The following is a 144,179-nucleotide window of genomic DNA, read 5'->3' as shown; positions in this document are numbered from 1 at the left end:
AATATAACCTATTTCTATGAGTTCCTTTCATATTTTAAGTCTATTTCAAGCATGCAACATGTCATTGATAATTCATTTTCTGCGCTCTCACATGGACTTCTTCCCTGCTGGTCTTGGTGCAGTCAGTGATGAACATGATGAAACGTTTCACCAGGACATTGCGACCATGGAAAAGCAGTATCAGTGCAACTGGAATCCATCAATATTGAATGTTGACACGAGAGGCATCAGATGCTAAGTACAAGTTAAAATCAGATGCAAAACATTTCAGGTCAGTTGAACTAACGCAATGTATCTGCATCATCATGTGATCAAACATGCTAAATTCAATCAAAGTTAATTTAATGTTTCTACAGCTTCCTATGTGATAAGAAAATTGGAAATTATCTTAGTGTTCAGCTTGATAATCGTCTATTATAATCCCTTTTTTCAGGAATCAACCCTTTCGAAAAGAATTGTTGTCCAGCGATTGATAATCATCTGTATTTGCATATCTACTCAACATACAAAAATAACAGCCAAACACCAAGGACTTTTAAGAGAATAAATTGCATAACATCACTAGGGTTTACACCACACCCAATCTCAAGACTGTCCCAATCAAAGGCATTGCAGTACCCTGCGGGTCACTAAGTAGCTCAGTGACAATGCACAATAATTTACCTAAATTATAATAAGTTCTGGGGACATCCAGGCAGAGGTAAACAGGTGAAGGGAAATGTCACCTCACAAAAGGAAGATTTAATTGGAAGCTATGATTAGTCTTCCAAGGTTTGTTCTTCACATTGAGGAAGATAACATAACATAACAATTTACAGCACGGAAACAGGCCATTAGGCCCTTCTAGTCTGCACCGAACCAAACACCCCTCTCTAGTCCCACCTCCCTGCACAATGTCCATAACCCTCCATCTTCTTCTCATCCATATACCTGTCCAACCTTTCCTTAAATAATACAATTGACTCCGCCGCAACTATTTCTCCCGGAAGCTCATTCCACACGTCTACCACTCTCTGAGTAAAGAAGTTCCCCCTTATGTTACCTCTAAACCTCTGCCCCTTAATTCTTAACTCATGTCCTCTTGTTTTAATCTTTCCTCCTCTTAACGGAAATAGTCTATCCACATCCACTCTGTCTATCCCTTTCATAATCTTAAATACTTCTATCAAATCCCCTCTCAACCTTCTACGCTCCAAGATGGTGTCACAATGTGTGAAAGTACTGATTAAGTATGGACAACACTGTCTTTTCCCCCCGGTGCGCGCAGCAACAAAGACCCTAGATAAGTCAGGTTATTTGTCCCTTGATGGGACTGGGATTTATTCGGGGTGAAGCCAATCTTTTCTTATTCTTTCTCTTTTCTTACCTTTTATTTTTTTCTTGTTTCTTTGTGGGGTGGGGGGGGGGGTTCCTCTTATTTGCTTCTTCTTTCTCTCCATTATCTCTTTCTCCCTTTGCTTCAACATGGACATTGAATTTTCATTTTTGTAGTATTATTGTAATTTTTCTTTCTTTATAATAATTGAATCACATGTTGACTCTTCTTCTTTCCCACTTTCATTAATATCGATGTGCGGATCGATTCTTGTATTATTTTGTTAATATTTATGGATACTGATGTGTTTCTTGATTATTCTTCACTTTGATTGCATCCTGATTGACAATTCTCAAAATTAAAATATTCAAAAATAAACCCCACTTCATTTCTGTAACAGATAAATTGATGGAACATAAAATTAATTTTTGTTTTAAGAGATACACCTTAGCCCACGCTATCCAAGTACGCACATATGACCATTCCTACTAACACTACATGTATTTGGAATGTGGGAGGAAACTGGAGCAAATCTATGTGGATCTGAGGAGAATATACAATCTCCTTACAGGCAACAGCCATGCTGTATTGGGCTGTACGAACTGCCACACTAACCGTGCTCTTCCAAAATTTTTCTTGATAATTACTTCCTAAAGTCCTCAGCAATGCAAGAAAAATGGAAAGGAGCAGAATTCCCAAACCTTCCTGCAATTTGGAGTGCAGAATTATATTTAATGAATGATCAGTATGTCCAAATGTAAATTGGGGCTGAAGTCCAACATAAATCTCTCAGAAATCCCATAGTTTTGCCTTAACTTGTACTCATAATACTGGACAACATTTCCCCCCCCCCAAAAAAAAATTGAGAATTATGATAGAAAATTTCAAGCTGAACACAAAGATAATTTCTGATTTTTCTGTATCACATTGGAAGATGGAGAAACATTAAGTGAACTTTTACTGAATTTAGCATGTTTAATCGCACATTGATACATTGCGTCAGTTTAACTGACCTAAAAGGTTTTGCTGCTGGGTTTTCATTTGTGCTCAGCATCTGATGCCTCTCCTGTAAGGGACCAACAATGTTTGGCCAGCATTGAGAGATTCCAATTGCCCTGACATGGTGTTTCTGTGTTCGCAATGTCCTGGTGAAACCATGCTTGTCACTGACTGCACCAAGGTCAGCAGAGAAGTCCAAGTGGTTGACTTAAAATAGGACAGTAAATCATAAAAATAGGTTATATCTAAAAAAACAGAATGTGATAGGAAAATTATAAGGTGGCTTTCATGATCAGATTCCCAAAAATCCATAAATACACCCAAAAGTGTTCAGGAAGTGAAATCTTTGTTGTCTAGTGTAATGGGGACATTCAATTTACCTGTTTCATTTTTTTTTTAATTTTTTTATTTTTCACACCATAAATCACATTAGCCATGATATACACTATTTCTTTTTCACACATATACAGTGACTTTTTCTCCCCCCCCCCCTTTCCTCCCAAACCACCCCCCCACCCCCCCCTCATCCATTTTAGGTACCTGTTTCATTTTCAATGCCCAAGGAGAATCCTATAAATCCCGTCCCCGCTCCTTATTTCCCTGTAGCCCTGCATCTTAATTTCTCTCGCACATGGATAGCAATTCTCTTTTAACTGATTTGACTATTAACCTAGACTAATTTTAAGTAGCCATGTCTTTAGGATGTCAAAAGAAACGCAGGTGATTGAAGAAAGAAACTCCACACAGGTAGCACCCGAGGCCAGGACCGAACCTGCTTCCCTGAAGTAGTACTAATAGTATTAACTATTGCACCACTGAGCTGCCTTGAGGCACGAATTCCCATCAGCAGGACTGGACAACTCTGCCAGAACTAAAATCACCAAGGAAGGTGAGATTTTTCTGTCTTAGTGAAAAGCATTTTTTGGCAGACGGAATGGAAGTATATTACCATAATCCCCACAGATGTAACAGATGACAGCTCGAAGGTCATTATTTTTTGTCAGGCTATTAACCACATCTGAAACCGACGTTGATCCCAGCTTGAAAAATGATGTGAACCAGTGTACAATGCCAGTCCTCATGATGAACCTGGCCAGTTGAAGAGGGATCATTTTTATTAAAACCATCAGCGGCAATCTTTTTGAGATCATCTGCAGAAAAATAGAAAAATACACATTAGAAAGATCAAATCCCTCTTCCACACACAAAACAAAGGAGAGAATAGTTTCCATCCGCTATTCAGAATGTTTTTATTCGTTCACCTGACATGAATCTGCTGGCAACGTTAGCATTCATTGTCCATCTTCAATTGACCCTGTAATGGTGAGTTAGTTAATATACAACTCCAGAGCAGAATGGTTAGTGTAGCAGCTAGTACAATGCTGTTACAGTGCCAGCGACCGGCAATGCGGTTCGAATTCTCCACTATCTGTAAGGAGTTTGTATGTTCTCTCCATGTCTCCCTGGGGCCCCTGTTTCCTCCCTCCAGGTCAATTGGGTGTGATTGGGCAGCAAGGATTCGTGGACTGAAAGGGCCTGTTACCATGCTGTAAGTCTAAATTTATTTTAAAAATTTAAAAGAATCACATTGGTGCTTTGTTGCTATATATTATCCCAACCAGGCAAAGACAGCAGATTTCTTTTACTGTAAATGCACAATACCAGAGAAACGCAGCAGGTTTCTCCAGAATTGTTTTTTAACTTCAATCACTGTCAATTTTGTGTTCTTTCACCGATGGCTGTAAACCAGATGAGATTTTAAAAGTCACCTCAGTGGTTTTCTGCTTATTCTGATCAGCCATTTATTTAAATTGCAGATTTATTTAACCATTAAATTCTCTGGCTGCTCTTGGGGGATTTAAACTTGTATCTCTGGATTGATGGTACAGAACTATGCCACTTAGTTCAGTTCCTTAACCATTATGTTACTCAAGACCATTGTGCGTGGTTAAAAAACAAACTACCTATTGACAGATACTTGAGTTTAATTACATTATTCAAATCCACCCTGTGTTCTTGCTTCCCATTTTGTCAAGGTATAAACTGAAAGGGGGAAAGGGGGAAATGCATAAATAAGGAAGTAATTGTCGTATATGCACTTTCACTCTTAGGACTCGGAGACGTGGTACTTTTCTCATTCTTTAATTCCATCAGACTAACATGTCTACTGACAGAGGGGTGACATCATGACGTAGGCGACATGATGGACAGCAGGGTGGGCTTATACACAACAGAAATCAAGGAGCGATTTTTGAGGATTTGTAGAGGTGACCACGAGGCAACCTGGGTACATACTGGCCTGTGGTTGTCAGATGGTTAAAACAGCTCACTATAGGCACTTTGGCCCTCGATGTTGTGCCGACCCATTATATTCCTTCCAAAAAATAAATAAAGTACTAAAACTTTCCTGCCTTGTAGCCCTCTATTTTTCTTCCATCCATGTGGCTAAGAGTCTCCTGATTGCACCTAATGTTTCAGCCTCCACCACCATCCCTGGCAAAGGCATTCCAGACACCCACAACTCACTGTTTTAAAAAAAACATCCCTAATGTTTCCCTTAAACTTTCTTTGCTTCACTTAGCACATACCTCTGGTGTTCGCTGCCCCTGCCTAAGAAAGGGCATTGGCTGCCAGCACTATCTACATCTCTCAGAAGCTTATGGTCCTCTATTAAGACTCCAAGAATAGCTGAGTTAGAGCATCAATAAAGTTTTCACCAGCTTGTGGTGCATCACTAATATAGAAGCGAACTCAGTACAAAAAAATAGACAAATAAAAACATGTGTTATTTCTTGAATGAAAATTATTTCAGTATCCAGAGGCAGGAACTGGAAAGCCACCAAAGAAGCTGAGGAATTTAAACTGAAATAATGAGATAAGCCTGGAATTAAGAAACTAGTATTGATGAAATATCCATCGTTGTACAATCTATCTGGTTCACTAGTTTCTGCAAGGAAGAAGATTTGTTTTCCTTATCTCGTTTGCCATTTATATGACAAATATCATCGCCTCTCGACTCTGCAATTGATGTTTGATTGATGATGGTCTCGCCAGCAATCTCCACATTCCGTGAACCATCCAAAGGAAAATAATCACCACCCTCTCCCTAAAATTTTCTACTGCACTGATTTTTACATTAAAAAAAATATTCTTTTAGACATACCGCATAATAACAGGCCAAAACCCCTGTGGAAGTCCCACACAGACATGGGGAAAACATACAAATTCCTCGCAGACAACGCAGGATTTGAACCCAGGCGCTATAACAACATTGCTCTAACGCCGCCGTGCTCCCAGGCTTCCTGCCTTTTCCCCAAAACCGCATCCTTCCTGAGTCCAACTTCACCAATGGGTTTTTGGTTACTGGTCCATTATCATTCCTTGATGCACTGTTTGACGGTGGCCATGCTATGCTGCCCCATCGGTTTCCCTTATTGAATTATTTCACATGACTGCCCCTTGAAAATTCATGCCTGCACATTAGTAATTGATTCTGGAAACAAAGAGAAGCTGAAGGGACAGAGTGGGTGAAGCGATACCCGTGGAGAGAAATGGGCATTCATTTTGGGTTGGAACCTTTATCGACCAAGGTGGGGCAGGATGATTGCAAGCATCTAAAGTGGAAGGTGGGGGTGGGGGGGGGGTGTGAGGGAAGGACCATGATAGGATCAGGACAATCAGGGAGAGATGATGTGGGGAAACAGATAGAATGGGAGACCACTGGTGGGGAGGCGGGGGCAGTAGGAGGTGAGTGAAAAGCAAGTCCTGGAAATGGGAACAGGTAAAGGGCAGATGGAAACAGTGGGACCAGATCAGGGCGGAGGTTACCCGATACTGGAAAATAAAATGTTGCTCTTCCAGTCCTCAGGAGACATTTTTTGGGGGAGGAAGGGTTATGGACATTTTATAGGTAAGATGCTATTACTGTAGGATAGGAAGCCATTCATACTGAGAATGGTTTGATCTACACAGAAAGTAATAACAACTCACTAAACTCTAAATAAGATGCTACACATATTTTTAAAACAGAGCAGAGAAAACTTTTCGAACTTGAATTGAGTACAGGGTCAGTTCCAAGTGGGGGGAGGGGGCATTGACTCCGCCAATGAGATATTGCATCCCCCACCTGTAACCTAGCGTCATTAACGCGCAATATAAGCAGCACGTTTGTCTGCTATGTTGGAGGAAGAGGGACAGCGACACACAGAGGAGGCTCACGGTACCAGCAACACCCCCCCCTAACCTGCCCCCACTGAGTGAGTTCTTGAAAGTCAGATTGTGCCATCCCCCTGACCCTACAGTTTCCCTAATGCCTCCCACTAAGACTTGTTCTGGTGTTGACCCTGATTCTAGTAGATGAGCTCCTTCCCTAAGAACCGGGGCTGGATTAAGACCAAATGATGCCCTAAGTACAACCCAACAAAAATGGTTCCCACTCGACCTTTGCATTGTCTAACTGACAAGACATTAAAAATCTGAAATAAAAGATTAAAATTTCAGTTTTCTTATCAGCCAGATCCCACAACTACATTAAATATAACCTGCATATATGTGTGTTTTTTTTTAAATTCAGTCGTTCATCACAGTAACAGGTCATTTCGGCCCATGAGTCTGTGTACCAAATTGATAGCCCATCAACCTACGCCCCCGCCACATTTTGAACAGTGGGAGGAAACTGGAGTCCCCGGAGAATCCCCACATAGACACAGGGAGGCCGTACATACTTCTTACAGACAGCGTGGGTTTCAAACCCCGGTCCAATCCTGTTTGCTAGCGCTGTAAAGGCATTGGGCTAACCGCTTCACCAACCGTGCTGCCCCATTTATTGTAGTGGGGGCAGCCCTAGTACCATGGTAAATCCGGCACTGGGGGAAAAAAACACTGTGGTGCTCCCATCCCTTGGTGCCCTAAGGACGTGCTTATTTTGCTTAGTAGTTAACCCAGGCCTGCTAAGAACCAACATTTCAACCGATAGGAAGAGACAACATTTCACGTTCGGACAGCCGTGTCAACTGAGTTGAATTGCCTTTATAGGTAATACCATACATGCCAATAAATACATCACTTTATTTTCAACAAAGCAGCTCTTCCGTTACCACATACATACAATTAAAAAAATAGCTTAGTTACAGCCTCAAAAAGAAAGTCAAAATACATTCTAAATTGATTTGGTCATCGAACTGGAGAAATGGAAACACACAATGACATTTTAAGGACATTTCAGAATTCCTACATTAATTTGTAGACTTTCTATGGCAATTCTTTCATTAACTTTAACATGAATCGCAAGAAGAATTTTCTGCTAGCAATATCCATGGATGACCTTTTACAAAACCAGGTAACAACTCCCTGCCCCACTATTTAAGGAGATAAAGTAATCCTATGAAAATAAATGTTTCCATCCCTCCACTCATGGTACACCTACATGTCCCAGTGCAAACTTTAAAAAGACATTTCCACCAATCCAAAATATTTATAAACTATTATCCCAATCTCTTGGTTAACGTAGCAGTTAGCGCAATGCTGTTACAGCACCGGTGACGGGGGTTCGAGTCCGGTGCTGTCTGCGTGGAGTTTGTACGTTCTCCCTGTGTCTGTGTGGGTTTCCTCTGAGTGCTCCTGTTTCCTCCCACCTTTCAATACGAACCAGGTCAATTGGGGGGCACGGGCTCGAGGGCCGCAAAGGCCAGTTACCGTGTTGTATATCTAAATCTAACACAACTCTTTCAGTAATTTATTATTTTCACCTTTCTAAAGTATGCAAATTATGGTGTTATGATATTCTAAACAAATACTTAAAAATAAATGACGTTTCTGTTGGAAAAAAATCACCTTTATCAGTTTCAGGTACTTATCAATAGCTTCTGCTTCGTCAGGGAACTGTGACTTCAAAAAGTGTTGATAATTTTTCTCCCTGCTGCATAATTGATACTTGCGTAAGGTCGGATGCTCCCCCAGGATTACATGGTCAAAAGCGTCATCCATCTTCACCCATTCCAGTTGTCCTTCTGTAATCTGGTCGGCTAAAGTCCGCAGAAAGGACCTCTCGTGGAGTTCTCCCACATAATGAATTCCTGAAACAAGCAAAGTGGGAAGGATTCCAGTACTTATGGTCATGCAGAAGGAATACCTCAATCCTGTGCCAGGTACAGCATCCCAATTAGTTTGGAAAGAAAGATTTGCAATTATTAATTTGTGATTATGCACCCCAATATCACCACCCCCCCAACCCTTTACTGGCACACACCTTGTAATCGATTCTTCAGTGCCATTAGCTCATGACTGGATCTTGGGCTCATCCCAGGGGTAAAGAGACCCAGCTGCTCCTCGTGTTGGGCTTTATACCACAGCCAACCAGTGGGGCCAGCTCAGAGGTGCCCAAAATTGGGCAGGTGATTATAATGGAGATAGTGGCGAGGTTTGTACTCTTTCAAAGGGGCCAGTTGAAGGGTGCTTCCAAAGTGTGGGTGGTCTTGACCCTGATTAGCAGGTGTGGTGGCTTCCGACCAGCTTACCACCAGAAGGGTTGCATGCCCCTCCATCCCACAGTTGGTTATGGAAACAAAAAAGTGATTATAAACACTAAATACTCCTGCTTGGTTTGGATTCAAATTGGCCATGGGCAGAGCCTGGAGTAAAGGGCACAACAGCACCTGAATCGCTCTGGGTCCTGCTAATCTGCCATCTTTCACCATTTAATTAATAATCTACTTTTATATTTCTTTTACATTTTCCCCTATTCAGCCTCCATTTGCCAAGATTTCACCCAATTACTCAGCCTATCTATATCCATTTGCAGAGGCCTAATATCCTCATCGCAGCAATGCCCTCCCGTCTATTTTTTGTAGCACCAGCAAACCTAGATAACTCCCAATCTGTCCCTTCTCTAGGCCCTTAATATAAATTGCAAATGAATAAAGCCCAAAAACAGACACTTGGAACAGACGACAAGTTGTATACTTCCATCCTGAAAGAAAACTATTTATTCTGAATCTCTATCTTCCACAATAACTAATTTCAATCCATGACAACACACTTCTCTTCATGTCATGAACTTCTGGCCTTCCTTGTCAAATGCTTCCTGAAAAATCCAAATATACATTTACAGGTTCCCTCCATCAATTCTGTTTGTCATATCCTCAAAGAATTCACGGTAGACTTGCATCAATAATATCGCTGGGCTTAATAGGAACTCATTGGTGGTCAAGTCTTTTGAGACTACTTTAGAACATGAAAGATTCCTAAAAGCAGGCTTAGCTTTTCTTGTATTATTTTAAAACCTATGAAGCTCAGAACATCATGCAAACTTCCCTCCCCAGACTCTATCTACATCTTCTGCTGCCCAAGAGAACCTACCAGCTTGCTGGCGGACCCATCAGACGCCAGCCGCACTCTCTTCTCCTCTTCCCAGTTTCTTCCCACAGCAAACAGACTGTGTATATCACAACCAATGCTCCCTCTAATTTGCAGTAGTCATTGCGTGCAAAAATCTTATATTGTGCAATTTTTTTCCCCCTGTGCACACTGAATGCTTGTGCAAATGTAAACTTGAAATTGTTTCAAGATCTCATGGCTAATAAAATTGTACTGGCATGTTTTAATATAATACAAGTATGATTGCATTCTTAGTTCTAAATTCCAAGCTAAGAGATTATTTTTGTGTGCACATTAATTTCTTTTACACACGTGCACAGCTTAGAGGGAAGAGTGATCATAATATTATTCTCATCCTGCCCTTGCTTTGCACAAGTAATTTTGTTTTACAACTCTAATCATAGTAATTGTGCTCTTGGTCTTCAACTTTACACAATTGTCGTTGCGTTAGACTGCTCTTGGCAGAAGCAGGTACAATGTGACAAATAAACGAAACAGAAGCCAAACTGAATTCCCAGATCCTCAGCCAAGAGAAAGGAAACATTGAGACGCTTCATTGCCTAAATAGTTGAAGAAATCCCAGAGAGGAGGAATAAATTTTAGATTTTAAACATGTACTCAACCATGAGCTCTTACCAATATCAAACTCAAAGCCTTTTTTAATGAAGGTGTGACTGCATCCTCCAGCCTGGCTGTGCTGTTCCAACACCAGAACACGCTTGCCAGATTTTGCCAATATTGCTGCAGCAGTGAGCCCGCCAATTCCACTGCCAATCACAATGGCATCCAGTTGTCCAGGCACTTTATCGGCAGAAAAACCTAAACAAAATTGCAAACGCATCTTAGAAATATATGAATACAATTTTAAAGCATATTTGAAATACCCATTAATCTTCTCCGGCAATATACCATCAGTATTTTCACCAGATGTTCTACAAGCATGCCTGCTGGGGTCTAACAGAAAGAGTTAAAGCTGCAAAAGAAACTCATTCATCCTTATTTCTTCCTCCTTTTAATTTTAATTTTTAAAAATTTAGAAATACAGCACGGTAAAAGGCCATTTTGACCCACAAGTCCGTGCCGCCCAATTTACACCTAATTAACCGACACCCTCGGTATGTTTTCAAATTTGCCTACAAGATTTAAGTAAAATCCATTCAGTTCTCATACACCAAAAAAATTTATCCCATAATATCCCAGATGTAATATCCATTGAAAAAAATTTGGAAAAGATTGTCTTTTTTTTCCCCCAAATAGAAGCTACTAATTTCAGAATTTTTTAAAATACCATGTTTGATTTGTGACTCAAATATAAATAATCAATGCCCCATAAAGAAACTGTGGAAATTTGTTAAGAACATGGCAACAACATATTTCTGGGTGCTATTAAAGTCGACGTTAATTAACCTGTTTTAGGAATGACACAAATCTCTATGCAAGCAACACCCTAAAGAATTGTGTGCACTTTAGCCCTGCTGCAGTCTCCCAGGATTACAAAGGCAAAGATAAATTATTACTGCTGTAGGAACATAAGGTTTGAGCTATCACCTTTACGGAGAACTTTTCTCCTCTCTTCTTGATCGGTCACCAGGGGCTCCGGGGCTCTCCTTGTATCAACCGCAAAAGGGTTTGGACTCCTGGACGAACAGCGAAAAGTTCTGACTATAAAGTACAAAACCAGCACTAACAGTAAACCCACGGTCAGCCACATCTTTCAGAATCACCTTCCCGGCGGCCTGGAGCATGGTCAAAGTTTACTTCCTTCTTGGCTCAAAGGAGACACGAGAATTAAAGGGGAATTGTCAGGCGTAAATTATTTCTCTCTCCAAACACCAGCTAAAGGTCAGAAGTACAAGTGGGGTGGGGGAACAAGGGGGGTGGGGGGAACAGGAGGAGTTGATGCACAACTGGCAAAATAAAGTTTATATTTAATAAAAGACACAGGTGTTTTTTTTGGTCAGATAAAATGCAAAACTTAAATAACGCTAAATTCAACCAACTGGGGTGGAAACTTGGAATGTAGGAAGAAAGATAAAACAGAGGCATTAAAATATATTATTTTTAAAATTTGCTGGGTTTGTTGGGAGAAATAGGCCAGCACATTTACTAAGTTGATTTCTCAGCTTTAAACAGAACGCTCAGGAATAAATATATTTTATGACTGTAGGAATAAATATATTTTATGACTGCTTAAAAACTCAATTGCCTGGAAATTTGATTGTGAACACTGCAATTCAATTTCAGTGAAAGGAAATGGAAAATCAAGTCAAGTCTTTTGTCATCTGATTGTACAAGTACAAGCCAACAAAATAGTTTCTCCAGACACACAACCAGACATAGCACTCATACAGACAAATAATACATATGCAGGACAAGCATTTCATCTCTACAAATTAATAAATAAATATTGTTTTGAACATATGAGAGTCTCGGGTGGTCAGTGTGAGCAGTTCCTTTGGTCGTTCGGCATTCTCACTGCCCATGGGAAGAAACTGTTCCTCAGCCTATAGGCGCTGGCTCTGATCCTCCTGATCTCTTCCTTGACGGGAGCAGCTGAAAGATGCTGTGCGCAAGGTGGAAGGGGTCGTCGATGATTTTCCGCGCCCTCTTCAGATCACGTCGATGGGGGGGGGGGGGGGGGGCAGAGGTAGACTCCAGTGATCCTCTCTGCCACTCTCATGGTCCCCTGTGGAGTGACCTCCGATCTATTTCTCTGAAGCAACTGTACCACACTGTGATGCAGTTGGCCAGGACACTTTCAATAGAGCTCCTATAGAAGTTTAGTGTAATGGTTGACGTTAGCCTTGCCCACTTCGGTCTTCTCAGGAAGTTCAGATGCTGTTGCGCCTTCCTGACAAGTGAGGAGATGTTGAGTGTCCATGATAGGCCGCTAGTTAAGTGAACTCTAAGGAACTTGGTACTCTTGCTTCTCTCTACTACATAGTTGGAGGGTGGTCATTCCTGGTCATCCTGAAGTCAATGTCATCAACATCGTCTTTCCACGTTGAGACTCAAGTTATTACTCTCACACCATTTCATGAGATTTTCCACCTCTTCTCTGACATGCAACTCATCGTTAAGGCTGATGAGGCCGACTACAGTTGTGTCATCTGCAAACTTGATGACATTCTTCGAGCTGGATCTGGCGATCATAGTGTATGACAGACAGGCCACATGCCCTAGGTGCAACTAGAAGGTGGGCACAGTGCCGGCAAGGCCTGGAAATTATTCACTCCCCACCCCACCCTAAACCTGACTCCCCCAACACCTATTTTCTGATTTATTTAAAACAGAATACTTTTCAGACCAGTGAGAGAATAATTGGCATTAGTACTTTTACTATAACTGCCGAGGGGAGGGTATGAATTTGGGTGTTGGGAGGTCCGGTGTGTGGAAGGTCGAGGGGAATGTTTGGTGTCAGGCTTTGGGAGCTCCGGTCACCAGAGATCCCAATGCTGAACCCTCCCCACGGTCTACCACACAACAGATCTCCCGACGCCCGACTCCAAATCCTCCCCTGTCAGAGCCAAGGTTGAGAAAGGTGTGCCAATGAGGGATGAGTTTGAGCTTGGGCTTTGGCACCTTCCTCCTTCTCTCCCACTGGGTGCTCAGTGCCGAGAGTCACCTTCCACCAAAGGTAAGAGAGGGCGCCTATGATGATGGTGACAGCCTTTAACTTTGGCCGCTCCACTTGGGGGAACGTCACTTGCTGCGTTCATTCAGAAAATCCTGGCCTTTGAAGTAGGGAGGTGTTTTTTAATTGAAACGTTTTTTTTTAAAGGTGTAGATTATTTTCTAATATCTCAATATATCCAACACAATGAAGATGAAGTGGATGGCATGGTGGCAGTGAGGGGTGGTTGTGGGATGAAAGGTTGAAGTAAGTTTTAACCGGGGGGGGGGGGGGGGGAGGATTGCAATATCAGTGATTGCCATTTTCTCTAGATATGCCACTGCTGGTAGAGCAAATGTGGGTCAGTAGCGTGAGCTGAGCACACAGCCCCGGGGTGCAGAAAATGTAAGAATTAAGACGTTCCATTCAGTTCATTGTTTTATTTCCAGATCCCCTGTGGTTCTGACAGACTGAAACATCCGACGGATCACAACACATGGTGGACGCCCAAATGTGGGATATTCATTGACACGCAAGCAGGCCATCGCATAACCTTATGCAGGCCAAACCTGCATGGGGCTCATTATCTAAAGGGGAAGTCCTTGAACAGATCCCAGACTTTAATACTGCACAAAGGATTGAGCCACAGATCATGACTTTGAATGCAACATGCAGAAATACTGGTGAAACTCAATAGATTCCAGTTGAAGGACTCAGGGCCAAAACGTTAAATCTCTTTTACTTCCTTTCGATATACTGCGATCTGCCGAGTTTCTCCTGCACTTTATATAATACATACATAGCACTCAACGCCAGCCTCTGCAGATTTTCTTGTTTCACCCTCATGAATTTGAATGGGCTGTTTTACAAAATTCCCTGCCCTAATTTCCCACAATTCGCCCGAGAGTGATTGAAGTACCGCTGAAAACAATTGTTTGCATTGAGATAGATGGATCAGCCAGTGTTTGCTTGCCCAAGATTTTTTATTTGAATTCAACAGAATGGTCTGGTTGCTGGATGAATAGTAAATAGGTAGAAGAAATAATGGAAATGTATGTTATTACAAACCCCACAATAAATTTCAAGCTGAGAAAGATGCCAACGTGGTTATAATTCAGAAAGGCAAACACTGCAGAACTCAAGCTTATCACTAATTCTAAGTGCAACAAAAAAGTCCAGAAATGTTTTATTTTAAATCCTAACAGAAAAAAAACATACCCTGCTGTGGGATAGAAAGAGCAATTTAGGAATAATTAACATGCAATTTGTAATCAGAAGCAAAAGGGAAAGCTTCTTCTCATCCCCACCATGCAATTTTTTTCCCAAAAATATACTTCATTCACAATAAATTACTTACAAAACAAGAAAACCATTCAAGCCTTTTTACATTCATGATGCCAGTCATATCTATGTGCATTTTACATTGTTCTCTCAATACCCATTACCACCGCTGTGGCTCCTTGTCATTTCTCCCCCTCAGTTGGTTGAGGGGCTTCCTCTCAGTGTCACCCTCTCAGTTCTCGGTAACGGGAGGACTCTCGACTTTGGGTCCTTCTCTACAGCTCCCTACATTGGCTGCACCAAGCCTCAGTGCATCCCTCAGCACACAATCTGAATGCTCCATCCAGCAGCAACATTACAGTATGCTGAAAGACCAAGAGGTTTCCGGGCCGACCAAAGGGGTCCTTCACTGAGTTCATGGCCTACCAGCAATTCTGCACGTTGGGCTCAGAGCGTATCCCGGGAACAGGGCGTAGACCAGAAACCTCTGTCACGCTGCCGCTTGGAATGAACCGTGACAAAGCCCCCTGCATCCTTCTCCACGCATTCAGCAAAAGAGGTGGGCGGCAGTCTTCACTCCACTGCAGCCATCCCGAGGACAATGTGCGAGGAGGGCGATAATCCGCTCTCCCCACCATCCCAATGAGCAGGGCTGCTCACTGTTGTTAGTGCTGGGAGGAAAGCCATCTCTGAACTACATGGTTAAATTCTGCACATCACCTTGTTCATTAGTCAATCTGCCAAATTGTTGGGATTTATTTTCAATCAAAGATGTTTCCTCCCTATTGGTTTTGTACTTTTTTTTTAAACCACTTTCTGTCTCAGTGATAACAGGATCTAATAAACAAAATGTTCATCATTTATTCTTCATCAGAACTCCTCTGCAATTTCTTTCTCTTCTTGTTGGCTCAAGGATGCAACGCGGTATCTTGGTATCGATACCACCATCATTGCCTTTGGTGGCAAAAGTCAATGACACCAGGTTCCACATGAAAAACACCTTCAGCGATTGGGGATAAATAAGATAGAAATAGGAGAATAAGGAAAATGTTGGATGTTGTAGAAATGTTGTCTTATAAAGAGTTGAAAATAAGAAAACAGAAATGGAAAAGGAGGAAAGGTAATGATGGAAAAACGGAAAGAGAAGATAAACAAAATATAAAAGGGCTACGCTGAACTATATGTCTTTAAATATTAATGGAATACATAACCAAATTAAAAAGGAAGAAACTACTAAATTTAAATGAATAAATGTATTCCATTAGAAAAAATAACATATAGGTTAAGAAATAATATTGAAATATTCGAACAAGTATAGGAGCCTTACATTAAATACAATAGCGAAAACCTACCGGGGACAAACATTACCTAAGTTGATGGAAGGAGAAGGAAAGAAAAGAATGGACTCAGTAGAATTTCTGGTGTATTTTTGTTGAATGACAACATTGTCTGACTGGCTTAATGCAACCTAGATTGTATACCTAAAATGGATGAGGGGGGGGGGTGGGGGGGTGGCTTGGGAGGAGGGGGGGGGGAGAAAAAGTCACTGTATATGTGTGAAAAAGAAATAGTGTATATCATGGCTAATGTGATTTATGGTGTGAAAAATAAAAAAATTTAAAAAAAACAAAAACACCTTCAGCTCCATCACGTTTCTGCTGTATGGAATCTTCCTGAAGACAATAAATGCTATTGTTAAGTTTACTCACTTACAACCCTAAGACTCTTTTTTACTGCATGTGAGGCAGAATTACTACTTGTTGGTAATGCCAAAAAAAACTGTACACGGTGTGTAAACATATAAACAATTAAAGAACTCTAAACAGATAACAAATGTAAACATGCTGACTGAGAGAGAAAAAACCAAAGTGCAAAAGTAAGAGTCCTTAAATGAGTTTATTAAGGAGTCTGATGGTGGACAGGTAACAGTTGTTCATGAACCTGGTGGTGTGGGCCTTGTGGCACCTGATGGCATCAGAGAGGACAGAGCGTGTGCTGGGTGATGATTTCTGTTGCCCTCTGACGGCAGCGTTCCCTGTAGATGCTCTCGATGGTGGGGAGGGTTTTCCCCGTGATGTTCTGGGCTGTGTCCCCTTCTTTTTTTGTAGGGCTTTACACTCAGGGGTATTGGTGTCCCCATACCACACCGTGATGCAGTCGCTCAATGCACTTTCCACCACACATCTTTAGGAATTTGCCAGGGTTTCTGATGTCATACCAAACCTCCGCATACTCCTGAGGAAGTAGAGGCATTGATGTGCTTTCTTCATGGTGCCATTAGTGTTTTGGTTCAAGAACAATCCTCCAAGATAGTGACTCCCAAGAATTTAAATTTACTCACTTTCTCCATGTCTCACCCCCCATTGATCACTAGATTGTACTTCCGGTTTTCCCTTCATGAAGTCAACAATCAACTCCTCGGCTTTGGTGATATTGAGTGCAAGGTTGTTGTTGGTGTACCATTCAGCCAAGTTTTCAATCTCTCTCTCCTGTGGGCTGACCCATCACCCCTTTTTAAACAACCCACTACTGTGGTATCGCCAGCAAATTTGTAGATGGTGTTATTGACATACCAAGCCACACAGTCACAGGTGTAAAGTGAATGAACAGGGGGCTAAGAACGTAGCCCTGTGGTGTTCCAGTACTGATGGAGATTGTGGAGGAGATGTTCTTAACAATCCTCATTATGCTATTGCCTGAAGAACCTGAACATCAACATGTGTTCAATCTATAATCAGTGTCATGCATCTGTATATGTGAACTGCTTTTATAGCCTGCCTGCATCTATCCTAACTGAGCATGCCTATGCCTGACAACATTTGCATACAACCTGCACTGAGTGCAGGCCCAGTCATGCTTGGACTGACCAAAACAATTTGCTTTGTGGGCAATGCACTTAAAATATGACAGGGAAATCACAAAAATTGGTTAGATCTAAAGTGCAGTACATGATAGGAACTCCATTAAAAAAAAACACCCAAAAGTGTTCAGGAAACAAAATCTTCTTTGTCCAGTGATATCGAAAGCAGGAGCTCGAGAAGGCCATTTGGAACTCCAAGGCATGATTGGACAACATATCGTATACAGCACTGAAAGATTTCCTTCTACCTAACACATCGAGTTAGTCCCATTCACCTGCTTTTGACCTGTGCCCACTGCTTTGTGCCTCCGTGTCATGTCCCTGCACAAACTCACAATTCCATTCACATCTCTTGGTTGAATTTATGTTAGCATCCAATCTCTTAACACATTCCACCACCTCCTATGGTCTGTATGCACTTACAGTCACAGTTTTCCTGTAGTCACTTAAGAACTGTCATGATTTCTTTATATCATCTCTCCACAGAGAATGGCTTGGATCGTCTGATGCCCCTGAACATAGATTGCAATGTATCTCAGAAAATATTGCACTGTCATTTCTTAAAGGTTTAATTGATAAACCTTTTCCATCACTTACTCCAGCAGCTCGTGTCGGACTCTGGCTTTACCTTACTCTTAATTTAGTCTATGTGTAGTCTGAGTCCAGCGTGTTCTTTGAATGAAGTGATAGGAGAAGGTATTCGGTTCAACAGTCAATTTATTACACAGCACAAGAATAAAACTTAACAGAGCTCTGGGTCAGTCGTTAGTTCATAGGTCACCTGCACAGTGAGGTATTCCCCAAGACTGACCCCTATTGTCCAGTTGGCTCAGTTTATATAGATCAACCTTATCATACAGAACAAAAGTTGGCTTCCTTTGCTAGATTTCATTATCATACAGAATAAAAGTTGTCTTCCTTTGCTAGATCTTTTTGCATAAGGGTTATCACAAGTCATCTCCTGTTTTGTAGATATCTGGGGTGTAGCACTCCCATCTTAATCCTCCAAGCCAGACTATCCTGTTGATTGGATCAGAAATTAATTCATCCCCAGATATTTCTAATCACCATTCTGTCCCTGTCTGGCCAATTTCTGCTGTTCTCTTTAACACCTCCTCCTGCCTTAATCTTCCTCCTAGACTGGTTTTCCATTCCCTTTGTTTCTTGCAGGCCATTCTTTGTTCTGGTCTGGCCTGTGTCTCCTGTGCTACCCACCACCTCCTTCAGTTTGAGCATTCCTCCTAAATCGTTTTATGCATTTCCTCTCCCTGTATTTGGGAGCAGACCATTTTGCTCGGCCAACTTTGCTCCATGCTGTGATTGCCACTTAATCACATTCCTCTTTTCCCCTGAACCATGCAGTAAATATACACTTATTAATTAATCATTTATTTCATAATGTTTTAACCCCTAGATTCCAATACTCGTTAAAGGTGCACCTTTGAAGCCACTGTGGCATTTTGTCGACCATACGAAGCTGTGAAAGTAGTGCTCCTCCACGCCCCAGGAACGCAGATTGGACCCTGACCCCCACCCCCCCCTCCACCCAGTGTGATCTGTGTGGAGATTGGACACTTCACTATGATTGCTCCTGTTTTCTCCACCTCCCAAAGCATATGCTGGCTAGACGTTTCGGTCAATTATCAGTGGTGTTCCCATATGGAAGGATATTTGGCCAGGAAAGGGGATTGCTGATAGAAATGCAAGAGGCAATGGCTTCAGGTAAATAAGTGGGGTAAATTGAATCGTGTAGCATCAAGGGTCCTTCCCATTTAGACTGGTGCTAAATTTGATTTAATACATCAAATACTTCTTTGGCTTGGCTTCGCGGACAAAGATTAATGGAGGGGGTAAATGTCCACGTCAGCTGCAGGCTCGTTTGTGGCTGACAAGTCCGATGCGGGACAGGCAGGTATGGTTGCAGCGGTTGCAGGGGAAAATTGGTGGGTTGGGGTTGGGTGTTGGGTCTTTCCTCCTTTGCCTTTTGTCAGTGAGGTGGGCTCTGCGGTCTTCTTCAAAGAGGTTGCTGCCCGCCGAACTGTGAGGCGCCAAGATGCGCGGTTTGAGGCGAGATCAGCCCACTGGCGGTGGTCAATGGGGCAGGCACCAAGAGATTTCTTTAGGCAGTCCTTGTACCTTTTCTTTGGTGCACCTCTGTCATGGTGGCCAGTGGAGAGCTCGCCATAGAACACGATCTTGGGAAGGTGATAGTCCTCCATTCTGGAGACGTGACCTACCTAGTGCATTTGGATCTTCAGCAGCGTGGACTCGATGCTGTCGGCCTCTGCCATCTCGAGTACTTCAACGTTAGGGATGAAAGCGCTCCAATGAATGTTGAGGATGGAGCGGAGACAACGCTGGTGGAAGCGTTCTAGGAGCCGTAGGTGATGCCGGTAGAGGACCCATGATTCGGAGCCGAACAGGCGTGTGGGTATGATAACGGCTCTGTATACGCTTATCTTTGTGAGGTTTTTCAGTTGGTTGTTTTTCCAGACTCTTTTGTGTAGTCTTCCAAAGGCGCTATTTGCCTTGGCGAGTCTGTTGTCTATCTCGTTGTTACATTAACACATTATTTAACCAAGTTGTATTTATGCGTATGCTGGAACAGTGACATATACCAAGGATGGTGGTGGTAGTGGGGGAGGGGTGATGTGCTAGGATGCACGTTGCCTGTTAACAATAGCCAAGCTGAAATTCCATTAGCCCTGACCAAGGCCAGCGAGAGGCTCTGGAATGCAGCTGCCTGATAACAACAGCCTGGCTGATATATTTCCAACAGTCCCATTTCTCTCTGGAAACATGTGATTTATAAGAATTAGAGGAACCAAAACTGTTAAAAAAACACCCGAGGGGAAGGGTTCATGTCTTTGTGATTGATCCACAATACTGGTGCACTATGCAAATGGTCATTACACAGCTTACTATTGATAGGATAATGCTTGGTGCCGAGGAAGAGATTGGTTAATGTTAGATCGCATTGAAGAATTTAAAACCCATGCAGCTGTATGTTTGGGAAACTCCTTGATCCCTTATGGAGTGATGGACCTCCCGCCAAGCTTGTGTGTAAATAAAGGAGGACCATTCAGAGTCCTCCATTCCTTAGAGTACGTTTGTCTAAGAATATAGAATCATCCTGAACCTGGATGAAGGTGTGGGGGGGGGGGGTGCGGGGGGGGCATGAAAAGTGACCATCTATAATTGCTTTGAGAGCTGGCATAAGACTTGATGGACTGAATGGTCTCGTGCCTGTTTACAGCATGAAAGCACATCCTTCGGCCCACTGACTCAACAACCATCAAGGAGCAGCATCGCCTTTATAGCACCAGGACCGGGGTTTGAATCCCACGCTGTCTGTAAAGTGTTTGTACATTCTCCCTGAGTCTGAGTGGATGTTCCCCAGGGGCTCTGGTTTCCTCCCACTGTTTGAAACATACCTGGAAGGGTTGTAGTTTAATTGGGTGCAAACTGGACAGCACAGACTTGTGGGCAGAAATGGCTGCTACCGTGCAGTATTTCTAAAAAAAATTCCAATTCATTTTTACCCCTGCATTCCCATCAACTCTCCAAAATTCACTTACCTACAAATTAGTTGCAATTTATAGTAGCCATGTAACATGCTAATCTGTACATTTTTGGGAAGGCCACAAAGAAATGAGAAATAAAGTGAAACACAACAGTGATTTTAATTTTACAACATACATTTATTTATCATTCCACTTGATACTTGCAATATGAAGAGTTGTGCCCTTTCAAAAGATCGTAGCATGTGAACGACTGCAGTGCATTATGTTTCAGTGATTTCTTTTAGTGAAACAATACCAGGTGCTTGTCTCTCAGTGGAGAAACTGCCCGCTTGTCTGTGCACAGTCACGTGCAATAGGAAAAGGTGGCACGTTTCTCTGTCAGCTTTTCTTTGTTCAAAAAGCATTTTAATACAGTAGTTTAACTTGGCAATCATCCTGCAACATATGACAGCAATACAGTTTACTAACTAATCCATTTACATTTATGTCAAAGATGAGACTCAGTTCAGAGAAGTTTCAGACATAAAATTGGTCAGGATTGAATTGATGCTAAAAATAAATTCAAAAATGCTGGCAATATTCCGCAGGTAAGAAAGCATCAATGGAGAAGGAAAGCGTCAATATTACACGGAATCTGATTTTTAATCAGGACTAGAAATCAAGCATAACTGGGTAACTGAAGGGATCAGCTGAATTGGTAAATAGTCTCAGTTTCGACGTAGGAAAAATTTGGATAGGTACGTGGGAAGGTTTATAGTCTGTGTGAATGTCAGAGGGCCTGGGCAGCATAATAGCTCAGCACAGACTCAAGGGGCTGTTTCAGTGCTGTAGTGTTCAAAGGAAACAAAGGGAATGCTCATGGTAGGCTATATACTGAATGGCACTAAGTAAAGGCAGTTCCAGCTGAGAAAGGGTAGAGAGGTGGTGTTTATCATTATTATATTGAAGAGGAAAGACAGTAACTGAGATGCAAAACATTGCTGTGGCAGCCCATGAAATAAAAAAATGCAGGAGGTCAGGTAGCTTTGAGGGAGGGGCAGAACCGAATCGACGTTTCCATGATGACGTCTCTTCAGAGCTGAGAGTTCTGACAAGAGCAGGAGAGGCTCGCATCCTGAAATGTTGAATTCAATACAAGTTCCCAAGGGCTGCATCAGGCTCAATTTAAACATTAGATGCTGTTCTTCTAACTTTTGAAAACTTGCAAGACGCCAAAGATTTATTTCGTGGGGGAGAAGGGATGAAGCATTGAAGTGTATGGAAGCTGGACATTTTGCAGTGCGAACGGGCGGGCTCTGCAAACTGATCACTCAATTTGCATTTGGTTCCCTCCCCACCACCAAAATAAAGAGGAGACTACAAGGCAGTAAAAACGAGAGAACTTTGATCGCAGCCGCTCAAACAAGTTCAAGGGTGGGAATCACGGTGGAGAGTCACCAGGAGCTTAGGCTGAACGTCTGGAGCAAGCAAATCTGGACTGGCTTTGTGTGAGGCACACCCCATTCACAACATTGTGCTAGCAGTGCTCAAGTTATTTTCACAGCCAAAACAAAATCAAGGCAAAACTTAAGATGCAGGTACAAAAACCAGCAGAGCAATTAAATCTCTTGTTCTTTACAAAACTGAAATCCAGAACTGTCTCAAGTATCTAAATGGCCTATTGCTGCCTCCATATCTCATTCACTGCCAATTTCATTTCAACAGACTGAAAGTCTGCAGACATGGTGATAGAGTTTTTTTTAAAAAAAGACAGTGTGGTGCTACATCACCAGCCTACTGCAGGGGGCAACCTCTGTACCTGCAGGAGTGTACCACCGGCCTACTGCAGGGGGCGACCTCTGTACCTGCAGTAGTGTATCACCGGCCTACTGCAGGGGGCAACCTCTGTACCTGCAGTAGTGTACCACCGGCCTACTCCAGGGGGCAACCTCTGTACCTGCAGGAGTGTACCACCGGCCTACTGCAGGGGGCGACCTCTGTACCTGCAGTAGTGTATCACCGGCCTACTGCAGGGGGCAACCTCTGTACCTGCAGTAGTGTACCACCGGCCTACTCCAGGGGGCAACCTCTGTACCTGCAGGAGTGTACCACCGGCCTACTGCAGGGGGCAACCTCTGTACCTGCAGGAGTGTACCACCGGCCTACTGCAGGGGACAGCCTGTGTACCTGCAGGAGTGTATCACCGGCCTACTGCAGGGGGCAACCTCTGTACCTGCAGGAGTGTACCACCGGCCTACTGCAGGGGGCAACCTCTGTACCTGCAGGAGTGTACCACCGGCCTACTGCAGGGGGCAACCTCTGTACCTGCAGTAGTGTATCACCGGCCTACTGCAGGGGGCAACCTCTGTACTTGCAGTAGTGTACCACCGGCCTACTGCAGGGGGCAACCTTTGTACCTGCAGGAGAGTAAAGGGGACAGGACAACACCTGGCCGGCTGTCAATCAGTCGGCCTGAATGGATCAAGCTCCACCCGGTCGGGTGTCAATCACCCTAGCCAGCCTCCCGAGGCCTCGCACAGAGTTGCTGCAGCCACAGCCGGCCTGGCTCTGTGGAAATCTTTGGGGATTAAAACCTGTTGTATAGTCTTTACCTTGTGTATGTCTTGATTCTGTCCAACAGCCAGCACTGAGAGAAAAATGGAAGAACGGAAGGGAAGAGTTAATTGGATACGATAAGAGGGAATGATCATCATATCCAATGAACACCTTTTGTTTGTTGGTCTGAACTCGTCTCTCTCCCATTCTTCCACCTCTCTCAGTCTGAGATGCCTGCATGCTTTTTGCTTATACCTTTTCAGGCCAGAAACGTCAGTAATATACTCTCTTTACTTCATATGGACAGCGAGTTCCTCTAGCATTTTTAATACATTTCAATAAAGGTTTTGTTGTCTCTATGTAGTACCATCAGGTGCCTTCTGGTGGCGATAGTAGCCTGTACAAAGTCACTGCTCGTGGTTCCCAATCTTTTTCTTCCAACTCATCCCACTTTAAGCATTCCCTCTGCCATAGGATTGCTTAAGGTGGGATGTGAGTGGAAAGAAAACCACTGTTTTAATCATGTCTAATTGACTCGTTATCTGCACGGTTTCATAACTCCAAAGGAAATGGGCCAATGACAATTTCTCTCAAGCAAAACATTTTCGTAATAATTGGGTCTAGAGCAATGGTTCTCAACCTTCCCTCTCACATCCCACCTTAAACAATCCTTTACTAATCACAGAGCACCAATGACATATAGAATACTTAAAGTGGTACGCGAGTTGGAAGAAAAAGGTGAAATCTATAGCACGGTAACAATTTACACCCCATTAACACACACCCCCCCCACCCCCGGTATGCTTTGAAAGGTGGGGAGAAGACTCACACAGACGTGGTGAGAATGTACAAACTCATTACAGTGTAGGCGGGTTTCAAACCCTGCTCCGGTCCGTCCCTCTCGCTGGCGTTGCACTAACCGCTACGCCGACCGTGCCACCCTTAAGGCACAGGATGTTCTCCTGTTCTCCAAATGGTCCGATTTCAGAAAAGTGTTCATTAACTTTTTACAAGACTCGTTGAAATTTTCCCATCTGCTGATCAAACCCGATTAGTCTGACCTTGTGCCATTTTGCTAATAATAATTGCAATTTGAAATCATATCCTAGTTTACTGTCCATTTTCCAAGGATCCGAATTAAAGGTGTCAGAACTACAGCCACATTCACCTGAGACTAATCAGAGCAATGTCCAAAACAATAATGTTCCTAAAATATCATTAAATTCAAACAACTAGTGACTAGGGAATTAAATAAGGTCTTCTAGTATTGTGTAATATTATCTTTTGATTTATTGAAAGGTTTTAATTTAGAGCAGTGGTTTTCAAACTCCCCCCCCCCTCCCCCAACACATATTCCACCTTAAGCAATCCCTCGGCCATAAGTGCCGTGATTAGCAAGCGATTAAGGCGGTATGTGGGTAGAAAGAAAGTTTGAAAACCACTTGTTTTAATCGTACCTCATTGACTCGTTATGTGCAGGGTTTCATAACTCCAAAGAAAATGGGCCAATGACAATTTTTCTCAAGCAAAATATTTCAGTAACAGTTGTGTCTCGAGCAATGGTTTTCAAACTGCCCCCAAGCTCACATTCCACCTTAAGCACTAATCACAGAGCACTCATGTCTTAGGGATTACTTAGTGATATGTGAGTTTAGTTGGGGGGGGGAGGGGCATTTTGAAAACCACTGATTTAGAGGAATGTAATTACTTCCAAAGGCATTAACATTGGAAACAAAGAATTGCTGGAGGAATTCACAGGTCAGACAGCATCAATGGAAAGAAATTTTTAAGGTCTGAAGAGTTTACATTTTGTATGCAAAAGGGAGAGGCCCCAGGGGTCTTACAGGACAGATGGTGGGAGCAGTGTTCTGGCACCTCTGTAAAATAAGGCAAAATAAACACATGTGGAATTTTAACTACTGGGGAATTTAACAGCAGCTGCATTTTAAATGAAGGCAAGTCGGCATCATGGTCCCAGCCCCTTCCCCCCAGTTGGGCGCTACTCTGGACATGCACGAAACTGTTTCTTCCATGACCCGTACACTTGTCCTCCAGTTCGCTCTCAATTATATCACACCAAATACAACATGGCAGCCACCAAGGCCAGGTCTTGAGAACTCATCACCGTTTATTTTGACGCATTGGTCACCCCTGCCATAGATGGTATTTTAGATATGCCAGTCCCCTCTCTCTCCTCCCGCACGATAACCCTAATGCCCCATTAAATTTGTTCTGAGGCTGACTCTGAATGCGGGGGATTTTATGGAGGCAGACGTTAGGGTGGCAGTGCCTGGTAGGGGAAAAAATAACATTCGGATACTTGATTTTTTTTTTAAAGCTTTGGCACCTAAAAAAAATTAGCACCACCCCTGGGGAGAGGTGGCGAAACAGGTAAAGACCACTGGGAGTGGGGGGAAAGCAGATAAGGGCTTGTGGGGTGGAATGACCTGTTACTGTGCTTTGCTCATTAAAAAAAATTCACCAAAAAATTAAACTTAATTCATAACCCTGTTTTTTCTTTCACCCATGTGCCTGTCCAAGCATCTGTTAAATTCTTTTGCTACTGTCCTCCCCCCCTTCATTTGTTTGGACGTCTGCCGACAATTTTCCATTCCTTGATGAAGGGCTCAAGCCCAAAGTGTCGGTTATGTATTTTTGCCTTTGCTACATAAAGGAACCTGCTGAGTTTCTCCAGCTTTGCGTTTTTAACTCCGGCTAGTGTGTGCAGATTTTCAGGTTTTACTTCTTAAATGGCCCTATTGTTCCAGCCTCCACCACCACTCCTGGGATTTGTCACCCACAACTGGGGGGAAAAAAAACTTACCTCTGATCTCTCTCCTTTAATTTGTGCACATCCTCTGGTCTTTGCTACTCCTGTAATGATGGCTATTTATCATTTATTTCTTTTGGCTTGGCTTCGCGGACGAAGATTTATGGAGGGGGTAAAAAGTCCACGTCAGCTGCAGGCTCGTTTGTGGCTGACAAGTCCGATGCGGGACAGGCAGACACGATTGCAGCGGTTGCAGGGGAAAATTGGTGGGTTGGGGTTGGGTTTTTCCTCCTTTGCCTTTTGTCAGTGAGGTAGGCTCTGCGGTCTTCTTCAAAGGAGGTTGCTGCCCGCCAAACTGTGAGGCGCCAAGATGCACGGTTTGAGGCGATATCAGCCCACTGGCGGTGGTCAATGTGGCAGGCACCAAGAGATTTCTTTAGGCAGTCCTTGTACCTTTTCTTTGGTGCACCTCTGTCATTGTAGCAGTAAAACCCATTCTGGTTAAAGAGGAGAAGGTACAAGAGTGGGTAAAGAAGAGATGGAAATAGTGGAAAACGATGGAATCATTGTTTTGGGTCTGGAACCCTTAATCCCTTTATAAACATTGGAAAGGGCAACATCTTAACATGCATGCCTATGTCCCTCAATCTTTTTTTTTTAATTATTTTTTTTCTTTTTCACACTATAAACCACATTGATCAAGATATACATTTTCCTTTTCAAATAGTGTCGTTTTCTTCCCCCCCCCTTCCCATCCCACCCTCCCTACCTCCCCTCCCATTCATTTAAAGTTCAGAATCTAAGATACATTAAACCCGTCAAACAATGTTGTCACTCAATAAAAATAAACAAGAAATTCCACTGAGTCAATTCTTTTCATTCCCTTCTCCTTCTGTCACTTTAGGTGGTAGATGTCCCCGGTAGGTTTTCTCTATTGTGTTTCATGTATGGCTCCCATATTTGTTCAAATATTGTAATATTATTTCTTAAATCTTGATGCTCAAGAGTTCAGTTTTTAAAATCACATGCAAGTTATTGGAATTACAAAGATGATCATTGCTTCCATGGAAATGATCTCCATCACAAGCCACCAGGGAGCTGAATTATCAAACTAATCTTGAACCAGGTTTCTAACCAGATAATAACCAGGTGGCTTAAGTAATTTTGTTTGTGACTTCCCAAACACACACTGGCAGGATTTTCACACTGGAGAATGGTGTTGAATAGAATGCAGGAATTAAATTTATCAGTACAAGCCATCAAGACCTGCACTTAATGAGATGCCACTGTTCAGAGGTGTTAATTATCACTCATTATTGAAATTATTTAGACTCAAAAGTGGCAAAAAGAGGAAAAATGAGCCTGAAAGTAATTATTTTATTTCAATTTAAACATTTTAATACAATTAGTAATCAAATATCAATAGAAAACACATTTCAATATTACAAGACCAGTGATTCTTTTTGAAAACAAAGTTACTTGAAATTCTCACAATTTCACTTCTATCCAGCATTAAAAGCTGCTTTACAGGTATCACAACCCGAACATACAAAAAAGGTACAAGCAAAAACAGGCAATCTGAACTGAAAAAAAGCAACTTTGGTCATTTTTACTGCATGCAAGAGCAGCAAATAAATCCTTTTGAGCCAAGAAAGATACTAACACACCCAGAAACACACACTTTCCATTACATTTTTGAAATTGAACAGGAAGGAAATGCGAAAGATATCTGCAAAAAAGACTCAAATGCAGAATGGAATCGTTGCCCCCCCACCCCCCCCCCCGCCTCCCCTCCAATGCCGGTTAATGGAAAAACCATGCCCTCTCCAATGCCTTCTCACTGCCAGGTGATCTTCAAATTGAAAACCAGACTGCAAAACTAAACTCCCGTCCCTGGTTTGTGATCGCTACACAGATTCGTCTCTTCCTTCCCTCTCCACCAATGAAAAACCACACTGCCTCAACTCAAATCAGTCTTTCCAAACTGTTAAAAATCTAGAAAGTTCAGGACAAAAATTTTCATATACCAATGACGGCCTATTTGAGTTCACCTTTCCTCCCCTGCCCCCCCGAATGCTGTAAAGCAGAGGTGGCCAACCTTTTTAATTTAGACATGCAGCACATTTGCAGGCCATTTTGGCCCATGAATCCATGCCATCCAATTAACTTACACCCGCAAGTATGTACTTGTCGGCTGAAGTGGGCTGGCTGGTACCGTGCTGCATGTCCAAATTAAAAATCAAAATGTTGGCCACCCCACTGTCAAGGATAATTTTGGGCAAGTGACAAATCCGGGCACCTGCAATATAAAGTAGAAGTGTCCAAACCTGCTGTAAAATGTCTTAATCCCAATAGATGCACTTAAATGGGAGCTGTGCAATTCCCAGCATAATTTCACTACATTTCATGCAGATGTTTTGCTGCTGGGCAACTAAAGAAGCATCACCCTTGATTGGCGCTCTCTCTGTATCAGCCAGATGGCAGAGAAACGCATCAGGGCTGCAAGAAGACACTCTAGGGAAAAGCAAGACAGCTCCTACAACAACTGGTTAACAAGATACTTCCCACAAGAAGATCCTGTGTAGCAGAGGGGACAGAAACACAGCAGTTTCAGAAGAGGAAGCTGTCAAGAGATGATAAGCATTGAAGATGCTGGCAAGGCCCTGGACAGGCAGCATTCTCAGAGAGATGGAGTGAACACTTCATCTAGATTACCTGTTCGTGAAACTGGAAGGGAATAACCTCACATCTTCTCCTGGGGTGAAAATATTGAAGCGAAAGCAAGGAGAAAACTTGGACCCCATGAAGATTTGCAACCTGCTGATGCCTGCAGAAATCCTCATTAGCAAATTGTATTGTAGGGAGATAGAAATTCTTTACACCAGGTGGAAACGGATGTTTCAAGGAGGCATATATTTTCAGAGCAGGTGGAGCCATTAAGTTGGGAGAGGATGTCAAGATGTATTCAGAATTCCCTCACTCAGTGGTTGATTGACAGTTGGAGAAGATTGCTTGGTTTCCACTGAACTCAGACTGTGCACCCTCATTATGTCAGCATTGCTCCCCTTGCCTGCCTGGTTGGGCAAACAAGGAAGTCGAGCTCCTCAAAATCAAGCTCTAGGTCACATCGTTCCTTTGACACCAGCGACTAGATTGTGTAGCATTCAACACCAAAATCTCAATTTCTACTTGCCATGAACTACAATGTGACCCCGAAATGATGCAGGGATTGCAACAGCAACAATTTCTGCCATCATCTTGGTATTTGCAAAGCTCCCAACATTGTAGCAGCAGTGTGAATAACCTTGGGTGTAAAAGGCATCACTTTCACCCAAGGAGCCGTAGCATGGAGTCAGAGTTTTACACAAGAGAAAGAGGACCTTCAGCCCAACTTGTCCTTACTGACCAAGCTACTCCCACTCGCCTGTGTTTGGCCCATATCCCTCTAAATCTTTCCCATCCACGAGACCCTGCATCAAGACCTCGAACATCAACTCTGTTTCCCTCCAGAGATGCTGCCTGATCCACTGAGGTTCACCAGCAATTTAATATTTTTTTTTTTTAAATAAATGGACATAATTGCCTTCAATAATGGATTTTGGTCTGTGGCATCAGCCACAGAATGAACATTTCAGGAACTAAATGTGGGTCATCTTAATTTAAAAGCATTGCGTCCACATTGGAAGGCGTTGGAGGAGCCAAGTCTCCAGATGAGAGAAAAAGCCAAAGGTAGCAAATCGGACAAGTTTTTAGTTGTACTGAGAGTGTTCCACAACCACAGTGGGGAGTTCCGAGCTCCAGTTGTTCTGAACTCAAGGAAATTGGCTTTAGGTAATGAACAACATCCTTTGGGTATAAATGATTTTGGGAAGTGTTCAAGCGTGCCAAGGCCTATAGCAACATAATGCCTGGTACAATTTAGCAGTTACATCCAGAATGGATTGCCTCTATAATCTATACTGGTTAAAATTAAAAGGCATGCTCATGGGTGTAAAAATAAATGTTCTTTTCAAATGCTGGGCATTAGTGTTTAAATACTAGAATCAAACGTCTATGATAACAATTATCTCCGATGCAACTCCTGCAAAACAACCACTCATCCACCCCATCTAGTAGCAACCTCACATCCTTCTTGGCAAAGGTCAACAATTAAACGTCTCTCTCATTGAGAATACTGCTTTAAATTGGCAGCAAAACGGTAATAGATAGTGATAGCACGCGATAGAGAACCAGAAGCAGGGGATGTTCAACTGCTCCACGTTGATGGAAAGACAACTTTAATGACACAAAATATACATACGTTCAAGAGAAATGTGATCTACTTAGGCATTTAAAACTATAATCCACTTAAGCAAATGAACCTCACATTTCTGATAGTCTTAGAATTGCAAAAATATATTATTTGTAAAAGAGAAAAATAGGCACATCTTAACTATTTATAAACAGTTTCATTTTGATCTAGAAACAAAAAGTTTTTACACGCACAAGCTGTCAAATGTTTCCATTAATGTGCTTTTGAAGTTTAATTTATGCAGTTTAATGCAATTAAATAAGACACCTCAGATTGTCCACTGGACCACATATTTGAGTTAGCTTCTGAGAAAATTTCCACCACATCTGTTCAGCAAAAATAGGAAACATGCATTTGGAACATAGAGATCCCAAGGACCAGTGAATATTTTCACCCTTCAACCTTTGGAGCTTTTTCCCCAATATGCCCCTGGAGAAATTTATGGGGCTTCACCATTAAATAATGGCTTTGTCATCCACGTTTTAAACCACCAAATATTTACTACAGCTCACAATTGTTTGCATATTTATATTTTGAAGGAGGAAAACAAAAAAAAAAACTTGGAATTCCCCAACGTTTTAATCTGTAGATAATCTTAGTCTTGGTTCTTTCTGTATCAGTTGATGTAGTTTGTCTTTACCGGTTTCTTTAGTAAACTAAATATTACTGCCTTAAGGCGGTCAGTTGGGTAGACAGTTTCCTCTAGGTCTATGTGACTGCACCCAGTCTCTGAAGGACAGCAAAGATGCTGTCCCTGCAGGAGTATGCACCATGGCATCAACATCACTATAGGATCCATCCAACCCAAGCTCTTGTGCTGGCCAAAAAGCTATGGCTTTGCAAATATTTCCACAGTGCACCAAGCTTACCGAAGGGCCCAGATCTCGCACAAGGGAGAGTGATACAATTAGCTGGGTTATCCAAAACTCGGAGTTCAAATGCAGCTCAGAAAATGCAACAAACTAAAACTTTACTGACAAGTGTAAAGAGTGAATGTTTCTTGCAGTGTAAACCACATTTACATTGTTCTGACAAAGAATCAAAACCTACATTTTGCAAGTGCATTTTAAAAATGATACTCACTCATGCCAGGGAAAATTAATCAGATGGAGGGTTTTTCACTGCAGAAATAAATTAATAGCGTGACGTGCACAAGACTAAGGATTTTAAGCAGACTGCAGACTCAAACCAAAAGAGGTTTGCCTGCGGTAGTCAATAAAATGAATATACACCTTGGGACTCCAAGTGTGTGCCATAGTATTTACAGCCTATCTACATAAATCAACAAAATGTGCATCTTTTAGAACAATTAAAGTTTTTTTTTGGTGAAAATGTATCCTCTTTAGCTGGCAGGTGAACATGGTAGGTCATGTTAGAAGTTAACACTAACCATTTTAAACTGCGAATTGCCATTTCTTATCTTCTACAAACCAACTTCTTAACACAAGATCAATATCCTCATTATTTGTTAGGGAAAAGATATCACTCATGTGAAAAGAAGTCCCACCAGGTTGCTTAATCCAGCCTCATGCAAAGAGAGCAAAGTAATACAAAAGAGCTGGTGTCTGAACATCCATCTGAACTGCACAGAAACGAATGTTTACCCCGGACTTCAGTGAAGGGGGAACACTTAGTGGCATGGTTGGGCAGACACACCTCACCACAGTTTAAATACATTCAAACATGGAACTGTGACGACTTTTCCTGGGAATGAAAAGGTCGACTTTTAAGGATGACTTCTTAAATCTCACTTAAAAGGAGTAATTAAATACATTCCCTTTTTTAAAAGAAAGCTCTTGTGAGGGGTGTTCAGAAGATTCCCGAATCATTTGAAAGGAGAATTTTCTGGTTCAGCTCTGTGCAGTGCAATGAATTCCTTCCCTTAACTTGGGGAGATTTTAGGGTTGGGAAATAAATGTGGCAATTCAAAGTTTTATAAAAGAGAATAAAATGCCCCAAATGAGAGAGACTCTTAATTTCAAGCATTTCGCTCTCTGCCAAAATCCTAGGAAATTCAATAAAATTCTGGGACCAGCTATTCTACATTTCTTACCCCTGTTTTGTGTGGTTACATATGGACTTTTATGATTTGATTGCTTTGCTATTGGAGGGGCAGGAGAGGCGAGCAGGACCCAGTGGGCTTGATTTCCACTTTCCAATAACACGGTTTAGAAGTTTGCAAATTCATCTTTTTTTTCTGGTTCTCCCTTGCACTTGCTGTGTGACGTGCACACAAAGTACAAAGGACTTCAGCCTCTTCAAAATAATTGGAGTACATCTGTGCCGTCTTCTCATTTTTACAAATACTCTGGCTTCTTTTCATCGCTGACATAATATGGATTCTCTTGCCCCTGACAGAGATAGGTGTAACGGGACTGATGTTTTCCTTTAAAGGTCTTCAAGTCATCATTCTTCTCTGGCTAGAGCAACAAAAGAACCCCAAGGAGAATTAGGCAGATCCACACAATGAGATTTGATTTTTTACACTATGCATTTCATTTTTTTTTAAATAAATCACACTGCCAGATTCTCTGCTCTCAGGAGAGAGGCATTCCAGAAATGGCCAAAAGCTGAAGGTACCGTTTTTAAGGTTGGTGCAAAAATAAAAAAAAATTTAAAGTGCAACAAATAACAATTTAGCACAATTACAGTAGAAGTCCAAAAATCCAGATGCCGTAAATCCAGACCACTCTCAAGCTTTTCAAATTGAACAGGCTTTTGCGTGTATCCATGCCACAAAGATGCTCAGTGGCAACGGCAGGCAAATCATATCACAAAGAAATCCATATGTACAGAAAAAGTTTATATTTTGTCAAGCGTTTACCTTATTTTCCCTTAAAACTGCTCATTTTTATTAATGAAGCATGCTCCATTTGCCAATGAATAAATTATCTATATTTATTTGTTCCTCTCTTCTCTATTCCTAAAATTTGAATTTTAAAAGTACTGCCCAAGAATCTGGTCCGACCCAGTCCCCCACCCCCCCCCCCCACCCCCCCACCCCGTGCACTCCGGATTTGAGGCCTTTTACTGCATTAAGCTTGTTTTAAGAACACAAGAAGTGGGAGCAGGAGTCGGCCATTCGGCCTGTCAAGCCTAGTCTGCCATTTGCTAAGATGATGGCTGATCTGATCATTGATTCAATTTCAACTATATGACTTTTCCCCATATCCCTTACTTCCATTTTTTTTATATATAAACACACACATACATATGCACACTTAGTTTATTAATATATACTTGATGTATACTAATAACTATAAATCATATGTAGTGAACATAGAAGAGTACAGCACGGGACCAAACCCCATGGCCCATGTCTATTCAAGTTTATTTATCATCCGGTTGTACCAATACAACCTGACGAAACAGTGTTCTTCAATCCACGGTGCAAATGCACACAGAGACATGCATGTATAATAAATATCAATAAACAGTGGAGTCCCAAAGTGTTTTATTTTTAAGTAGTTCATCAGTCAACAGTCTCACTGGCTGTGGGAAAAATCTGTTCCTCAGCCTTTAATCCTTCTGTATCTCTCTCCCAACAGGATTAGCCGGAATATGGTGTGTACAAGGTGCTGTGGTGATACAACCACCAGCAGGGGGCGGTCTCTCTACCTGGCCAGCCCGTCAATCAGCTGACCTGAATAGACCCCACTAAGGGGCTGACTCCACCTGGCCGGCCGTCAATTAGCCAGCCCCTCCTGAGCCAGCCACGCAGGGAGTCACCAAGGCATGAACGGGTCCTCAGATTTTTACTGGAATAAAGCCGGTTGTGCAGTCTTTCGAGTTTTGTGCTTGCTTGTTGCTATCTCAGCCCACCACAGGTGGAGAGAGTCCTCACTGATTTTACTAGCCCTCTTTTACATAACAATTCCCCTGAATCACATTAATAAGGCTGGGGGAAGTGGGAGCAGAAGAAAGAGGCCCCATTGTTCCTCTCTGCTGTTTTTATGGTCCTGTGGATTGACTACTACAGATCCAGTGCTTTACAGTAATTATACCACACCTAATGCAGCCAGCATGATCTCGGTGCCATCCACTAGGCCAATTTTAACTAATTCAATTGCACCAGTAACTCTCTGCTGCTCATTACCAGCTGTGTGGATGGCGAGCAAGCTATTCCATTTTAAGCACCTTGGATGGAAAAGGGAGAGAGGTCACCAGCATCGACTGGCTGAAGCTTGGCAAACTGATTAATTTACTCACTTTACATTTTTTCCGTTAGTTTTGTCAGAATTGCTGTAGCTGTGGAAACAGTTGACCACGATTTTGCAGAATGGAGCAAGTTTAATATGTGAAAAATCAATACTGGAGCGATACTTTCAATCTCAAATTTTAAACATGCATTTTTGAAAACAAGGATGAGCTTTGAGAGCAGGAGTGTTTTACTAAAACATTCAATGGCTGATCCAAATCTCAACTTCTTTTACTGCCCAGGTTTTCTAAGTGACTCAAACCCACGGTTAGTAAAAACACACAGCTGAGGAAATACACAGGTCAATCAGTGTACTTTATAGGACAGAGACGCACAACAACTGCTATCTTTATCTTTGCTCGATAAAGTACACTGTTTGACCTGCTGAGTTTCCCCAGCTTTATGTCTTTCCTTCAATTATCACGTTGGCAGACTTTCACGTTTTACTCAAATCCATGGGTAGTAATGTTCAATCGGTCTTTGATTCAACATTTTCCCTTGACCCCGCCTCACTTGACTCGAGGAGAGGTTGCCACTTGCCCAGTGGGTGAAGACGCAAGTTGTGAAAGTGGGTTATGCCCAAGTCCAAAACTTGGCAACGACCACTTCCAGGTGATTCCCCTGACAAGCCCGTTACCATCGCCCTGAAGCACACGTCCTTTTAAGGACCAAAGCAGTCACAAGAAGCTTCTCACAGCCAGTGCATGGAAAGAGGGAAGCAAATTGTCTGAAGGCAATGCTGTTGCAATTCTCTGCTGTGGGGTTAACGCCAGGGTCTTGTGCGGAAAACCAGACGGTGTTGCTTTTGAAGAAAAATAAACATTTAAAATGAAAGGAATAACATTATCATTGATTTTTCCACCACAAACTTTAATATATAGTTTAACTCCTCTCACCATTGTCCCTCCATCCCGATGGATATCTGTTAAACTGCTGGTGCTTCCATTCTCCTGCATTTCCAGTTGATTGCCATCCCAGTGCATTGTAGCACGAGGGATCTTTGGCATCTCAGATTTGGGCCACATCACGTAGTCATGTGAGCCAGCTGAGGAGATGTATGCATCACTCCTTAATCTGCAAACAGAGCATTAACAGCTCACTGAGTCACACGCAACTCCAGAACATGAAGACAGTTTGCAAGGAAACGAAAGGATGCCCTAACATGGAAACATTTGGAACAGTGCGAACAGGGGCAGGCCAGTTAGGGGTGGCACAGTTAGCACAGCGCTGCTATAGCACCAGCAGCCAAGGTTCAGACCTGACAGTAAGGAGTTTGTATGTCCTCCCCATGGGGTTTCCTCCCACCCTTCAAAATGTATGGGGGTTTTAGGCCAATTGGGTGTAATTGGGCAGCACAGACTTGTGGGCTGGAAGAGCCTGTTAACCGTGCTTGTATGTCTAAATTTAAAGCTGTCTTGGATATTTACATAATCTCCATAGTCTCCTCTTTCCAATGTTCCTTCAGTACACTTATCTAAAATGGACTTGAGAAGAACCAGCAATTAAAAAAAAATTTAGTTATTTCACATCAGGTTAAGCACAACTTCTAGTTTAAGCTGCTAATTAGTTGTGAGGTCCTTGTTGGATTAACCAAGTAGCACCTTTATATCGCCATATATGGCGAGCTCTCCACTGGCCACCGTGACAGAGGTGCACCAAAGAAAAGGTACAAGGACTGCCTAAAGAAATCTCTTGGTGCCTGCCACATTGACCACCGCCAGTGGGCTGATCTCGCCTCAAACCGTGCATCTTGGCGCCTCACAGTTTGGCGGGCAGCAACCTCCTTTGAAGAAGACCGCAGAGCCCACCTCACTGACAAAAGGCAAAGGAGGAAAAACCCAACACCCAACCCCAACCAACCAATTTTCCCCTGTGCAGCCGCTGCAACCGTGTCTGCTTGTCCCGCATCGGACTTGTCAGCCACAAACGAGCCTGCAGCTGACGTGGACTTTTACCCCCTCCATAAATCTTCGTCCGCGAAGCCAAGCCAAAGAAGAACCTTTATATCACAGCTGTGAGGATTGCACCAATTAAGATGTGGAACAACTATTTAGTGAGATTAAAGATCAAACTGAATTAAGAATTATTTTCCTTTGCTATGCAGAAAGTGACAAGATTAAGGTGGGGGGGTGGCCAGAGCACGAGCCAACTCCACAATTCAATAAGGTCCAGATTTTTCTGCATCATTCTCCAAGTTATGTGGCGATCTCACCTGCCTATCACTCGACTCCTTTAACACAAGCATTTTGGTGGGTGTTTACCAAGGAAGGAAAATGACAGGCAAACTGCCATCAAGGGGGGAAATTCCCCCATCATATACTGCGCTGATTTATGAAGAATTGCTGCAAGCCCACGTCAAAATTTTGCTTTGCTAAACTGGCAGTCAAGGGAAAGTAAATCCGTGGCCTCAGACCTCAGTGGCGTTGTTGTCGCAGAAACAGATGGGAAAACCAGCTGCTAATCTATTTCTTTACAGCATGCTTTGTGGCGGGGGGACTTGTACTAGAGCTATTTCCCGCCACACAAGGAATGCGGATAAACAGCTTTGCGCAAGGGCACTGAACAATGCTAACGGTGACTCTTTGCCTGCCTTATGCCCAACTGAAGGCGATTCCATGTAATACTGTATTTCTGTTTTATTACATGTCAATAAATAGCATTAGATCTGATCCATTTGGCTGATGCTGGAAGAGTGATAGAATACCCAATGTTATCATTATGTATTTTATTGCCCCATAGTCACAAGTAAAATTATCCAGCTGTGAAGAATTCTTCCTCTGCCATGTCTGGAATTTGATAAACCTTTGAAGGAATCATCCTAAAAAAAATATTTCCACAGGACTCAGATTTCACATCTGAAAGCTGCTACTTTGACTGACAGCGTTTGCCAGCAGGAAACTTTTTCCCCTTCAAACAAACAAGAGGGCAGAATCCTCACCGGAGACACATTCCCATCAAGGTCAAGAGCAGAAGCAGGAGGACACCACCCAGGACACAGGAGACAACGACAAGAGCCAATAAATATGCTGGGAACAAAACACAAGCCATATTAATAATCATCTATATTAATTATAAATGTAACACGCGTGTTCAACAAGTTTGAGATTGCTCAACGCCAAGGTTGGGGGAAATTAAAAAACTAGAGGACGTGAGCCAAGGGTGAAAGGGGGAAAGTTTAAAGGGAACATCGGGGGTGGGGGGGGAGGAAGAGAAACTTCATGCAGAGAGCAGTGGGAGGGTGGAACAAAATATCAGTTGAATTGGTGAATGCTGGCTCAATTTCGACAGGAACGTGGATGGGAGGAGAATGGTCTAGGTGCAGGTCAGTGGGATTTGGCAGATTAGAAAGAAAGCCTATTTTTTTGTACTGTAATAATCCATAAAGCAAGTGTATCGATGAAAGAATGCTTGTCATGATCCGTGGATTTTATTTAGCGTGATAATGTAATGCATGCACTCAGCTCAAATAGTGGACAGGTCTCAATGTGACGAATTAAATGCCAATATTATGATTCTGATTAATGGGTGGAAATCTATAGAAACACAATAACAGCTGCCAGTTACATAAGGTTACTTTTTTGATAGATAGATAGATATAGAGTACTATATATTAGACTCCCAAGAGCAATATCTGTCTTTATAGACCCATGCCATGTGTTCTGATCAATGAAACTGGTGTCATCAGTGTAGAATCTGCAGTCGTGCTCCAATGTGTGACAAATACAAAGCAGAATGCTTAGAATTAACAATATAGTTTGTCATTTCTTTCTGTAATGTGTAACTATCTTTAGCTGATCGACATTATTTGCACAAATTTGAACTTTATTTTGTACCAGTCTGGAAAGGATCAAATGACAGCTACTTACATTTATCACAATTAAATCCTCTGTAACCAAATGGACACCTAAAAATAGATAAATAAAATTTTTTTTTCCACTGACAGAAATACTTCTGCAGGACCATGTTAAAACATAAACCCCCAGAATTTTAAACCTTTGAACAAGGGCCTTTAAACTCTCAGCTCAGATACAAATATTTAGTACACATGTATAGATATTATTTCACCCCATTGTCAACCAGCAGCAAGGAAACGCAAAACCTTTCAATGAGTGCCCCTTACGTTGGTTAGCATTAATTTATCTTATCAAATTAATTTTTGTCAGAAGCAATGCAAAAAGGTGACATTGAAGTTGTAATCTTTTCAGATTTTTATTTTTGCAAGTTTCCATTTTAATCTAATTTCATGGTTGGAGCAGCAATATATTAGGTTCATAACATTCCCCTGTGTGAAGAATGATTTTAGTAAAATCCAACTCAAAGGGATGAAATTAGCTACTCCTGCACATTTAAAAAAGGCATACCCACCTAGAGCAAGTATGGGACATCATACTTTGCTGGAGGCTACCACCTCTTGGTAGATGGAGAAAAGTGCACTCTGTCCCATGATGTTAACAACAGTTTAAACATACATATAGCACGGTAACAGGCCCTTCCGGCCCATGAGTCCATGCTGCCCAATTACCCAGATTAGCCTTATACCCCTCCCCCCTTTAAACATTTTCAAGGGTGGGAGGAAACCATTGCACTCGGAGGAAACACACACAGACGTGGGGAGAACATACAAATTCCTTACAGACAGCGCTGGATTCAAACCTGGGGGGGGAGGGAAGGGAAAAAAAAAATCAAAAAAAAAAAATCGATGGCACTGAAATAACTAAATGTGCCACCCTTTTTGGAGAAAGGATTGGAATACAACTTCAGTAATGCTCCAGGATAATCAAATTTAATTATGTGATTGCAGAGAGGTCACCCTGACTGTTAACTCTTTGTCTTTTCAGGTTTCAAGTAGAGTTCAGCACACATGCTGAGACTGGTTCCCAACTCAAGGTACAGGAGTAGATTTTTTTTTTTTTTTTTTTTTTTTTTTTTTTTTAAATTGGATAATTTGTCACAAAACTATCCAGAAGGATCACATTACCTCCTCCCCATGACTGGTGTAGGATCACTGAATGTCAGTCATGGAAGAAAGAGCTTTCTAAACATGCAAGAATAGTTCAGCATCCAACTTACTTAACACATGTGCCATTCTGAAGTTTAAGTCCGCTTGGGCAAGCTGTGTTTGAAAAAAAAGAAAATGAGATGACTATGTCCCACTGGTACTTAATTCATTTCAACTGGTGCCTCAGACATCAGTATCAAATCCATAAAGACACCTGTGTATAGCTGTTTTTTTTTTTTAAAACCACTATTATAAAATATTAACAACAATCCAGAAGAATTGCTCAAAGGGCCTGTTCATCTCAATTCTATACAGAAGTGCACCCAGGAATCCATCGCTGTCAGGTCAGCTGAACATGCCACTTTTGAGCACATCTTGAATCATTTCTCACACTACAGAAAAAAAAAAGAATTATTTCTCAAAAATCAAAACCAAATCTGCAAGCAGAGGCCTGCTGTTGCACCAGTGGAGCCCAGGGACCTCTGGAGGCCTGGCACTCAGGTATCAGAAGAAGTTTAAGATGTTCAATGCTTTTTAATGGTGTCAGGCTGGTATGTTGGGATCTTGCAGAATTAGAAGATTAACTCTAACCATCTCCTAATTCCACACGGCACACCATATGTTAAAAAAAACCTGGGCATTTTGCTGGAAAAGGTGATAGGGCCTAACGTTGCAAAGACAGGGGGAAACATTCTGCTTTAATGACAAGTGAGGGGTCTAGTCTAAAAGCCTTAAAAGTATTAAATACAAGGAGATTAAGGAGACTTCCTTTAGAGGGAGTGGAGACAGCAGGAATAGTTTCTGTTGGATTTGCAACAGAAGCAGATTGAACAGTGAAGATTAGATTGGATAGACAGATGGAGAACTAGGGATTAAAAAGGAACAGGCAACATCTGCAGAAATAGGTCATTGCCCCAGAAAACGCAGGTGTGGATCACATTATAATAATTAAAAGAATCAGTAATCCATTTGAAACAAGAAATCTTGTAATCACACAGTATTAAAGTTTGCAAGTAGGCAATGAACTTATTAGTTCACTCAGTGCAGCAGAGGGTCATTTTCCAAACAGGGTTGAGAACAAGTCTCTTGATACATTTCAAAGACATTCAGTGGAATGGATCTGTTTGTTTAGCCTCAGTGAATGATCTTGTGGCCAAAATGGTTCTTCTCTGCCAGAGCTCGTGTTTGTGTTTTTACTAGCAACTCTTAAAAACAAAAATGATATTACTTCATCCATGGCAAGTTACAACAGGAACTTGCAAAATAATTGCCAGATCTGGACCCAAAAGTAGATTATTACAGCATAAATGCACACATCACGAGGTGTTTGCAAGAGTGTTGCCCCACCCCTGCCCATCTACGAACTCCTCTGGTGCTACACTTCTCAGCCTCTCTGCCAAATCTGGGCTCAGGTCCAGACGAAATTGCTTCATCATTGCTAGCACAGGGTTTCAAGTATCTAGATCCCATGGGCTGGCTGGGATTTTTCTCTGCACCTCCTTTAATCATTTTGCCTCTCAACTCCATAGATTCTCCTCAAAACCTGGCTCTTTGGACCAAGCTTTTGATCATCTCCCCAATTCTCTCTTTTGCCTGGATGTCAGGTTTTCATTGGTGACCTTCCTGGGAAATGGTGGGATGCTTTCCCACATTAAATGATATACAAAAAAAACTAGTTTTTCTATAAAGTTGTGAAGGCACAAGGGACATATCCAGACATCTTTGTACTCCGGTCTAGTGACTCCTCTTTGTCTGGTGTTTCCCACAGCCCTACACGTTATTTTCCCTTTTAAGAATTTTCTACCTCTCTTTTGAAAGCCCTGATTGATCGTTTCCACCAAGCCAAGTTTTAGATCATGGTTATCTATTGTACAAAGCCTTTCCTCATGTCTCTTGCTTATAAAATTGCATAATACAGCACAACGTGCCTTTGGAGGAATACAATACATACCTTTGCAACTTCGATCAGAAACTGCAAACTTGTAGTAACCAGGGAGACAGTTACATACTCCAATCCCATTATTCGCTTTGCATTTTGAGGTAGAGGCATCACAGAAATTTAGGCTGCATATGCTTTCAGCTTTGGTTTTTTAAAAAAGGTGGGGGAAAAAAGAGAAAGTGGAAAAGATACATCAGTTAACACATTATTTGCTTTGGCTTGCTTAGAATATGGAATTTCTGCTAGGGCAAACTGTAGCAATTTTCCTCACTTTATTTCAATATTTTTCTTTGATATTTAATGCAAAATCCTCAGGAGACCACAAACTTAAAAAGCGTCAGTATTGGCTTGGCAGATTCATACCCTATTCTGAATAGGATGGATACAGATTTACGTCACTTCAGAACAAAATTGCTCAGTCACTGAGCGTAGAAAATGGTCCAAGATATTTTCACCTCAAAAGAAGCAGGAGGGTTAATCAAACAGCCAAGTATTTCTGCACATCTTGGGATTGTTCTCAAACGGAACTGAAGTGGAAAACATTAGCACCCATGTTTTACAAAGGCTTTAGTACAAATCCCACGAGTTTGCTTAGTGCAGAGGCCTCAGTTTAACTTTTACTGGTTTGGATGACCTACTGAGCGTGATATCAGCAGGTTCACGCATCATTCCTCGCCCATCTAAAACAATCAAACCAAACCCAATGTTCAGATTACAAAGCAAGGACACCTAGTTTTGTGAAGATTCCCCTTGTATCTAAATATAAACTTTAAAAAAAACAATCAGTGCGCGCTCTCCCCCGCTCTCTCCACCACAATAATCCAAGCTTTAAAATAAGCATTTGCTAACAAGAGCCGTGCAGTGATTTGGATTCAATACGTTTTTTGCACACTATATTGCAAACTTCCATAATCTTTTAAGGTGCCTAGGAAGGTTGCAACATTAAATCTTTTCCAAATGATCCCAATCTTGTGCCATAGAGACCAGGAGTGAAATGCAATTGTACTGTACCAGGGGGCGAGGAACTCAAAAATGATAATAAGAATGCATTTCAAATGTGCAATCAGATAGCCATGAAAAAACAACCTGTAATACTTGGCACAATGGAGTCAGAATTCCAATGTAGTACCCACATGACCTCACAGTAATGTGACACCTCCAACCAGCATTCTGAAATCTCTGAGCACCTGCGGTTCTGCCGACGTGTTTTCAGCATCGTTTCATAATCCTGCTCATCATTGCTCAATCTATTTGCTACCCTGTCTCACTACTTTCTGCTAATTGGTTGGACTTCCAACACCCTTGGAGCAAGAGTTGATGAGCCTCAACGTATTTTAAAGCTCTTGTTGTCGTCGTCGTTCCTCAGTCTAATTTGGCGGACCATTTGAGTCCAAAATATTCAGAAGTGGAGCTGCCTCATCGGAGGCAAGGAAATCGTTCCCGCTATACTTGTCTCACAAAGTTTCTGTAAAGTGTTGGCAATGCAAATAACAGAGAGGCATTAAACAAGTCAGCCAGCATTTGTGGAAAGAGAAATAGTTAGCATGTCAAATTCAGGATCCATCATCCGAATTGGGCTCCACAAATGGTAACACTTGCAATGTTATCATTTCAGATATTCACCATCTGCAATTTTTTTTAATTTTTTTTTAAATTTTTTAAAACATCCCCATTATTTTGCCTGTGGATTAAAGATAACTATGTTCATTGGGATTAAATTCCAAACATATTCAAATGATCACTGATTTAAACGTACCCAGGATATTACCTCTTTCCCAAGCATCGCTGGCCTATCCATGGTTTACTAGATTAGAAGGACTCTCCTCCATTGGAGAAGCCTCAGCCTTGCCTCCTGTAAAAAGATCCTGCACTGTGTGAGGTGAGAGTAGAGATGCTAAAAGGACAAACCATGGTGGCACAACTGTTGTGGTAAATTTCCAGAATAGATCATGTTCTTTACAGACAAGAATGCAAGTCCTAATGGCAGGATTGCCTTTATCTTGGGTGCAAGATACAAAATTCCTTGGTGAAGGATAGGAAATTTAACTGGAAACAGCAAAATGGACAACAGAGCTAAAGTTAAGCTAAAAGGAAAAAGATCAAAAGCTAAGTGGGTCCCTTGCGGATTGAGACTGAAATTATATTTAGTAGGAAAATAAGAAGAATTATATATCTGGGAAATAATAGACAACTGCATATCTAGTGAAGATACAGAGCTGAAAGAAATCAGCATTGGAGAAATTAACTGGATACCAAGTTAACAAATCCCCTTGACCGAAGCCGCAAGGTTTTGAAAGAACTGTGGAGGTAGTGTATCCATTCTAAAATTACGCAGATTCTTGTATTGCTGAATTGCAGGAGATGATGTATCCTACTACAAGGGAGCAGAAACATGGGGAACTACCCATCAGTAAGAGGTAGAAACCCATTTTTTTAAAAAAATAGATAAAGAGCTTCTTATTAAAACTGACAGCATGGTTATACAAGGGGAAATCCAACAACACTGTTCCTCTAATCTCATAGCTGACAATCTCAATTTTTTTTTTTAAATGAGATTTCAAAAATAATATGGAGGACTTGCATTACTGCTTTGATGTCATTAGAAAGGTAATGCCAAGGAACCAATGGAAACTCAACTTACAAGCATAAGTGTCTGAAGTTGATACAATTGCACAATTCAAACAATTTTGAATGCCAGTTCGGATGTTTTGGTTGACAGATTCCTCCGTTGCATTGGATGAAGACGAAAATATGTTTTCAACAAACGCCTTAACACTCCCCTTTCTGAAAAGAAAAAAAAAAGCAAATGACAGTCCGAGTGTGCAAGCATATCACAGGCTCATTTGCACAGACAACTCTCCACCTTTATTTTCTGCAGGTCAAGGATTGCATTTGTTAACTTGTTCAAGTCTGCTTACAAGTTTACCAAAAGCTTTTGCATTTTTATTTAAAAAAATACCAATATTTCAAGTTGTTTTGGAGAGGTGGCAGAGATTTACCAGGATTTGTCTGGATTGGAGAACATGTCATATGAGTGTTGACAGAACTTTGGAGGGATAAAGGATGACTTTATAGTAGCATACAAAATTATGAGGGGCTTGGATAAGGTGGACAGCCAGCACCTTTGTCTTGGGGGCTACAGTAGCAAATATCAGAGGACATCAGTTTAGGTGAGCGGAAGAAAGTTTTGGGGGAGCTGTCAGAAGAGTGTGCTTTTTTAAAACTCGAGTGGTAGGTGCATTGCTAGAGGGTGGTGGAGGAGACTGGTACAATAAGGGCATACAAAAGACTCAGACAGGGGCATAATGCAAGAAAATATAGGGTTATGGTTGCAAGGTAGGGAAAAATTAGAATTTTGTTGAATACGTTTCCATAGGTTGGCACAATATTGTGGGCTGAAGGGCCTATATTTTGCTGTTAGGTTCTATATTCCAATTCCAAACTGCACCCCAGACTGATAACTTTAATTCAAGATGATACAACTCAGTCCAAATGGACAACCTCAAACTTTCATCATCAGAATGTACTGAAAAGCTTCAACTTTAGTCACTCTTGTAAGCAGGAGTAGAGAAATGTAGGGAATACACAAGTGGGTGCCAAAAGAGAAGGCAAGGAAATAGCTAGACTTGACAACCTAAATTAAACTTCTGGTCCAAAACTTCATTACATCTTTCAGCCAATTTCAAAGTAAACAACTCCAATCCGTTCATCCGGAATTAGGTTCTTTGAGTTGGAAGGTCAGCAAAATAAAAGGCAACGAGTGAAAGCAAGGCAGGCAAGCCTGAATCGAGCATTCGAAAACGGATTTGCTCGCACTATTTTCAGGCATTTCCCCTTCTGTTAGCTCTGTGTGAGATGTAGTGGGTCTTCCATCAGCAATTGGACAACTATCCAATTTTCCCAAACTGAGATCAGCCAACTGTCTAGCAGTTATTGCATCTTCCCCTTTCAGCATTCTCTTCCCCTCCACAAACCCCCCCTCCCCCATTAATGATTTACTGGCTTAAGTGAAAACCACAGGCTTGTGTTCATCTTGCCTGGCATTTGTAATTATGTTTTACCACCACTTCCTTCCCCTCCATAACAGTCAACATGGGGGGGGTTCCCAGTTTCCTCCCACCTTCCAAAAGCGTATGGGGTTGTAGGTTAATTTTGGCAGTACTGGTTGACATGGGTGTAGTCAACTTTTACCATGTTATAAATAAAATGTAAAATTGACAAATTTAATTATATTTATTTGAAGACTGCATGCTTTAAATTCATCACAGTGACTGGTCTCTGGTTTGCTTCATCAAATGCTAAAGATTCTTGTCTAGATAAATTCCCTTCTTTGAGGGAACAGATGTTCTTAGCCAAACTACACTGGCAAGACTTTCTTGCTAGAGCTGAACTTTAGAGGCAAGGTGAGGTGATAATGACTGCCTTTGAATCAAGGTGACTTTACGTTGCCATGGGCATAACCTGGTCAACAAGCAAAGGAAAAAAATAACAGACATGCGAGATGCTGGGATCAGGAGCGACAAAATCCACTGAGAGAAGAATCGTCAATATTACAGGCTGGAACCTTTCATCAAGGCACTTTAAGCTTTCACACACTCCCCAGAATTCTCCACATATTCACAGAGCATCTGCAACCTGCTGGGGCCACTCAAAAGCCTGCAGGGTGGAGGCCTTCATTTAGAAAAATGACAAGTGCTTTGCAAGCAGATACATGCGTGTATGCTGCCAACAATACAACTGAGTGAAACATGTCAAACTATACACTAGTAATGCCTGAGAAAAAATTCCATTCTTGATCCATGCATTGAAAAGTTACCCAACATTTGAGGCTCTGCATTAAATAGTGGCTACTTACACAAGCTTCCAAACAATAGATTTATAGTAGGAATGGTCATTTTTGAAGAATCCTTTCATCTAATCACAATAGAAGGGGGGAAAAACAAAACATTTCAATATCTTTGCTGCATTTACATCTTTAATTGATTCTGTAATAGCTTCATTTCACACAAAATAGCCATCGCTCGTTTTTCTTTTAAATCAAAAAAGGTTTTGATGCTAGAATCCTACACATGCTCAATTATACCACAACTGATGGGAGAAAAAGAACCAAGGTGTGCCCGGGAAGTTATTTTTATTTTACAAAAGAGTGGTCAAGAATAATCAAAGTATGTGAGGTTCTAGAAAATCTTTCTGCTGGGGGGGGGGGGGGGGGGGGGAAACAACATTTTTCACCTGTGTGTGCATTTTATATTAAAATAAAGATTTTGGGCACCAGTTTTCTGGGCACTCTTCTCCCAATCAATTCAGTTGTTTGAAGAAAGCTTCCACTTGATTATCAAGTTTTTACGCATAAAACCTAGATTTTATATGCACATTTTACAAACCAGACACCAGAAGTTGATTGGGTGTTAATTGCAGGAGATTGACTATAAGCTTTGTCATGTCCCATTTAAATGCAAATTACTTTTGTCAGTTAGAATTTAGCATATTATACCCTGCACTTGTGTGAGTTGAAAATACAGTAGGTACTAAACATTTTCATCACTGGCAATGGGAAATCCAACAGGACACACATTCCTGAGTAGAGTTTAACTAGGCCTAGGATGAGCAGGACCTGAAATGCCAGGTGCAATGTACTTGTTTTTGAATTTTTTCATCCGGTCAGTAATTATGGGCAGGTTTTAAGTCATTTAATGTAACCAGAGGCACAGGAATCAAGGAACAGGCCAAAAATCCATTTTTAGATGGTCCCCAACAGACGTCCCAGTTCCATTCTGACCAACCGACCGGCTGGCTCTCGAAATGGATGCAAGTTACTCTGAGCAGACACATTCTTAAACTGGAGCCGTGGAACTTCGATCATAGCCCAGCCTGCCCGACACTGGAAAGACCAGTTGTCCACCACCACCTGGCCGACACTCACCTCCCCCACCTCGAACACCAGGACCTCCACCACCTCTTAGTGCTCCAAAAATAGAACACATTCAGCGGTCGGTGGTGGAGTCGTGGTGTCCTCCCAGCCCATTGGTCGCCTCCCTGTGGGTCCATCAAAATAAACAGCCCCTAGATCCCCGGGACCTGACGTGTAACACATATTTACATATACTGTTTAAATTTTAAAAATAAAGAGAAAAAAAATTTTTTTTTTTGGTCATATGTATGGATGGTCGTAAATCGCATAGGTTGACTTAATGGCAAAAGAGGTCCAAGGCTGGTTCTTCTCTTGTACACTTGATAAAATATTGTGACATGAGCAAACTAAAACTAGCACACACTTGTGGATTGGGACATCTTCCCAACTGTGACCTTCAGGAGGGAAAAGGCAACCCCAAACTAAATTGCCAGAGAGATAGGCTGAATTTAAACTGAACCGGTGTGGTCCAGTATGTGATCGAGTATCGATTATACATAAAGAAACAGCAAAATCAGTTTGACAGGTCCTTACCTCTTCCTCTATTTTGGCTGACGTTTCAGAGAATATCTTTGAATTAATTTCATTCATGCCAGGAGTAAAAGCAATATTTGATAAATGCAAGATTCCAGGGAAGCTTCTCACTGCAAGAAAAAAATTGACCATCTCACCTGAATAAGCAATTAGAGTACAAGGATTTATACACGGGTGAAAAAAAAATCTGCAGGCAAACGGATTACCTGCACTGAAGGCAGACAAATCCATTGGGTGGGGGCGGGGGAAGAGAGAAAGTGTATGGGCTATGAATTGTTATTTTCAAAAGTGGCATGGAAAATAATCCAAAAACATACTGAAAGATTGAAGCAAATAGATGTTAATAGTTTAAAATTGCAGTAACAAACTGAGTTACTTCTGATGTACATGTCTGCATATGACAAAATGGGTGCAGTTTCAGTGGAGACAGTGGAGAAATTTGATTATTTTGACTTCAATCAAACTGATTTTCAAGAATACATGTACCACCACCATTGCACACGTGGATTACAATGTGAAACAGCTACCACATTACCAGTTGTGCACAAGTGAATGAGGATTGTCTCTATAACACAGGGCATTACTTTGATATTGCAGACATTTCTCCAGCAAAATCAATACCTCAACTAGTACAGGTGCATTTTCCCCCCCACTAAAAAGCTTTTCTTGGGCAGTGCCTCATGAATTCAACACTGATCATTGGATTTTCCAATTTCAGGTAACCTTTACCATGTCCCCTCCTCTCTTTCACATTCTGATCCACCCATATTTGTTCTGTTGCATCACCCCCCCCCCCACCACATAATTTGCTCATGGACACCTCCCCCAGGTTCCATGCAACAACTACCCACATGCTTCACCAACTGGATCCCTTCCCCCCCCCCCACCTATCTGATTCCATCTGCCAATCTCTCTCCAATGGCTCTCATCATCACCTTCATTTCCTCCTTATCAGATGCTGTTTGTATCCAGGATATTGCTCTCCAACATCCATCACCATCTTAAATCTCCCCTCGGCTGCCTATTTATTCTGGTGGTTTTCTTCGTTCACCCAGCTGTTTGTCACCCAACTCCACCCCTCCTGCTTTCCCATCTGGTTCCTTCTCACCCCTCCCTAATCCACCTGTAACCTATTGGCCCCCATCCCACCCCTCCTCCTCCTCCTCCCCACTTTAGACATCTCTCCCTTCACTTGGAGTCCCGATGAAGGGTCATGACTCAGTCCATCACCAGTTCCCCATATTCCACCTAATCCTCAGCATCACTCCCACAGAGATGTTGCTCACTTGCCAAATTCCTCCAGCAGTTGATGTTCATTCAACTTTAGTTTGGAAATCCAAGGTGAATAATGAGCCTAATGTGAACTACAGACTCTTCCTCAGATGGTTGGTCTGTTCTTTTTGGTTTCTATGCAAGGCTTCTGCGTGGTCCTGGTGTGCGAGCTCAAGATTCTCAATGCCTTCCAAAGTTCTCCTCCACTTGAAGCACTCCGTTGCAGGAAGATCCCAAGGAGTCAGTGACCATGTTAAATTTCTGCAGAGAAAAGCTTTCAGTGTATCCTTAATTTTTCTTCTGCCCACCTGATCATCTCTTTCCACTGAACTCTGAAATTGCATGCCTGTTTTGGGAGTGCAACTGACTTGGCCTGTCCATAGCCAATGAGGGCCCCCCCCAAATATTGGGGATTTTGGCCTGTCACAGGACACCAACATTGGTTCACGCATCCTACCAGTGATGTTGGAGTATTATTCAGAGGAAATCTGTTGAAGGCAAGAGGCAACATTGAGGGAAATGTTGGCGTATTGCTGCATTCTGCTTGGTAAATGGATTCTGCGTGGAGCAGTTGGTTAGCCTCATGGCATGACAGTGGGTAAAATGAAGATGAATTTCTAAGGGCCACAGTCTCCACATGATAAATTACAAAAGGTGGTACATTAATAGAGAAAATGGGTTCAGAATGTCCTACATGGCAATCTGCTACAGTTTTACCCTTTATCTGGATTTAATATTTCACCACCACCATGTAAAATGTCCATTGACCAAGTTTGAGGAAAATAAAGTGTCGGACAAGGATAAAAACAACCTCGTATGACATCCTGCACTTTTCTTGCAGTTTCACAAAGATCAGATTGAGTGCTTGGATTCAGAGCATCCGATGCTGTCTATGGAGCAGGCGATTTGGATAACAGCTCTTTGGTCATTAAGAGAATGGGGTTGCAGAGGAGTTTGGCAACGACCTTCCCTAGGTTAAGATGGCAGCAGATTTTCCTGTGGTTGGGCATGCGTCTTGAAGATGTTCATGCTGTATGGCAATGTGAAAGTCCTCCGAAATACCTTCCGGTTCCTAATGGAAGAGGAAGTTATGTTGATTCTTCACTGGTGAAGAATAAGATTTCAATCCACTCCCAAGATCTTCTCGTCCTGGTGTTTGATTCGACTTTACCAACATCTCATGGTTCAAAAGTGACAGGAAGAATCTAAGAATATGTCAGACAGCAAACATTTAGCCTTTGCAAGATAGGGGTTAGTTTGCCAGACAGCAACTGAATTGCCCTTGTCTAGAGGTGGAAGACGATGACAGGGTGGGATCCAACTGAGTAGAATGCTGCAAGTTTGATAGTCAGATTGGAGATTCTTAGACTCATTTCCAACCTACCATGAGTATTGCTTAAATAGGGCTCAAAAGAATTATTGAGGACCCTTTCCATCCAGTACACAGCATCTTTGAACCACTACCATCAAGGTGGTGGTACAGGTGCATCAAAAATCAGGACAGCCAGAGTGGGAAATAGTTTCTTTCTGCAGGCTGTGAGATTGATGAACAGCATCTGTAACTGAGTAAATAACCTCAAAATATTTATATACATTTATTTTAAATTATGCATTTGTATTTATAAACTATTGCTATGTGCTGTACATTTACATTATGTACAGTGCTCTGGAGAAATTTTGTTTTGCCTGGTTGTGAATGTACAGTCAGATGATGATAAACTTTTGGCGCTTAACAATTCTACAACCGAGAGGGCGGGAAAGATACGTATCTGAATCTCTCCAGTTCCCAACAAGACAGGCACACCATGTACTTGATATCATGACAAAACGAGATGCAGTCAGAAAACATCAGAATGTGTATTAGCACCAGTTATTCAACATCTGTCACACTGCACAACAATATGAAGGGCTACGTCTGTGGATGTATGAAGAAAGAAAAAGCTTGCCACAATATAAAACAAGCACAGGAGCAAAATCACTGAACTCGAGAGAGAGCAATTCTACAAAATTACTGCAACATTAAATCTTCTCCCGAAAAGATGAACTTTTTACATTATTCTTGTTTACCTGTACCACATTCTAGTCTCAAGATTCGGGGGAGTAGATCAAGAAGGAGGAGGAGGAATGGTTTTCTTTTCCCCTAGAGAGTAGTGGAGCTATGAATTATCTGCCCAAAGAAGCGGTAGAGGCTACTTCATCAAATAGATTCAAGATCGCTAGGTTTTAGTATTATAGGAGAATGAAGGATTATGGGGAAAAGGCAAGTCGCTGGAGCAGAGTCCACGGCCAGATCAATCGTGATCTTATTGAATGGCTGAGTTGAAGCATATTCCTGATGGAAGTTTCCTCAAAGTTGTAAATCCAGTTTGCAACTGGTGCCACGGTGTGGCTTGCCATATAATTTTACATGTGCATCAAGGCATTTGTGCTTGGCAACAAATTTCTTTTTACCTGTCACACAGTTACTTCCTTGCATGCATTGCCCAAGGGGACAGCGGCAGATAAACGACTTGTAAAGATTCACACATTTACTGACTGGTGGGCACTTCGCATTTGAGCATTGAGCTAGAAATAGAATTTAAACATGTTACTCAGGGTATAAGCTGTATAAACAAACATAGGCACAGAACGTTTGAAATTCACTGAACAAATAATCAAATGTCCTGGATTAGAAAAGTAACACTTACCAACTTTCTAGTACAAGATTTATTGAATATAGTTGTAGAGCAGTTCATCTTTCAATGGATATCCCTACATTCTAAGCTGTGGTTTAGAGTTATACTGTACAAAAATGGGCGGTAATCTTGTTCAAAGTTGCAACCTATCGTGGTCTTACAAGTTAAAAATATATGAAACTTGGACCACTGCAAGATGACCAACCTATCTTTGTAAACTCGGGCAAATTGTTTTCAAAAACATTTTTTTCCCCCCAAAGATTGATCTCCTCCACAATTTGGACTATATCAACATAAATGGAATTAATGTATTAAAGAAACAGATGGACAATCCACGAATGTTTGCAGGGTGGAAACAAGTCTCCGTGATGGCAGGGACACTGGTTTGTAGTAAGAACACAAACAGTGCTGTAGAACACCAGAAGGTTATGCCACGACCATAGGAGGTAAAGGCCTCAGCCCTTTAAGGAGTGAGCAAGAAACAGGCAGCCACCTCAATAAAAAGGCTGGGGGAAGAGAAGGCGGGGGTGGGGGTAGAGAGCACGGTGGCCTTGGGCTCAAATACAGATCCAAAGCAATCTGATTCAGTTTCAAACCATTTCCAGAAAGGGTGCTGCAGGTGAAGACAGGAGAACCTTTACTGTTAATGGGTTCAGTATTCCAATATTTAGGTAAAGGATAATTGGATTAACAGACCTGCAAATGAAACAGAGTCAATAACAGCAGCAAAGTAAAGTGAGATGAAAACTCTACGTGGGTTTTAATCTGGTAAAATGATGATGAATCATAACAATTATCAGTAAGGACTGCACTATAGAAATTCCACTCTGAATAGTAAACAAGGTCATTATGGCTGACAGGATTGAAGGTCATGGAATGATAAGCAGTTAACTGAGAACACCAACACCTGGCTATGGCACTCATTCAAGAGGAATCGAATACTAGAGTAGGATCATGAGGCTTTATAAGGCACTGGCGAGATCTCATTTGGAGGATTGAGAGCAGTTTTGGGCTCCTCATTTAAGAAAGGATGTGCTGACGTTGGCGAGGGTTCAGAAGAGGTTCATGAGGACGAGTCTGGGAATGAAAGGGTCACCATATGAGGAACACTTGACTGCTCTTGGCCTGTTCTCATTGGAATTTAGGAGAATGAGGGGAGGGGGTGGGGATCCCATAGAAACATTTCAAATGTTGAAAGGCATGGACAAAAACATGGTAGGAGAGTCTAGGACAAGAGGGCGCAACTTCAGGATGGAGGGGTGTCTGCTTAGAGCAGATGCGGAGAATTTCTTCAGACAAAGGCAGTACGTCAGTGAAATTTGTTGCCGTGTGCAGTTGTGGAGGGCAAGTCATTGTGCGTATTTAAGCAGGAATTGATAGATTGTTGATTAGCCAGGGCATCAGAGTTTATGGTGAGAAGGCCGGGCAGTGGGAGCAACTAGAAAAATAGATCAGCTCATGATTGTATGTGCAGCAGAATTAATGGTCTGAATAGCCTGGTTCTGCTCCTATGTCCACTGAATGTTGTTCTTATCCATATTTATTTGCTGGATGCACAGCCTACAACCTTGTTGTTCTTAATGCTGTTAGAGAAGTGCAAGAGCATTTTGTAAGATGTAACAAGGAATGCATATTAAATTGATGTAGAAAACCAGAACAGAGAGAAATTAATGTCCACAGAACCCCAAAAGGAAGAATGGAGTTCAGAAAGAGCACAAGTTGGTCATAGAGGGGAGAAGAAGAAAAAAAAGGACAGGGAGGCTATGCTGGAACCGGATTGATTCATCATTCATAAGGGCTGGCAAACTCATAGCCAGGAGAAACTGGTGGAATTTGTTTTATTTGGAACAAAAGAGACTGAAGGGAGATTTGATTAGTGCCTATTTCTTTTGGGGATCTGGACATCTCTAGCAAGGCCAACATTTATTGCCCCATCTCAATGACTCTTGAGAAAGTAGTGACCTGGCAGTTAATACATAAGGGCACTTAACAAACGAGATTGCCCGCAGTCTCCTCCCTCGAGGACCATTAACGAATCAGATAGATTTTTTATGACAATCTAATAAATTATTTTATGGTCATCATTAAATTTTTTTTGGGACAGCAGTTCTTATTTCTCCAATTTTAATACCTCAGCTACAGTGGTAGAATTAGACTTCAGGTCTGTGATTATTCCCACAATTTAATTACAAACACAGAAACAGACACAAAGTTACGGTAAATGTTAATGAGAATAAAACAGCTAATGATTTTATTTTAAATGTTCCAAATTGGCCTAAATACTTTTGTCAGAATGGTCTCAAATGGGCAGTTGTGCCTTTGTAACAGCTCCTCCATTATAACTTAACTAATATTCACTGGGGGGGGGGGGGAAAAAATCAACCAGTCTCACAGCCCACTGGGCAGAAATGAACGGAAAACTCTTACCTGGTGGCTGAGTCATTGAACTCTTTGAATAAGGTGTTGGCACACTGGAACTGGAAACATTTGTAGTGAGAGCTGTCACATTAACTGGCACAGTCACGTTGACCGGTACAGGTATGCTGCTCATTGTGTTGTTAGGCGTCACTATCGTCAACCCAGTAACATTTGTGAGTCCACCTGCAGTCGTCAAGTTGTTGAATGCATTATTAGGTGTGGTCACGATGGTCAGTGGCTTGACTGTTGAAGTTAGGGTGGCATTACCTGTCTCATTTGAATGAAGTATTGTGGTTAAAGTTGGAGCATTTTTCATTGTGCTTGTTAGGTTAACATGGGAACTGGTAGAAGTGAGTGTGAAATTCACTGCAGGTGTCATTGTCTCAGCTGTACTCGCATTTTGCTTGGCTGCAGCAGATGTTTCAGTGGAGATTGTAGTTGAAAGGGCAGCTGTGTTGGTTATCGAAGTAGTGGATGGCATTAAACCTCCTGTAACGTCGGAGCCGGAGGTCACGCCGCTGCTCGCCGGACTCGAGCCGGAGGTCACGCCGCTGCTCGCCGGACTCGAGCCGGAGGTCACGCCGCTGCTCGCCGGACTCGAGCCGGAGGTCACGCCGCTGCTCGCCGGACTCGAGCCGGAGGTCACGCCGCTGCTCGCCGGACTCGAGCCGGAGGTCACGCCGCTGCTCGCCGGACTCGAGCCGGAGGTCACGCCGCTGCTCGCCGGACTCGAGCCGGAGGTCACGCCGCTGCTCGCCGGACTCGAGCCGGAGGTCACGCCGCTGCTCGCCGGACTCGAGCCGGAGGTCACGCCGCTGCTCGCCGGACTCGAGCCGGAGGTCACGCCGCTGCTCGCCGGACTCGAGCCGGAGGTCACGCCGCTGCTCGCCGGACTCGAGCCGGAGGTCACGCCGCTGCTCGCCGGACTCAAAGCATGTGACTGGATGATTGTTGTAGAAGTTGATCCTTCCGCTGAAGAGGTTGTATCAGACACAGGCATTGTACTCGACGAGGACATCACACTGAGCATTTGTGATGTTGGCATTCCTTCTGCAAGAAAATATTCATTTAAATAATGCACTCAACATTGAAAAATGCATCCCAAAAACTTCCCAGGAGCATCAGCCTGAAACCATGTAGGAGATACAAGAGCTGGTGGTCAAGACTTCATGCATTAGGTCTTGAGCATTTTAAGAGGAGAGCCAAAGAATTCCAACCCTTGGGCGGAGCACGAGCAAAGCCACGATAACCATGCAATAAGGTAGCCAAAGCCCTATCCCCAGCCACTCCTTCACATTTTCCAATGCATCATAAAGATGTAATACTATTAATATAATCATCTCTCGATTTGAAAAGTCATAAGATGGTTATCCCAACCAAGGGTAACATTTCTTTCAAATTAATATTTATGTTATCACTGAAAAAATAAACTGCTATTTGCTTGTGGAGAGGCCATGTTGAATTTCGATTTAACCATAATGCATTTGGAGTGGCATTGTGAGTATGACGCAATTACAGCACCAGTGACCCGGGTTCAAATCTGGTGCTGTCTGCGAGGAGCTTGTACATCCTCTCTGTGTCTGTGTGGGTTTCCTCCGGATGCTCCAGTTTCCTCCCACCCTTCACAATGTACCGGGGTGGGGGGGGTCATAGGTTAATTGGGGCATTTGGAAGTCATGGCCCAGAAGGATCTGTTACAACGCTGTCTGCCTAAATTTAAATTAAAATCAGAAAACAATCCAAGTTGTCCAATCTCTCCTTGTAGTTCTAATTTAGGTAGCATCCTCGTAAATCTCTTTTGTACGGTTGCCAAAGTCTCCACATTCTAGCAATGGAGGGAACGGAATTGCACAGAATACTCCAAGTGCAGACTAACTAAAGTTTTATAGAGCTGCCTCACAACTTCCTTACCCTTATCCTCAATGTCCAATGATGGCAAGCATGACATACCCCTTTGTCACCACCCTATCTACTTGCATGGCCATTGTTAAGAAGCTGCAGATTTGGATCCATATATATCCCTCTCCATATTAATGCTTTAAGAGTCCTGCCGTCTTCATCTCCAAAAGCACAATAGCTCACATTTTCCAGTCAAGAATATCTTCCATTGATCTGCCCATATTTGTAACTGATAGAAATCCAGCTCTATTCTTCTTCCCATTGCTTCGTTTAGCTCACACTTCTTTGATCCAGCTGTATATTCTGGATTATGAACATCCTGACAATCCTTTGCGAAGATATAAATTTGAAACTGCTTCTAGATTAAAGTTTTGAGCAGAATGAGAACACTGGCCATTGAAATTTCAGAAATTCAGATTTTTTAAAAACCTCTGAAAAGTGTAAATGTCTCCATTTTTATTGCACTTTTTGGACTGTCAATCAACAACTTTCTAGTGCAATACGTGACATTTTGAACAGTGAGATGTAGCACTTTGTGGTATGCAGACAAACTGTGACCTTATCAAAGATCAGCTGTGAAAGTTTATATCATTTAAAATTACAAACATGGAAAGATGTTCTTTTTAAAAGCTCATGGTCTTTTACTGTATGAATGATTACTTTCACTGACAAACTGTAGACAAAATATAAACTTGTTCTATACAATGTCTATGGCCTCTGACAAGTCTTGTGCTCTGGAAATTGTGCTTTTGAAAAAGGGAAAATATCCAACTAGAGATAAAAGTTGTTTCTACAGTTGGCTATGGGGACACCAATACCCCTGAGCTCAAAGTCCTGCAAAAGCTAGTGGACGCAACCCAGGGCATCACAGCCAAAACTCTCCCCACCATCGAGAACATCTACAGGGAATGCTGCTATTGGAGAGCAGCGGCAATCAACAAGGATCCACATCAACCAGCATATGCTCTGTTCTCACTGCTGCCATCAGGAAAGGTGCTACAAGACTTAAACAAGAACAACTGCTACCCCTCCACTATCCTACTCCTCATCAATAAACTGAATCAAGGACTCATTTAAGGACTGTTATACTTTCATTTCTACCCCCACAATATTTTTGTTTACATGTGTACATGGTGTAGATTTTTTTTGCACAACCAATTAGGGGTAATTCCGCCTCACCCGCAGAGGAAAAAAAAAAACAGGGGTTTGTGATGTCATGTATGTACTGACAATAAATCTGAAATCAGACAAAGCATTTTCATCTCTTCATTTCTTTCCAAGCTGCTATTGATTAAAGGAACATTCAAAACTGACCAGTGTAAATCCGTATACAGTTCAACACCCGCAGCACAACTCAGCTGGATCTTTTAAAAAGATGGTTTATAAACAAGACCTCTGATCATTCTGTTGGATCAAGTTCAGTCCTCTTCAATTGGATGCTGATCAACCGCAATGAAAATTAAAGTGAAAAACGCAACATGTTCAACTTTCAATCACGTTTCCTCCCCAAAAGGGCTCTTCCCCATTTCTCGTCTTCTCTCCATTGGACTCTCTTGAAAAGCAAAAGCTCTCGAGGAGTGGATTTTCACTATCTTCTCCAAAAGGAGGAACATTTTTTTTCTCTTTAAATTTAACTAAATTGAAAGAGCCACAAATAAAATAATGCAGATGGGGGAAAACTGGCATAAAACAGATACATGCTGGAATTACTCAGCAGGCCCAGCAGGCATCTGTGAAAAGACCGAAGTTTATATTTACTCTCAAGCAAAGACTGCATTCGGTTAGTATTCAGTTACATCATTATCAAATAGAAGAGTCTTTGATTTGGTGAAGATCGTCAAAGAGGAATTCTTGAATATCTCAGCAAGCATATCGTAATTGTAGAAGATTACTGTCCTGTAGTCAGGAAGCAGCCCGATGAATACCAAGAAGTTACGTCAGAGCTATACAAATGTGGTTTAAAGCTTTTCCTGCGCATTACATTTTCTCTTGGTCAGTAGATGATGTTGTGGTCTGTTTTTAGAGACTTAGAGCTACCTAGAAGATCTTCCTACTACATTGTTCCCAACGGGAACTTCTACTTCAGGATTGAAGATGATTGATTATTATCAATTTTAAGGTTTTCATCATTTATTATGTAACTTTTATTCGTCAAGGACTGACCAGTTCTTTTATATCTGGGCTATTTTTCTCTTTTTTGTTTTATCCTGGGATAATAAACTTACATGAATACAATCCTACTAAGACTTTTTTTCCTTCTCTCTATATAAAATAGATATTATTCTCTTGAATTTAATAATTCAAAGAAATACATATTCATTCCTCTTTCAGTAATATTGGTTCAAATTTACTTTATTTCTCTATATTAAATTTATTGAATTATTTAATCTTTACAAGAAGAAATTAGAAATATTAAAATAAATCATGGTCTTGATTGTAGTCATAATAGAATTAATCATCATTTGGAAGAGCTGCATGTATTTACATTAGTAGCAATGGAGTTAATGTCAACAGATCCAGCAGGAGAATTAATAAGGTATGAAATGGATTGTTTTGGAAAGCTTGCTATGGTTTGGCGAGGGAGGGTGTGGGTTTTTTTTTAAACTCAAGGCTGTTATAGCTTTAGGAATTTGTTTAAATTTGACTGTGTAACAATATTTTTTTTACAATATAATCACCTGTTTCATATTTTTGCCTCAAGGTTGCCACCTGGTGGCTAGATATTAGTTGTACTAATCAACCTCCATCAATTATGTAAAAATTATGGGTAATTCTATTAATTTCCTTAGTTGGAATGCAAAAGGTTTGAATCGACCTTTTGAGAAGGATAAAATATTTTCACATATTAAATAGCTTAAAGCTACTATTATATTTACAAGAAACACATTTGCAGTTGTGATAACTCCTGCCTTATGACAATGTGCAGGGGACAGCATTTTAATTCCTTTTTCCAAGCTTTTTTGTGGGGGGGGGGGGGGGGGGGGAAGAAAAAGTTAGATTCTTATCAAAATATTCCTTTTGTCCATCATAAAATCATCAAAAACTAATGATTATATCATTGATTCTGGGAAATTTAATAATAAAATTGTAGTTTTTGCTAATATTTATGCCCCTAATAGAGATCAAGTTGCTCTTTTTTTTTTAAACTATAAAAAAAACTTTTTTTCTTCCTTACTAGACTGGAGTTTATACTCTCTAGTTCTTGTTTGGGATTTTAATTCTTGGTTGGACCCTGCTTTGGATTGTTTGTCTCAAATCTGCCTCATTAGTTCATACTTTTTAAAAAAAATCAGATTATGGTATTTCTGATATTTGCCATTTCTTTATTCAAATACTATTCCTTCTTTTCACATTCATCGAACTTATTCACAGATTGAGTATTGTCTTATTGATAATCAATTGATCACACCAACTCGTTCCTGTAGTTATTAAAACTATAGCAATACAAGGTCATGCCCCTATCATGTTATCTATAACTCTTCCTGGCCTTCCTCAAATAAAAAGGCATTGGTTTTTCAAGTTTATTATCAGATAATGGCTTTGTGAAATTTATGGAGAAGCAGGTAACTTTCTTCTTTGATACAAACAATTAGTTTGAAATTTTTCGTTTGATTGTTTGAGATGCTATGAAAGCTTTTCTGAGGGGGCAAATTATTTCTTGCACCATGACTATAAAAGACCCATAAAGCAAGATTAGAATTAATTATTCAAATTAAACAAATAGATCAACAATATACTTAAATTAAAAGCAAGATTAGAATTAATTATTCAAATTAAACAAATAGATCAACAATATACTCAAACTAAAAGCAAGATTAGAATTAATTATTCAAATTAAACAAATAGATCAACAATATACTCAAACTAAAAGTCCTGAGTTATATATTTTATTTATATATATATTAAAAAAAAGAGTTGAACAAACTAAATTTGATCTTCATTCAACATATCCAATGGAAAGCAAATTGAAGAGCAACAGTCAATTTTATATCCATGGTGATAAATCAGGTAAGCTTTTAACTAACCTGCTGAGAGATTTTGAAGCCAAGAGGCAAATTTCTACAGACCATTCTGAGATAAATGACACATTCAGGAATTTTTCTCCCAATTTTACACTTCCAAATTCACAAATGATACTAATTCAATGGAAAATTTCCTGGATTGTTTAAATATTCCCTTGCTTTCTTTGTATGACCAAATTAGACTAGATGAGCCTACATCATATGAGAAAATAGTTGCTTCCATTTCTTCACTATATTCTGGAAGAGCTCTGGGACCCGATGGTTTTACCGTTAAATTTTTCTAAAATTTTGTGTCAACTTCATTCACCTCAATTATGTTTGGTGTTATTGGTCTAGTTTAGGAAGTGTGATCCTCCGGCAATATTTAATGAAGTGTGTACATCTCTCATAGCAAAAAGTAAAAATCCAACTGAGTATTCCTCCTACAGGCCAATTTCTTTAGACAAAATTTTTACATCAACTTTTAATAAAGTTTTGTTCAGTAGGTTAGAGACTATCTACCATCTCTGAAGACCAGACTGATTTTAATTTTTTAAAAACCGGTACTCTTATTTTAATATACATCACCTATTGGACATTTTATACTTACCTTTGAGTGCGTTTCCTGAATGGGTTCTCTCCCTTGCCACTAAGTGTTAGATAGAGTTGAATGGACATATTTATTTATGAATTTGGGAAAATTCAATTTTGGATCAGGTTTTATTTCTTGGATTAAATTATTGTATTCATGCCCTATGGCTTCCATTCTCACTAATTCTCAACAATCAAAACCTTTTAATCTCCAATGGGGAACCTATCAAGGGTGGCTCCAAGTCTATTACTTTTTGATTTGGTCTTGGAGCCATTAGCAATTGCATTTCAAGAATGTGGGAACATTTCAGGGATTTATGGAAAGGGAAGGAAGCAAAGTTTCCCATCATCTTATAACCATATAACCATATACAGCACAGAACAGGCCATTTTGGCCCCACTAGTCCATGCTGGAACAAATCCCCACCCTCCTAGTCCCACTGACCAGCACCTGGTCCATACCCCTCCAATCCTCTCCCCTCCATGTAATTATCCAGTCTTTCCTTAAATGTAAATAACGTCCCTGCTTCAACCACCTCCGCCGGAAGCTGATTCCACATCCCAACCACCCTTTGCGTGAAGAAATTTCCCCTCATGTTCCCCATAATTTTCCCCCTTCAATCTCAAACCATGGCCTCTGGTTTGAATATCCCCCACTCTTAATTGAAAAAGCCTATCCACATTGACTCTCTCTATCCCTTTTAAAATCTTGAACGCCTCCATCAAATCCCCCCTCAATCTTCTACGCTCCAGTGAAAAAAGCCCCAGGCTGCTCAACCTTTCTGTAACTCAAACCTTGACATCCTGTCAACATTCTCGTAAACCTTCTCTGCACTCTCTCTATTTTGTTTACATCCTTCCTATAATTTGGTGACCAAAACTGCACACAGTATTCCAAATTTGGCCTCACCAATGCTTTGTACAATTTCATCATAACATCCCAACTCTTGAATTCAATACTCTTCTGCTTTACTTATCAAATCCTGACACTTCTTTAACATCCACACTGTCACTACTTTCCCAATTTAGTAAGTTTGCAGGATATAGAATAAATCTGCAATAAAAGTGAACTTTTCCCTTTGAATACACCTACATCAGCATACATCGATTTCCATTGTAAGATTGTGGAAACCCAATATAAATATCTCAGTATCACAGTTACAAAGAATCAGAAGTACCTTTTTAAAGAAAACTGTAAGATTGGGAAAACTAAGAGAGAACAAGGGGTTACAAAGCGGGTAATAAGAAATGGGACAAAGGATTATGAAAGTAAATTGGCACAAAATATAAAAACAGAAAGCACAAAATTTTATAAATATATAAAACGGAAGAGGGTGGCCAGAGTTAACATAGGACCCTTGGAGGATGAGAAAGGAAAACTGGTAGCAAAAATGAGGAAATGGCCGAGGCATTAAACAAATATTTTGTGTCAGTCTTCACGGTGGAAGACACGTCCAGCATGCCCAAATGCAGAATTAAGGATGCAAATGTTGGGGAGGGCCTTGATAAAATAGTTGTTACAAAGGAAGTAGTGATGGAGAAACTAATGGGACTAAAGCCAGACAAATCACCTGGTCCTAATGACATGCATCCAAGGGTTCTGAAGGAAATGGCAGAAGTTATAGTTGATGCATTGGTGGTCATATATCAAAATTCCTTGGATTCTGGGCAGGTCCCGGCAGACTGGAAGACAGCAAATGTCACACCACTTTTTAAGAACAGATGTAGGCAGAAGACTGGAAATTACCGGCCAATTAACTTGACGTCTGTAGTTGGAAAAATGCTTGAAGCCGTCATTAAAGATGAAATAGTGAAACTTTTGGAACGCAAGGGTTCAATCACAGGCAGACGCAGCATGGTTTTAGAAAGGGAAGATCTTGTTTGACAAACTTGTTAGGATATTTTGAGGATATAATGGGTGCAGTGAATAGAGGGGAACAGGTTGAAGTTGTATATTTGGATTTCCAGAAAGCGTTTGATAAGGTGCTGCACAAGAGACTTCTCAGTAAGTTACAGGAAAGTGGAGTCCGGGGAAGTCTATTGGCCTGGATTGAAAATTGGTTGTCTGACAGGAGGCAGAGAGTCGGGATAAATGGGAGTTTTTCAGGTTGGCAGAGAGTGGTAAGTGGGGTGCCGCAGGGGTCAGTGTTAGGCCCACAACTGTTTATCATTTACATTGATGACTTGGAGGAGGGGACAAAATGTGTTGTAGCCAAGTTTGCGGATGACACCAAATTGAGTGGAAGAGCAAATTGTAATGAGGATGTGGAGAGTCTGCAGAGGGATAGAGTTAAGCTGGATGAGTGGGCAAAGGTCTGGCAGATGGAGTACAATGTTAGTAAGTGTGAGGTTATCCACTTTGGCAAGAAAAATAAAAGAGCTGAATATTATTTAAAGGGTGAAAATCTACAGCATACTGCTGTGCAGAGGGACTTGGGAGTGCTTGTGCATGATTTGCCAAAAGTTAGGTTGCAGGTACAGCAGGTTATTAAGAAGGCAAATGGAATGTTGGCCTTCATTGCTAGAGGAATTGAATTCAGGAGTAGGGAGGTAATGTTGCAACTGTATAAGGTACTGGTGAGACCGCACCTGGAGTACTGTGTCCAGTTCTGGTCTCCATATTTGAGGAAGGATATACTGGCTTTGGAGACGGTCCAGAGGAGGTTTACTAGGTTGATCCCTGGGATGAAGGGGTTGACATGATGAAAGATTAAATCCTCCAGGATTGTATTCGCTCGAGTTCAGAAGAATGAGAGGAGATCTTATAGAAACATATAGGATTATGAAGGGTATGGATAGGAGAGATGTAGGAAGGATTTTTGAGCTGGCCGGGGAAACTAAAACGAGAGGACACAGTCTCAAGATTTGGGGGAGTAGATTTAGGACAGAGATGAGGAAAAATAGTTTTTCCCAGAGAGTAGTGAATGTTTGGAATTCTCTAACCAGGGAAGTGGTTGAGGCTGCCTCATTAAACATATTTAAAATTTGGTTAGATAAATTTTTACATGATAGAGGAATTGGGGATATGGGGAGAAGGCAGGTAGGTGGAGTTAGGTCATAAATTAGATCAGCCATGATCGTATTGAATGGTGGAGCAGGCTCGATGGGCCATTTTTGGCCTACTCCTGTTCCTACTTCCTCTGTTCCTATTATTAAAGCACGTGAAACAGTCTTTACACAATGGTCGCCCCTTTCTATATCCCTGGTCAGTTGATTGAATTCTATTAAAATGAATATCTTGCCTAATCTATATATTTATTTATTTTTAAAACACCTTTTCAGTCTATCCCAATTTTCATTCCCAAATCATTTTGTTTTTATTCACTTGAAACTAAATTCTTCTTCAAAAATCTACAAGGAACTGAGGCACGGCTCTACCCAATTTCAGATTTTACTATTGGGTGGTCAACATACGCAACCTTATATTGGTTATATTTTCACAATTGAATGTGGATTGCTCAGCATGGGTAGGTAATGGAGTTGAACTTGAGTAAAAACATTTCCATTCCAGCACTTCTTGGATCCTCCCTTCCTTTCCCTTTTCTTTAAATCAATTGATAATCCTATTGTTCACACTGTGAAAGTTTGGGTCCAGTTTAGAAAACATTTTGGATTTTATGGTTTTTCTCTTTCCAGCTCTATTTTAATCAACCATCTTTTTCAACCTTCTTTGAATGATCTCGTTTCTCATGAATGGTTTAGATTAGGTAATGAACTTTTTATTGATAGCGGTTTGTGCCATTTGAACAGCTTTTTGGAAAGTTAAATTTGCCAAGTACTCATTTTTTTTCCAGATGTCTGCAAATCAGACATTTCTTAAATCTCACATGCCCCATCTCTTGGTAACCTCCAGCATCATAAATATTAAAAACTTTACAATAAATAGTTTATTCCCTTGACATTCTCCAGTTTTTATGTCTCCCATTTATTTTTCTCTTTTGGGGGTATGGGGAGGAAGGGGGGCTTTAATTTTTGAATTTTTTTTAAATCATTTTTATTGTTTTATTATTTATTTACTGTTGTGGCTTTAAAATTGTTAAAATATATTTTTTTTAAAATGAAATTCCACACTCATATTACAAGAATGTGGAAAATCATTACCACAGGAAATGTTGATGCACTTGCCGAGATACGGGGACAAAGAATGGAATGTTAATTGAATAAAACGGATTTGTGGTGGAACATACACATGGGCAGAATAATTTGTGTTGAACATTCTATGTAAATCTCTGCTTAAAGGTAAGATTTTGAAATTGTTTTGCACTGAAGTCATGTTTGGAAAATCTATTTTCAAAGCAACAAATGATGGCCCCATTTTATGGGTTATTTATCTACAGTTAATTGGAACCCGTTTCAAAATGAACATAGCAACAAGTTTTGTTTTCCAACTTTCTTATTTTCCAGAAGGAAGGTAGTCAACTTTAATCTTACTCTCACTCAACATGATTTTGCTATTCCCACAAGCCCATTAATCAGTTCGGAGTTGGCAAGCGCTCTTTCAGATTGTGCAGGCAAATGGTTGGGAGATTGGTGCCCTTTCCGTTCACAGTCAATCCCCAGATTCAATGGCAAAGCAACACATTTCCAAGTCACAAAAGACTGAGTAATGGAAAGTCCAGTCGCCAATTTTTGAATGCCCACTTGAACTTTAAGTTTTATGAAGCAAATCCACAAATGGTGGCTTTCAGGCATGGCTAAACATTTAATTTTCAATTTAGACCTACAGCACAGTAACAGGCCGTTTCAGCCCACGAGTCTGTGCCGCCCAATTAATGTACACCCCCTCGATACATACTTGTGAGCCAAAATGGCCTGTTACTGTGCTGTAGGTCTAAATTAAAAGTTAAAAAGGTTGCCACCCCTGCTTCAAACAACAATCACCTCAGTACAAATGGACAGTCATTGAGGCAGTAGAAAGTGGTAAACGTTCAACATACATCTCTCCTGAACAAACACGACTTCAGAACAATGATGTACTCAATACCAGTTATTGTAACCCAGTCTGGGTTATACCAATCAATATGAAAATTTTCCCCAAAGGATTCCATCCAGCATGCGCTGGATTTTCCGTTTTCTGCAACAGCCAGCCAAGTGCCATTCCATTGACTCTTTTACCTGATTGAGTGCGGGCAGCTGAACCCAGCTCTAATTTCCACTTTGGGGAAGGGAGGTCAACGCTAATGGACTTGGATTAGAAGACGATAGGTTGGAGCACAACTGCCAGCATGGATTGGTTGGGCCAAGTGGTGTGGATCTGTAGCACACAACCTACATAATCCTGGGCACAAATAATACAGCAAAGGAAACTATGAAAATCAAGTACTAAAGCCTTTCCCTTCCTCTGTTATGCTATTACTTACACCTACTGTACATGCCGTCATATAGGACAATCCCAAAACTTAAATTTTGCTTTAAAAATCAGGGGGTGTCCTATATCTACTGGTCTAAAAATTTTTCCTGAACATCGCTGCCATCTTCCTTCTGGCTCTGATGCAATCTCCTCCCGTTAGTCATCAGAGAAGTCTCAGCACACCTAGTTCGACTGCCATCAGCTTTGTACAGGCTTTAAACTCTTTACAGGAGTTGACAGTGGTTTATTTTAAAATATCCAAATGAAATTGAAACATTTTACATAGTAAATTTGTTGGTAAAATATTGTAATTTGCATTTAACTGGTCAGCGGTTAAGTACCAGATTTTTTTTGGGGGGGGGTTCGTCTTTTATAAAGGAATCACTCAAAACCGCAATGGAAATTGCAGGATCATCCTATACAATGGCATGTACAGTACATTGCTAGAATATTACAGTATTATTACCATTCTGGACAACGAAATCACCCCAGCTTTCCCAAACCTGCAATTAGTCATTGTACAGAAAAGGACAAAATGTCAATATCTTAATAAAGGTCTTTTTAATAATCATCCTTTACTTGTCACAGAAACTATAATTATACCTCCAGCACAGAGGATCTATTTTTATCTACCATTTGCTGGAGTTCAGCAAGTTGATGGATCTTAGCATGCAACTTCGATTAGCCAAAAGAATTCAACATAACCTCTTAGCAACATGGAGGGATTACCCTGCATTCCTGGAATATTTTGCAGCTGCTATCCTGAGGCACACCAACAAGAAGAATTCAGCAACCTCCCCCTCCAAGGCAGAAAACATTTCCAGAAATTCCCTTGCTCTTTCCCCCCCACCCCCCCACCCCAATAGCAGGCACAGGGGTTGCCACCAAAAACCCTGTGGTACAGCATCTCACAGCCTCAAAACTAACCAAATGGTCACACTGCCGATAAGTCCGCCACTGCAGCTGCCAGCTCTCTTGACTTCAGTACTTTACGTCGCTGATCAATAGGCCTTAACAGCATCTACAAAAATTCCATTTTGCTACTGAAACCCTGTCCTCTCCATTTAAAATGGCACAGAGGCCAGAGCAAGTGGCAGGACAGTTAGTGCAACGCTATTAGAGTGCCAGCGACCCAGGTTCGAATATGGTGCTGTCAGCAAGGAGTTTGTACATACTCCCCATATCTGCATGGGTTTCCACCGGGCATTCTGGTTTTCTATCACCTTTCAAAATGTATGGGTTTGGCCGTCAATTTGGCAGCACGAGCTGGAAGGGTCTGTCACTGTGCTGTACATTTAAATGTTGAGAGAGAGAGAGAGAGAGAGAGAGAGAGAGAGAGAGAGAGAGAGAGAGAGAGAGAGAGAGAGAGAGAGAGAGAGAGAGAGAGAGAGAGAGAGAGAGAGAGAGAGAGAGAGAGAGAGAGAGAGAGAGAGTTATCATCCACAAGTATGCTCTGGACATTTTTTTTTATTTTGCTGGTGTTTTAAAGGATTTACACCTGCCGAGCTTTGCATTCTGAACAAGCAGTGGAGCTGGTTCAAGCTGACTGCCTTAAAGCAGGTTGAGAGCTAACTGAGCTGCCCTTCCAGGTGTCTGGCCAGGTTTCGTCAGCAAGTCGCCCTTGGGCAGCCCTTCCCCAGAACAGGTAGCAGTTTCTGATAAGATGCCTGAGCCTCTTCTTCCATCAGGGCCACGTAACACTAATGTTTCATAGCTGCCATAAAGACTCAAAGCTTAAAATTACTGCAAAAAAAAAAAAAAGGCAGCAGGTTTAGCATGAATATTGTTAAAATAAATACTGGCTTAAGGTTGTGTTTCCAATCATCATGGGGAACTCCCAAAGTCTCCAGGAATTTAAAATTCATTGCCTGGACACGTCTGTGAGCAACATGAGAGGACAAGTTAAAGGAACAAAACAAGTTATGTACAGGTTGCACACTTCCTCCCACCTTTCAAAAGGTTGTAGGTCATTTGGCCAGCATGGGGTCGTGGGCTGAAAGGGACGGTTACTGTGCTGTATGTCTGAAAAAAAAAAATTACTTTCTTTCCTCTGAATTTTCAGTCAAAAAACACAAATGCCAGAGGAACTCAAGTCATAGATGAAGATCTATCATCACGTTTCTGGCCTGAGGCCTTCCCCAATGCTTGTCTAGTTTGCTCACACCTTGAGGAAGGGCTCAGACCTGAAGCGTCAGTCATTTATCTTCACCTCCAATGAATGCTCAGTGTCTGCAGACTTTCACTCCCAATTTCCATGCCAGAGATTGTCACTCAAAGGACTGAGGACATTGGTACCTCAGAGGCAGGGTTCCTAGTGACACAATAAAAACATCAAGTAGACAGTCACATGCACCACCGATGCAGCAATAGAAGTGATTTTGCCAGCAAAATGGACACCTCACACACAGAAGTCAATTGTCATCTGAATTCACGAGTACAACCTGACAAACCGTGTTCTCCGCTCCTCCTTGCAAAACATGCAGACGTAACCAGACAAAGAATAAAGGTGTACCTTGCATAACACCGATAGCGCTGTACAAAAAACAAACTGCCCTGCTGTCCCTCTCCCCCCACAGCCTTTTACCATTCCCACACTCATCCCACTGCCTAGCTCTCCCCCAACATGCTGTATCGGTCCCTGCAATCTTTCTAACTGAACTAAAAGCAGCGATTGACCAAGGAGGCCACAAGGAATTGACCTTAGAGGAATTATCAATGTTTATTAGAAAAAAACCCACGATGTTTGCAATCATCTAACATATTACTTGGAAGTAATAACGACAGCCCCACTATTGTATTGTTGTAAGATTGAAAAATTGTAAGTAGGGAGCACCTGTACAAGATTCATGTGAGGCTCTGATAATGGAAGCATTTTGCATCAACATTCTTAAAACAAATACTGGCTTAAAGTTGTGTTTCCAATCATCAAGGGGAACTCCCAAAGTCTCCAGGAATTTAAAATTCATTGCCCGGACACTTCTGTGAGCAACTGAGAGGACAAATTAAAGGAACAAAACATGTACAGGTTGCACACTTTGGCTTGGCTTATTGATTATAAAAAGTTTAGAGAGTGGGGGGGGGGGGGGAAAGAAGGTTGCAGCCAAACAGGTTCTACCCAATTGTGGTTCTTGAAATTAAAGCAAGTCCAAGTGCGGAAAAGATCAACCATTGCAATTACTGGGATGACATGGTGAAGCTAAGGTTGCTCTCTGCTGAGCAAAGGTGATTTGACAGACCTGTTCAAAATTAGAATAACTTACAAAAAAGTTCTCATCAATAGAAACTGTGGCTCAATTTTTTTTTAAAATGGCGATGGAGAATTTTAAAAAGTAGCCAGAGTTGGGAAGTCATTGAAAAGGACACAGGATAGGGACTGTAATGATATGGATTGCATGTACTCATTGCTGGTAAAGGCACGGGCTGGCCCGGCCCCTGGACTCCTCCCCTGTGCCCTTGGCCATAAAGGTCGAGCCACCTCTCCCTTTCCTGCATTTCCCTAGTTTGGATCCAGGCCAGCTCAAGTCTTATGCACAATAAAGACAATCGTTCCCCTCAGTCTTTGTAATTATTGGGGCAACTGGTAGCGCCCAACAGGGACTATGGAAATTACTTTGCAGAATTATGACTAGATCACACTACTACAAGTTGACATTTGATTGAATGGGCCAAGAGTCTTTACAATTCCTTTACTGCTTTGCATGCTAAACACATTAACCACGCTCCTTTGATTAAACAATTCCATTGTTTTCTAATGTCAAATTAATGGGCACCCTCCAAAAGAAGAAATGTTTAATCGTTCTAGCTGGAGAGAAGCCCAAGAAATATTGAAGTTTATTTGTCCTATTATCAGAATTTATTGGAATGAACATGTCACATAATTTGTTGTTTTGCGACAGCATTGCAGTGCAAACATTTATAGCAGTGATTCTCAACCTTTATCTTTCCACTCACATCCCACTTTAAGTATTCCTTATGCCATAAGTGCACTGTGATTAATAAGGGATTGCTTAAGGTGGGATGTGAGCGGAAAGAAAAAGTTTGAAAACCACTGTTTTAATTGTACCTAATTGATTTGTTAGGTGCACGGTTTCATAACTCCAAAGGAAATGGGCTAATGACAATTGTTCTCCTCAAAATATTTCAGTAACAATTGGGTCTAGAGCAGTGAATCTCAACCTTTCCTTCTCACTCACATCCCACCTTAAGCAATCCCTTACTTATCATAGGGATTACTTAAAGTGGTAAGTGAGTTGAAAAAGGTTGAGAACCACTGATTTATATGAACCACCTTACAGAATAAAGTAAAGCAGTGTCTGCAGTTCATTGTTCATTCAGGAATCTAATGGCAGAGACCCCCCCCCACCCCTCCCCCTGACCCTCCCCACCAATGGTAGCAGAGTGAGGAGGGCATGGCCTAGGTCCTTGGAGATAGAAGCTGCTTTCATAAAACACCACCTCTTGTAGATGTTCTCAATGGAGTGAAGTCTGGTGCTCGTGATGTCACAGCACAGCAGGGAGTTCTTCTGCGAGCTGTCTAGTAGGTTTCCTCCAACATTCATACAGCTGCTTAAAGAGCAAACTTGTAAAGAAATACAGTGAAGAGGAAGATTAATTAGCATCAAGGGCAGCATGTTGCAGCGTTCATACAGGAGCCCATCAGCTGCAGGGAAGAAACCGTCTGCAAATCCATTGGTGTACACTGACACTATTCAGTCTTCTCACCGTAGGAGGGAGAAGAGTGTCCATTCAGTACGCTGGCCTGGCCATCTTTACTAAGCAGAGGGAGATATGGATGGAGTCCATGGAGGGGAGGCGAGTCTCAACAAGTTGGCTATTTTCCCAAGATAGCACAGGAGTTACAGATGTCATTGATGGAGGGGAGGATTTTGTGTGATGTCCTGAAACATGTTCACCACCCTCTGCAGTTTCTCATGGTCTTGGGCTGGGCAGGTAATGTATCACAGTGATTCCCCCATGAGAAGATACTTTCCACGGTGCACTTGCTAATTAATTTGTTAACTTCCTTGTGTTTCTGAAGGAGGAGAGATGTTGGCAATAATGAGAATTGTTTAAAAAAATCCCATCCATTCTAATATTTTCGAGAACCAAACTCAGTGAAGAGAAGCACTGATGGTAGTTTGTGTTAATGAGTCAATATTTAAAATATATATCACTTTTCCACTCCTCCCCCACCCCGTTTCACTACTTCCCTGACAATATGCAGAAGTAAATAATATTCTTCTTAAAATTCCACCAACAATGCACCTGCACCAAATTCCTCAGTTTTGTTAACCCTGAAATAGATGAATTTGGATCAGCTGATCTTATCCAAGCTCAGGATCATATTGTACAGAACAGGTTCTTGGCCCAAATCATCCATGGGAATAAATTCACAATAGAGAGCCAATACCGTCCTGAAAGGTACCGTCCTGCTGACATCTTAGAGAATGCATAAAGGTAATCCCACTTTACCTCCAGAACAAAAAGTATGGATCCAGGGACAAAATTTAGGCTTGGCATGTCACCAGTGTTGAGTGAGTGCTGTATTGCCATAGATACTTTTCGTTTAAATGTGAGAGGAAACCAAGGCTCACAAATGGACACAATCGTCCAGTTTGTCATCTAAATTCATGTTGTTCTCATGAATACAAGTGCCTCGCATGGTCAATGTGAGCAGTTCAGCGTTCTCACTGCCCAAGGGAAGAAGCTGTCCCTCAGCCTGGTGGTCCTGGCTCTGATACTCCTGTATCCCCTTCCAGACGAGAGCAGCTGAAAGATGGTGTGTGCGGGGTGGAAGGGTTCCTCCAGGATTCTGCATGCCTCCTTCAGACAACGATCCCAGTAGATCACATCGATGGGGGGTGCTGGTGAGGGAGACTCCATTTGATCTTTTTACTACTCTTACGGTCCTGTAGATTGACCTCTGATCCATTTCTCCGCAGCAACCGTGCCACAGGGATGCAGCAGACCAGGACACACTCGTCTTAGCTCTTATTGAAGGTTGACATAATGGTTGCCGGTAGGATGGGCATTCATCCTGGTTTTATTTCTACTTGTTCAAAAAAAAAATACCAAAAACAAATCACATTTGTGGGAAATTACTGTGAGCAAATGGCTGCAGTTCCTTCAATTAAACTGTTCATACACATCACAAGTTCTTCATAGACTCAAATGTTATGCCTTATATTGAGGGGGAAAAAGGCCATAGAATTGTATGTTAGTTTATCATACTATTTTAATATGAAATTAATACTTTTTTGCTGAAGACATAAGCAAATGTCTGGACCTACTGCTCCACAGCAGAGGCAATATCACTAGCTCTCCACTCACCTCTGGATCACCTCAAACAGTAATGAATATATACAGCTCTTCATAGACAACAGCACAGCCCTCAGCACCTGCAGTATTGGTCAAGAGCCCTCAGCACCTGCAGTATTGGTCAAGAGCCCTCAGCACCTGCAGTATTGGTCAAGAGCCCTCAGCACCTGCAGTATTGGTCAAGAGCCCTCAGCACCTGCAGTATTGGTCAAGAGCCCTCAGCACCTGCAGTATTGGTCAAGAGCCCTCAGCACCTGCAGTATTGGTCAAGAGCCCTCAGCACCTGCAGTATTGGTCAAGAGCCCTCAGCACCTGCAGTATTGGTCAAGAGCCCTCAGCACCTGCAGTATTGGTCAAGAGCCCTCAGCACCTGCAGTATTGGTCAAGAGCCCTCAGCACCTGCAGTATTGGTCAAGAGCCCTCAGCACCTGCAGTATTGGTCAAGAGCCCTCAGCACCTGCAGTATTGGTCAAGAGCCCTCAGCACCTGCAGTATTGGTCAAGAGCCCTCAGCACCTGCAGTATTGGTCAAGAGCCCTCAGCACCTGCAGTATTGGTCAAGAGCCCTCAGCACCTGCAGTATTGGTCAAGAGCCCTCAGCACCTGCAGTATTGGTCAAGAGCCCTCAGCACCTGCAGTATTGGTCAAGAGCCCTCAGCACCTGCAGTATTGGTCAAGAGCCCTCAGCACCTGCAGTATTGGTCAAGAGCCCTCAGCACCTGCAGTATTGGTCAAGAGCCCTCAGCACCTGCAGTATTGGTCAAGAGCCCTCAGCACCTGCAGTATTGGTCAAGAGCCCTCAGCACCTGCAGTATTGGTCAAGAGCCCTCAGCACCTGCAGTATTGGTCAAGAGCCCTCAGCACCTGCAGTATTGGTCAAGAGCCCTCAGCACCTGCAGTATTGGTCAAGAGCCCTCAGCACCTGCAGTATTGGTCAAGAGCCCTCAGCACCTGCAGTATTGGTCAAGAGCCCTCAGCACCTGCAGTATTGGTCAAGAGCCCTCAGCACCTGCAGTATTGGTCAAGAGCCCTCAGCACCTGCAGTATTGGTCAAGAGCCCTCAGCACCTGCAGTATTGGTCAAGAGCCCTCAGCACCTGCAGTATTGGTCAAGAGCCCTCAGCACCTGCAGTATTGGTCAAGAGCCCTCAGCACCTGCAGTATTGGTCAAGAGCCCTCAGCACCTGCAGTATTGGTCAAGAGCCCTCAGCACCTGCAGTATTGGTCAAGAGCCCTCAGCACCTGCAGTATTGGTCAAGAGCCCTCAGCACCTGCAGTATTGGTCAAGAGCCCTCAGCACCTGCAGTATTGGTCAAGAGCCCTCAGCACCTGCAGTATTGGTCAAGAGCCCTCAGCACCTGCAGTATTGGTCAAGAGCCCTCAGCACCTGCAGTATTGGTCAAGAGCCCTCAGCACCTGCAGTATTGGTCAAGAGCCCTCAGCACCTGCAGTATTGGTCAAGAGCCCTCAGCACCTGCAGTATTGGTCAAGAGCCCTCAGCACCTGCAGTATTGGTCAAGAGCCCTCAGCACCTGCAGTATTGGTCAAGAGCCCTCAGCACCTGCAGTATTGGTCAAGAGCCCTCAGCACCTGCAGTATTGGTCAAGAGCCCTCAGCACCTGCAGTATTGGTCAAGAGCCCTCAGCACCTGCAGTATTGGTCAAGAGCCCTCAGCACCTGCAGTATTGGTCAAGAGCCCTCAGCACCTGCAGTATTGGTCAAGAGCCCTCAGCACCTGCAGTATTGGTCAAGAGCCCTCAGCACCTGCAGTATTGGTCAAGAGCCCTCAGCACCTGCAGTATTGGTCAAGAGCCCTCAGCACCTGCAGTATTGGTCAAGAGCCCTCAGCACCTGCAGTATTGGTCAAGAGCCCTCAGCACCTGCAGTATTGGTCAAGAGCCCTCAGCACCTGCAGTATTGGTCAAGAGCCCTCAGCACCTGCAGTATTGGTCAAGAGCCCTCAGCACCTGCAGTATTGGTCAAGAGCCCTCAGCACCTGCAGTATTGGTCAAGAGCCCTCAGCACCTGCAGTATTGGTCAAGAGCCCTCAGCACCTGCAGTATTGGTCAAGAGCCCTCAGCACCTGCAGTATTGGTCAAGAGCCCTCAGCACCTGCAGTATTGGTCAAGAGCCCTCAGCACCTGCAGTATTGGTCAAGAGCCCTCAGCACCTGCAGTATTGGTCAAGAGCCCTCAGCACCTGCAGTATTGGTCAAGAGCCCTCAGCACCTGCAGTATTGGTCAAGAGCCCTCAGCACCTGCAGTATTGGTCAAGAGCCCTCAGCACCTGCAGTATTGGTCAAGAGCCCTCAGCACCTGCAGTATTGGTCAAGAGCCCTCAGCACCTGCAGTATTGGTCAAGAGCCCTCAGCACCTGCAGTATTGGTCAAGAGCCCTCAGCACCTGCAGTATTGGTCAAGAGCCCTCAGCACCTGCAGTATTGGTCAAGAGCCCTCAGCACCTGCAGTATTGGTCAAGAGCCCTCAGCACCTGCAGTATTGGTCAAGAGCCCTCAGCACCTGCAGTATTGGTCAAGAGCCCTCAGCACCTGCAGTATTGGTCAAGAGCCCTCAGCACCTGCAGTATTGGTCAAGTGCCCTCAGCACCTGCAGTATTGGTCAAGAGCCCTCAGCACCTGCAGTATTGGTCAAGAGCCCTCAGCACCTGCAGTATTGGTCAAGAGCCCTCAGCACCTGCAGTATTGGTCAAGAGCCCTCAGCACCTGCAGTATTGGTCAAGAGCCCTCAGCACCTGCAGTATTGGTCAAGAGCCCTCAGCACCTGCAGTATTGGTCAAGAGCCCTCAGCACCTGCAGTATTGGTCAAGAGCCCTCAGCACCTGCAGTATTGGTCAAGAGCCCTCAGCACCTGCAGTATTGGTCAAGAGCCCTCAGCACCTGCAGTATTGGTCAAGAACCTCCAAGCCCTGGGTCTCTGCACCCCCTTCTGCAACTGGATCATCTACTTTCTCATTGGAAGACCACATTCCGTATGAACGGAAACCACCTCACTATCGACATAGGCACACCCCAAGGATGGATGCCTAGCTCACTGCTCTACTCACTACACACCCACCCAGGCACAATTCCAATGCTATCTACAAATTTGTCAATGACATCACAGTGGTCAGCAGAATCACAAATGGCAATGAGGAAGGGAAACGGATCAGCCCATTGAGTGGTGTCACACCAATAACCTTGCACTCAACACTAGCAAAACCAAGAATAGGATGGTGGACTTGAAGTTAGGAGATCATCGAGGGCTCAACAGTGGAGAGAGTCAAGACCTTGAAATTCCTACATGTTAACATCTGAGAGGATCTGTCCTGGAAGCTCATGTTAATGCAATCATGAGGGCTCGCCAGCGACTGTACTTTGTTCAGTGTTTGAGAAAATTTGTTACAAGACCAGAGTCTCAAACTTCTACAGGCGTACCATGGAGAACATTCTGGCTGGTTACATCACTGTCTGGTACATTGGTGCCAATGCCCAGGACAAGAAAAAAAAACTGCAGAAGGTTGTTAATTCAGCCTGTAATATCATGGGCGCCAAACCTCAGTCCATCGAGGACATCTACGAGGCACTATCTTACGTAGCCTCCGTCTTCAAGGACCCCCCCCCACCCACATCTCTTCACTCTTACCACTGAGAAAAAGGCACAGGAGCTGAGAGACGAGTACTCAGCAGCACAAGGACAGCTTCTTCCCTGTTGCCATCAGATTCCAGAATGATCAACCCTTTCACATTGGCAAACCACTAAATTGGCAGTTCAGCAAACAGTTTTAAAATACTAGTACAGCAGTTCACGCTGGGCCAATGTTGGCCAGTTCTCTGCGCCCTTTCACACTCACCACCTGGCATCGCAGAGCATAAGGGGACAATTCCTCCAGCCGTGACAGCCTTGCATACCCAGTCCCGTTCACACTGGGCGAACCGGTCCGCTGATTCAAAATGAACCGCTGATACACCTTCCTTAGGCGGTTCACCCCCGGACCAATTTGATCCCTCCGAGCGTAAACACTGGTACATTGACCAGCAGATTGTGCTAAAGTGCCAGTGTGAAAAGGGCTAAAGGCACTGCCTTACTTTGACTTTCCATACATTATTTTTATTTATCGCTATAAAGTGATTTATACCAATGTTCACACAGGGAGCTGCTGTAATATTGTGACTTGTTCATGACAATAAATTCTGATTCTGTACTCTTCCAAAATCTCTCCAAATAATTAGCCCTATTGTATTTTCAACAAATATATCTGGATATTGTGAATGCGCCTGTTCAACTGGTTTGAAATGCCTAAGTGCCTCATATTAACAGAAGGGTGGCAGTGTTTACTGTGACCATCTTTGTGGAACATTAAAGTACACCAAGTACTTGGAACTGTTGCAAAATTTACAGTAAAAAAAAATCTTAGAAACCAAATTTATTGCAGTACACAAGTGATCACAAAAAATGAGAGTGTGCTTTTCAAAACATTTCCACTTCCTGCATCAGATCAGGGGCAATGTGCAAAAAATAAATTAATAAGATTCAGAAACCAGCCCCTTTTGTCCGAGGGCATCAAACAGAAGATTTTCTTTGAATGCCCCGGTGGTGTTACATCCCAGGCAGACAGAAGCATGACAAGGTTGTGTGAAAAATATCTATCACAGCACAACTTTATTGGCCTTTATTGAAGACAAGAGTTGATTGAGGTAAAGATACTCTCTTCAATTGGATCAGAATTTTTGGCTAATATTCAGAGATTACTGGACCTCTGCTTTTGCATTGGTGCTTTCATTCTTTGTATTCTGGTTTAAAATCAATACAAAAACACCTTTTTAATGAATGCCAGAATTCCTGTCGATTTGCCAGCATGCAATGGTGACAATTTCAGTTCACTGTTATTCTGCGGAACATATTGTCTCATTTCCTGGGTTTTGTTATTTTTCCGATCACGTCCCACTTTTGCACGGTATGAGTAAAATTGATCTTTTGGATCGAGGCAGCCAATACAGGCTTCAGAAGTGCAGACCTCTTTGTCGTCCAGTGCAGCTCTTTGATCACACTGTTAATGGAGCCATCACACTGGGTGGCCACACTAATTACAAGTATTGCACTCTGGGAGCACAAATGGTAAGCACTCCTTTCTCCAGAAGCAGCATTTGCTAGAAAACAGGGTTTATTTAGAAAACTGCAGTTTGCAAATGTCATTCTGGCAAGATCAAAAGGGGTGAAATGGATGACGTGCAAATTTGGCTGGTGGAGGGAGAGTGGTGAGGGAGTAGACCATCTAAACCCCAACTATGGAGCTGGGAAAATTCAATTCCTAGTTTTGTTTTTAAAAAACATGTCACCCATTGATCTCTGGTCCAAACCTGGGGTTATGTGGTAGTTGACCCCTGGTTTTCAGGTCAAGTCACAAAGTGAAAGTGTCAGGCAACTAGAAACTCAGGGACCTCCCCACTTCTGCAGGTGATCAGCAAAGTGGTCTCCCAATCTGTGGGTTTTCTCCAGTGGAGGAGACTGTACAATGCATTTGCTCACTCCCCTGGAGAGGAGACCCTCTAGTGTTTGCTCTCTCCAATGGCGAGGAGATGGTAAAGTGAACACTGCATATAGCGCACTGGATTGGATGAAGTGCAAGGGGAGAAAAAAAAAAAGCACTGCTTCACCTGGAAATCAAATTCCCGTAAGGTGCAGTGAGAAGAGGCAGTATCTCCTGAGGAAAAATGGTTATGTACCAAGAACAGAATGGGAGATCATTCATGAAATAAATTACCCCTTTGGATACAGAAAGGAGAGAGAAGAGAAAAGGAGCTGGGCAGCAGAATCAGCAGGAGGTGGCAGAAATTGCAAAGGTGATCTGTGGAAAGCAAAGGATTGGGGCACATCTGGCATCACTGCTTTTTGCAACACTCAAATTCCTTCGTCAGTGACCCCTCTCACACTCTCTGACTGTCCTTTCTTCACAGCTTTCATGAACAAACGTCCATGTTCTCCTCTCTGACCATCTCCATTGAGCAGAGAACCCCACCTACAGCTCATTGTCACAGCCACTCCCCAGAAATGTGGCCTTCGGACTAATAGTCCTTCTTCCACCTGGGTGTACTCATTTCTTCCCATTGTTAGTGAATGTTCTTTGACTACTTCTCTCACTACACAAGCTTCTTGACTTGTTGAATGTTCCCAGTGTTTTTTTTGGTATTTACTTCATATTTCTAGTATCCACACCCCATCCCACCTTTGTTTACATTCAGTTACTTTTAAAAGTAGCCTCATGCAGTGGGATATCCTGCAATGGGCCACAAAAGGATTGGAAAAGAAGGTGTTGAACTAGTTTGCACACATTACCTCACCCGGAACAAGTGAGCTCACTTCTGAAGAACCTGTGGACGGCATTGCTTTGCCAACTGTAAAAAAAAGCCAAAACATCTTGCAGATTCATTTTCCTTACCCAAGCTTTGAACACCAGGCAACTTTGAATCTCGAGATGTGCATTTTTACATTGAATCAGTCTGAAAATGATGATCAAAAAAATGTTACATGATTAAGTCAATCATGACACATCCTTAAACAGACAAATGATACTAATCTTTGGACCAGTTAAGCAAATTCCAATTTGCAGAATGGATTGATTATTCTAAAGATAAATATCACTACAGTGACACAGTAAAGATAATTATGTGTTTCCCCATTAGTCAGCTTCTGTTCAGTGAGTGGACAGCCCATGATACAATCAAATGATAAATGCCTACTTTTTGTACATACAGAAACCCAACTGCACATCCATAAAAAGGTGACTTTTTTTTAAAAAAGTCATTGATTTTGGTTCGAGCAAGCTTCTGTTCTCCCTTCAAAATTATTTTGTTCTTCCTCAAAATACCACTGCCTCGATGGACCTTCTAATCTGCCGAGATGTTGTTTATTACAAGACAATAGATGTTAGCCAGCTACTCGGAGACATTACGGTCTAGTTCAAGAGCAATATACAAAAAAAAAGGTGCTGGAGAAACTCAGCATGCACATAGAGTCATAAGTGACCAACATTTCAGGCCCTGAGCTATTCTTCAAGAATTCTGTCAAAAAGTCACTGTAAATGTGTGGAAAAGAAAAAGTGTATATCATGGCTATTGTGATTTATGGTGTGAAAAATAAAAAATTTAAAAAAAAAAAATTCTGTCGTACAACTTGGGCCCGAAACTGATCCTTCTTACTTTTTAATCTCAGCAACATGGACAAGTCGGCTTACAGAGGATGATAGACTTGTACAGCAGAGCCTCAACATGGCTGACACAAAAGGAGAGGATTGTGGACATCAGGAAGATGATGGACCACCCCTCACTACATAATCGATGACTGTGAAGTAGAGAAAATGAGGAGCACCAAGTTCCTTGGCATCCACATTGAATGGACAATCCATCCTGGACCCACGACACCAACAATTCCCAGAGTCGAGGAGGGAAAGGCTATGGGCCGACAACCTAACAACATTCTACGGGTGCGCTGCATCAAAGTGTGGCATGGTAGCTGCTAAGCATCAGTTCTGACGTCAGTACAGAGAGCGACTAAACCTGCTGAGCAGATCACTGGGGTTTCCTTTCCCCTCCATCAACGACATCCGCAGGGAGTAGTGATTAAAGAGGGTTCGGAGAATCAAGGATCTTTAACATCCAGCCTGCAGCATCTTTGAGTCCTTACCTTTAAGGAAGGGTGACAAGAGCATGGAAACCAGGACTGCCAAGCTGGGATGCAGCTTCTTCCCACAGGCAGTGGGACTATTGAACAATCCTAGAAACGCGTTCATCATTTCAATGTGTACGCTTAATTTAGACTGCTAGGCTGTTTGTTTGTAGGCTAAATTGCATGCATGTGCGTGCCCACCATAGTCCGGAGATAGATATGCTGTTTCATCTGGGTGTAGACACACAAATGATCATACACTTGACAATGATCCCAAACAGTACAGCTCAGTAATAGCCTGGCCTGAGCCCACCCAAACGGCGTCGGAAAGTACAACAGTGCAGCACACTAGTGCAGAACTCAAGTCGGCACAGGCTCCTCGTGATACAGTGCGAATTTCCCCAGGTGCTCTGCCTTCCTCTTGCATGCTAGTCAGTAGATTATACCTGCAACTCATCTCCAGTGTGGACAGGAAAATAGAGGGTGGGGGAAAATTAATGCAAGAGAGAACTGGTCTCAGGGAAATTGGTAGGGGAAATAGGACTGAGAGCAATGCTCCAAGAGCTGATTATAGACTCAATAAGTTAAAAGTTTTGTTATATTTATATTAAAAAAGAACATCTGCCCCACCCCCCCCCCCCCCCAAGCCCAACACATTGTCAGGTCTAAGGCTGAGTAAACCAGTTCTAATGAGAAGCATAACATACCCCCCAGAGGACTGGGTGTTCTACCCAGTAGGGCCACAGCACTACAAACATGCCCCACTGCCAAGTACTGTTTATACAAACTGATAAAAGTTAACAGCACAAGCAGGCAGCGAATCAAGGCTCCCAGCTAAATGAGAAGTCAGGGAGAAAGATAAAAGAACAAATATGGATGTAAACATTTAAAGATTTTAGAAACCACGTTTGTGTTAACTGAATTCCAGAGTGGGCAACTCCTTTAATTCTTACTTTGAACACCCTCAGAGTTGACTGATAACCATGAACTTTGCCTTCATATTTCAGGTTGCAAATGCTCTGTGTGCAAAGAAAATATCATTCACTGAATTGGGTCGATCATCATTTTATGGTGTATTTCTTTTGGATACAAGATAAAACAAGAACAAGTACTTTTCTCTTATATAAACATTGTCTCTGACTTCATGGCTTGCCACAATTTACAGGCAATTAGATAGGGTGGAGTACTATCCCTATGGGGATAAATTGAAATACAGCCACCAGTTTCTACACAGCAAGATTCAACGAGAATGGTGCCCAGTTAACCTGGGTTTCTTATTACAATGTTATTTGTTAAAGCACTGGCCGGTAAGAAGGCCACCACTGTTCGCAAACACTGAGATGTGATATTGTTTTTATTTTAAACCTTAGAGCAATCAGGTTTTTTAGCACATGGATTTTTAAAAAAACTTGTTTCCAATACTTTTTTTAAAAATTCTGAGTCAACGACATGGTATAATTTAAACTATTAATCCATTAATTATTTTAATTCAGCTGTAGAAATACACAAGGCACAATTCTGCAGTTGCTTCTGAAATTTATGATGCCCAGAATAATCCATACATTTGCCAAATCTTTCTTCTCCAGTTACTCCTTTGGTTAACTATCCTTTCCAAAGATTTTTATGTTTTTTTTAATTTCCGTTCACGGAAATTTCATGGACACTTTTCTCTTGCATTGTTTTAATAGCAATGTAATCTCCAGGTCAACCCTGCACTGCTTCTGTGAACGTCCAACAACTTGAATAGGATATTGCAACTTAATTCAATGTTTCTGTACCAACTCTGTGCACAATGCAATTGAAGTTTTAAAAAGGGAAATTTCCTTCTGGTCTGGAATAGGTCATAGACGAGAAATGTGTGCAAGGCCACACAAATAACATTCAACAATACAAATTCTTGTACTCAAACTTTCAACAAAAAAAAAATCACCAGTCACACAATAGTTCAAAAATGTATTTGGAGAGGGAAACTAGTAGTATTCGTCTCTGCAAGAATGATTATGTCTTTTCAAAGTTTAAAATTATTTCCATGAAGGGAAAAGGAATTTTAATATCAAAACATCAATGAATTATAACAATTACAGTCTGAAATACAATCTGAGATAGGCTTTTGAGTGAAGCCATGTTCTTGGATTATCCAATGGCATTCAACATTCAATGGATTTTTTTTAAACTATAACAATATTGATGAACTGGGTATTCAATTTGCATATCCAGTATCCAATAATCAGCGATGATGGAAATGAGTAGGGTGTTTTGGTTGGTAATATTTAGAGTAGGGGTCTCCAAAGTGGTCAATATAGACCCCTGGGGTCGGGGGGGGGGGATCAATGGGAATATCCAAGGGGTCAGAAAAATGCCAGCAGGGAGAGGTTGAAAGAATTGTGGAGTCCAAGGTCCCCACTCCGATTTCTTTGATGCGAACAGCACCGTACCCGATGTGGAGAATGGAATCGCTGAAGTCTTGGACTTCTCTCCGTTTGGCATCTTCCCGGCCAGAAGATTTTTTTTTTTTTTTTAAAATATAAACTTAATGTCATTACTTGCTTACTTAATTTACAGATTTGGTACTTGGTAATTGGGGTGTTATAACAAAGTACATGCCTGGGATTCTATGAGGGATCAAGGATTCCATAGTCGATGGTCTAAAAAGTTTGGGGACCCCTGATATAGAGGTAAAAAATACTAGCTTGGCAAAGAAGAATATAGTTGCTATGCAAGTATCTTAAATCATGGGTTCGAGTCCTGGTCTAGAGGGTAGTTTCAAGGGAAGATAAAAAAAAATAACTAAGTCAAGCTGGCATCAGAAATTTAACTTGGCTGCATATAATCAGCTGAAAACCAAAACAGTTTGGGCTCCAGTGTATCCCAACATTACTTCCAAAATTGATGAGTAGTCGTGCAAACTTGAATCTGTTCAAAAGTTTGAAAAGATGTTGCAAATTTTAGTGAATGCAAGCAAAGCAGAAAGATTCCAAACACAGAAATTTTTAAAAAACTGAAGACGTAGAACATTACAGCATGTTCAGCCCTCGGTATTGTTCTGACTTGTATCTTCCTACCAAAAAAAAACATTAAGCCTCCTTACCTCATAACCCTTTTTTTTCATCCATGTGCCAGTCCAAAAGTCTCTGAAATGTCCCCATTACTTCAGCCTCCACCAACACTCTTGGCAAGACATTCAAGGCACCCACAACCTGCCCCCTGACATTCCTCCCTTCACTTTGTTCAGATGTCCTCTGCTGTTTGCTACACTCCTCCCCTGGGAGAAAGGCACTGGCTGCCTACTTTATCCATACCTCAGAATCTTGCCAACCTCTAAGTTACCTCTCATCCTTTTTTAAAAAAAAATAGACGTCATTCAAATGATAGGCTACGGATGCTGCAATTGTAGTTAACACACCAAAATGTTGGAAGAACCCAGCTGGTCTAAAGGAGATCCAAAGATATATTGCTGAGCCCTTCATCAGAGAAGAATCAGACGAGGGATAGCAAGATGCCTTTTCTGATTTTTCCTTGAAGGCCTCAGGCCTGAAACCTCAACAATATATCTGTCTCCTATAGAAGCTGAAAAGACCGACTGGGTTCCTCCAACATTCAGTGTGTTTACTCATCATTCAAATGAACTACAGTACAACTTAGGTTATCCAAATTGGTCCGACCTATTTTAGATGATTGAATTTTTCAGATAATCGGTCATTTATTTTTAAAAAAACAGCCCAGAAGCAACAACAAACAAGGGAAGGCTTTTTAAGCATTAAAATAATGCTCAATTCTCACCAAAAAGATGCTGGCCGCCACCGATCACCAAGACCTCCCAATCACTGCGGCTGTTCCCCAACACATCCTCACCGCTGCCACTGATTCCTGGGTAGGCTTCCCGGGCTGTCGACCATGTCAGTGGGCTCCTGTCTCCCCATGGGCTCGTTCAGCTAGGGGCTGTTCCAGATTCGCATCCTGGTTCTCAACGTTGGAGCCCGACACAGACCCAGTCTTCGCCTCCACACACTATTCCCCCTCCCAACCGCCTCCAATCAACGACACCTCCCCACCGGGGTACTGCTCCAGAGGCCACTAAGTCCCCACTCTCGTTGACGATGCCGGGACAAGGGATTCTTCTGACCGCTTGTGGCTGGGAGACAGCAGCACACAGTTTGAGAGGGAGAGTTGGAGAAAAGTCAATAGGAGTAGGTAAAGAAGTAATGGAAAGCAATGGGAGGGAGTTAACGGAAACAAGGACAATCGTCATTCTAATTTCACGTCAGGTGAATTTTTTTTCTTTTATTTATACCTGCAAGGTCATATTGGCTTGGAAAAAATTTCATATCCTAATTTATCTGAAAATTTTCAGAGGTGAACAGACGTCACTTCTGGATAACGGGTTGTACTGCATTTCATCAATTTGCATTTATTGTTCTTGCCCCAAAGCCCTCCAATCACTAACTCATGAGAAAATTGCACACATCTCAGGTCTAAATGTAGACAAGGATTCGGCCTCCATATTTGTGGTGATCGAAAAACACTCAACTCTCAGAATGAGGTGCCCATTTAAGATTCCATTAAGAGAACATGGATGGTGGTCCTGCACTCTCAGGAACTTGTACTCAGCCAGGATGGCGTGAAACTTGTAGTTGATGGAATTCCCTTGCACCACCAGCCCTCATATTTTGAAAAAAAACTGTAGAGGTCGCGAGTGACCTTGACGAGTAACAGTGCTTTGGGTTAAACAATGGACAGTGTGATTCTCCAGTGTTAATGCAAAGTTCAAACAATAAAGAGCACATGGTTTAGCAAGATAGTAAAAACATACAGAAGAGCTGGAGGAACTCAGCTGGTATCGCAGAGCCCACAGGAGGTAAAAATATATTACCGATGTTTCAGGCCTCAACGCTTCTTCAAAGTAGAAGTCCTCCAGCATTTCTGCATGCTTTTATTACAATCACAGACTTTTAATTTACCAAGATGTAAATTGTTTTTTTTTGTTTAAAAGGCTGTTTTAGAAAGTAGATAACAATAGCCCAAAAGTAATGTGTTTGATCTCAATTTTTAACATCTCAGAAAGAACCTTCAGGTTAACCAGAAAATAACACCTGGACTTTGTTTCTAATTCCTCATTAGTTCAAAGTCAAGAGAGGTTCAATAAATCATTGAGAGCCACAGAGGAGGACAACTCATACAGTAAACAATGCCATAGCATTCAGTGCAATGCATTTACAGCCCCAGCGAGCAGGACCTGGGTTCGAATCCCACGCTGTCTGTAAGGAGTTGGTATGTTCTCCCTGTGCTGGTTTTCTCGGGGTGGGGGGGGATTCGGTTTCGTCCCACTGTTCAAAACATACCAGGGGTGTAGGTTACTGGGGTGTAAATTGGGCAGTACAGACACATGGGCCAAAAAGGCCCGTTACCTTGCTGTACGTCTAATTTTAAAACAATTAGTGTCCACTGCTGAATAGTTGAATGCAGAGAGCAGTAATGATTGCTGGGAATCAGCTTTGACTTTTCAAAAATCTTGGACCGTCAATTCAAAAGGATGCCTGTAGAAAATCGGTTTCCTCTGACATTTTCGATGATAGTTGCTTTCTGAACCTGCAGTTACATTTCTATTGTGGCCTTGGTAATTATACATAAAGCTCAAGAACTAATTGGAAAGAATAAACTGGGACAGAAACACCAATGTCATGACAGCATACAAGGTCTGATCTTAACCAAAAGGCAACAAAAGTAAAACTATTATAGCGACCCAGGTTCAAATGTGGCACTATCTGTAAGGAATTTGTATGTTCTCCCCGTGTCGGTGTGGGTTTTCCCACGGGTAGGCCGGTTTTCTACCACGCTTCAAAACATACCGCGATTGAAGGTTAATTGTGTGTATTTAGGCCGCGTGGGCTCATAGGCCAGAAGGGCCTGTTGCTATGCTGGATGAATGTCTAAATCATCTTCCAATATCTTATTGTGTGCATGAAAAAAAAGTTGAATGATAAGAATAGGCCTCGTAGTGTTTATAAACGTAACCTCTCTTCCAGCACCCCCACACACTCCCTCTCCTTTCCAACCCCTCCCCCCACCCAATAAAGAGCCACGACCCCAGGACACACGTCTTCATTTCCTAGCCCTTGGCCCCCATCTCCTGACAATGGTGAAAGTAGAGGTGGCACGGAATCAACCTCCATCAATTGAATCTCCCAACAGGCTCGACACTACAGTGCCGACTGCTATTGTTATCTACAAGACCAAATAGTTAAAAGTCAGCAGATCAGGACTCAAGAGGAGAAAAACCAGAAGATTTGATATCTGTGCATCGTGCTACAAGTGGACCATGACTTTTATTAACTAGATAGGTTCCGGTTTTTTGACATGATGATAGTTTCCTAGTTTGAATCTTCCTCAATTTTTGGCTTACTTGGAAACCCATCCAACTGGGAAACACCCATTTTCATTATAAAGATTGCAAATGGTGTACTAGAAACATATTGTAGTCAAAACATGACTTGCTAAATCAAAGGGATAATCTCAAAGGGAGAGCCAAAATTAAACCTTGTTATAGGAACAGAAATGTAACTGCACTTTCAATTTGACAACTACTCAAGCTTCCAGGAGAGAAAAAACAAACATGTATTCCTTCAATTTACCTCACTCGTTCCATCCAACCTCACATTCCAACTCGATCTCCCACCAAGCCTCAAAAATCTCAGCGCTAAAATGTTTAGAAGACCAGCACTTACACAAGGAGCCAGGCAAGCTGGCACATTTACATTTAATGCACATTTCAAACTGCAGTTAAAGAAAAATCTTCATTATCCAGAATTCAAGCAACTAGCAAATAAAAATTGTGGAAAATAAATGGGTAAAAAAAAATACAGAAGTTTAAAATTGGTGCACCTCTCCATTAGTTCGCTCTTCACACAATACAGTCTCAGGCCACTGGGAAATTCACTTATCCAGCATCTACCAATCCCAAAAGGTGCCAGATACCAGAGGTTTTGCTGTAGTTGGTTGCTTTCGGACTAAAGTTGAGAAGCTCTGGATTAAAGTCTCACTTGAGACTGAAGATCAAATCTCCAGGCCAAGCAAAAGCTGCGCTGGCTGAATAGTCCATTGTGCAAGACAATTCATTACTTTGAGGTCTGAACAAAGACAATGGGAATGACTCAGAGGGACAGGCAGCATCCCTAGAATAGGAATGGTCAATATTTCATGAATCTATCAAGATCTCTTCCCTCAGGCATATCCCAAGGCACCACTTTAAAGAGGCTCGGAGGGGCTGCCCAGTGTCCTGGTTAATACTTTAATGAAATCAATGGCTCTAAACAGATTCTTTGGCTTGGCTTCGCGGACGAAGATTTATGGAGGGGGTAAAAAGTCCACGTCAGCTGCAGGCTCGTTTGTGGCTGACCAGTCCGATGCGGGACAGGCAGACACGATTGCAGCGGTTGCAAGGGAAAATTGGTTGGTTGGGGTTGGGTGTTGGGTTTTTCCTCCTTTGCCTTTTGTCAGTGAGGTGGGCTCTGCGGTCTTCTTCAAAGGAGGCTGCTGCCCGCCAAACTGTGAGGCGCCAAGATGCACGGTTTGAGGCGTTATCAGCCCACTGGCGGTGGTCAATGTGGCAGGCACCAAGAGATTTCTTTAGGCAGTCCTTGTACCTTTTCTTTGGTGCACCTCTGTCACGGTGGCCAGTGGAGAGCTCGCCATATAATACGATCTTGGGAAGGCGATGGTCCTCCATTCTGGAGACGTGACCCATCCAGCGCAGCTGGATCTTCAGCAGCGTGGACTCGATGCTGTCAGATTATTAGGTCTTCATATCACTGGTTATTTCAGCTTGTGGTGGTATGTTTCCTACATTACATCAGTCAGCCCATTTCAAAGTCATTTCCAACTATACTGCACATTCTTAGGGGAAGATGAAAGATTGTACATAAATGGACATCTCTCTTTAATGTTCAGAGGTACACCATCTCAGAATGACTTGGTCATCTACTGAAGGATAACTGACATTTCAAATGTCATTATTTCAACGTTTCCAACTTTATGAATTTTTTTTTTTAACTACACAGTATTACCATTTCTTTTGATCTGTACAAACCATGTCTACACTGCATAAGCACCACAAGAACGAATGAGAAATTGCCCACAGCCTTTCTTTCTACAAAGTTTCCCCACAGTGGGAGCGTTTAGGATAAGATTGTACAACTTCAAAACTGAAGGTAGCCCCACTTAGAATAGAAATGTGTTGGAATTTCTTCAGCCAGAGGGTGGTAAATCTGTGGAATTTGTTGCCACAGGCAGTTGTGGAGGCCAGGTCATTGGGTGTATTGAAGACAGAGATTAATCGGTTCTTGATTAGCCAGGGCACTAAAGGCTATAGGGAGAAGGCCAGGCAATGGGGAGAATGGATCAGCTCATGATTAAATGGCAGGGCAATCTCGATGGGCTGAATAGCCTATTTCTTCTCTTGTGTCTTATGGTCCAAAGTTGAAAGGCTGTCCTCCCTTGTGGATAAAAATTTGTGACAGGGATTCAACATTTTGACAGATTGTACCCAAATGTGTAAAATCAAGTTGTTTTCTGAACCTGTAGTTACATTTCTATTGTGGCCTTGGTAATTATACACAATGCTCAAGAACTAATTGGAAAGAATAAACTGGGACAGAAACACCAATGTCATGACAGTTAAAGGTCAGTGCTTTCAAGTCACGTTTATTGTCGGATTGCTAAACAGTGCTCTCTGATCATCGGTGCACAACACGCAGACACACAAACAATACGTAGGCAGGACAAGTAATCACATATACAAATGAACAAAATTTAGCAAGTGAGATTCTCAGATGGTGATTGTGAGCAGTTCCTTTGGTCATTCAGCAGTCTCCCTGTCTGTGGGAAGCAGCCTGGTAGTGCTGGCTCTTTCCCCAACCGTCACAGCTGAAAGCTGTCTGCAGGGTGGAAGAGGATCCTCAATTTTACACACCCTCTTTAGACAACGATCATGGTAGATCACATTGATTGGGGTGGGGACTCTTAGGGTCCTGTTGATTGACCTGCGATCCATTTCCCTGCAGCAACCAACTGTTCCATGTTGTGGCACAGCCAACCAGAACACTCGATAGAGCTCCTGCAGAAGGTTGATATAATGGGGGCTGGTAGCCTTGCCTGCTGCGGTCTTCTCAGGAAGTGCAGTCCCTGACAATGTTGGGTGTCCATGACAGGTAACTCCAAGGAACTTGGTGCTCTCCACTACAGAGTTGTTGATGTGTGTTGAAGGGAGATGTTCTAGTCCTCCTAAAGTCTACAATCATTTTGTCCTCCTTGAAACTCGGGTTGCTACTCTTGCACCACACGAGATTTTCTGCCTCTTCTCTGTATCATCATTGTTGCCGAGGCCAACTACTGTTGTCTCATCTGCAAAATGGATGACACTGTACGAGCGAGATCTGGCGAGGCAATAGCATGGCCAGGAGTGGGCTGAGCACACAGCCTTGAGGTGGACCAGTACTCAGCGTGATGGTGTTCAACATTCTGCTAGCAACCCAGACAGACTGTGGGCTTTCTGTTAGGAAGTCTCGAATCCTATTTCAGGGGAGGGCTGTTGAGTCCAAACGAGAACAGCTTCTCCATTAGCCACTGGGGAAGTCAACGATGACCATTCAGATTACAGCCTTCTGTGAAAGGGGAGTCGCAGGAGAGACTCCATGGGTTGGGCAGCATTCATGAGTAGAAATGGTCAGGCAAAGTTCTGGGTCAGGACTCTTTATTGAGACTCAAGTAGGAAAGGGTTACATCAAGAAAACAAAGAGGGAGGAGTCACGTGATGGAGTAGTGGCCGGACGGTGAACTCCAGCCCTCTCCAGAAAAGTCGGGAAAAACAAGAGAAAATACAAAGGCACAGAAATACAAGTTAAAGAAAAGTGAGTATAAAGGTGGAAAGAAGATGGAGACAAAAGGAGAAAAATCAAAATCAACGGAAAGAAGAGAGGAAGAGAAGACAACGGAGGAAAAAGGTGAAGGCCTTACCTGTCCGAAGAGGCCCGCTGTGGAGAGAAGACCCCACTACCTCAGGTCGGTAGAAAAAGAACTACAACAATGGCTCACAGAGCCGAGTAAAAGTGCGCAACCGCGCATGCGCGACTCCTCGCGCATGCGCGATGCGCATGCAAAAAAACACACCGACGGGAGGGGGGACCAGCTGGGGAGTCGATCTCCACAGCCGGCAACGACAGCTGCAGAACACCTGCAGCAAGAAGAGACCACAGAAGACAATAGAAACAAGAAAGAAGAGGAGGAAAGGGCAGCAAAGAAACAACAGATGGTCAACCTAGAGGAAGAAGAAGAGGAAGAGGAAGAGTACAGGGAAATAGAAGAAGAAAAGATAGGCAAGGTAAAGGAGGTACTTGCTCTTGTTAGAGGATACATGGAGTCATTTAAAGAATGGCAAACACAGGAATTCAATGATTTAAGAAGAAGAATAAACAACACAGAAAAGAAAATAAATAAAATGGATATGACCTTAACAGAAATGGGGAAAAAAATGGACAAGATGGAAGAACGGGCAATAGCAGCAGAAATGGAGGTAGAAGACTTAAAAAAGAAATTGGAGGAATCTAATAAAAAAACTAAAGAGACACAAGAATTACTAGCCCAAAAAATAGATATAATGGAAAATTATAACAGAAGAAATAACATAAAGATAGTGGGCCTTAAGGAAGATGTAGAAGGCAAGAATATGAGGGAGTTTATAAAAGAATGGATCCCTAAGGCCCTAGGATGTCCAGAACTACAGCAAGAAATGGAAATAGAAAGGGCACATAGAGCATTGGCCCCTAAACCACAACCACAACAAAAACCAAGATCTATTGTAGTAAAATTCCTAAGATATACTACAAGAGAAAAGGTACTGGAGAAGACAATGGAAAAAGTAAGAGAGGGCAACAAACCACTGGAGTATAAAGGGCAAAAAATCTTCATTTATCCAGATATAAGCTTTGAACTCCTAAAGAAGAGAAAAGAGTTCAATGCAGCAAAAGCGATTTTATGGAAGAAAGGATATAAATTTACACTGAAGCATCCTGCGATATTGAAAATATTTATTCCAGGACAACAAAACAGACTATTCTCGGATCCAGAAGAAGCACGAAAATTTGCAGAACAATTACAAAAATAGACTGAGGGATGAAGACGGGTAATGAGAGCAAAAATTATCACGATTGATATGTATGTGGGTAAAGACAAAAATAGACTGAGGGATGAAGACGGGTAAGGAGGGTAAAAATGACCACGATTGATATGTATGCGGGTAAAAAGGTATAAGAGTGAATAGAGACAATGGGCATATGTGAAAGTATCTGTAATTAGAGGAAAACATAGAAAGTATAGACAAGAATTAATAAGGGAAGGTAATGGAATAGAGAGAATAAGGAGGGAACTAAAAGAGTGACCTTTGTGACATATAAAAAACGAAATCTTTTCTGGGGGGGGCTGGGTGGGGGGAAAAGAGCGGTCACTGCAAAATCAGTTGACGCTTGCGAGTGGATTCGCAAATCCAAATGGAGAGGGGAGATGTGGTTGTCCGACAAGGGATAAAGGGCAACTCAGGAGGGGAAGGGGAGATTGGGGATAAAGAAGATAGAAATAGGAGAATAAGGAAAATGTTGGATGTTGTAGGAATGTTGTCTGGTAAAGAGTTGAAAATAAGAAAACAGAAATGGAAAAGGAGGAAAGGTAATGATGGAAAAACGGAAAGAGAAGATAAACAAAATATAAAATGGCTACGCTGAACTATATGACTCTAAATATTAATGGAATACATAACCAAATTAAAAGGAAGAAACTACTAAATTTACTGAAAAAGGAAAAAATAGATATAGCATTTGTCCAAGAAACACATTTAACTGAATTGGAGCACAAGAAATTAAAGAGAGATTGGGTAGGACATGTAACAGCAGCATCGTATAATTCAAAAGCAAGAGGAGTGGCTATATTAATTAGCAAAAATGTGCCATTTAAAATAGAAGAGGAAATAATAGATCCAGCAGGGAGATATGTTATGATAAAATGTCAGATATATTCAGAGCTTTGGAATCTACTTAATATATATTCACCTAACGAAGAAGATCAAAAGTTTATGCAAGATATCTTTTTGAAGGTAGCTAATACGCAAGGGAACATACTAATAGGAGGGGATTTCAATCTGAATTTGGATCCAAATATGGATAAAACGGGGAAAAAAATTAACAGGAAGAACAAAGTAACCAAATTTATAATTAAATCAATGCAAGAAATGAAACTTGTGGACATATGGAGGAAACAAAACCCAAAAGAAAAGGAATACTCATACTACTCGACTAGACATAAAACATACTCAAGGATAGACCTATTCCTGTTATCAGCCCACATACAAGGGAGAGTTAGGAAAACGGAATATAAAGCTAGACTATTATCGGACCACTCACCCCTGTTATTGGCAATAGAGCTAGAAGACATCCCTCCAAGAATGTATAGATGGAGATTAAACCCCATGCTACTTAAAAGACAGGATTTTAGAGAATTTATTGAAAAACAATTAAAAATGTACTTTGAAGTAAATACGGAATCAGTGGAAGATAAGTTTATACTATGGGACGCAATGAAAGCATTCATTAGAGGGCAAATAATAAGTTATGCAACCAAGATGAAGAAGGACTATAATCAGGAAACAGAGCAGTTGGAAAGGGAAATAATAAACATAGAAAAAAAATTAGCAATAAAGGAAGATACAACCAAAAGAAGAGAATTGGCGGATAAAAAAATAAAATATGAAACATTACAAACATATAAGGTGGAGAAGAATATAATGAAGACAAAACAGAAATATTATGAACTAGGGGAAAAAACACACAAAATCCTAGCATGGCAGCTTAAGACAGAGCAAACTAAGAAAATGGTATTGGCAACAAGGAAAAAAGACAAACAAATTACATATAATCCAAAAGAAATTAAGGAAAACTTCAGAGAATTCTATGAACAATTATACCGAACCGAAAACGAAGGGAAAGAAGGGAAAATAGATGAATTTTTGACTAAAATTGAACTACCAAAACTACAAATAGAGGAACAAAATAAATTAACAGAACCATTTGGAACAGTAGAAATACAAGAGATAATAAAAAATTTACCAAATAATAAGACACCAGGAGAGGATGGACTCCCAATAGAATTCTACAAAACATTTAAAGACCTAATAATACCGCCCCTCCTGGATGTAATCAACCAGATTGATGAGACACAAAACTTACCAGATTCATGTAAAACAGCAATAATTACAGTGATACTAAAACAAGGGAAAGATCCACTCTCACCAGCGTCATATAGACCAATATCTTTGCTAAACACAGATTATAAGATAATAGCTAAACTATTAGCGAACAGATTAGCAGAACAGGTACCGAAAATGGTAAATTTAGACCAAACTGGATTTATCAAAAAAAGACGCACAACAGACAATATTTGTAAATTTATTAACTTAATTCATGCAGTAGAAGGAAATAAAGCACCGGCAGTAGCAGTTGCTTTAGACGCAGAGAAGGCCTTCGACAGAGTAGAATGGAATTACTTGTTCAAAGTATTGCAAAAATTCAGTTTACCGGAGAAGTATATTAATTGGATTAAAGCATTATATAAGGGACCGTTAGCGAAAGTGACAGTAAATGGACATGTATCAAAGCAATTTAACTTAAGCAGGTCAACGCGGCAGGGATGCCCACTATCACCATTATTGTTTGCGCTAGCTATAGAACCACTAGCAGAATCGATAAGAAGAGATAATAATATAAAAGGAATAAAAATAAAAGACAGGGAATATAAAATCAGTCTGTTTGCGGATGATGTGATAGTGTACTTAACAGAACCAGAACTATCAATAAAAGAACTATATAAGAAATTTAAGGAATATGGAGAAGTGTCGGGATACAAGATAAACGTAAATAAAAGTGAAGCAATGCCTATGAATAACGCGGATTTCTCAAAATTTAAGGAGGAATCCCCATTCAGATGGCAAACGCAGGCAATAAGATACCTAGGTGTGCAAATAAACAAAAATCTAGGCCAATTATATAAACTCAATTACAATCCACTAATGAAAAAATTACAGGACGATTTAGAGCATTGGAAAAAGCTACCACTAACACTGATAGGAAGGATAAACTGCATTAAAATGAACATTTTTCCAAGGATACTATACTTATTTCAGGCATTGCCAATACAACTGACAGAAAAATTCTTCAAAGAGTTAAAGAAAATAATAAGGAGATTTTTATGGAGAGGGGGGAAACCGAGGATAGCACTAGACAAATTAACAGAATGGTATAAACAAGGAGGCTTACAATTGCCAAACTTCAAAAATTATTATAGAGCCGCACAATTAAGGTACCTATCAGATTTTTATCAAACAAGGGAAAAACCAGACTGGACGAGACTAGAATTAGATAAAATAGGGGAAAAGATACCTGAACACATATTATATAAATGGGACGAAAAATTGGTACAACATAGAACTTCTCCAGTATTACACCATCTCCTCAATATATGGAAGAAGATTCATGTAGAAAGAAATAAAATAAATTACCAAATACCAAAACTAATATTGACGCAAAATAAGCTACTCCCTTTTACAATAGACAACCTTGCCTTTAGAAAATGGGAAAAAAAAGGGATTAAAAGAATAGAAAATTGTTTTTCAGGAAGTAGATTCTTATCCTTTGAACAAATGAGAGATAAGTACAATATAACGGGAGATACAGCGCTGGCATATTACCAACTGAGATCCTACTTGAAAGATAAATTAGGAAGCAACTTGAGTTTACCAGAGGGAAGTAACCTTGAATATGTGATTACAGATACAATGTTAATCAAAAGATTTATAAAAAATATGTATATTAAACTGCAAGAAAAGGAAAATGAGGAAACAAATGGTAAAACTAAACAAAAATGGGAACAAGATTTAAATATAAAGATAAAAAAGGAAACATGGGAGAAGTTATGCTCTGGAACGATGAGAAATACAATAAATACGAGGCTGCGTATGATACAATATAATTGGTTACACAGACTATACATTACACCGCAAAAGTTAAATAAATGGGACCCAACAGTATCTGATAGATGTTTTCGATGTAAAAAAGAAAGGGGAACAACAATTCATGCAATCTGGACATGTGAGAGAGTAGAAAAATTTTGGGATGATCTCAATCAGATATTAAATAAAATAACAGAAAACAATATACCAAAGAATCCAGAGATCTTTCTCCTAAGTAACATAAAAAATAAAGAATTTGGAATTGACTTGGAGGATGCACAAAAAAGATTTGTTAAGATAGCCCTAGCTGTAGCAAAAAAATGTATTATGTCAACCTGGAAATTGGAAGATAATTTGAAAATACAACAATGGTATATAGAAATGAATAAATGTATTCCATTAGAAAAAATAACATATAGTTTAAGAAATAATATTGAAATATTCGAACAAGTATGGGAGCCTTACATTAAATACAATAGCGAAAACCTACCGGGAACAAACATTACCTAAGTTGATGGAAGGAGAAGAGAAGAAAAGAATGGACTCAGTAGAATTTCTGGTGTATTTTTGTTGAATGACAACATTGTCTAACTGAATTAATGCAACCTAGATTGTATAACTAAAATGGATGAGAGGGGGGGGGGATGGGGGGGTGGCTTGGGAGGAGGGAGGGGGGAGGGAGAAAAAGTCACTGTAAATGTGTGGAAAAGAAAAAGTGTATATCATGGCTATTGTGATTTATGGTGTGAAAAATAAAAAATTTAAAAAAAAAAAAAAAAAAAAAAAAAAAAAAAAAGAAAACAAAGAGGAAAGGGACTGAGAGAAGCAGGAAAAGGTGGAAAGTCAAGTAGAGAAACCACAGGGAGGTTAGAGAGAAGAGCAAGAACAGAGAGAAAGTGGAAACCAGATAAACATGGGAGTGTTACTCAAAATTTTAAAAAAGGCATTCATGCCATTTGATACAAGGTTGTCCATAAGGAACATGTTTTGTTCCTCAATTTACATTTGGCCTCACCCTGACAACCTACTAGGCAAAAAAAAAACAAGCCTGTGAGGGAAAGTGAAATGGTTTGCTTTTGGGAGACCCTGGGTTTAGATGCATAGACAAAGCACAGGTGTTTGGCAATCACCTAACCTGCACTTGGTCTCATTGAGAACGAGGTCACACCGAGTACATTGAATGAAATAGATTAGGTTAGGCAATGTGCATGCAAAGCTCAGCTTCACATGGAAGGTCTCTGTTGAAGGCAAGGCAAAAAAGATGCAAGGGCAAGTTTTGCACTTTGTCCGATTACAGTGGGAGATACCCAAGAGTGGGTGAAAAAAAAAGAGACCGGACTAGGAATCCCAGAGACCAAACCCTGCGAGAAGCAGAATAAGTGGGGAGGGATTGTACTGAAGTGTCAGAGGAGGCTGCTGATGTGGTTAAAGAGACCCTCTGGTTCTTATTCAGCCTGGGGGCAGAGAGGTGGATCGAGATCAGATAATATCTTTTTTTTTCTGGCTCTCCTTAGGAGAGTTGGCTGAAAGTGGGGGGGGGGGGGGTTTCTTTTTCTTTTTTTATGATATAAAAATGTTCATGTTTAATTGCTGTATATGTCATATATTATTTGTTTTTTGAACGAATAAATAAAGTTTTTTTTAAAAAGTGCAAGCAATGGAAGAAATTGACATTTTTTTAAATGACAATTGGCGGGGGGGGGGCAGAGTGCAGCAAAGAGATGCACATTTATTAAAGAAGGAGGACAGCTCGGATGCCCTGGAGTGTAAGGAGAAGTTTTTTTTTTTAAACATTTGGGTAGAAAAAATGTGAAAAACAAAAATCATGGATGATGACGACTCAATGGGTAACCTGGTTAATTGTGTGCATGCACGCACGTGTGGTAGTGGTAGAATCACAGTTGAAAATAGTGGGGGGCAGGGGGGAAGAAAAGAGATTTTAAAAATGTAGGATTAGTGCAAGGGTGATTGATAGTTCGAGAAGATTTAGTGACTGAATCCCTCTTTAAACAAGCTTCAACTTGAATCTCACTTTCAAGGTGTAAGCAATCAGTATTCCTCCACATTCAAGATACAAACAGGTAATATTGAATATTTCCAGCACTCAACTTGTTTGGTTTGAATTGATAAAACATCTCAAGATTCATTTAGGGTGTGGGTATTGGAGAAAGAAAACTTCCTTCCCCTACCTTCACTCTGGTAATAAGTACTAGCCATGCAGAATGGACCATCTGGAAAGCTGGAAATTTGGTTGCAGGTTCTACCAATTGGCAGCATGACAATGTCAAGTTAAAACTAGCAGGGTAAAACTGGGCAGGAAAGGAGCCAACAGCACAAAGGTGTGCACCTAAAACAAAATGCAGCAAAATCCCAAGCATCCGGCATCTATGGGGATTAGCAGATGTCAGATAAGTGAATTTTCTCGTTGCTCAAGACCACGTAGATTGGCGAACTAACAGTGAGGCGCGTCAAATTTTAAACTTCCGTGTTTTTTCACATATTTATTTTCTGCCATTTTTTTTTTGCTGGCTACTCTATTTCTGGATAACACTGCATCAAGTGACATTAAAAGGTGGTCCAGGTTGATGGAACTCAGGCTAGCAGATGCGATGGACAGCTGAAATGGCATTTCAATGCTTTGTTTAAACTAAGCGATTAACCCTACATTCAGATTTTCTGCAGAGTGGAAAATTTATAAGAGTAGCACGTTTCAACTCGCAGAGGTGATTGTCTGGAGGAGGGTGGAGACCCAGAGAGTGTGCATGACAAATATGTGCTGAAGCTGGGAAGATATTGATATCCTGCTGGTTGCAGCTGACCTGTCTGAAGGAGGTGGAAATGGAGGGAGGACACAGAGTAATTCACTGAAACAGGGTCAACAGCAGTGCACTAAAATCCCCGTTATCCCAAATTCAAGCAACCAGCACAAAAGGAAACAAAGAAAAGAAACAATTATTTTATGTTTAATATGTATTAAGCAATGTTTAAATTATACAAGATTATAATTTTATTACATTTGTAAAAGTAAATAATTTCCAAAGCCACACACAATCCCTTATTGAAGGTGGGAGCCAAACATTCAATTAGTAGAGCACCCCAGTAGTGCCCTGTCCAGGGCAGCTGTTCGAATAAAGCTGTGCAAATGCAATCGCATCGTACAGAATAAAGAGCCAATGCTGGGGTGACTCTCCCAAAGTGTCTCCCTATCCCTGCCTAGTAAGTGCCCATCTTTATTAGTATATCGTTAGTAAGGCTTCATCTAGAAACTTGGGGGGGGAAGGGGGGCTTAATTATGATAGTGGCACGGTTAGCACAGTTAACATGCCAGCAATCAGGGTTCAAATGTTGTAATTATGGGAACTACCTGATTAAAGTGAACTTTACATAATTAAGGACTACAATACTTATTTCCTCCCACCCCCCCCAATACCCCATTAAAATATCTTGACGTTGTCTTTTGTCATTTAAACTGTTTATTCTTAATGTATTGGTTCAGTACTGCAAGAGCGAGTTTCAGGCAACCGGGAAATTCACAAATCCTGCATCAGCAATCCCCATCGATACCCGATGCCAGGGTCTTAACTGTAGCTGGAAACGAGATAAAAAGGAATGAAACAAGAAAGTCTACGGACACTGTGATTGTAACTAACATGCAAAAGTGCTGGAGAAAAATCCACAGGTCCATAGAGCGTCAGCAACCTGCTGCGTTCTCTAGCACTTGAGTATTAGATAAAAGGGAATACTTGAAAAGGCAGGCCAGACTATTCTGTGGTGAGAGGAATACAGAGTTACATCAGAGGTAGCCCAGCAATGTTGGGGAGGGGGAAGAAAACAGCTGATGCTGGCTATCTGAAACAAAAACAGAAAATGCTGGAAGCAAACACAACTTCAGGCTGCAAATGGGTCATTCTTTCAACCATTCAAATGGCTTCGTTACCAAACCAGAGCCAATTAAGCACAGTCACCAAAAGCTTGTTTTGAAGAATTTGCTGGATTTGGTCACATCTCTCCAACATGAATGCCTGGCAAATTTCCTCACATTAGGAACAAGGCCACATCGATGAGGACTGCCTCTTTGTGCTGTTTGTGGGTAGACCCTTACCAATACCCCAGATTGGGAACTCTGATTTGCTAGGAGCCGAATCCCCATTTCCCACAATTAAGTGCTGCAGTTTTGCTACTTATTTTGAATTTTTCGAGCCTCTGCAATATTGATGCTTTACATGCAAAATACTCTTTTTGAATTAAACTGGAAAATTAATTTCTCAGCATCTACTAAATGAAAAAAATAATGGTGTCAGCGCTACTGCCTGTGCCTCATTCATTCCCTGGCAGTCGATGTGAAAGCACAAGGTGCTCGTGGTACAACATAGGAGTACTTACCAGAGACCAAATTCCAATCAATAATCCCTTCTCAAATTCATTTTAGCTAACTATTGCAAGCAGAGAGATTTAATACCACCATCAATATGCTGACTAAGTATGGTGTGGGAAAACTTCCATAATAAAACATTCACCTGTTTAGATTACAAGTGGAAATTTGCAACTCAGTTGTCAAATAAACAACAGGGTAGGAATTGATTTGCACTCAGGACAGATCCAACACATTTCTAAATATTTAACACTAACTTTTGTTTTGACCAAAACTGGTTTGGTCAATCTCCCCATCTTTTTGTAGTTGCGTGCACAGATGAAGAAAAAGTAAACTAGCAGCTCAGCGATGTTATCTGTCTAGTGAGTAAACCCGACACATTAAGCAAACTCCCTGCCTCTGTCATCAGCTAATTGCTTTCAGATCAATCATGCTTCTCAGCGCCAGAAAGTCCAAGGGAGGTTATTGTGGTCTTTCAGAAGGGGAGGCCAAGACTACAGTGGAGATGGTTTGAACTTCAAGTTCCTACAAGTCCAAAGATCTTCCTCTTACTAAAAGGGGTGCCAAGCAACACAAATGGGGATGCTATGTCTGCCTTAATATTACACAAAATTACCTTCTGCCTGCCATTATATCCTGTACCATTACAGGAGAATAAAGGAAGTTTTAACCTTGAATAAAAGAGGATCTCCCCTGGAGTTCACAAATCAAGGCAACTGTAAAGAAAATTAACCCTAGCCCAAGTGGATTTAGCATAGCGTCGAGTAATCTATCAAATTTCTACAGGTTTTCTGTGATAAAGATACTGACTGGTTGCATCACTACCTGCTTTGGAAACTCGGGTGCCCAAGAAGGCAGAAGGCTACAAAAAGTGGCAACCTAGCCTAGTCCATCATGGGCACCGACATCCCATCTACTGAACACATCAACATGAGATGCTTTCTCGGGGAAAGAGTCAACATCATTGAACCCCAACCACCCTGGTCAGAACTTCTTGGAACCATCTTCAGGCAGAAGGTACAGAAGCCTGAAGTCCAGCACATCTAGGTTATTTTTCCCCTCTAATAACCCAACTATAAACTTCCCTGGCACCACGAAAAGATCTGTTCGAGCTCCTGAAACATCACTTTTTGTCTTGTGCTAACTGCAACTGTGAATATTTATCTATCCTTTTACAAATCATTACCTCTGGATCTGTCCAACAGCATGTTGTGGCAAATTTAATTTCTACTACTGTTGGGACATTGCAGATACCACTGTGGCTACAGCAAGAAAGAACTTCAGGACATTTGTACATTGTATGCGTACATGACAAACTCCCAACTTTCAATAGTTCAGAGCCAAGAGATACCAAAACAGACCTTATCTGCTTTAGACCTGGTTTTCTACTGGTGGTCAGAGGTGCTGAAAGGTTGTGCAGAACAACAGGGAACAGCAAAGATGCCAAACGTGTACCACATTCAAAACTAAAATACAAGACATCCAGGTCTATCGTTTATAAATCTCCTGAACGCTAGGTTCAGCTCATTCACGTTTCACAAGGCCCACACTTGCTGGGAAAGCAGCCGGTCAGGGAACTGCAAATGAATATCTACTGACCATAGGTCTGTCAAACAGGCAAAGAAATAGTACCTGGCATTTCCAATAACCTAATCCCCAAGCTTGCAATCTAACAAGAAAATTATATTCAACTTCAAAACGCATCAATTAGGTAATATTCATTCACGTCAACTTTGGAAGAGAAACTCCAAGGCAGCTTCACTCAGTATTTCCACCCAAACAGAAAGCAGAGCACATGGATTTGTATTCAATGCTTGAATTGCAGGAAAGACATGGTGATTCACTATGACTAATATCAGATGAAATGGTTTTACAAATATATCTTAACAGTGGCAGATGCAACACCAACCCCCTGCCACAACTGTCTAGAGACAATTTTTTTTTGTCTGCAGTGCAGTGGTTATGTTACTGGACCCATATTGGGTTCCATAATGCAGTGCTCACTTATCTGAAGACAAATAGGGGAGCCTGGGCTTATGACTGAAAAGATGGAACTGAAACACCCACATGTACAAATTCATTTTTTGTTCAAAGACACACTGGGAAAATGCTAACTGATGAACACAGACCACCTCAGACCTTGTAGGTCAACCATGCCAATTAGGTCTGTCTGAGATGCCAACATAACCAACTCTTCCACTTGAGATCCAGCAAACCACATTATTACATAAAACAGCAAAAAAAAAATCTATTAAGATTGCACTTTTCTTCTTTAGTCTAGCCCATCACTACCTTCTCAGGTTAACTATGAATGGGGCTTGTATGGCTTAGAAGCAGAAAATAGAAGCAAGATTCTCAGGCCTTCAACCTGCTCCACATCTGATCATCTGCCCCAATACTACATTGTTGGTCTTTCCCATGCCCCTCTATGCCTCCCAGGACTAGAAATTCATCTTTAAGCATGGGTGAAGAAACTTCTCCTCCCATCCTTCTCACCCTAGAACCAGAGATACCATAGTCAGGAGAAACATTCTTGCTGTATCCAGTCTGTTGAGCTCTGTTAGAATTTTGGTCATTTCAATAAGGATCATAATTCTAAACTCCATGTCACCCAATTTTGTGCTCATTACTCTCAGCTCAGAAGATTCTCCAGTTATCTGAGGAATCAGAATGGGCATCAGTCTATAGAAAGACATCCCCCCCCCCCCCCCACCCCCGAAGGAAACCAGAATTAAGCATCATACTCCAGTTGTGGTCACAATCACACTACATCTTGTGTAATTGTAGCAAGACATTCTTGCTGCAGTCTCACTGAAGGCCAAAGTACATTCATCATCTTAATTGCTTATTTGGTTTCAGTGAGCACCCAAATTTGATTGGGAAGAGCAAACAGACAATTCAACACCATTTAAACAATTCCCACCAAATTGAATAAATGAGCGCTTGTACCCCTAGCACTGCATCCAACATATTTTTGCCCGCTTGCTCATTTACCTCCCCAGTGAGGCACGAATGCCAAATCTGCATTATGAAGGGACAAAAAAAAGTCATCCGTCAGTCAAACCTGATGGAACATGCACACCTTGTGTGCATACAAAATTCTGTAGATTGTGGTTTTCAAGGAAGGGGCAGCAGCAAGAGAATAGTTTATCAATGTCATTTCTTTGTCAGAGGGTTATATTGTTCACGTCTGATTTTGTAGAGATTCTAGTACAAATTGTAGAATGAGATTGCCGCCTGTTGCACTGAATAGAGGGGATGGACGAGTGGTTACAGTGACCACCCAACATTTAAAACAAAAATCAGTTTCTCGATTTCAAAGTGCAAAATAGTCATCCTTGTGCCTTGTCTAAGATTCCTCACTTGGCCCACTGCTTTAAAAAAGTTAATTATCACATGTTTGAAAACCCACACCTGTCCAAACCTGGCTCCAATCTAGACTTCATTTGCCAGTCCCCTCAAAGTAGAAACCAATGAGTGTAATCACACAACAAGGATCCATGCAATTGCGCCATTCAGATTTGAAGATAAACCTGAAGAGCTTTAATTTCTTTCAGCAGGGATGTAATAAGGCTGTTCAACACACATTTGGGATCAATATTACCTCCCAGAGGATTCACCTTCAATGTACAATTCCTCTAAGTTTAACACCTTCCCATCTGTTTGATTGCTTTTGGTTAAGGTGCCTTAACTCTCTCCCCCCCCACCCCCCCTCAAAACCAACCTTTTGCTAACTTCTTTGTAGGGGACTCTGCCTGCACATTCATAATCGATTCATGTACACCATTCTTCCCCTTGAAATACTACAAGCACAAAAAATTTTATGCAGATTTAAAAGTACTTTTAAATGAAAGCCGTCGATTGCCATTGCAATGGCAAACAGTCTGTTCTCACAGGCAAGATTTGACCCCTTTGTTGCATGCAAAGCAGGTTGGAAGAAAATTTTGCATGTTCAAACCTGCTGACCACATTTTCAAGTTACATGGGAAAATAGGTGCAAAATACAAATTTAGTCATACAGCACAGTAACAGGCCCTTTCAGCCCACAAGCCCAATTCCACCCAATTGGCTAATAACCCCCAACACATTTTGAAGGGTGGGAGGAAACCCATGCAGTTATAGGGAGAACATACAAAATCCCTTACAGACAGCACCGACGTAGGTCATTCAGTCTCCAACAATGAGGGAACATCATACACTTTAACACCTTCCCATCTGTTTGATTGCTTTTGGTTAAGGTGCCTTAACTCCCAACCCCCCCCCCAAAACCAACCTTTTGCTAACTTCTTTGTAGGGGACTCTGCCTGCACATTCATATCAATTCATGTACAGCATTCTTCCCCTTGAAATACTACAAGCACAAAAAATTTTATGCAGATTTAAAAGTACTTTTTAATGAAAGCCCTCGATTGCCATTGCAATGGCAAACAGTCTGTTCTCACAGGCAAGATTTGACTTGCATCATACACTTTCTTGCCAATTCCCCCCTTGACTTAATTTCCAAAATATATCTTTTTAAAACAAAACATGATGAACAAGCCTCCAGGGAAGACAATTCCAGATATTCTTCTTGGAGGTCAGGGAAGTCAGATTCATATACCAGTTTCTTAAACAAAGGTGACAGGATGGGTGCAACAGAGTCAGTAGTTGGTCGGGGCAAAAATCTTTTGTTGTGCAAATTTTTTTTCCCCCCGTGATAAAAATGTGCACACTGAATACATAGGAACATAGGAAGTCGGAACAGGAGTAGGCCAAAAATGGCCCATCAAGCCTGCTCCGCCATTCAATACGATCATGGCTGATCTAATTTATGACCTAACTCCACCTACCTGCCTTCTCCCCATATCCCCTAATTCCTCTATCATGTAAAAATTTATCTAACCGAATTTTAAATATGTTTAATGAGGCAGCCTCAACCACTTCCCTGGTTAGATAATTCCAAACATTCACTACTCTTGTGCAAATGTAAACTTGGAAATGTTTCTAAATTTTGTTTGACTATGGAAAGGAAATCTTTTTCAATTCAGGATAAGATGTCTTTTTATAAGTTAAAGTGGACTCCGTTTGCTAATTATATGCATTTAAGTTTGATTTAAATATATGTTTAAGTGTAATATTTTAGTATTGACAATTTTTTTTTTGTTGTTAGAATTTTTTTAGGTTAAGTTTTATCTCTTTTTTTGTAAGTGGGTTTTTTTTTTCATATAATATTGTCAATTTTATTAACTCTTCACTCTTTATTTTGGGGGGAAGGGTTGGACTAACTTTAAGTTAGACTATTAATATTGTGTTACAATTAATGGGGGGGGGGGTTATTTTGTGTAGTTTTCTGATGTAATATTGTAATCATACCTTTTTAATTTTTTTTTTCTATTTTTCTTTAAATGTAATTCTTTATTGTATTCATGTTATAAAAATTTTAAATAAGGTCTTTAAAAAAAAGGAAAAAAAAATTAGAATATAAATAAGTAGTTAATAAGTAACTGACTAACTTGTTAACAGAAACAGTAAGCCCAGAGCTTTTCAACAAGCATAATTGCTACATTATTGTGCGTACATTAATTTCCTTTGTGCACTGGTTACAAAGCATGTGCTCGCACAGCTTAGAGGTAACAGTGTTTGTGATCGCTCGACATCAACAGGAAGGTTAACGAGACATCCCAACTCCTTCACACCAACTTATGAGCATTACAGATGTTCGTTCTAACTTTCCAAAATAGCAACTGAGCACCAAACCATTTACAATCATTAAATGTCAGTGATTCCATTGACTTCTGGAGAAAAGAATGAAAGCTGCGCACTTGTTCGACTTGTCTCCTTTGCTAGAACTCCAAATCGAAAACCCAAATCTTGAACTGTCTTAGCAAAAAGAATAAGGTTTCTGAAGGAAAGCACCAGCCATGGAGGATCAGTCTGACCTGACCCTCTGTACAAATGAATGAGCCTCAGTTATTCAGTGATCAGTGACACTTGAATTGGGCCCTTGGGAATTCCAAACTAAATTGACAGCCAAAAGGGAAACCATTGAAGGTTTTACTTCAGCAAGTAATTTTTTTTTAAATTAGGAGCACCATTTAAAGTGGAATTGAAATTATTCAATCACTTCATATACCAAGAGGCACAATCTACCAACCAAATTACTACCAATTACCTCATGAGAATATAGAGGTAGAACCCAATGACTACAAACAGCAATTATAGGATGCATCTTATTACACAAGGCGCTAACACCAGGATTAGATTGAGATTGCAATTTGGTCATTGTTAGAGCACAGACATGCAAAAGAATCTCAGGGTTGTATGCATTTATTTTGATAATAAATCTGAATCTTGAATCTGGTCTTGTATTGGCAGTGCAAATCCAAAATCCAACCTGAATGTTTCCAGACCACAGAAAACTTCACTCCTCTCAAAATTCTGGAACTCTCAACTCCTGTGTGTTAACTACACAAAGCCACACAGTAACAGGCCTTTCAACCCACACGTTGGTACCAAACATGATGCCAAAATTAAACCGTATGACACATATCACTCCATTTACTACATATTCCTGTTGAGTTTAAAAACTCAACCGTTATATTGAGAGTAAACAAAATATTTTGTGTAAATACATAAAATAATTCAAGTGCAAATTCTACAGCAAAAAAACTTCAAGGTCTTTATTTGTCATTTTTGGCACACATCCAAGTGAAATTTCTTTGGTGTGCAAAGTTAAGGTGAGTGCAGAGTCAAATTTTCACACGCCACAGATATCCTAACAGGCTTCACTGACCGAGCAGCTCTTCTCCTCCCATTCACCCAAGGTAATTTTGAGATCAGTTCTACTGACCAGGACATCACAGGAAAATCCCTCCCCAAGAACACCTACAGGGAACGCTACCGTTGGAGAGCGGTAGCAATCATCAAGGATCCACACCACCCAGTACATGCTCTGTTCTCGCTGCTGCCATCAGGAAAGAGGTCCAGATGCCACAAGACTTGTATCACCAGGTTCAGTTGCTACCCCTCTACCATTAGACTCCTGAACAACAAACTCAATCAGGGACTTGTTTAAGGACTCATACTTTTGCTGTATTCCACCCCCCCCCCCCCCACCCCACACTCACAGTACTGCAGAGTTTGTATACATTATTTGTTCAGATGGGAGTAGTTTTTTTTTGCACTACCAAAAAAGTGGTAATTCTGCCTGCCAGCTGGAAAAGCATCTCAGGATTTTGTGATGTCATGCATGTATTCTGACCATAAATCGGATCCAAATGTTCTCTGGCCACAATCAGTTATCTCCAAAGCAGGGAGAAAGTTTGAATAGATATGTCCTTATAACCACTGGGGAATTGGATATCAAGCTTCCTAAATAAACAATTTTCAGAAATCTCTTCAAAATGCAATAAATAATCTGAACTCTTTTTTTAAATTTGTGCAATTCATCAAACCAAGACCCTTGGACGAACTGAACGCTCTCCGCTGAGAGAAAACAACCCTGTCACCATTGCCCCACACAGAAAGCAATCTCCTGAACAAAAGCCACAAACGACCTTGACAACAGCCAGCCCCCCAAGTGCCGATGAACATGGTCAGGTAACTTGGTGCTTGAATGGAATGCTAAACCAAGGCCAGCCAACATCAGTGTGGGGCTGGTTTTCTATTCAGTGCAAGTCAACATGGCATCTGCAGGTTGCAATCTCCATTAATCATTCGCGTCCCTATTGTTTCAGCGTTTAAAATTTGGGATTTGGTTTTGGAGCAGACCCCAAAATGTGTAAATGTTTTCAGATAAACCGAATGGAATGAGCTTGCTTTATAGCTGATGCCCAAAAATGGACCAATTACAGGAACACAGGCAAGTTTCACAACTTAATTATTTCCTTCCTCCACGTACTAAAAAGACAGCCACTCATGAACTTTGTAGCCAACTGCTGGGGTAATTATCAACTGTTCAACGCTAGAGAAAAAAAAGCATAAATACTCCAAAGTGCGAGGATACCCGTGGGTCCAACCGTGCCTGCTTGATGCGGACCAAGATCCCCCCACCAACCAAGGCGTTGCGATCGACTCACGAACTCATCAGTGGTGGGGCGATCGGATTAACGCAGACGGAAAACCGAAACGGGCTCACTTTTGGCGGATTGACGGGGAGTCCCTCCCCGTTCTCGTCTATTTTTCTTTCCGACGAGTCTGCTGAGATCATGGCCTTTCCCCCCCCCCCCCCCAATAAAAATCAAAAGCTATAGAAACCAAACCAAACGACATGGCAAACAGGAGTAGGCAGGGGCTGGAGGGAGACGCGGCGGCTTGGAGCGCTCCAGTTGCTATGCGAACCGCAGTAATCATTAATGAAACTTTCGGATTTCGGACTCTTAAAAGCAAAAAGATACATATTTTAAAACAGAGCACACAAAATTGCTTTAAATAGAAACTCTAACAAAGTTTCCTGCAACTCTTTTCCTTCTCCCAAGGCGTTTCGGATCTCCCCCACCCCACACAACACCCCCCCCCCCCCGGGGTGGGGGGCGAGCTTGACCATGTCCTACCCGTGCTGGTTCCATTGCTCTCGGCCGCGATGGAGCAGATCAGAAGGAAGATGCAGCTCGCTGCGGCGCCGCGCATCGTCGCGGCCGGCTTCTGGTCACAGATTGCCCTGGGGAGGGGGGGGGGGGGTGGTGGTGGGATACAGAGAGCTTGGAGGAGGAGGAGGGGGTGGGATACAGAAGGCTTGGAGGAGGAGAAGGGTGGGATACAGATAGCTTGGAGGAGGGGGTGGGATACAGATAGCTTGGAGGAGGAGGAGGGGGTGGGATACAGATAGCTTGGAGGAGGAGAAGGGTGGGATTCAGATGGCTTGGAGGAGGGGGTGGGATACAGATGGCTTGGAGGAGGAGGAGAGGCTATTTGCATCCAGTCGCTTGCTTTAATTCTGACTGCTTCTCGCCCGACGCCGACACCCGCAGGTCCTGCACAAACTCGCTCTGGTCACTTACAACTGATGTAGCGGTTTCAGCGCAGCAAACTCCACCTCCCCGCCGGTCTTAAAGGCGCCCCGTCCCGCTACTGTTTCCCCTCCCTCCCCCCCCCCACCGTTCCCAGGCACCGGGAGATGACGGAATGCACGCCAGGTCGACGCCACCTCAATTTAATGGTGCGCCGACCCGGTCTGGTGCGGGGACCCCTGATCTGAAAGAAGCCCCTGAGAAAAAACTAAAAGGTCGTGGGCACAGCCCAGGCGATCACGGGCAAAACCCTCTCAGACTCCTCAACAATCAGGGACTCAGTTAAAGACCCTTACCTTTGCACCTTATTTATATATTGCACAGTCAGTTTGTTGACATTTATTTGTTTATATGTGTACATTGAATACAGGTTTATTTTCCCACTGCTAATAAGTAATAATTTTGCCTGGCCCACGGGAAAAAGAATCTCAGGGTTGTATATGATGTCATGTATGTATTCTGACAATAAATCTGAAATCAGAATCTGAAGTACCAAGGTAATACAAAAAGCGGGTTCTTCTACATCATAGGACTTTTTTTAAAAAAAGGTGTGTGTATACGTGCATGTGTATGTGTGTGTATCTGTGTCTATGCAAATGTGTGTGTATCTGTGTGTGTGGGCGTGCGTGCGGGTGGTGAATCTATGTTGAGGTGTCAGTCTCCCACTCTGCCTAGCCCTGCTTTACTGACATTGGACGTGTATTATCTCTACCACTTAAGACACTCCCCTTGGGTATAACTCTTTATGCACCCATTGTCTTTCATTATTGTACCATTAGTTTCTGCTAATAAAAGCCATGATTATAGTTTGACCACACCACCTTTGTCTACTTCATTAACTGGGACTTCAGTGTGCGGTGTGTGTGTGTGTGTGTGTGTGTGTGTGTGTGCGCACGTGTGTGTGTGCGTGTGTGCGCGCGTGTGTGTGCGTGTGCGTGTGTGTGTGTGTGCACATGTGTGTGTGTGCGCGTGCATGCGTGTATATGTGTGTGTGTGTGCACGTGTGTGTGTGTGTGTGTGCACATGTGTGTGTGTGCGCGTGCATGCGTGTATATGTGTGTGTGCACGTGTGTGTGTGTGCGCGCGCACGTGTGTGTGTGTGCGTGTGTGCGCGCGTGTGTGCGTGTGTGTGTGTGTGTGTGTGTGTGTGTGTTATTACACTGAGGACTGAAGAACTCTGTTCATCCAGTTGCACTTATACAATTGAATGCTAATAATAAACTTGAACTTAAAGGCTGACAGGTCACCAAGACCAGATGGAAGGATTTCAAGGAAGTGACTGCAGGGATGGTGCACCCATTGGTTGAAAGAGTGTAAGTGAACATTATACTCTGGATACAAGTACATATTGTGTATACCTGTGTAATAGTCAAATATTATGGACATATATTTGGGGTAAAATTTAGGGGGTTGTCTATTACATGTCTGCTACTCTTCATCACGGTAAGTACCTGTGTTGTTTGGGGCTTCGGGAGATCGGATGGGTGGGCTGGCAGCCAGGTCCTAGGTAAGAGTCCACAATCGGAGCATCAGGAGCTCAGATGGGCAGCTGGGGCCTAGGTAAGAGTCCGCGGTTGAGTCACCATGAGCTCAGATTGGCGGGCAAGTGGCTGGGGCCTTGGCAAGAGTGTGCAGTTGGGGCGCTGGGAGCTCTGGTGGGTAGGCAGCCAGGGCCTGGGTGAGAGACAGTGGTCGGGGCATCGGGAGTTCAGGTGGGTGGGTAACTGAGGCCTAAGCCAAAGATGGCGGTCAGGGCATCGGGAGCTCAGATGGGCGGGCGGCCATGGCCAAATATAGGGAATTGACTTTTACATTATTGACTATTACACATTGTAGTTGTGTAAATGTGGTAATACTGGCAAACAAGGTGGTGAAGAAGGGATATTGTAAGCTTGTCTTCATTGGCCTAGGCAATGGAGATAGGATTGAGATTTCATACTATAGATGTATAAATTGTGGGTTAGGTCACCTCAGCATATTGTGTGCATTTCTGGTCGCTGTGCTATAGAGAGGATGCCAAAATGATTATCGGGAAAGTGGCCTTGACCAAGGATGGGCAAGAACTGTTTTCCCTGGAGTAAAGTAGGCTGAGGTGTGACTTTATAGAGCTTTATAAAATAATGCAGGCATAGATAGGCTGGATAATTACAGGTTGTTTCCCCATGGTATGAGAATCCAAATCTAGATGGTATAGGTTTATAATGAGAGGAGAAAGATTTTAAAAGAGACCTGAGTGTAAGACTTTCTACAGAGTGAGGTGGTGAGGAGATGTTTAAAAGACATATGGACAGGTACGTGGATCAGAATGAGGGGAATGGGTTTAGCATAGATTGACATCATGATTGGCATGGACGAGCTGAGAAAATGGCCTATTTCTGTGATGTCTAACTCTATGAAATATTCTGCCCCATCCCCAAAACCACAGGAGACCAGAACTGTACACGGCACTCCAGGAACAGCCCCACCTGTACCCTGCACGGTGGTAGCAGATCCTCACTGATCTGAAATTCAAGTCAATGAAGGCCAACATCCTATTTGCCTTCTTGATTACCTGCTGCATCTTCAGACTAACCTTTTGTGATGTTTATAATATTTGATTTTCTAAAGATGCAGAGTGGATTAATAACTCAGCATCATTTGTGGGTCAAATTTTCACTTAATGTGAGTCACCTTATGTTTAATATTGAGAGGCTTGTACACTGCATCCTTAAAGCTTTAAACCATCAGTTCCTGTAGATGGTAATGAGGATCGTCAATAAGACATGCTCAGAATTGTAAATAGGCTCACAATCTTTTGAAAATGTTGCACTTGTCAACACAATGCTTGCTTCAAAGTAAAACCCTTGATTTATCTCAATTAAGTCCATTGTAAGCTTGGGCTAATAGCATTATGATGTAAATGCCACATTTTCCTGAACAAGAGTGTTACTATTTCTGCCTTGAGTGGGTGGACAACAAAGTGTGTATGTGCGTAGGAATGAATGAATAAATGAATGAATGATTGACAGGGTACACTATCTGTTCCTCCCCATCACCCAGCATTCAATTGTCTACAAAATCAAAGTTACCACTAATATTGAAGCCTAATTGTTTCTATTTTGTCAAACTGGACTGGCAAACTATCTGTGAATGATGGAGCACTCCTTGGGTGTTTGTGCAGAGCTGAAGATTTAAAACTCCGCAAGCAGCTGAACTTGTAAAATGTGAGAAAACTCCTGAAGTAGTAAATGTTCTGGCAGATAAATGTGAGTTTACACATAATTGTTGCTTTATCATTTATTCTGTCTTTACTCAAATCAGAAGTAAAATATTAATGGAACAGCAGCTCACTGAACCACTCTGTTTCATCACTGACAATGAATAGGGCCAATGCATCTTGCGGCCATTGACTCTGGGGAAGGATCTGAACCATTTCTTCCACAGAAAGTACACCTGAACTAAAAATTTGAATTGAATGATGGAACTGAATAAAAACAGGAATCCATAAAGTCAACAATATAAAAAACATTGCATCAAACTCTTCTAATCAAATGTTACTGCGCAGTATGAGGTTTGATTTTAACTTTGGGTGATATGTCTATGCCTAATGTCTAGACTGGCCAGTCCACATAAATGATTTTCATTATAATCTATACTGTGCATCATATTCAAGTGTTACCAGTTTTGGGGATCACAGTTGGTGTAGCGGTTAGCGCCACTCTCTGTTACAGCACCAGCGATCAGGACAGGGATTTGAATCCCGCATTGTCTGTAAGAAATTTATATGTTCTCCCCGCATCTGTGTGGGTTTTCCCTGGGGGGTGGGGATCCGGTTCCCCAGGGGATTGTAGGTGAATTGGTTGTAATAGGGTGGCATGGGCTCAGGGCCAGTTTTAAGCCAAATGGACCAATTGCTCCCGATTGGGTCCTGCGCCAGGGTAATATCTACTCTAGTCTTGTCACGTTATCACACAACAACACATTGCAACATGCCCCTAACACAGTGCACAGTGCAGGTTTTATAGAGAAAAAAAATGTTACCAGTTTTATACTTTTGCCCCCAAAGGTAAAATTCCTCCCACCATGTCCAATTGTTTTATTTACTGGCTCTATTTCAAGATGGATGTTGAATCTACGATTCACAATGATGTTTAATGTGTTGAATGTTTGTGCTGTTAGATACAAAGGCATGGTTAGCACAGCGGTTAGTGGTTAGCACAGAGCCAGTGACCCGGGTTTGAATGCAACAGCGTCTGTCAGGAGTTTGTACGTTCTTCCCGCATCTGAGTGGGTTTCCTCCGGGTGCTCCGGTTTCCTCCCACTTTTCAAAATGTACCGAGGTTGTAGGTTAATAGGGGTATTTTGGCGGCATGGGCTTGTGAGCTGGAAGGGCCTGTATGTTTAAATTTTAAAATTTTATAAAAACTATTCCAAAATCAGTTCTCAGCATTGTGCATTGTTTTTCCACACTAAAAAGTTATAGTGGTCATCTTCTTGACATGGGTCATCCCTGTGCATCTGATATGATAGAACATAAAATATTGAACATATTGAACATCCTCAATATCCCTGTCAATGAAGACAAGTATGCCATTTGCCTTCTTATCAGTCCATCAACTTGTGCTGCCACTTTCAGAAAGCTATGGATTTGTACCCCAAGATCCCCCTGTACATCAGTTAATTCCTGTATTCTTTCTTCTGAAATTTGACCTCTCAAAGTGCAATGTCAATGTCTCACAAAGAACCTCCAATTGTGACTTTTCTGGCCATATTTGCATTGGATCTGGATCCTGCTGAACCTTCTCACATCCTTCTTCATTCTCCGCAACTTCACCAACTTTTGCGTCACATGTTACTCTTCAGGCCGCCTATTTCTTTCCTTCAAAACACACACACACACCACACACACACACACACACACACACACACACACACACACACACACACACACACACAAGTTTAGAGTAAAATTTAAAGTTAAGTAAGAAATTTTATATTATTAATAATAAAAATTATTGTTATGCCAAAACCATTGACTTGGTTATTACCATTGCTACACACACACACACACTCTCGCTCATGTAAACAGACATATACATAAGTGCACATGTTCTTTGGCTTGGCTTCGCGGACGAAGATTTATGGAGGGGGTAAAAGTCCACATCAGCTGCAGGCTCGTTTGTGGCTGACAAGTCCGATGCGGGACAGGCAGACACGGTTGCAGCGGCTGCAGGGGAAAATTGGTTGGTTGGGGTTGGGTGTTGGGTTTTTCCTCCTTTGCCTTTTGTCAGTGAGGTGTAACACACATGTAATCAGGCACATATCTTTGGCTTGGCTTCGCGGACGAAGATTTATGGAGGGGGTAAAAAGTCCACGTCAGCTGCAGGCTCGTTTGTGGCTGACCAGTCCGATGCGGGACAGGCAGACACGATTGCAGCGGTTGCAAGGGAAAATTGGTTGGTTGGGGTTGGGTGTTGGGTTTTTCCTCCTTTGCCTTTTGTCAGTGAGGTGGGCTCTGCGGTCTTCTTCAAAGGAGGCTGCTGCCCGCCAAACTGTGAGGCGCCAAGATGCACGGTTTGAGGCGTTATCAGCCCACTGGCGGTGGTCAATGTGGCAGGCACCAAGAGATTTCTTTAGGCAGTCCTTGTACCTTTTCTTTGGTGCACCTCTGTCACGGTGGCCAGTGGAGAGCTCGCCATATAATACGATCTTGGGAAGGCGATGGTCCTCCATTCTGGAGACGTGACCCATCCAGCGCAGCACATAAAAACATATGTAAATACACACATAAATACACACATGTAAACTCACGCATGCAAACATACACATAAACACAAACAAACAAACATAAACAAACACACCTACACATGTAAATGCACACACATGCTCACACAAATGTAAACGCACGCGCACGCATACATAGGCACGCATACATAGGCACGCACAGAAAATGCTTGCTCATTTTCCAATTTCACTTGTTCCAGCATGGAAATCCCATTGTGGTATAACATCATTTCTGAGTTGCTTTGCAAAGATAGACAACAAACCAGCTTCTTTGCAAGTAACATTTCACATTGAAATTGTCAAATCTGTCATTTTTACATCAGAAAGGAAACACATCTAAACATGCTGTTTGAAAGCCCCTCATTACCTAAGGGCGAATTATGATGTTCAAACATTTCTCAACCACTATTGAATTTTTCTAATCACAAATACAGAGACAAGGCAAAATTTCCAGGCAAACAAAAGGCTAATATTATTATTAGTACATTCTAGTGATAGATGACGGATAGAAGCAATGTAATTACTATTTATTAAATTTAAGAAGGAGTTGGGAAGAGAGCTTGTGGGAAAGTGAGAAGTACAGGCTGGGGAAGGCTGAGAGGGCAAGAATGTTTCAGGCATCCTGAGAAATCATTCATCCTTAACCAGTAAACAAGCCCCAGCTTTCACCTTAGGCACTGCCACAGAAAATACATATTGTATGAAGCACCATCTCCTCCGGTTTAACACAAACAAAACTGTGGAGCAAGTGGTCACACAAAAATGTGAGGAATTCAAGGATCCTCCACCTCAGAGCCTGTTATGTCTCAGTTGTAACCACTCCAGAAAGGAACATTGCTATCACACTTACCAAGTTTATTTCATCTTGTTTCAAGTTTCTTTGCCGAAAAAAATTGCATGCTGGCTTAGTTTAATTTTTTTTATCCTAACATTCTCAACGCAAAGTATTGAAGGAATAATAGAAACAGAGAGAAAAAAAAATCTCCACATCCATAAAATTGCTGAACTTTGGAAATAATTGACTTTGAGCTCGAGTTGATTGCTAATTTTGAACCATTGCTCAGTGTCTCCAGCTTGTCCTGGTCAGACTGGTTTCGACATGATTCACCTTACTTTGCTCATTGGGCCCACACTAGTTTTGCTGTCCCTGTCCTATAACCTCTCCTACTACTCATTTGTTTGTCCAAACTGATAAGCCTGCCATTGTCTGCAATCAGTGGAATACCTGGTTGAAGAGCTCAGTGGCTTATTTACAACAAGCTGGTCAAATAGCTTGGTTCTGAACCCTGAAACTCTAAATATTGTTGGAATATAGGGGTTAATTAATCATAGAAAATATGTAGAATATATGCTTATGTACTATTCAGTTTGTATACATGAATTCAGTACTATGTAACAATTTAATATTTACCTCATGGTGAAGGGAAAGAGTAATGTAAGTAAGGGGCAGCCACAGTATGTAGCAAAGTTGGCTGATTACAGAGGACCATCGCCTTCCCAAGATCGTGTTATATGGCGAGCTCTCCATGACAGAGGTGCACCAAAGAAAAGGTACAAGGACTGCCTAAAGAAATCTCTTGGTGCCTGCCACATTGACCACTGCCAGTGGGCTGATATCGCCTCAAACCGTGCATCTTGGCGCCTCACAGTTTGGCGGGCAGCAACCTCCTTTGAAGAAGAGCGCAGAGCCCACCTCACTGACAAAAGGCAAAGGAGGAAAAACCCAACACCCAACCCCAACCCACCAATTTTCCCCTGCAACCGCTGCAACCGTGTCTGCCTGTCCCGCATTGGACTTGTCAGCCACAAACGAGCCTGCAGCTGACGTGGACATTTACCCCCTCCATAAATCTTCGTCCACGAAGCCAAGCCAAAGAAAGAGAATTGCCTGCTCCCAAAATACAAAAGAGAGGATATGTATGAAACAATTTAGTAGGAATGTTAAGGCAAAAGGAGGTGATGATGAGCACAGGAGACGATGGCCAGACAAGAACAAAGAGAATCCTGACAGAGACTGTCAGAAACAAAGAGAACGGAAACTAACTCAGTAAAAAGGCTAAGGCAGAAGGAGGTGTTGAGTAGCACAGAAGAATATGGCCAGATGAGACCAAAGAAATAATTAGAAATATCTGGGGTATGAATTGATTTCTGATCAAAACAACAGGATATTCTGGCTTGAGGATTAAGATGGGAGCTCTACACCCCAGATATCTTATGCAAGAAATCTAGCAAAGAAAGCCAACTTTTGTTCTGTATCATAAGGTTGAGCTATATAAACTGTAGAGACTGGACAGTAGAGGTCAGTCTTGGGGAATAGCTCACTGTGCAGATGACCTATGAACTAACGACTGAACCAGAGCTCTGTTAAGCTTTATTCTTATGCTGTGTAATAAACTGATTGTTGAACCGAATACCTTCTCCTATCACTTCATTTAACGAACACGCTGGACTCAGATGACACATAGACTAAATTAAGGGTAGGGTAAAGCCAGAGTCCGACAATATCTCAGTGCTGTTTGATTTTTCTTCCTTTTCGCAGATATTTGAAAAGTCATCTTCCAAACATTACCTCTTAAGTGGATAAATTACAGTTATGCACAGCTTAACGTCCGCTTGGGCAATGTTCCATTGCGTATACATCCGTGGTCCCATAATTTTTCAGTGGGCAGCAATTTAGAAAAGATGATTGCTAGCTATAGGAAATTGTATACTGTATCCCCAAACTGATCCCACTGCCCCGCTCTCTCCCCACAGCCCTTTATCAGTCCCAACTAATCCCACTGCCCCGATCTCTCCCCACAGCCTATCAGTCCAAACTAATCCCACTACCCCGCTCTCTCCCCATAGCCCTGTAACAATCCCAAATAATCCCACTGCCTCACTCTCTCCCCACAGCTCCGTGTCAGTCTCCACACTGACCCCACTGGCCTGCTCTCTCCCCACAGCCCCGAGTCGGTCTCCACACTGACCCCACTGGCCTGCTCTCTCCCCACAGCCCCATGTCGGACCCCACACTGATCCCCACTTACAAGTAAAAAGTTTACAGGTAGACTACAGTATCCCATCTTTCTTTTCTTTTCTCTTTGGCTTGGCTTCATGGACGAAGATTTAAGGAGGGGTAATGTCCATGTCAGCTGCAGGCTCGTTTGTGGCTGACAAGTCCGATGCGGGACACGGTTGCAGCGGTTGCAGGGGAAAATTGGTGGGTTGGGGTTGGGTGTTGGGTTTTTCCTCCTTTGTCTTTTGTCAGTGAGGTGGGCTCTGCGGTCTTCTTCAAAGGAAGTTGCTACCTGCCGAACTGTGAGTCGCCAAGATGCACGGTTGGAGGCAAGATCACCCCACTGGCGGTGGTCAATGTGGCAGGCACCAAGAGTATCCCATATAGCTTTGCTAAGTATATAATATGGTTTTCACACAGTGTCCACATTGCATAATGCCCATTTTCACAGAACGCACCGTGGATGTTAAGCGGCGCATTTTTTTTTTCTTTGGCTTGGCTTCGCGGACGAAGATTTATGGAGGGGGTAAAAAGTCCACGTCAGCTGCAGGCTCGTTTGTGGCTGACAAGTCCGATGCGGGACAGGCAGACACGATTGCAGCGGTTGCAAGGGAAAATTGGTTGGTTGGGGTTGGGTGTTGGGTTTTTCCTCCTTTGCCTTTTGTCAGTGAGGTGGGCTCTGCGGTCTTCTTCAAAGGAGGTTGCTGCCCGCCAAACTGTGAGGCGCCAAGATGCACGGTTTGAGGCGTTATCAGCCCACTGGCGGTGGTCAATGTGGCAGGCACCAAGAGATTTCTTTAGGCAGTCCTTGTACCTTTTCTTTGTAATTTAGTACAGGTAAGCGGCGCATACCTGTACTAAATTAGGGCAACAGATGTGACTCTGCTGTCCCAAAGGCACCTCAGCAGCATATTAAGGAAACCAGCATAACAAAGCATGTCAGATGTCTTCCTCAGCACCCTTTCCATTTCACCATATTCTGTACCTCATCGTCTTTCTCCTCTACCACAGTTTGCAAGGCCTTCCCATTTACTGTGTGAACACTGCCCAGGTTTAACTTCGGAAAATCCAGCACTTCATTCTAGTCCAAGTTAAATTACATCTGCCACTCCTTGGTCATTTTTGTCATTGATCTAGGTCCTGTGAGATAGGAGTGTGTTAAGACATTGTTTTCAGTTCTCAGCATTTACTTCTCAGTGGCACCACATAACCAAAACCCACTTCATGACCAAAGCTCATCACTTCCTTCTGCAGATCAGCCAGTGACCAGCCAAGCAGAGCTCATTGCACATTCTAACCAACGGCTTTCAGCCCTAACCTTATCAGATTCAGAATTATTGTCAGAGTACATACAGAGTACACCACATACAACCAAGATTCTTTTTCCCTGTGGGTGTGGCAGAATTACCACTTACTGGCGATGCAAAAAAAAACTCACTCAACAAATAAAGAGAAGTAGACAAACTGCCAAAGTAAGAGTCCTTCAATTAAGTCCCTGATTGAGGGGGAGCAGCTAGAGGTGCGAGTCTTGTGGCACCTACACCTCTTTCCTGATGGCAGCAGCGAAAACAGAGCGTGTGTTGGGTGGTGAGGGTCCTTGATAATTGCTGCTGCTCTCCTTCACAATACTTCCATAAGTCGTCAACCAGAAGACCCTAATAATGCTTGAGGATTGCATTTTCTCTTCTGAATAAGCTTTTGGGGTTTCCAACAAATGTTTGAGCACTGAGTGGCTTTCATTATGAGAATAGCATATTGAAAATTGAATTTTAATTTCCCAGGATCCAAATCATGTTTATTTTAAGAGGAAATATTCATTTCAAAACACCCATTATATTTCATTCTAAATATACTTTCAAATTTAAATCCATTTACAAATAATTTAGATGATTTAAACATTTGTGAATCAGTGGAAACAACTTTACTTTTGCGATCATAATTTTTGCCAACTGTCCAGAATGGGTTATCATATAAAATTCACCAGTTCTGTGAGAAGTAGTTTCAACCTTGACTGGGGAGCATAATGAGTTTGAATAAAATGTTTTCGATCTCTAGTACTGAAGCTTGTATCCACTCCAGAGAGATACAATAAAAAAAATGAGGAGAGTTTCCTGGATCTGTTCTCAAAAACACTGGATGTAGCAAAAAATATTATCTCTATTATATATAGAAAATAGTTCTTTGAAAATGGAAGCTCAAATTATCAAACCAAGTCACTAGAATGTACAAATAAGTCATGTCTCTTTACTTGTATGTGCTCCAGATCAATTGCTTTTCAGAGAGTTGCTTGGGCAACCAATTAAGTTTCAGTTGCACAGGAATTAAGATCTGGTAACAACAGTGAACAGGTGGGGATTACCCAAAAGGATTTGCAGGCCTTTTTTAAAATGATAATTTCCTTTGCATAAGTGGAACGATAATTTCATTTGCATAAGATGGGGATGCCATCGGTGGGCAGGAGGGCCAGTTGTAAGTAGCTGCAACCCTCCTCCCTCCAATGCACTTCGCTTTGGTCTCTAAAATGAAGATTGGAGCCCACCCCTAACCCCCCCCCCCCCGCCACACCCTTGCAACAGCATGACATCAATGAAATGATGAGACTGCTGTTCCCCAAGGATAAAATCCCACCTTCACCTTAGCATGAGCGGACGTCTGTGCCACTAAACTTGCGCAAATGAGTCTGAGCCAACTCCGAATTTGTTTTAGGTGTTCGTCATAAAGCTGTCCAGATTTCGGCAATAAAGGTGAATTTGGATAATTGGTTCAGGAAATGGAAAAATAATCACTAATGAATGCATGGGGATGCTCTGAAGTCCGATACATTGTTTAGGCCGGTGGTTCTCAACTTTTATCTTTCCACTCACATACCACTTTAAGTGTTCCCTATGCCATAGGTGCTCTGTGATTAGTAAGGGATCGCTTAAGGTGGCTTGTGGGTGGGGAAAAAAGTTTGAGAACCACTCTTTTAATTGTACCTCATTGACTCGTTATGTGCATGGTTTTGTAACTCCAAAGGAAATGGGCCAATGACAATTTTTCTCAAGCAAAACATTTCAGTAACAATTGGGTCTAGAGCAGTGGTTCTCAACCTTCCCTTCCCACTCACATTCCACCTGAAGCAATCCCTTATTAATGACAGAGCACCGATGGCATAGGGATTGCTTCAAGTGGGATGTGAGTGGGAAGAAAAAGGTTGAGAACCTCTGATTTAGGCAAAACAGTGGAAGCTAATGTTTCTATATCTTTGTATTACAAATGATAATGCAGTAACCTTGTAATCTTTTTGAATTGGCAGTTGTGGCCCCAGAGGATGATAGTTGAATTGGCAGTTGTGGCCCCAGAGGATAGTAATTGAATTGGCAGTTGTGGCCCCAGAGGCTAATAGTTGAATTGGCAGTTGTGGCCCCAAAGGATAATAGTTTCCACATTCAACTACTGGTTTAGAATCTGAATCTGAATTTATTGTCATGAACATGTCACAAAATCTGTTCTTTTGTAGCAGCCTCAGTGCAAATATTTACATAAACCACCTTACAAAATAAATTTAAAATAATGCAAGAGAAATAAAATGACAAAGTAAGGTAGTGTCTATGGTTCATTGTCCATTCAGGAATCAGAAGGGAAGATGTCCTTGTGCTGTTGAGTGCTCATCTTCAGGCTCCTGTACCTTTTGCCCGGTGGTAGCCGAGTGAAGAGGGCATGGCCTGGGGTGGTTAGGGGTCCTTGAGGATAAAGGCTGCTTTCTTAAGACACCACCTCTTGTAGATGTCATCGATGGAGTGAATACAGCTGTCCGTGATGTCGCAGGCAGTTAACAACCCTCTGGAGTTTGGCACTTCCATACCAAACAGTGATGCAACCAGCTAGATCACTAATTAATAATGTTTTGTTGCCAAGGAGTTGGAAGGTCTGACGCATTTTTGACAGGAGTGCAATGTCAAAGTGCTCCATTCTTCGAACCTGTTATTAATGAGGAATCACAAACAAAAATTAAGTGGGAAAATATGATTTTACTGTTTAAATTCTCTTGAAAAGAAAAATTCTTTTGTTAATGCAGACATAAACAACTTATCGAGTTCTGTCCAGGTAGAAATGTTATTGCTGCAAACAATCTTTGTTCCATATTACATAAATGATGTCATTGTAACATCTAAATATAGTAAGGAAGGCAAGTGGAAAGCAGCTACTTAATTGGCAGTGGAAATCTATCTGGCTGAAAGGTTCATGATGTAATATGATTTTTGAGTGACTGCTGCAAAGTTTAAGAGCTACTGCTGTACTTCTCCTCGGTCTGGTAATTCTCCTAAATCTGTGACATGACTCATAACTATTGCAATGTCAACTGCCTCTGTTTTAAATTGTAATTGGGTTATTCCACATTACTCATCAGCTTGAAGTAATTACAGCCTCCAGTACATGGCATGTCCAACTAGTGAGGGTATCACAGAAGCTTTGTTCCGTTGAAACAATGTGACTTAGATCTGAACAACAACAAAAATATTAGTTTTCTCCCTTCACTCCTGATAGGAGATATTGGCATATATGCATTACCTTTGATGGTTTGAAGAGAATTGATTAAAATTTGCAGACTTTTTTGACCTTGACTTTATTTCAATTCTGACTCTGTTTTGTTCCACAAGATTCCAGCCCAAATACCCCTTGACATCCAGATCCCTGATCCCTCTTCTGCAGGTAAAAAAATAATTCCATTGATGGTGAAGATGGCATGAGTACCTCTCTCTGACCCTAGATGACATTCTAGTACAAGCCTGGATTCCTGTGCTATTAACCTACTGAATCATTTGCTGCATTGTCTATCTAAATCTAAAGCCAGTCCATATCAACCTGATGTGCCATTAGATACTGATTAAAAGTATGATCCTGGCAAATCTCTCCCTCATCTTGAGTTAATAAACCCAGTTTGAATATCCTGATGCTACTCTTTCATCACAAAGTAAATGAAGACCGAGTATCAGATCTTGCACGTTCAACTCTGTGAACCAATCACACTTCCAATATGTTTATTTATGAAACCAATATAGAAGTTATTTGTCCCACCTAGATATTACTATTATATTTCCTCCTTTTCAGGTGAGCAGCACAATGGCCAGAAATTCTTTTGGAAATCTTTTTCCTTTGTCTGAGACCACCCACATGTGCGGTCTCATGCCCTGCAAGACAGAGACCACCCACAAAGTGAAGGAACAACACCTCATCTTCTACCAGATGACATTAACATCGACTTCTCCAGTATCTATTAAAACCCATCCTCCCCTCAATTCTTATTTCTCCTGTTGCCTTTTCCCCAGCAGTCTCGCTCTTTCTCTCTCTCTCTCTCTCTCTCTCCCCTCTTGCCTATCTCCTTTCACAGAGCCAAAACCACCTTTTGTTGGTCTGACTCTCCCCCCCCCCCCCCCCTGCCAGTCTACAGTCTTTATTCTGGTGCCTTCCTGATCTTTGCTTATTCCTTGAAGAAGGGCTCAGGCCCGAAACACCGGTAATATGACTTCACCTCCTTTGTGAGACTGGCTGAGTTCCTCCAGCATTTTTTAATGACCAGAATTTGTCAGTGATTGAGGGTAGGAGGAGTTTGTGCATTCTGTGGACTGCCTCATTGATTAGATTCTTACCCACCCTCTCCCACCACCCAACATACAGTGTCAGCTCAAGACATTGCTGGAAATCTGGCTTGCTAATGGCATGCCAAGGTAACCTCAATGTGCAATGGGGGTGGGATTCTGAAATAGAAGTTAGATCGACTGGCAATGTTAGTTTCAACGTCATATAATTGGAAATGGACTTGTCTTGGAACAAGACAGAAAGAAAGCATAACTGCTTTTTAAAAAGTGCAAGTTATTTAGAGGCAATTGGTGGCTTGTAAGAATGAGGACCATGATGATCTCTGGCTTGGCTAGAAAGGTGGAGTGTGACTGATATTATCATTCCAACGTTCTTTTATTTTAGAAGAAACCTCTTAATTTTGGAATTGCATATTTGACAATTATATTGACAAAGCTAAATGCCTTCTCATTCATGGGGCAGTTGATGATCAGAATTACTATGTTCACAATGAACACCACACAGATTGTTCTACATCCCGTGTCTTGACATGCCTGTCACCACTACTCTTCCATTTGTTTTTTTTGCATAGCGACAGGTGTGAGTTGCACTGTTGGAAGGCAAATCTTTATTCCTTTTCAACATTTTAAACTCACCATTTAAGGCACACAGTAGACTGCTGGTACTAGAATCTGATACGGAATACACTCTGCTTCAGGAAGCCTTTTCTCTCAGTCTCAATAAAGGGTTTTGGCTCAAAATGTTGATCATTTGACCTGAGCTCTTGATCAGCTGAGTTTCTCCAGAAAAGTGTGTTTATTTAAAAAAAATTTTTAAAGATAAAGCAGGTAAGGCGTGAGACAGCCCTGCCCAAATACACCCATGTGACCAATTAATCTACCAACCCTGTACGTCTTTAGTGGGAAGCAGAGTACCCAGAGGAAGCCCTCCTAGACACGGGGAGAACGTAAAAACTCTTTATTTATTTATTTTTTTAAAAAAATTTTATTTTTCACACCATAAATCACATTAACCATGATACACACTTTTTCCTTTTCACACATATACAGTGCCATTTTCTCCCCCCCCCCCCCCCCCCACTCCTCCCAAGAACGTAAAAACTCTTTACGGACAACGTTAGATTTGACCCGAGTCACCATCGCTGTAATAGCGTTGTGCCAACTGCTACAGTAACTGTACCATTTAGCTGAACTCACCATTACTTTGGCAACAAATCCCTCCCAAAATTTAAGGGTGATTCTTTAAGGAACTGGCACCACCAAAACAACTTCCGTAGGGCTAACTTGGGCAAGGTTCACAGGCTCCAGTTTATTCATGGAAACTATTCAAATTTACTCAGCTACTACTGCAAATCAAGCAGCAACCCTAAATCCACACAGTCCTCACAACATGGCCATGCACTCCATCAGAAGACAACACAATCCACTTGGGATACCTTACTGGGGAATTGCAACTTAAATTATGACGTGGTTGGCCATTACCCTTAAACTTGATTATATTTGCAAGGTCAATTCTTCAAAATTGCTAATAATTAACTGATTTGTCTTTGTGGAATGTACAGGTCTTGAGACAAAGCAGAGTTAATTATTCAGGTTTGTCTGATTGCACACACAGAATTAGTTCTGGAGACTTACAGGCTGAAAAATTATTTTGTGCTGAGAATGGTGCTTTAAACTGGTGATGCGTGTATACATTGAACAAGAGCTAAAGTCGTGCTTCCAACAGAACAGTCCTTGTACATTAAGCAAGTATAACGGTATGCCATCTTCTCATTGCAGAGGGAGGAGGTGAACTTGACTAAGTCATGGATGGCAGAGGATTGGTTGGGCATAAATTGAGATTGTAATGGGGTCAGGATAAATTGAGTGGGGTTTAGGGTTGGGGGTGGGACTATTATTAAAGAGGATACATCTCTTGTTGGTTATGTACACTGGAGTAATTACACCAGTCTAGGAACATTGCGGGAGAATTTGTTTGTTGAGAAGGCCATCTTCCCCATGCTAGAATTAAGAGGATCCATCTCTTATTGGTTATGTACACTGGAATAATTAGACCAGCTCAGGAACATTGCAGTAGGATTTGTTTGTTGAGAAGGCCATCTTCCCCATGCTAGAATTTAGCCACCACTAAACACATCTGGGATCAGACATGCTTCTGTGCCCAAAACACACAGTGAAACTGGTGGGGGGGGGGGGGGGGGGGGATGGTGGTGTTCAGTTCTTCTAATATGTATTGTACTCAATTAAATTATAACCTCTGATGCACTTTAAAGTGACCTTGCCATAGTTCGCAAAATTTAATAAAATCCTAACCACACTCTCTGTTCAGAGTAAAGCACAAAAGTCTGCCAACACTGTTATTGTAGTAGAAACACACCAAAATGCTGGAGGAACTCCACTGGTCTTTCAGAATCTATATAAGGACAAAGACGCCTCCTATGGACACTGAAAAAGGCCGGCTGAATTTCTCCAGCATTTTGGTGTTTTTTAAAAATCTGTTCAGAATGTACAATCCACAAGTTCTTCATACTTGCCCAGAATATTATGGAAGCAGTATCCTTGTTTTAGACTGGATGCCAGATAATTATTTTTAAATAAAGATGTAATTGCTGTTTGTTTAACTATGTGAAAGAAGATGCTCAAAATGGAGCTAGATGAATCAGATGGGTCCAAATGAGAATGGTTAGGAAAACAGACAAAAGGGACTCAAAAGGAAGATATCTATGAAAAGAATTGAAGAAGCTAAAAAATTGCATTATCTTTTAAAGGTAAGTGAAACCTGTTTTCTTTTGTTAACGAAACAGTAGAGCAATCATCTCCGGGATATGTTACATCGCTCTGGAACTTTGATGATAAATTTTGGTGCAAGTCCTCCATTCCTATTTTCATGTATTCCATATTTCAGAAGACCTCTCCTGGAGCCAACACATCAAGGCAACAATGAAGGAGGCACACCAACACCTCAGCTTTCTAAGGAGTCCGAGGAGATTTGGCATGTCAACAGTCGAATTGTGGGGAGTATACTAACTGGTTGCATCACAGACTGGTTTGGACTTCGAATTCAGATAGCTGCAGAAGGTAACAAACCTGAACAGGCCTATTACTGGCTCGAACCTCCCATCTGTCGATTGCATCTATGTGAGGCGCTGCCTTAAGAAGGCAGCCAACATCATAAAGGACCACCATCACCCTGGTCAAAACTCACCGCTACCTTGAGGCAGAAAGTACAGAAGCCTGAAGACCAGCACCTTGAGTTTCAAGAACATTTTCTTTCCAACAGCTATCATACTTTTGACCCTCCCATTGTTACACGAACCAACGATTACTCTGACACCACCAAAGGACCGTCTCCACCATTTCCAAGTCACGTTTTTTGCACTAGGATAACTGAATATTTATTACCTATTTGTTCTATTTATTGTCTCATTTTAGTTCAAAGAAGTACACTCTTGTAGGTGATTTTGTTGTTCTATTTTATTTTCATACCTCTCCAGCAAATATCTTCAGTACAGATGTAAAGTACTTATTGTCAAATTATCACATTCCTAGCTTGCCTGGTGCTCCACAACCCTACCATCTCCCTACCAGCTGCTGAAGCGGTCCACTTCCCCCAACCACTCAAACCCTTGTGTTCTTGGACACCTGAGGCAGGAAAGCTTTCAATTGCCTCCCTATTATTCAATTGTTAAACAATATTAATTTTAACATTGATTTGAATGGGGTAAATGATATACTAAATCATCTGGGGTGTTAGTTTTCATACATTTGGAGGGCAGATAATAGCCCAACTTATGTATTTTAATTGTAATATTAGTTTCTTTGGAGCTCAAGGCCTTGAGTGCATATTGTAATCAGGGTAAATACCAAAGCTACAAGCAAGGAAGAGAATAATCACCAGGGACAATTAAATCTGACCCCTTAGGTAAATATTGCATTATGAACAATTCATCTATCAGTAAACATCTGTTGTTCTCAACAAGAACCAATTCATCAGACACAATTTAGAGCAGTGGTTCTCAACCTTTTTCTTTCCACTCACATACCACTTTAAGTATTCCCTATGGCATCGGCGCTCTGTGATTAGTAAGGGATTGCTTAAGGTGGGAAGGGAAGGTTGAGAATCACTGCTCGAGATCCAATCGTTTTGCTTGAGAAAAATGGTCATTGGCCCATTTCCTTTGGAGTTATGAAACTGTGCACATAATGAGTCAATAAGGTACAGTTAAAACAGTGGTTTTCAACCTTTTTCATTCCACCCAAGTACCACCTTAATCAATCTCTTATAAATCACAGAGCACTTATGGAATAGGGATTGCTTAAAGTGGTATGCGAGTCGAATGAAAAAAGTTGAGAACCACTGGGGCATAATAAAGACCTCCAACATATTCAATGATTGAGACAATTTTCCTGAGGTAGCTATGTCCAGTTGTCCTTGAGTCTGAATTGGCTTGCAACCTTCGTTAAATGAAGACAGAACTATTAAAGTATTGTTGAAATGAACTATTACAGCTGCATAATATATTACAGTGTCCTCCATAATGGTTGGGACAAAGACACATTTTTCCTTTATTTCCCTTTGTGCTGCACAGATTTAAATTTGTAATCAAACAATTCACATGTGATTAAAGTGCACATTCCAGATTTCATTCAAGGTTAATTGTATACATTTGGGTTTGTAGAAATTACAGCATTTTTTGAATACACTGGGCACTGTATATTTGCACAGACATTGTAGTTTGAAATATACAATCCGCAAAATTGCCCTTCAATCCACTTCAATTAATACTCATTAAAAGGCCTCAATGATAGACAAGATTGGCAACTAAAAGGTCATATTTCCACATTTGGGGTTGAGTTTTAAATGCGCTGATAATATAATGTAAAGGACTCTATATTTTGCTGGAGCAAAGCTTCACCTGATACCTTGTCTCCTGAAGAGTAATCCATTACCTTGAAGATCACTAAAAGGTCATGAATTCTCAAACCACAAATCCAATGTGGAGGATTCCTGAAAGTTTAAATCTATTCTATTTAAGAAAATTCTTTTTAAGGTTACCTTTATTTCTTAAAGATCAGTTTTATACATTTAATGTTTAACATTTTAAACAAGTAACTAACATTAGAAACTGATGTTGAGGAAAATCTTTGGCATATCCAGTGGCTATGAATTGTGTAAACAAAGCCCTTCTTTTGATTAGGAGAAGTTTGGAAACAGTTCCTGAAAATTGTGGCCCCTTTGCAAATTCCTGCCATATATGAGTGGATGATTTGGATGCAATTATGTTTACAATTTGTTGTAGTATAAATGATAATCTGAGAATGAGTTTATTATCAACAGGGATGCACAAGGCTTCCTGAGTGTGTCAGAGGTGTGAATCTGGAGCTCAGGTTACCGATGGTTCGGACTGAAGCCTGTGTGGCTGCGGAGTGTTGGAGGTGAAGCCATGGACTCTCAGTTATTGTTGGCGGGGGAAGAACTCTGTTATTGTGCTGGGGTTGGGGGGGGAGGAAACTCTCAGTTATTGTGGGTGGTGGGGGGAAACTCCCTTTTGCTTCTCTTTCTCTAGCTGTAAGGGGTGCTGGGCATTTTTTTGCAGATAGCGAATCTTTGTCTACCTTAAAGGAAATTTTGAGTCACATCGCATTTTCTGTTTCATTACATGACAATGAATAATGAACTTAAATATACATCGCACAATGTAAATATGCACTGAAATTCTTGCTTGCTGCATTAAAAAAAAACTACCAAGGCAACACTTAACTAAAAAGACAATAAATACACAAAAATAGATGTTAATAAATATTCACAGTTATTCTTGTGCAAAAAATAGTGACAGAAGTAAGTCAGACAATCCTTTTGTGGGGTCGGTTCAATCACTGATTAGTGTAACAAGGAGAAGTGATGGGTGTTGGAAAGAAACTGTTTTTCATGTGTAGGCAGCCTCGATGGAGAGGACTGGGTAATCAATGCTTGGGTTCCAAACCCTTTATCAAGAATGGACTAGAAAAAGGATTCCCACTTGAAATGCTGCTTGTCTATTTTTCTCCATGGATGCTACCAGGCCTGCTGAACCTTTCCAGCCCTTCACAGTTTGTCCATTTTTGTTGCATCTTATGCTTCTCAAGTCTTCCTATTTTATAGCAATCGCAACTTTGGTTTTACAATGTCGATTTTTAACATTTTTCAGAGAAGTTGGGGTCTTGGAGTAGTATTATTCATGACATTTTACTTTATTCACGAGCAAGGAAGATTGAAAGGAGGTTTGACAAAGGTGTACAAAATCACAATAGGTTTTACTAGAATAAATTAAGAGGTGTTGATGTGGCTCACCCGCACTGGTGGGTGCCAGCAGTCGCAGCCAGCGGCGTCCAGGGAGCCGCTCAGAGCGGGGCAAAGCCGCAGCCCGGAAGTTGTTGTCACTTCCACCCCGCTGGGACGCTAAGGACTCTCGGGTCTCTTTAAAGCACGCAATTTCAAACCAGTCACTCCAGAACTCTGCAAAGACTCAGCGTGTTCCTTTCATTTTAACAGTTTAGTAGCCAGTGTCTCCATTATAAATAGATCAAGGACCAGCGCATACACATTTAAAGCAATGAATAGTTTTAAAGGTTGTGAGGATTTTTTTTCTTTCCACAGAGGATGTTGATGATCTCACCTTCATTGTCTGTAATGGTGGTGGAAGCAGTTAAAGAGGAGATTAGATAGGAAAATAATTTTACAAGGCAACCAGGGAATGGAACTGAAATGTTCTGGAGACATTTCTTAGCAAAGTGGAGAGGCCAGAAATGTCAGCTTAATTGAGGGCCCGGAAGAGCCAGCTAGCCTGGTGAAATGGGAAAAGATTAGGAGGACCACAAGAGACCACCTAGAGAGTGGTGGGAATGTGGAACAAGCTGCCAGCTGAAATTTTAACATTTAAGAAGAATTTGGACAGGTACATGGATGGCAGATATGGATGGCTATGGACTGGTTGCAGGTCAGTGGGACAAGACAGAAAAATGATTCAGCACAGATTAGAAGAGGCAAATGGGATTGTTTCTGTGCTGTAATGTTCTATGGTTCTATTGCTCTCTCTCACAGTTACTTTGAACTTTTTCACCTCGGTAAACAACTCGCCAAGGCAAATAGCGCCTTTGGAAGACTACACAAAAGAGTCTGGAAAAACAACCAACTGAAAAACCTCACAAAGATAAGCGTATACAGAGCCGTTGTCATACCCACACTCCTGTTCGGCTCCGAATCATGGGTCCTCTACCGGCACCACCTACAGCTCCTAGAACGCTTCCACCAGTGTTGTCTCCGCTCCATCCTCAACATTCATTGGAGCGCTTTCATCCCTAACGTCGAAGTACTCGAGATGGCAGAGGTCGACAGCATCGAGTCCACGCTGCTGAAGATCCAGCTGCGCTGGATGGGTCACGTCTCCAGAATGGAGGACCATCGCCTTCCCAAGATCGTGTTATATGGCGAGCTCTCCACTGGCCACCATGACAGAGGTGCACCAAAGAAAAGGTACAAGGACTGCCTAAAGAAATCTCTTGGTGCCTGCCACATTGACCACCGCCAGTGGGCTGATAACGCCTCAAACCGTGCATCTTGGCGCCTCACAGTTTGGCGGGCAGCAACCTCCTTTGAAGAAGACCGCAGAGCCCACCTCACTGACAAAAGGCAAAGGAGGAAAAACCCAACACCCAACCCCAACCAACCAATTTTTCCCTGCAACCGCTGCAACCGTGTCTGCCTGTCCCGCATCGGACTTGTCAGCCACAAACGAGCCTGCAGCTGACGTGGACTTTTTACCCCCTCCATAAATCTTTGTCCGCGAAGCCAAGCCAAAGAAGAGAAAGAAACAACAGTAATAGAAGCCCTCTTTACAATTTGATGGAATCTTTGAAAGATTAGAACGATTCTGATTATTCTTATTTAAGTAATTTGAAGCACTGAATGTCCGCTGGTGATTCCACAACATGCACTTTTTCAATTGCAGTCTGAAACACTGCTTTTTAAGCCCAGGAGCTGAATGTCTTCATCTAAGTATTGCAAAGTTAACCTCCCTACATCAAAGATCAGCTTTGCATTTGAAGATTTGCTTATCTTGGTGAGCCTCGGGGCCTACATTCTTGGTCCTGATGTATTGAGGGTTAGAAATGTCCAGAATTATTTTATTGATATGTCTCCTTGAAGCTTTGTCACTAAATAACAAAATTCAAACTTGTATCTATCACATAAATGTGATGTCTCAACTTTAGCGGCCTTTCAGGTGTTAATGTCCTGTTGAATTGAATATCAAATCATTGCACAACAACACAGCTCACAGTAACTCCCAAGGTAATGTATTTTATGAGTAGGGATTACTACACAGGTACATCCTGTGTTACAAATACTCACTTCACAAAAAATCGCTTTTTACGAAGAAACCTGTGTTCACTACAAGGATTTGAATGGGCTTTAAATTTTATGAAAATAGCCTTCAATAGTAGTGAATGGGTCTTTGTTTTACGCAATTTTGGCTTGCAAAAGATTTGATAGGGAACACTCTAGTTTCGTAAAATGGGATATACTTGTACCTTCTAATTTCCACACTGATAGCCCAGTTATTACTTACTTTCATCAGAATTGTGGAAGCACAGAATATGTGGAAGCTATTCCTCTCACTGTGCCCATGTTAGCTGTGACTCATGCAGGTTACTCCCATCAAGTGCTCCACCAGGTAATTTTTAAATGTACAAAACACTCTTCCTTTATCACCCTTTCAGCTAGAGAGCTTCATTTCTACTCATTGGGTCAAAAATATTGACCCCCCCCCCATCTCCCTGCTCATCCTGTGACACATGACACCACTGGTTCTCAACCTTTTTCTTTCCACTCACATACCACTTTTAAGTATTCCCTATGCCGGAGGTGCTCTGTGATTAATAAGGGGTTGCTTAAGGTGGTAGGTGGGTGGAAAGAAATAGTTTGATAACCACTGTTTTAATTGTACCTCATTGACTCATTATGTGCACAGTTTCATAACTCCAAAGGAAATGGGTCATTGACAATTTTTCTCAAGCAAAATATTTCAGTAACAATTGGGCCTAGAGCAGTGATTCTCAGTCTTCCCTTCCCACCCACCTACCACCTTAAGCAATCCCTTACTAATCACAGAGCACTGATGGCATAGGGAATACTTATGGAAAGAAAAAGGTTGAGAACCACTGCATTACACTAAATCTGTGCTTTCACAAACCCCTCTAGTTATTATTCTGGATATAAAAATAAATTCTTCAAACACAGCCAAAGCCTCTCTCAATTTTATATCCTTTCATTATTGATCTCCTCAATTAGTCTCTCTTGCTAGTTTGCTTTGTTAATTCACAACTTTCCAGAGGAGAACAGATAATGCAAGCCACAAGCTAAGGATCTTTTCACATTGTCAGTAAGTTTTATTCGAGCTCCTTCAAAAAAAAAATTAACCTCCATTTTCTAATGAAGCACTGATTCAAAGATGAATGCATTTCCATGCTTAATGTACAACCTTCATTCTCTTTGGCATTCTTTGGCATAAATCACATAAAGTAATGTATGGGTTGGCTCTTTTAAAAAAAAAAGATTATTCACTCTATCGCACGACAAACGTGGGCACTGCAATTGTGGAGGGCTTTCCATAGAATAATCCATTAAAGAAGGATTCCCAGAGAATCTCTGGATAACACTCAGCTGGAAAGAATAACACAGATCAAACAGACAAAAGTACAGCAAACAGTCAATTTGCTCAAAATGGGATCTTTCATGAGTAAAGGAATCAAAATCAATAAACGCCAACTGCTCTTGATTTAAGAAAAATACACATGATTTCACCAGGAACGTTCATAAATTATGTGCATAAAAATCTTCTTTTCGAACCTGAGGATATTGGCTGTGTTGAAGAAGCCGAGACCAATTTGTGCTGTTGATGGCTAATAAATAAAATATTCCCAGATAACTGAAGGATCAAGTGATCGGAAAAGTGTTCTTTGGTTTTGTTCTGTCCAGTGCTAAAACAATCCAGAATCTCAATTTTGGTTTGACAACTAACACATGTTGGAGACAACAAATTTTCTCTATTTTCTCCATTCCAAATGTCATTCAATACAAATCCATCATTCTTAACTACATTTCCGTTATAAAATCCAAGAGGTCGTTAACTTCTTTATAATTTGAAACCCTAGAATTTTTTTGTTTGTGAATTTTAATTTTTTTATTTTGACTGCCAGAGGTATTTTCTTTCTATTTAAAATATTCTTATTGAGTTTAATAAATAAAACTCTATGTACATAGTCATTGTTAATACCATAAATTAGGTCATATCATATACAAAACAAAGATAAATTGTAAATCAGAAATTGTTTACTTAACATTGAATTCTATCATTATATTGAGTTTATCTATTCCTCATAATATAACAAAATTAATATTGAATAAAAAATAAATAAGATACAAATCTTCTTTGGCTTGGCTTCGCGGACGAAGATTTATGGAGGGGGTAAAAGTCCACGTCAGCTGCAGGCTCGTTTGTGGCTGACAAGTCCGATGCGGGACAGGCAGACACGGTTGCAGCGGCTGCAGGGGAAAATTGGTTGGTTGGGGTTGGGTGTTGGGTTTTTCCTCCTTTGCCTTTTGTCAGTGAGGTCTTCTTCAAAGGAGGTTGCTGCCCGCCAAACTGTGAGGCGCCAAGATGCACGGTTTGAGGCGATATCAGCCCACTGGCGGTGGTCAATGTGGCAGGCACCAAGAGATTTCTTTAGGCAGTCCTTGTACCTTTTCTTTGGTGCACCTCTGTCACGGTGGCCAGTGGAGAGCTCGCCATATAACACGATCTTGGGAAGGCGATGGTCCTCCATTCTGGAGACGTGAGCCATCCAGCGCAGCTGGATCTTCAGCAGCGTGGACTCGATGCTGTCGACCTCTGCCATCTCGAGTACTTCGACATTAGGGATGAAAGCGCTCCAATGGATGTTGAGGATGGAGCGGAGACAACGCTGGTGGAAGCGTTCTAGGAGTCGTAGGTGATATGAAAGGTATTTTAATCTTATTCTGTGATATGATTTTATAATAACTACATTTAAACCTAATTTTATTTAATAAAATCTAATAATGATAGAAAAATTGAAAAAAAGAAAAAAAACCCCAAAATATTTATAATTCAGACATTCAGCATGGTTACAGGCCCTTTTGACCCACTAGCCCCTGTTGGTCAATTACACCCAATTGACCAACATTTCCGCTATGTTTTTGAACAGTGGGAGGAAACCAGAGCAACTGGAGGAAACACACACGGACACGGAAACTCTTCATAGACAGCACAGGATTCGAACCTCTATCGCTGGTGCTATAACTGCATTGTGTTAACCATGCAGTCCCATCACATATTTCTGCATGCTTAATGGAATCTGCTGTGTTTGACCGTCCACTGTTCTTTCTAGTCTTTCTTGTCACTCGACCTTTCCTTGTAAGATACGTTCTCTAATCCAGGCAGCATTTGTGAATCTCTCCTGCACCCTTATTAAAGCTTTTGCTTTCAGATCTGAAGAGAATAAAAACATTATATACTTTGATTTTGGAGAGTCTCTCCTGAGGATGTATCCAAGAGAATTTCTGCTTATTGTGTGATTAACCTTTTGGGTTTCTCAGCTTCCGTCTCCAGCCACAACAGCAAAAATATTCTGTCAGTACTTCAGTGGCTATAAACGGGTTCAATATAGACTGAACGTGACTTGAAAGTATGTGGATGACTATTGAACTATTGAATCAGCCAGAAGGATTTTGATGGTTGGATTCAGCTACCTGAATTGATGTTATTTGCATGAAATAATAATGTCGATTTAATACAGAAAAGATACCAATGACAATATCCAGAATCGTACTTGACAAGCAGTAAGATCAATTTTCATAAGATTGATAGATTGGCCACAGAGAGGTCCTTGAGGTAAAATTACATTAGCTCATTCTTTCATCTCGATGAGTCGATTAAACTGAGAGCCACATCTCAAGAATCGAAAGCCTGAACACAGTGCCATAGAAACAAAGCAAGACGCTAGCTTCGTGGTCACAAATGGCTTGTGATGAAAGCAGAAAGTCATCTACTTGCATTGCTCTCTCATTAATTGTGTTTTCTTTTAATATGAGTCTTGCTACAAGCCTCTTGCGATCAAATGTACAATGTCTTCATGAGGTTTATGTGTATACGCAATTCTTCGAGGGAGCGAGGACTGAGGAAAAGGGGGAAAGGGGAGCTAATCCAGAAAAAGAAATCCTTGCATGAAGTGCACAGGAAATCCGTGACTTGTCTGGAATTTTATAGCACTGTGCCAGCAAATCTTTTAATAAGGTTGGTGAATAAGTAAGAGAGAATCTTGAACTAAAATATTTTTACCAGCCTTTCAACTCTCTGAGCTTTCATCTCTCTTGTTTTAACTGTCTATACTCTATCAGTAAGGAAAAATCAAACAGATGGTGGAAATCTGAAATAAAAACCGAAATTGCTGAAAACATTCAGCAGGTCATGCAGCATGTATGGAAAGAGAAGAAGAGTTGATTAGAAATCCTTTGTCAGTGGATAAGGAGTCTTCAATGGAAACATTAAACTAGGCTGGTGTGGAACAATAGGGGCATTTTCGTATACTGGCACATGGATAAAAGAAAAATACAGGGTTAGGAGATGGGGAGATGTAGGCCAGCACAAGCGCTTCCACTGCACTGTAATGTTTTATGTTTCCTTTCCCTTTCCACAGATGCTGCTCGACCTGTTGAGTTTTTCCATATCTTTATAAGCATGGAATTGTTTTGTGTTTGGTTAAGAAATAGTTGGGGGGGGGGGGAGGAGGAGGAGAGGTCACGTGATGCGGAGGGAGTAGAAAGGTACTCCAGAATCAAGTTAAAAGAAAACAGTTAAAATAGAAAGTGCAGTACTTTAAAACAGCTAAAATCAAAAGATAAAAAGCCATTACCTTAGAAAAATGAGAGCCACAGCCAGGTGAAAGGAATGAATAAAACTGGAAAAATAACCAGCTCCCGACTCCGCCCACCATGAGGTACCCGTGATGGTGACGACAGTTTCAGACCCGAGGCCTCAGAGGGCCCAGCAGTGAAGGTTCCACAGCAGAAGATGAAGGGCGGCTAACGGGTGACTGTGAAGGCCTCAGGAAATGAAACCATCCCAGTGAGATTCAGTGATGGGAGGCCCGACCTGTCGTTGGGAGGCAAGGGGCCTGCGGTGAGGGCTGCGCCTCGTGGAGGGTGTGCCACAACCCAGAGACAGTGCAGTAGAACCGGAGGAAGGGAGGACTTACCATCAAACGCAAACACAGGAGGTCGCAGCCCTGCGGCCACAGGTGAATCCAGCGGCTGGTCGAGTGAAGAAGAAAGCAGCAGAGAGCTCGACGCCGGCACCAAGAGAGAAGGCAGAAAAAAAAACTGGAGAAGCAAGATGGCCGCTTCTTAGGAGGGGTAGGACTTGGAGCTCTCATTGAAAGAGATGCTGAAAGGAATTCTATAAGAAATGAAGCAAATGCTAAATAGGCTGACTAAAGAATTTAACAGAAAGATGAGAAATTTAGGAAAAAATTAACAGACTAGAAAACAGTTTAACCGATTTATCAAAAAGAACGTCAGAAATAGAAGAAAGGGTGGGAGATAATGATGGCAGAATTGATAAGTTAGAAAACGTGTGGTAAGCAGAGAGGGGACGCCTCTGGCAGAAGATAGATAATTATGGAAAACCAGAGTAGGAGAAATACTGTTAAAAATTGTGGGTCTGAAAGAAGATTTGGAAGGGAAGGATCCGGTTACATTCTTCCAGAAATGGTTGCCCGAAGTATTATCGAAGGAGATGCTAGGAGAGTCCGTGGAAGTAGAGCAGGCCCATTGGTCCTGCTTCCTGCACCTGGACCCCAGTCAAAGTCCACGCTCGGTTCTGGAGAAGTTCTTGCGTCACTGGGACTGAGAAAATTTTAGGTGCGCCGGCCATCAGGGCAAAAGTGAGAAGGGGATCGATGTAGCTGGAAGGAAATAAAATTTTATTTTACCTGGTCATTAGTGCTTCCCTGTTGAGGCAAAGAAAAGAATTGGAACCAGCTAAAAGAACTGCCAAGTGGAAGGGGTATGAATGTGTATTAAGATACCTGGCAACATTGAACTGCCAAGGGGGGTGGGGGTGGGGGGGGGAGACAAAGCTTCTAACTGAAGTAAAAGAAACACAAGAATTCATTAAAAAACCGCCAGTTCAAAATGTTCCGAGCCTGGAGGATCCCAAAACCCAGCAGCAATAGATATTCACCAAGGCAAATTGTGACTTCAACCAAAGGTGTTTTTAATTATCTTTAAACATGAAAACAGAATCACACTTTAACTTACTAAACCCCCTTCTAATTCTAAGTGCACATGTGTGTAATGTGTGTGTCAGTTCTGAAAAGTTCTTTGATTCACAGCCCAATCTCACTTCTCATTCTTCCAATGAACGTTTCTGCTCAGAGTTTGCTCTTGCCCTCCTCATACTGGTTACTTAAAAAAAGGGAGTGTTCAGATATAAAGGAGTATTTTAGCAGGCCTACAGGATAACATTGTGTTCAAATGTAAATAGATTATATTGCATATCAAAAAAATCAACAAAATATTTAAATCATTCATTGAAGTTGCACAAATCTGTACCAGCTCCAAACGCTTCAACCTCCCACTAATTCGCTGGTTTCTTTGCTGAGGGCATCACACATCTCAAGGCATTATGTTTGTTGTATTGGTCACACTGGGAAGAGCCAGTTTTATTTTGGGGTCTGGCTGGTCTTGCTCACCGCTCATTGGATGACTGGGATTAACATTGGCATGGAAAAGGTGGGCTGTAAGGGCCCATTTCTGGGCTGTACATTTCCATGATTCAATGGATCCTCTTCTAAACGTCAGCAGATTCAACCAAGGAGTTAAGGCAAAGTCAAACTGAGTGGTAGTTCAACCTTTTCTCTAATTTGAAATGCAGCTATTAACCAAGAAAGAAACAATATTTTAGAGAGCATGCCAATGTTCTGGGAAATTTAGAATAAGTCAAAATAAAATCATATTCTGGAAGTGGCTCCTAGTTGCACTCCGTTGAGTATTTGCATTGTTTATTTGTCATCTCATGTTGGACAGACTCCAGCATTGAAAAGGAAGCCTGTTCCATTGCAGTGGTTCATCTGAACAAATCCTGATCTACTGCACACATTTATAAGTTGCCATTGAGATTTAACAGCGGGAGGGGCAGCTAATTTATTCCATTCCTAACATGGGAAGGTTAAAGCAAATTGTGGTCAACCCCAAGGCTGTGGCTTAGAAATAAAGTATGATTGCGATTTAATAGTAGCTCGCTCATCCCTGTACAATCTATTTTTCCCTTCCAGGACATACATTTCCTCTTTGAATGCCATGATCAAATCGATCTCCATTCCACTGCCTGTCAATCTCCGGCAACTTTGTTTTTTCAAAAAAAAGATTTTCTTAATTTTTCTGGGTTGTTTGCTTCTCGCCTTCATGCTCTGCCCTCTGGTTCGTCACCTTCCAATGTGAACCGTTTTTCTCTTTCAACTTTGTCTGCACACCCCACAATTTTAAACATATCAGATCCTTTTTCAACCCTCTTCCAAGGAGAACCACCTCATTCTATTCACACAATTAAAGGGCCTCGTTCTTGAAATCATTCAAGTATGTATGCTCAGCACCGACTTTCAGACTGAGCCATTGACATAAACTCTGCAGCAAATTTGATAACTGGGTCAATATTGACTTTACTGGAATAAATACAGACAAGCCCATGGAAGATCATCATGCAGATTGATTATTGTGAGTAATTATGAAGGTAATTTGTGAGTTTGCATAGAGTTGGGAGTTTTGGTTTGTTGATTTTATCAGCCTGCTTAGATCTGATTGTATTATAGCCGATTTATCTTAATATGGAAAGAACATCAACCATTATCAGTTGTCTGTTCGTACTGCATACATATTCTGGTAAACTCTAAAAGGTGTACTAGAAGGACAAAATTATTGGATGTAATGACTAATTGATTTATTGGAACTCATCTACTGTGTGGGCAAAAATGACCAGGCATATTCTTGCCCCTTTATAGTTTACATATTGTGGTGCGATCAATGACCACTCTCAGTTAGTCAAAGGCTTTATTGAACAGATGACCCAGACATGCTTCGACACGCTGCTGGCTCATACCCAAGGCAGGTATGAGGGAGGAGACTAGGGTTCTAGGCCTTTATTAGGGGATCTTATGGGATGGGCCTACAGGTACTGAAGGCGGGCCATCCTGCCCAGCCCAGTGAGGACATGCCCGGACGTGCCCACAGTACCGTGTTCCACCACACATATTAAGTTCATTACGCCTTGAATAATGCCAGCACATCCATTGGTTGATACAAAAAAGGTGTATTTAAACCCCAAACCTGGCACAAAACATTGTCTATCAGACAGAACTGATCCCTCCCATATGATTCTGATCCAGACTATGTAAAGAAAGCATCTCGAAGCACTGAGAGAAGTACCACTAATGCGGTCTCTACAAAATCATCCAAATTCATTGGATAAACAAGCCAACATCCATGTTCTCCTCCAGGTTACCACCGAAACACTGTCTACACTCACTCAGTCATGTGGATAGGTCATGTTGTTCACCTGCCTGACATCAGATACTTGAAAACAATCAATTCCAAGCTTTATTATGGAAATAATTACTGGGGATGGCAAGATGAGAAGGTGGTTGGAGAGGATTCATGGATATGCCCTAAACCTCACTGAACAATTGCAATGTCCCCCCCTGCCCACTGACTCTTGGAAACTGCTCGGCAATGAAGCCTCCAGCAGGAGCAGATTTGGGTAATACATTGAAAAGCCAAAGGTCATGCATTGGGAACACACAGAGACCCTGGATGAGCAGCTGAAAGAAATTCCATTCACAAACTGGAAAATACTATAGATTTCACAACAGGCACTTCAAAACCCACAAAACAAGAGTGGACGTAATTCATCCTCAATCCCAAAAAAGATGCATACGAAGACTCAGAATGGTGATATGGAGTAGAAATATGGAAAAGTAGATGTATATTAAGAATGTGTTTCACTGCAAGCAAATGCTGATTAATAAAGTCTGAACTATTGGAGGGAGGAGTGATGGGGGTATGCGAAAACTTCATTTATGAGGTAAACATTAAAAATGCAGGAAATTCTGATTGGGCCTGGTAGCTTCCATGAGGAGGAAAAATAGATTAAATTCTTCAAGTCAATAATTTTCCGGTCAAGTCTGTAACCAGCCTGAAGCCACATCAGTGTTTTGATTTCACAAGTTTCTTCCTGATGTGCTGAGAATTCTGTTTGTACAGATTTGTTTTCCCTTTTGTTTCATAGTAATGAGAAGTACTCGAGATGGCAGAGGTCGACAGCATCGAGTCCACGCTGCTGAAGATCCAGCTGCGCTGGATGGGTCACGTCTCCAGAATGGAGGACCATCGCCTTCCCAAGATCGTGTTATATGGTGAGCTCTCCACTGGCCACCGTGACAGAGGTGCACCAAAGAAAAGGTACAAGGACTGCCTAAAGAAATCTCTTGGTGCCTGCCCCATTGACCACCGCCAGTGGGCTGATCTCGCCTCAAACCGTGCATCTTGGCGCCTCACAGTTTGGCGGGCAGCAACCTCCTTTGAAGAAGACCACCTCACTGACAAAAGGCAAAGGAGGAAAAACCCAACACCCAACCCCAACCCACCAATTTTCCCCTGCAGCCGCTGCAACCGAGTCTGCCTGTCCCGCATCGGACTTGTCAGCCACAAACGAGCCTGCAGCTGACGTGGACTTTTACCCCCTCCATAAAGCTTCGTCCGCGAAGCCAAGCCAAAGAATGAGAAGCTACACTCACGAGGTAAGACTGTCTGAGAGGTGGTGCAATTTTTTTTAAGAGTGAGAATGAAGGTATATATTCAATGAATGGATGCAAAATCTCAAAATGGCTGTGGGCAAAAAACAATAGGCAGTAAACTGCCACTGAAAAGTTGATTGATCCTGACAAATTCTGACTCAAATAAGAACTTTATAATTTCTTGATTAATGATCCACTGTAATTGGATAAATAGGCTGTGGTGAGTTGCTTCAGAGATCTATAATTGGATCAGAAATGTTGTACAGCAGATAACATGGTAATGTTTGGATGCATTGAAAATTTATTCTTGGATCAGATGTCTGTTTATCTGGAATTGAGCAACCCTGCAAATCAATACTGTTAATTTTGCTGGGCAAAACAGGCATGGAGATATGCAAAGTCAGAAATGATCTGCAAAAACAAAATTATAGTATTTGGAAACCATATATGGATTTTATGGATAATTTTCCGTCCACCTCTTCCACCTTAACCACTCCTCTTAATCAGTAATTTTTAATAACAATTAATGATTGTCTATGCTAATATTATTGTATATTAAATGGTGGGTGTTTCTTTTCTTAATTTTGGGTGGGAGAAAAATATAAAAGTGTTTTTTTGTATCATTAGCTATAGATTATTCATGTTTTATTCATTTTTTTCTTGTAATGATGCAAACAATTAAATCATTTTTTTTTAAAGTGATCTCCAATATAAATCAGAAATTCATTCAGAAAACTTGGAATTAATGGACATCCAATCTTTTTCTCTCAGGTACTGTTTTCTGCTTTGGTATGTTCTACATTATTGCAGAGAACTCATAAAATGTGCCAAAGCAATCCAGTTAATTGTTAGGTGTTGATATTGTGAAAGTACCATTCTGTGCGGGTAAGTTAATAAATTGATGTAGTGTTCCAAAGGGAAAAAAAAAGCACCCATCCAGCATGAAACTAGTTTACAACGACCATTTTCACCCAATATTTTTCCCAGGGCTTCTCCTCGCTCATTTTCCTTTGTGCAACACCACGCACTGGCGAAAAAAAAAGTGAAACTATGATGGCAGGTATGCGCCGCTTAACGCCCACGATACATTCTGTGAAACTGGGCGTTATCTGATGTGGATGTTGTGCGAAGACCCTACTACTGTATATACTTAACAAAGCTATATGGGATACTGAACTGACGCTAAATTAAACTGTTTAATTTTTTTTCACTTTTTAAACTTTAATGTAAACAGTTTCTTAGCTTATATCACACACAATTTAACAAAGAGGACCTGGATCATCCACAGTCTCAACTTCCTCAGTGTTCCACTGGAAGAGTTTCAGGTCGAATAGCCTCCATTGATGAACTGTCAACTCAGTAACGCCTGAAGGACCTGGCTGAGGCTCTTCTTGGGGAGGTGTTGGCTTCTACAGGAATATGTCCAGTGTTTAAAAAAAAGGAATATGTCCAGTGTTGTTTGTCCCATTTTATCTTTTCTTCATAAATTACTTAATATGCAACAACACGGCATGAGCATCCCTCTCGATCAGTGAGAAGTGTGCGTCCAGTCCCTCCACTACGTCCAGTTCTCAGATCGGGACTTCTGAGCTCTATGGGACCGTGGACAAAGGACGTATGTGCGGTCAGACGTTGCCCGAACAGATGTTAAGCGGCGCATACCTGTATATCGTATCAAAGCCACAGGCAGTGAGAATGCTGAACGCCCAAGGCAACTGCTCACACTAACCATCTGAGACTCGCGTATGTACAAAACAATATTTATTTGTCTAGATAAAATACCTGTCCTGCATATGCATTGTTTGTCTGTATATGTGTTATATCTGGTTGTGCGTTTGCACTGCAGACCCAGAGAACGCTGTTTTGTTGGGTGGTACTTGTACAATCCAGATGACAAGCTTGACTTGATAATGACATAATTAGAATTTATCATCGCATTCCCTTTTTTTTTGCCCTGAATTATTTCTATGAGTTATGGGTAGACATCAGAGGAAACTTTTTCTTTACCTAGACAGTGATGGGTGCCTGTAACGAATTGCTGGGGGTGGTGGGGGTGCCTGGTACAATATGGACATTCAAAAGATAGGCACATGGATGGAAGAAAACAAAGGATGAAGGGTGTGTGTTAGGAAAGGATTAGATTGTTGAGGAGTAGGTTTATATAGATCAACACAACATTGTGGGCTGAAGGGCCTGTGCTGTAATACAAAATATGTCTCTTTCACTCCTTTCATTTTTCTTATTTCCTTTCTCCTCTGACATTTGCAGAGAATTGCAGAGTTAATTTCAGAGCTCTTGGCCCCTTGGACTATCCACACTGGAAATATTCTAGTCAAATTCAGTTTTTCCAGTTGATGTAGCAAGCTTCATGATCAAAATCATTTTGGAAAATCCAAATTAAATGCTGGTCAGAAGTTAAATGACTATTGTGATGGCTTATGTATTCACAAAAGAGATCTAATTTAAAATGCAAGAGCAGAATGTTGACATGTACCAAGCAGAAGCTGATAAGATCTTTCAAGGATTGGGTTAGCCCTGCAAGAAGGCCATGTGGTTTTGCAAAGAGAGAGAGAGTTCTGCAGTGGCTTTTGGAGGCTGCAGCCTGGCAAGCCGGCAGCTTGTGGGAAAAACCCACTATGAAGACCGGTTGTGAGTTCTTAGTTCAGCCTGTTGAAAAACCCATTGTAGTCCTTACAAGAGGAAATGGCTGGCTAGAGTTTTTCCTCCTGAAATATGGGAAACAAGAGGAAATCTGTGGTGACCTGGAAAAAGAGGTTATCACTGAAGTGACAAATGGAAATAAATCAGTTTGTGTGTGTCCAATGAGCAACAAATCGCTCTCTGAAACCAATAAGAATCTTCCTGAGTGTTAACCAATTACCTTTAAGCACCAGAGCCTGGTGATATTCATAAATGGTAAATTCTGCACACAGTATAACAATTGCCTGATACTGGTGAACTTGGAGGAGTGAGAAGTGAGATTGGACTGTGAATCAAAGAACTTTACTGAACATTTACACATTGCATACACATGTGCTTAGAATTAAAAGGGGGTTAAGTTATGTAAGTGAATAGTAATAAGTTAATAAGACCCTTTTTTATGTTTAAAGAAAATTAAAAGTAAGTTTTGTTTAAGTAACCATTTGTCTTGGTGAATTTCTATTGCTGCTGGGTTTTGGGGTACTCTGGGCCAGTAACAGTATTTCCT

At 41.7% G+C, this 144,179-nt stretch overlaps 2 protein-coding genes across 3 annotated transcripts in view; both read right to left on the bottom strand.

Annotated features, from left to right (window-relative positions):
• LOC138746430 (all-trans-retinol 13,14-reductase-like) overlaps positions 1–11,426 on the bottom strand; it is a 21,921-nt gene extending 10,495 nt beyond the window's left edge. The window contains exons 1-4 of the mRNA XM_069904608.1: positions 11,237–11,426; positions 10,325–10,507; positions 8,147–8,388; positions 3,264–3,465 (exon numbers count right to left, since the gene is read on the bottom strand). Coding sequence (XP_069760709.1) covers positions 3,264–3,465; positions 8,147–8,388; positions 10,325–10,507; positions 11,237–11,399 — 790 coding nt within the window. The 5' untranslated portion in view covers positions 11,400–11,426. The remainder of the gene's footprint in view (positions 1–3,263; positions 3,466–8,146; positions 8,389–10,324; positions 10,508–11,236) is intronic.
• A 16,204-nt stretch (positions 11,427–27,630) lies between these two features.
• On the bottom strand, positions 27,631–108,715 carry LOC138746426 (protein HEG-like). Of its 2 annotated transcripts, XM_069904603.1 has the most exons (13): positions 108,272–108,715; positions 79,100–79,160; positions 54,518–55,558; positions 51,867–51,980; positions 48,144–48,253; positions 46,554–46,612; positions 44,340–44,482; positions 41,711–41,839; positions 39,831–39,873; positions 38,627–38,664; positions 37,699–37,786; positions 35,657–35,834; positions 27,631–32,982 (listed from the first exon to the last, which is right to left on the bottom strand). In XM_069904603.1, the coding sequence occupies exons 3-13, from the start codon at positions 55,551–55,553 to the stop codon at positions 32,860–32,862; spliced, it is 2,061 nt and encodes a 686-aa protein (XP_069760704.1). In that variant the 5' UTR covers positions 55,554–55,558; positions 79,100–79,160; positions 108,272–108,715; the 3' UTR covers positions 27,631–32,859. The 2 variants fall into 2 exon arrangements, with proteins under 2 accessions (XP_069760704.1, XP_069760703.1); XM_069904602.1 differs by lacking the exon at positions 79,100–79,160.
• Positions 108,716–144,179: the final 35,464 nt, after the last annotated feature.

The sequence above is a fragment of the Narcine bancroftii genome, chromosome 12 (genome assembly GCF_036971445.1).
Source record: "Narcine bancroftii isolate sNarBan1 chromosome 12, sNarBan1.hap1, whole genome shotgun sequence".
In the NCBI taxonomy this organism is placed as follows: Eukaryota; Metazoa; Chordata; class Chondrichthyes; order Torpediniformes; family Narcinidae; genus Narcine; species Narcine bancroftii.
Note: the sequence above shows the minus strand (reverse complement) of the source record. Positions and strands in the feature narration are given on the sequence as shown.

What these genes read in the sequence shown, in the direction of transcription:
- LOC138746426 (XM_069904602.1), bottom strand. Translation starts at nt 108,635, where the DNA reads ATGCAAATAGCCTCTCCTCCTCCTCCAAGCCATCTGTATCCCACCCCC. An exon ending in TTCAATGACTCAGCCACCAG is followed by an intron (nt 51,981 to 54,517) that starts GTAAGAGTTTTC and finishes TTCTATTTCTAG; the next exon opens with CTCAATGCTCAAATGCGAAG. An exon ending in TTCTGATCGAAGTTGCAAAG is followed by an intron (nt 39,874 to 41,710) that starts GTATGTATTGTA and finishes TTTCAAACACAG; the next exon opens with CTTGCCCAAGCGGACTTAAA.